The sequence below is a fragment of the Solea senegalensis genome, linkage group LG9, assembly GCF_019176455.1.
Source record: "Solea senegalensis isolate Sse05_10M linkage group LG9, IFAPA_SoseM_1, whole genome shotgun sequence".
In the NCBI taxonomy this organism is placed as follows: Eukaryota; Metazoa; Chordata; class Actinopteri; order Pleuronectiformes; family Soleidae; genus Solea; species Solea senegalensis.
The window spans coordinates 23,622,531-23,728,927 of record NC_058029.1 but is presented as its reverse complement, the minus strand read 5'-3'; the positions used below and the strand labels follow the sequence as shown (position 1 = coordinate 23,728,927).

General features: G+C 40.1%; 7 protein-coding genes and 1 non-coding gene across 11 annotated transcripts; 3 read left to right on the top strand and 5 right to left on the bottom strand.

Moving 5' to 3' along the window:
• The first annotated feature begins 1,725 nt into the window (after positions 1 to 1,725).
• LOC122774330 (glycoprotein endo-alpha-1,2-mannosidase-like protein) lies at positions 1,726 to 16,633 on the top strand. Its single transcript, XM_044033478.1, has 4 exons — positions 1,726 to 2,500; positions 5,547 to 5,656; positions 12,608 to 12,684; positions 15,708 to 16,633. Exons 1-4 carry the CDS (start codon positions 2,002 to 2,004, stop codon positions 16,342 to 16,344), a joined length of 1,323 nt encoding a protein of 440 aa, XP_043889413.1. The 5' UTR covers positions 1,726 to 2,001; the 3' UTR covers positions 16,345 to 16,633.
• On the top strand, positions 14,734 to 14,806 carry trnak-uuu. The gene has a single exon. It is a non-coding gene; the product is annotated as a tRNA-Lys (tRNA).
• A 1,780-nt stretch (positions 16,634 to 18,413) lies between the features above and the next one.
• On the bottom strand, positions 18,414 to 22,562 carry yrdc (yrdC N(6)-threonylcarbamoyltransferase domain containing). The gene is made up of 6 exons (XM_044033220.1): positions 22,377 to 22,562; positions 21,099 to 21,294; positions 20,829 to 20,943; positions 20,620 to 20,739; positions 20,400 to 20,530; positions 18,414 to 19,302 (listed from the first exon to the last, which is right to left on the bottom strand). The coding sequence occupies exons 1-6, from the start codon at positions 22,507 to 22,509 to the stop codon at positions 19,230 to 19,232; spliced, it is 768 nt and encodes a 255-aa protein (XP_043889155.1). The 5' UTR covers positions 22,510 to 22,562; the 3' UTR covers positions 18,414 to 19,229.
• A 1,825-nt stretch (positions 22,563 to 24,387) lies between these two features.
• mtf1 (metal-regulatory transcription factor 1) lies at positions 24,388 to 41,275 on the bottom strand. The gene is made up of 11 exons (XM_044033739.1): positions 40,946 to 41,275; positions 38,429 to 38,958; positions 34,874 to 35,112; positions 33,812 to 33,943; positions 33,036 to 33,109; positions 32,182 to 32,303; positions 31,749 to 31,826; positions 31,011 to 31,113; positions 30,274 to 30,929; positions 29,567 to 29,636; positions 24,388 to 29,309 (listed from the first exon to the last, which is right to left on the bottom strand). Exons 2-11 carry the CDS (start codon positions 38,891 to 38,893, stop codon positions 28,828 to 28,830), a joined length of 2,421 nt encoding a protein of 806 aa, XP_043889674.1. The 5' UTR covers positions 38,894 to 38,958; positions 40,946 to 41,275; the 3' UTR covers positions 24,388 to 28,827.
• A 200-nt stretch (positions 41,276 to 41,475) lies between these two features.
• Positions 41,476 to 69,413, bottom strand: inpp5b (inositol polyphosphate-5-phosphatase B). 3 transcript variants are annotated; one of them, XM_044033735.1, is made up of 23 exons: positions 69,125 to 69,413; positions 67,925 to 68,004; positions 66,904 to 67,001; positions 66,783 to 66,812; positions 66,562 to 66,672; positions 64,300 to 64,443; positions 57,293 to 57,383; positions 54,455 to 54,625; positions 51,186 to 51,287; positions 50,868 to 50,982; positions 49,941 to 50,057; positions 47,680 to 47,867; positions 46,822 to 46,933; positions 46,609 to 46,718; positions 45,721 to 45,856; positions 45,471 to 45,581; positions 45,093 to 45,258; positions 43,769 to 44,004; positions 43,512 to 43,619; positions 43,027 to 43,111; positions 42,397 to 42,524; positions 42,170 to 42,281; positions 41,476 to 41,929 (listed from the first exon to the last, which is right to left on the bottom strand). In XM_044033735.1, the coding sequence occupies exons 1-23, from the start codon at positions 69,179 to 69,181 to the stop codon at positions 41,820 to 41,822; spliced, it is 2,718 nt and encodes a 905-aa protein (XP_043889670.1). In that variant the 5' UTR covers positions 69,182 to 69,413; the 3' UTR covers positions 41,476 to 41,819. The 3 variants fall into 3 exon arrangements, with proteins under 3 accessions (XP_043889670.1, XP_043889671.1, XP_043889673.1); XM_044033736.1 differs by lacking the exons at positions 66,562 to 66,672; positions 66,783 to 66,812; positions 66,904 to 67,001; positions 67,925 to 68,004; positions 69,125 to 69,413 and adding an exon at positions 64,679 to 65,019; XM_044033738.1 differs by lacking the exons at positions 64,300 to 64,443; positions 66,562 to 66,672; positions 66,783 to 66,812; ... (1 more) ...; positions 67,925 to 68,004; positions 69,125 to 69,413 and adding an exon at positions 62,344 to 62,425.
• Positions 69,414 to 71,307: 1,894 nt separating this feature from the next.
• Positions 71,308 to 79,998, bottom strand: LOC122775290 (secreted protein CSS1). The gene is made up of 10 exons (XM_044035139.1): positions 79,806 to 79,998; positions 78,419 to 78,488; positions 77,222 to 77,374; positions 75,490 to 75,576; positions 75,345 to 75,376; positions 75,115 to 75,210; positions 73,664 to 73,823; positions 73,439 to 73,527; positions 73,104 to 73,196; positions 71,308 to 72,182 (listed from the first exon to the last, which is right to left on the bottom strand). The coding sequence occupies exons 2-10, from the start codon at positions 78,453 to 78,455 to the stop codon at positions 71,931 to 71,933; spliced, it is 999 nt and encodes a 332-aa protein (XP_043891074.1). The 5' UTR covers positions 78,456 to 78,488; positions 79,806 to 79,998; the 3' UTR covers positions 71,308 to 71,930.
• A 4,328-nt stretch (positions 79,999 to 84,326) lies between these two features.
• On the top strand, positions 84,327 to 89,661 carry LOC122774178 (centrosome-associated protein 350). Its single transcript, XM_044033238.1, has 8 exons — positions 84,327 to 84,445; positions 85,048 to 85,140; positions 85,244 to 85,313; positions 87,504 to 87,700; positions 87,778 to 87,862; positions 87,934 to 88,057; positions 88,498 to 88,737; positions 89,289 to 89,661. Exons 1-8 carry the CDS (start codon positions 84,392 to 84,394, stop codon positions 89,344 to 89,346), a joined length of 921 nt encoding a protein of 306 aa, XP_043889173.1. The 5' UTR covers positions 84,327 to 84,391; the 3' UTR covers positions 89,347 to 89,661.
• A 3,575-nt stretch (positions 89,662 to 93,236) lies between these two features.
• On the bottom strand, positions 93,237 to 101,147 carry LOC122775301 (endoribonuclease ZC3H12A). 2 transcript variants are annotated; one of them, XM_044035156.1, is made up of 6 exons: positions 101,046 to 101,147; positions 99,117 to 99,554; positions 97,808 to 97,947; positions 95,188 to 95,422; positions 94,924 to 95,030; positions 93,237 to 94,793 (listed from the first exon to the last, which is right to left on the bottom strand). In XM_044035156.1, exons 2-6 carry the CDS (start codon positions 99,476 to 99,478, stop codon positions 93,856 to 93,858), a joined length of 1,782 nt encoding a protein of 593 aa, XP_043891091.1. In that variant the 5' UTR covers positions 99,479 to 99,554; positions 101,046 to 101,147; the 3' UTR covers positions 93,237 to 93,855. The 2 variants fall into 2 exon arrangements, with proteins under 2 accessions (XP_043891091.1, XP_043891090.1); XM_044035155.1 differs by having other exon boundaries at positions 99,117 to 99,527.
• Between the last annotated feature and the right edge of the window lie 5,250 nt (positions 101,148 to 106,397).

Sequence of the window (106,397 nt, the reverse complement as noted above, 5' to 3'; positions counted from 1 at the left end):
AACACAGCTAATAACAATTTAATAATATGTTTTATAGTCGCATGTAACTGTAGACCACACGAGAGTTTCATCTTCAGCAAAATGTGTTTTCAAAACTATATTTTTAAATGTGATGAGCGCATGAACGGCTCCTCGATCTTCACGTGAGTTTAGTTTAATTTTATAACATTTACTACTTTATTTCAGATTTATTTGAATGTCTTTTTTCTCTGGTGCCGCAGTTCCTTCTCATCGATCTGTCGATTTCAACATCTCAACTTCCACACACGACGACCCCTTGTGGAGCCACGAGACGCGCGTGTCCATCCGTGGCCTCCAAACACGACCGGAAGTGGCAGCGTGGAGAGAGCAAGATTTCACAGAACAGCAGATGCGACCTGAACACCAGAGCTTTAAAAAGTAAACATGTTTGAAGAAATTCAAAGTTAAAAATTTATTATTGTTGTTGTTGTTATTTAACAATATTTTAACTACATTTAAATCTTTGCCTTTTTTTTTTGTTTAGTTTATAGTTCTTTTCTCTCTTTTTTACCCTGAAAGAACTTATTATTTATTATGTTATAATTTATTGTGAAAATATTTGATGATACTTACTGATTTGGTACTATAACATTTAATAATGTGAAATACTAATGTAGTTTATAGTGTGGTTTTGAAGCTGATATATCGGTGATTTCTTTCTCCAAAAATGCCATTTGCAGGAAAATACAAAGAAAGAAAGAGAGAATGTATAAAATGATTAGGATAATTAAATCAGGAATATTCAACTGCTTTTTATTTCTATTTGATATGATCAAATTAAGTGTTATCAGACTATTGTCTATAGATATTATGGATTACAGAAATATGACTGTCAGGAAGCCAAACTGACGTAGATTAGATAGATGCCGTGTGTTCTCTAAAGTGACCACTAGATGTCACTATGTCTCTGAACTCAGCACAGGAGTTTACTTTTACACATTACATTACATTACATTACATGTCATTAAGCAGACGCTTTTATCCAAAGCGACTTACAATGGAATTGAGTACAATCAGCCAGACTTGCGACCATTGCGACCATGATGTTTTTCGCACACAGGGTACCGGTCTTAACCACTGAGCCACTCCACCCCGTATATTGTGTCTATAATGTTTACAGCACAGATGTTCAGAGGAAAATGTTTCCAATGACACACACCCTCTTTCCCGCTCCCCTCAGGGTGGCGCTCGAGGTTTTCATTTGTCCCCACTGCAATAACTGTGATAAAACTAACCAGAGTCAATTTAAATATGGGAGTGTAGGCTGGACATTGTATTATGATGGGTTATATTTATCTAATATCTACATATATGATCTTATTTTCATTTTTATATGTATTGTTCTTAATTATCTGATGGTGAGACCAACGAAAATGTTCCTGCTGTGAATGGAGTTCTATTCTATTCTATTCTATTCTATTCTATTCTATTCTATTCTATTCTATTCCAATGTTTCCCAAACTTTCCACATGTTGGGAACCTTATTCTGATCTGCCAGAAACATTTAATTTAGTTTGTCTTTGAATGTAAAGTTTAGATCTGGAGTCACTCACACGTGAGGACAGCAGAGGTCAGACAGGAGCTAAGAAACTAACCAACCATCAGTCCTCAGTCCTTCATCTGGTGTCAGTGTCAGGTGGATGCAGCGGGACAGGACAGGGACAAGAAGACAATGAGCTGGATGCTTTACTTAACACTGGGAAATATATGAGTTACATGGTCCTGTTTTTGTTGTTGTTGACACCTAAATCCCACTCAGTTCCCCCAGAATCCGAGTGGAACCGCGTGGACAGAGTCCACAGTCTGCAGGACAAAGTTCCAAACCCGCACAGTGAACTGCGTCAGGTAGTCTGCTGCAGTCATGTAGGAGACTTCAGAGGGACGTGTCTGTTGAACGACTCTGTGAAGTGAAGTGAAATCATTAGCGTCCACGGTCCCGTTCACGCAGCTCGGAGCTTCATTGTGCCACTCGAGCCAAACATGGTACGCGTGCGGAGGAAAGCCTGCGTCGCCCTCTTCCTCTTCACGCTCTTCGTCTTCGGGACCATGATGGGACTGAAGACCCTGAAGCCCACTGACGGGTTCTCGGATCTGGCTTCTGGTTTTGAGCTCGGGGCGAAGGTGGATCGGCGCTCCGTGTCCCGTGACGCCACCGCGTCCCCGGGTCAGTCCCACGCAGCTGGCAGCATCACCAAAGCAGCTTTGTCCAACTCCGGTCCAGAGGGGACCATATTCTACGACGTTCATATTTTTTACTACGCCTGGTACGGCAGCCCGCACATGGACGGGAAGTTCATTCACTGGGACCACATCCTCGTGCCACACTGGGACCCCAAAATCGCATCCAGCTACCCGAGAGGAAGACACATGCCGCCCGAAGACATCGGATCCAGTTTCTACCCCGACCTCAACCCATACAGCTCCAGAGACCCAGACGTGTTGGAGTCCCACATGGAGCAGATAGGAGCATCTGCAGCAGGTAGACCTCAGGGATGCACACTGGGCACACTGAAGCTTTTCAATCAACTCTTTGAGTTTAGCACTTCCTGGACTCTCAGTAGGTTTGTTAAGCAATAAAACCCCAAAAACATCTAAATGTAAAACTGCCTTTATATAACAACACGTATGGTCATGTTCAACCCTTTAAAACACGCAGAGTTTAAAAACAGTTTAAAATAAATAATTTTCTTTTACCTTTTGTTTTTTAACCCTGAATCATTTCTTGGAAAGAAAATAGCTGAGTAATTTTTTGTGCCCAGTAGCTGCACACAAATCTGGCTTGTGTAAAAGGCAAAGCTGCCTCCCTCTGCCTGCGCTTAACAATTTCAGCACCACAAATCCTCCGGACAGCTCCCCCACACACACACTCAGCAGAACAGTGGTCAAATACACATGAATGTTGTGTGCTGTTTGTCCCTGAACCTCACACAGACTGATTACTCGATTGATCTGATTACTGAATTAGTCGTCAACTATTTTGATAGTTGATCAAATTGATCGAGTGTTGATCAAAACAAGCTTAATGATTGTTTCAGCTTCTTAAATGTGAATATTTTCTGGTTTCTTTGCTCCATAATAACAAAGTGAATCCTTTTGGTTTGTGGACAAAACAAGACATTCAAGAACATCATTGCCAGGTTTGGGAAACTCATCAATATTTTCTGACATTTACAGATCAAACAAGTGCTAGATTAATCAATTAATCGAAATGGAGCATGACCATGTCTGTGTTGCTGCCATGTCATTGGTTGATTTGCATAACAAGCTGAAGTTGAACAAGTGTATTAAGGTGGACATTTATTTTTAAGGGAGCCCGTAGAAAAAGACATTAACAGACCACTGCAAATACATACATAGATAAATAAATAAAAGCAAATCAGAAAACAAAGGAGGAAAGACAGACAGAATAAAGGGGGTAAACTCACTGTTGGTAGCACACAATAAATACATTTACATGCTTATTTACATAGAACAATGATACAGAGACATAATAAACTACTTTTACAATTCATTCACTTAAGGGTTTTCCATCAGACTCAAGAGTTGATGCCAGTTAATCTGTAATTGTCTTACTGTATCTGACTTTGATGATGATGATGATGACAATAATAAAAATAGAGGTTTAAAACCTTTAACAGGAATGAACTAATGTCAATTTTAAGTGCATGAAACCTGGATGATATTAGATTATACTTTATCACCCTTTTCTTGGATGGGTCGTTAAATGTAAATGGGAACAGTAACACACACACACACACACACACACTTGTGGCTTCTCTGAAAGAAACCTGAGTCTGTGCTCTGGTGTCAAGTAACAGCCACATGTGTGCAGCCATCAGCAGCAGCCAACACTCGATAGCTCCTGATGTCACTGTCCTGCAGCTCAGTGGGTTATTGTACACCGTCAGGAATGAGGACCGTGAAACCTCACCGTCCCGACAGATGCATCATGGGAAGAACGGCTCGCAGTGCTCGCTTAAAACAATCCATTTCATTAGAAGCAACAGCTGACCCATGTCTAAACAATTCATTTAGCGTGATGACTGATGACTCCTGTCACTTCCTCTGTGAAGTGGCAGGAGATAAGTAAAGTGAATAGCAGCGGCCATGATTATACAGCGACGTACTTCAGTATTGTAATCTAATAGCAGCAAGCACACATGTTCAACGAGTAAACAGTGAGTGCGTACATATACACATACTTATACACACGATGTGCCAGATCACTGGTGCAAGGCAGTACTGTGGCCAATATGGAGCCATTCCTCAGCCTGTGTCTGAGCATGAGCAAGCATTTCTCTACCAGAATTTATGAGCTGTCACAAAGTCAAGCTTTGTAGGAAGACTGCATTTAGAATATGAAGGATGTGGGTGATGGACATGCAGGCATTCACATACAGTACAAACACAGTGTTCTCCTCCATACTGTCAGGGTTGAATTCATCAAATACAAAAAATTATGTTTAGTTGTAGACCACGCCCTGAAGGCGTACTTCCTGTTGCCAGTAGGTGGTGCAATGACTGGCTTTGCAGGGTTTTATGAGGACCGTGGATGTATTATTAGAACGGAACAAAGCACCTCCCCTTTGGTGGTAAAAAAGCTTCTGACTTCTGGGGTTATTTCAGGGTTGTGAGGCCCAAAGATTCGCGTTACTCCTATCATGGTTTTACAAAAACTGAACCCTGTGAATAAAATATATAGAATATAAAGATCTATAAAAGCCTATGTCCATGTCTTGACGTGTCCTGTGCACAGTTTTACAGGCATCTCTTTTACTACTGTGGTCAATGGGAAAACTGCTTTTTGGGCTGCATGAGTAATTTATTTGTTGCAGTACCACAAGTGGCCACTGGAAAAAAATTAGCTGCAAGCATATGACTGGGCAGAAGCGTGTTGTGTGGCTAGAGGGAACACAAAATAGTTTTTTTGTCCTTATAATTCCTGCAAAATTCATTAAATCGCTCTACAACTTGGTCAGATTGCAGGTTTCGCAGGTCCTGAACTACGTGAAAGAAAAAGATGATGATAATGAAAAAGTAAACTTCTCTACTCTCTTTTTTTAAATAGAGATGTAGAAAACAACTTCACAACAAGTTTTATTTCATGTTTATTGGCCCTTTGTTAAAATGTAGTGTGTAACATTTGAATATAAACAAACGTCTGTTACATCAATCCAAATGAGTTCCCACAGTGCTGATTAAGTCTATCAGCTCTCTCTGTGTTTCTCAGTATAGTGATGTTTAGAGTGTGTCACCACTCCTGCGCTGTACAGAGAAAGTTTGGACAAACATAAATAGCAGCACTGTGTTCTGTTCATGGAGACTAAACAGAGGTAGAATAATAACATCGATAACGACAAAAATCTAATACATGTCCAGTTTCAAGCTGGACATAATGCAGTTAACGCTGACTGTCAGTACCTCGTGCAACAACACTATGAACTACCCCTTTAACTTCACTCTCGGAGGTTTTACGACTTGAACAAATGACCACACTCAAGTGTTTGACTGTGTATCATCTCCAGGGGTTCTGGTTCTGTCCTGGTATCCTCCCGGTCTGGCTGACGACAACGGGGAACCGGCAGAGGATCTGGTGCCAGCTCTACTGGACGCTGCATACAGACACAACCTCAAGGTAATCTAGAGACATCTAACTCATCTGGTCTGTGTGTTTATGCGTGTTCTTTTATTTATATCTTTGTGAAGTCCAAAAACACCTTGATCTTCTGGAGACATTTTGTCTTGGCCCCATGATATTAAAGGGCTTTTCAGGGTCAAGACCTGGTTTTGGAGTTAGGGTCAAAATTGGATTTAGGTTAGGGTTAGGCACCATTTGTGATGGTTAAGGTTCGGGTAAAGGGTCGCATCATGTCCATGATGTGTCCTCACTAAGATGTAAAAACAACTTTGTGTGTGTGTGTGTGTGTAGCGTCCTAAGAGCGCTAAGAGCAATGAAACAAATCCATTCTGAGGATATTCAGATCATTTTTCACTGCATAAGTAGTTGCAGGAAATGAGTGACACTTTTTCAATAGTCTGTCCATTTCATTGTCTGCAGCTGCTGATGGAAGACTTAGTTTTTCCAATAATGCTGATATATGCTTTATTTAATTAAATTGTTTTATTTGATGTTTATTTAACCAGGTAAAAAACAAGCCTCCTTCACAGGAAGGACACAACTGCAGCATGAAAGGTTGTAGATTAAAGAATACAACAATTTAATCAGATATCCCAAACAACATAAAGGTAAGAGAGGATGAAATTAAGACTAAAACAAAAGGCAAATATATGCAATGAATGCAATTACACCAGCATTTACAATCACCTTGTAGCACCGAGTCAAAGAAAGGATGAGCCATTACTCATGGTCAAAAGGTTTAATTGATCTTGAAAGACCAACAACGTAAGGGCTAGACAAAAATGAGACAGAAAAAACACAACATTATCATTTCTGTGGCAAATAACATAGTAGATTATCACTGCGCAAGCTAGCAGACACAAAAGTTCACATAGCCATTAAATAAAAGACCTTGTTGCCACTCTTGACTAATGCTAAAATTCTTTTAAATGTTATCTATTAAATGCGTTATCTCTTGCCATGTTTATCCTATGAACTTAAGTCACCGTTTATTCTGTTTTCTTCGTACATTTCCGCTAAGTTGCATCAAAAACACAGATTCAGACTTTCAAAATAAACTTCCGGTTAAGCCGGAAATAGGTGTCACGTCGACGATAGCTGAACACAGTTGCTAACTTGACATGTTAACGTGCTCATGGTCCTTTACACACCTTGACTATAATCTTGCCAAAATATGAATGAAGCTGCTGAAGTTTGTGAGTAGATGTAAATGTTTGTCCTTATTCTTTCCCTTCATTCATCTCACTCACACTTTCTTTGGATGTGTGGTTGTATGTGGTGCTGATACACATGGTTACATCTTGGCTGTCAGTGGGGACGCAAGGAAAAACAGATTTTAGTCATTTATAAAAGGGTTCATTCAATAATAATAATAATAAGAACAATAATATACACCTGAAGTTTGTAATCTGCTCACACCTGCACCAAAGTCCATAGAGAAAATCCCTGTTTTTAGTTCATGGGGATATAAGAGTTACTGGTCGACTGCTGCGTCATTTCATAAGTTTTTGTCACTTGAGTGAATGTAAACAAAGGATTTGAAACAAAAATACAAAAAATAGCACATTAAACTTACAAATGGAGGCAGCAAATGGTCAAAAAGCTCCTTTGGGCTGTGATGTAAAATTGCCGATTTTCTCTATGGAGGGTAAGCAGTTTACATATCTTTAGTTTCCAGTCAGTAAAGGTCGTTTCACAGTGAGATGAACTAGCAAACATATTCTAAAGATACTGTAGACGTCTGTAGGCTAATGTTTTATTCAGTGAGCCTTTTCATAAGCGGCTGTTTTACTTGTGTTTTAAGAGAGAGCAGGCGTCTGTGTCTTACGCTCTTTCTGTCAAACACATATCGAAAACACCCAAACTGTCCATTTAACACAGCCGAGGATATAGTTGATTCAGAGTAGCCACTGTGCCGTGGTGAATTATACATGCAAACTGCTGTTCTAGACTCAGCTTGTTCCGCTCTGTCTCTGCTACTCAGCGCTTTGACTCTGGATGTTTGCAGCTGCAGTGACATGTCCCAGCATTAAAGCAGAAAAAAGGGTCAAAGAGCTGCCACTGCTGGATCAGTCGTTCAGTGAGGACTGAATGAGCTCACATCAGCGGGGGTGAAGCGGTGGGGGAGCAGCAGAGCCACATGACCTTTTGCCAATTAGGTCGGAAAATGGTATGACAGAGAAAATAGGTCCCGCCCGTGTTTGTCCTTCTGCCTCCCGCCACTGAGCGACAGCCTGATTAAACTTTTATTGGCAATACTCGCTCGTAATGCGATGAAATTCATGTCAGCGGCTCGACTCACACAGATAGAGAGTAAAGGAAGACAATGGGGGAGAGAGAATGATAAGATTTTCTAACATGTTCTCCGCAAAATGTTCTTCAAAATGAGAGATTAGGCCAGATATTTCCTGAGCGCTGATGAAACGCTTTACCCGGAGGCCATTCTTTCTGTGTGAGTGCATTTGAAATGACAAACCATACAACAGAGACTGGCTTGTAAGAGTTTTCCCATGTCAAAGCATGCCATTAATAATGCACCAGCTGCGTTCGCACAACACACTACACATTTAAGGAAAGGAATATCAGATAAATGACACGACACGCGGACATGCAGGAACAAGATAAACCCTTTAGTGGTCTTAGCTGAGAAGGGAAAGCACTAGGGTTTGTCATAAATTATTAAAATTTGAGGGAAAATTCAGTGTTTTAACTGATGATGGAACAAAATAAAATATTGTTTGTAATATGGTGTCATTTTAGAGATTAGATTAGATTAGATGAATTAGTAATAATCCTACATTGATCATAAAAGTATATTTGTAGTAAATAAGATTGTTAATGTGGGAGTATTTACACCATCCTGTGTGGATAATTAACGATAATCCAAGCCACTGAAATTCCAGCAGCAATGAGACACACTTTGACCTTGTGCTTTCCATAAACACATCTGATCAGAGGCTGATTTGCTTGTCAGATTCGATATTACATTTATTTTATTACGTTGTTTAGCTTCAGGCAAAGAAAAAAGAGACTCATTTAGATATGCAACACTGAGCTGAGGAGGTTTTACACGCGATGGTGTCACTAATAGATTGAGTTTAATGCGATGATTTATTGTCATCAGTGACCCGACTGCAGTAAATAATCTTAAAAGGAGTAAGTGTGTGTGGACATTTCTTTATTAAAGATCATAGATCATAATCAGAGTAGACAGAGCTTTGCTTCCCACTCCAACAGCACAGTGAGGACCTTTATCCTCACTGCGCATCTCCTTGCATAATTTCAGCAAAATGCTGACAAGGTGAAGAAGTTTTGGCTCCAATCATTCGGAGCTACTTATGCAAATTTCCCCCTAAAACAACAACATTCATTTCTGGTTTCCACTGAGAGGCAACCTCAAAGGGAGGAAGGGAGGAAGGGAAGCCCCAGTGAGGGGAGCGGCGACAGATGGTCACACAGGAGCCGCACAGCAACAGAGACACCGGTAAACCAGAGCACACATGTATCTGCTTGTAGCAGCAAAGTGGCTAACGGCTAATCTGACAAAAGCGTGTGGGAATGTGAGGCGCTTTTGTTTCGAGTCCTTGGAGAGTCAAGTAAAGTCAAAGCACACAAAACAATTGCATATTTATGAAAAATATGAACGCAAATATCAGAAAGATTAAACTCTGAGACACAGTCTGCAACGTCACCCTGGTCATTTTATTCAGTGCAATCAAAAAGCAGCATGTGAACATGTCGTCACAGTGGGATTACTAACAGTCACGGAGGCATCATGCAGCGCGACTATGACCATTTAATATGAGGCACTTAAAGGCACAGTAGGGAAGTTATTTTCGCGGTCTTGATCAGTATTTCCATAATAACATTCCAGCAAAATGTAAATCATTTTGCCCCCGCTGCCCCCTACTGTCTGTTAGCGGAAAACCAGCCTTGTAAGATCAGGACTGCCGACCCGGAGTCCTCAGAATCAGGAGGTCTCACATTTCTTCAGGATCTTTAAGATCAAAACAGTGATAGCGTTATTTTAGACGATGGCAGATCGTGCAGAGAAAAGCGAAAATCGGGGGAAGTGAGGAAGAGGAAAGGACAGCGTGACCGGTCGAGGGGCAACACACGAGTAAACGGCGTGTGGCGAGAGGAAGATGCCGACCGGCACGGACATGGCTCCACGTCTTGTTCACCACATGGCCAGGAGAGTGGAAGGGAGGGGGAGTGTCAGCGGGAGACAACGGATGGACGGATGTTTACGGTGGTGTCTTAAATATATGTACTCCAAAACTGTAGGGGGAGCTCTGTAGAGAAAAGGGTGAAAAAGCGACCAGACCTGCACAGTTCTGCTTTAAATTCAAGCAAATGAACGTGGTCTTTACATCCCACGTTTGAGATGATATTGAGTTCAGAATAAAAAGCAAGAGCCCGATGCATCGCGTGCACCGTGTGTTGCGTGTGGTTGTTATGTTGCAGAGCAGATCACATGGAACAGTCTCCACATGGAACAGTGCTGCTGCTCGACCTTGATGAGCTGGAACAGTTTCTGTAGCGAGTGGAGGATGGAGGATGGAGGATGGAGGATGGGTGCACATCGATGGGGACTGCAGGTTAGGTGCAGGACGGAGGCAGCAGAGGGAAAATGTGCATCATGGGTCCCATGACTCGGTTTTTGCCTCTGCACCCTGAGGGGCTGCAAAAGTCCTATCTATTAAGTAGGCCATGTCACTGCATGTACATGAGGGAATGATGCCCATGGGTGCAAAATCACAGCTATCGCCAATACCCCCCCCTGCACCGAGCAGCTAAATTCAGTCTTTTGTGACCTTTATCCACTGACATTGTCCACACAGTGAAACTGACAAAATTCAATAAAGAAATGCTGTATTTTATTGAAATTGATCTAATTAAACGTAAAGGGCTGTTATCTTTTACCCCTTTTATGCTTTCTGCGTGACATGGCATTAAATTCCACTCCACTCAGCATAAGTCACTACTGGCTCGTTCCAGGCTGATGCTGTCAATGTTTACGAGCTATTAAAATTGCGCCAACTCCCGTCTCATTTGCTCCTCAATGACCCCTGAGTAACGTGCCAGTGTGTTTAGAAAATGAGCCGTTTTCAAGTGGTCTGTGAGCAGGAGAGCATCAGCCTCCCATCTGTCTGATTTCTGTGACTAATCTCAGCGAGGTTTATTGTGGCCAGAATCATTTCACCATCAACATGCACATTTTTCTTTTCTTCATTAGTGATTTTTGTTGCCTCTTTCTAACAGTTTACATCTGCAGTTTCCGCGGCTATAGTCCATCCAAAACAAAGCAAATCAGCATCCTGACACTTGGTACGCCATCACATCAGCTAGCCATTTATTAGCCATTTATACACAGCGGTGCGAGGACCTATTGGACCCATTTTCTTCTGAAAGGATCACATTTTTGTTGTTTGGAGTTGGCGGAAAATATAAATAAAATATGTAAAAGTGGTGCAAAATGGCTCAATACTGCCCCCAAGAGGTGAAACCCGGTAGGACAAAGCCAAAGTCCAAAAAAGCGATCATGGATGGCCTTAACAACAAGGTAACAGAAAACCTGCACTAACCCTTTAAATTAGAGGTTGAGAAAGGGGAGCTGTGCTTTTGAAGCTCAGTCAAACTGATGACAGCTTGCATCCATTTAGTTGCCTCCATATATTTATATAAAAAGCAATTTTCCTTCCCGTTGTTCCCCCCTGGGTGTCCAGAGCTGCAGAGGAATAATGTTTCACCTCAATCATACATTATTCAAAGTCACTGAATTCTCTGGCCCAGCCTTTAAAAATATGCTACTGTTATTGTTCATGTCTTTCCAGGTCCTTTCAGTTCCCTCTGCTGCTTTTGTTGAGTCAGTTAAACCCTGATTCAGAGCTTTTTCAGACCACAGACTAATGTCACGCTATGCTTTAGGGCAGTGGTCAGCAACTTGTGGTCTGTGCGCCAAAACTAGCCCGCCAGTATTAATATCTGGCCCGAGAGATGAAAAACGTGATTATTTAAAGCAATGTTTCTATTAATTAGTTGTTTATCTTCAAAAAAATGCAAAATCATGTAGAATTCAATGCCTTTTATTCTGAAAAACAGATGAACTGAGTCAAAGGGCAGTTTAAAGGTACATTTTTTAACCAACACATCTCTTAAATGTGCTATTTTTTACAAGATTGAATAGTTTAGATCACATGAAGAAAAGGTAAGTAGAAAAGAAATACAGGTTTTGCCTGATGACGATATGATGGTATTTAATTGGTAGAAAATTAGCTCTATGTCTGCTTTAGGACCACACAAGGTTAACATGGTGCATGGTTGACTTCTGTTTGTAACTTCCTGTCTTCAGTTGTTGATGGTTTCATCTAAATGTTTGGGGTTGGGTAGGTGATCATTTAATTTTTACCAATAAAGAAATTAGATTAGATAGAATTAGATTTGAAAGACATTTATGTTGTATGTAGTATGTGTACACAGGATTAGACACTCTACTATCAGACTTCATTTCATGTGGATTTAATCCAGATTACAGATTTGGCAGCCATCTAAATTTAACATGGGAAGTCCCAAATTCAGATAAGTATATTTTAGTGACACCTTCACTGATCAGGATGAATCAGGAAGATCCAAAAAGTCTTCTGGACACAGTGGATCTAAATGTTTACATTTCAAGTGTCGCTATGTAAAACAAAGTAGAAGTCTGTGCTCTTATTTCTTTTATTTTGTATGTGCAAAGAGAAATAACTTCCTGTGACTGTATTGTTGATGATATTTATGTTGTTGGGAGTTTCTCTGGCCTCTATCATAACTCTCCCTTGAGAAACAGGAAACTTGATTCATAGGCAACACTCGAAAGAACCGACTGTGGCGTCTTGTTTTTAATGACAGACAAAAAAGATGAATGGAAACCAACAAGGCGTGTTTCTCTCGGTGTTCTCCCAGGTTGCGTTTCACATTCAGCCTTACCAAGGGCGGAGCGACCAGACCGTGCACGACAACATCAAGTACATCATTGACAGGTAAGCTGACCGTCGCTGCGTCACTATGTCAAATCAATTAGGAGACCATCACGTGTTCATGCAAGACAGAAATATTTAAAGGCAGAGTTCAATGAAAAACTGTAGCTTCAATAGCCACTTGGCTCTCCTAATAAAATCTATGCCTGCTTAAGTCTATGATATCTTGAGAATAGGTCTGCTGAATGTTTGCTGCCTTATCTGAACATTGGCATAAATGTTGGGGGGGCGTATTTTAATGAAAAGAGGAAAAAAAGCACTACACGAATCAAAAGAGCTGACGCTGATCAAAGTGGGTGATCGATTAAAGAGCACACATGATGCTCTGTTCACAGCTGTGAGAGAGAGACACACACAGGGAGAGAGACACACACAGACACACACACAGGCAGAGTGAGACACACACACAGGCAGAGAGAGACACAGACACATACACAGGCAGAGAGAGAGACACACACACACAGGGAGAGAGACACACACAGACACACACACAGGGAGAGACACACACACAGACACACAGAGAGAGACACACACATACACAGGCAGAGAGACACACACAGACACACACACAGGGAGAGAGACACACACATACACAGGCAGAGAGAGACACACACAGACACACACACAGGCAGAGAGCAAGACACAGACACGAGAGAGAGACACACACATACACACAGAGAGAGGGAGGGAGACACACACGAGAGAGAGACACACAGAGAGAAAGAGAGAGAGACACATACACACAGGCAGAGAGCGAGAGACACACACACACTGGGAGAGAGGGAGACATACACAGTGAGAGAGAAACACACACACACAGGGAGAGAGGGAGACGCGCACACAGGAAGAGACAGAGACACACACACAGGCAGAGAACGAGACACACACACAGAGAAACACACAGGCGGAGCGAGACACACACAGGGAGAGAGAGTGAGACACACACAGTGAGAGAGAGAGAAACACACGCAGGGAGAGAGAGCGAGACACACACTCAAGAGTTTTCCTATCTACGTCACTTGAGCGAGTTTTAAACCACAATTGAATGCAGATTTCACACGGTAGTCACAGAATGTTTAATGTTTAGCTCGTTTATGTCCATTTTTCACATTTTTATCAATTATTTTAGATGATTCCTATCTTGAGACTGGTGGGGTGGCGCCCTAGCGCCCTCTATGGACGGGCCGCCACTGGTTAGACAGGCTTTTTTGACTTGAAACGAAAATGTGTTAACATTAAAGTCTATAGAGACAAATCAGCACTTTAACACAACCTCACACAGGTGTTTATGGATCCACTGCTGCCTCATCAGTCAGTTGAAATGAGTTATTTTGCAACACTGACGTCTGAAATCCTTTGTTTGTATTTACTTAAGTGAAACACCGTCGAGCAGCAGCTCCTGTGTCCTCCTGAGCCAAAAACACTGATTTTCTCAATGAACTTTGGTGTGGATGCAAATGATTGAAGTTTTCCAGCCAGAAAAAGGCATAGATTTTATTCAGTCACCCTTAAGTGGCTTAAATCTATTTTTCTGTGTCAACCACACTTCCTAAAACCTCATCTATCACTTGAAGGTTCATATTGAGTCAAACTCTTGCATCATTTAAGAAACTTCCACAAAGTTTGGCCCGACAAAAGTTTGTATCCCCAGAAACTAAAATGTTGCTGCAGACCACTGGTTTGTAATGAGTAGCTGCGTCAGTGTCTCGTTTAAGTGGCGTCAGTGAACGAGTGAAACGAGGACACAAAGCAGATGTGTCCTCCACAGTGGACGCGCAGCAGCACCTTTAAGGGATTAATAAACCATTTAACCATTTTTATTTGGGATGTGCTGACACTGGAGTTAACTCCATGATGAACGCAGATTTTTTTTCGGATTCATAATTGGATTATAGTCTGTCGCGGGACACTTTCATCTCATATCATGCAAACATAGTCCCTTCCACTGAGCCTCCATCGTGGTTCTCCACTGTCAGGATTATAGAGTGTAATCCCTGAAAGTCAGCTGACCTTTCACCTAGCACACATCCTGTATTCATAACTTCTACAGAAGCCTGGATAGCTCAGTCGGTAGAGCATCAGACTTTTAATCTGAGGGTCCAGGGTTCAAGTCCCTGTTCAGGCGAAAGAGATGTTTTAAATTGCACAAAAGTAAAGATTTGTAAATGACTGAACTGAAATACATTACAGTTTCCATTTAAATTAAGACAGAGTTGTGGTCGTGTGCAAGCTGAGTCTGTAATTAATGTCCTGAGGACAAGTGGAAGAGAATCGACTCACGCTCTGTTACAGACCCAGTCAGCCTAAAGCCCTTTTTCCACCCTCCACCCACATGAAGTCGGGCCCCATAAAGGCTTGGGGAAGTTTAGAGCTTCTGCCAAAATATAAGCCAGTTCCTTGAAACTTGAACGTCTACATTGTCGTCCAGTGGTTGTTTCAAAATGTCCTCTAATGAAAAAGGCGTTTAAGTTTCAGTGTTATGAGACGACACAAGTGGATCACAGCTGAACCCGTCTGTGCACAGCCTCGCTAAACTTAACAGCTTACTGAAGAGAGTTGGGCTGGTTTATTGAAAACAAGGAAATGACTGTGTATAAAGTCAACTTGTAACCAGTGCTCAGTTTTGAAAGTTCAAATTTACTATGAGAATTAGTTATTTTTTATACATTCACTAATTAGTGACAGTGAATTTGATCTCTGCATTTAAAACCATCCTTTTTACACCCCAGTAGTGAACACACACAAGCTTACAGGAGCAGTGTGCAAAAGAAAATAACTCTATAATGGTAAATGGTCTGTATGTATACTACAATCCACACATTCTATCACACACTGTCAGCACAGCTGTCAGGAGCAACGTGGAAGTGTCTTGCCCAAGGACACATCTACATGTAGACTAGTGGCGCTGGGAATCAAACCCACAACCTTCCAGTTGAACGACAACTCGCTCTACCACTGAGCTACTGTTGTGCGAAATTGGTCTTATATTTTATCTCACTATGTGATTGTTATTGTCGTCTTCACAGGTACGGCGACCACGGAGCCTTCTACAAGTTCACCTCCAGCACTGGGAAGCGTCTGCCTCTGTTTTACGTCTATGACTCCTACCTAACTCCTCCAGAGTCCTGGTCTGAATTCCTGACTCCCACCGGCTCCCACAGCGTGCGTGGCTCCGCTTACGACTCCGTCTTCATCGCCCTGATCGTGGAGGAGCGCCACAAGCACGACATCCTCGCCGGAGGCTTCGACGGCATGTACACCTATTTCGCCTCCAACGGCTTCTCCTTTGGCTCCTCCCACCAGAACTGGAAGGCCATCAAAGCGTTCTGTGACGGCAACAGCCTCCTCTTCATCCCCAGCGTGGGACCCGGCTACATCGACACCAGCATCCGGCCGTGGAACAACCACAACACGCGCAACCGGGTGAACGGCCGCTACTACGAGACGGCCCTGCAGGCGGCGCTCGACGCGAGGCCGGACGTCGTCGCCATCACGTCTTTTAACGAATGGCACGAGGGGACGCAGATAGAGAGGGCGGTGCCTAAAAAAACAGTGACCCGTGTGTATTTGGACTATCAGCCACATGGACCCGACCACTACCTGGAGCTGACCCGTCGCTGGGCGGAGCAGTACAACAAAGAGAAGGAGCAGTGGCTCATGTGAGCGTGTGAGCAAATGTATGGAAACGAACAAACGAGAGAAGAGTCGATGTAAAGACAACACGGATTCTTGAGGATGTTGCGTTTACGTTTGGATTAAACTGACCGTCAACGTTCCTGCGAGAACACGACTTTACACAAATGTTTTTTATCTGTAACTCTGGAAAGTTCACACCATCCCGACTACGTCTATCTGCTCCACACAAACCTCTGTAAAGTGGTGTTTAGATCCTGTGTCATTCCAGCGCTGCACACAGGAAGTCCTTCATTTTCTCATGTCATGATGGATGGGTGGAGGCAGCAGCAACACTGTGCAAAAAAGTTTGTCCCCGCCCGCCCCTGCGCTGCTGCTGCTGCTGCATACACGTAAACGCTCCCTCAGTCAGGTCTGATAGTATTGCTTGACGCAACATACCAGACCGAACAGAGGAAGAATAATCCAATCAAATCAACAACAGAAAAGTGACATATTGCAGCCCCGATTTAAATCCTGTAAATCTTCTTCAGCCAATCAAAACCTGTCATTGTTACAACTCTATTATTAAAAAATATATATTATTATTGGTATTATCATTATTATTATTATTTTTATTGTTTATTATTTTTTTAATTATTATTTTTATTATTATTATAAATAAAGCCACAGCCTCTTTCATGCCCGACCCACCCAGCACATAAACAGCTATGATCCTGCACCACACAGTACGTATGTGTCAGCATGAATGTGAGGGTTCAACAAATCCTGATTCACCTTTAATTCAGATCACAGAATAATAACATGTTATTTAAAGGTGCATTATGCAACATTCTGCCTCACAAGCTATCAGGAAACTATAAAGATGAATGAACTATGTAAATATATAGTAGAGTACTGACGACTTGATCTTATCAAGCCTCTGTTTTGGTGTTGATGCATTCAAGTACCGTAGGAAACATCAAACCCTGTGTTCATCATGTTCACGATGAATACATTACCTGTTAATGCTTGCATTTTCTGAAAGCTATGAGTTCAGGATGTTCTGTGTATGATAAGTGTAAGTCATGACAACAAGCTCCACTTGAACACAACAGGAAACGCAACAGGAAACAAGCCTCTCAAACTCAAATGACCTGGGGGTCAAACTTTTTTGGGAAACGGCTTCAAGTTTCAGTCTAAGTTATATCACGATATCCTGTCATGATGTCGCAAAAACAGTATTTGTGACCACATTTCCCCCAATTTCAAAATAAAAGTGTTTGATTTGATATTGAACGATGTATAGTTTGCAATAAAAAAATATTTATGATGCGAAATGATTCCATTTGTAAAAGAACCATACAGAAAATATCGGGTATCATCAAATCGATTAGTGGTAGTTAAAAGTGCTCAGCTGAGGAGAACTGTCTGGATTTACCTGGAAGACCTGCTGCCCGTTGAGAGCTCTATGTGAATATAAAAGACTCATTCAGGGGGTAATGAAAAGCAACAGTTCAATCTGGTTTTTGTACAAAAAAGTATTCCGCCAAATGAAAATCATTTCACCCAAATTTCACACACTGAACCTTTAATGCTGCTGCCCCATACTTCTTAGAATTAATTGTAAATATTTTACAGTTTTTTGGTGCTTAATTACAAAAATAAAGTAAAAACATTCACTTTTTTTAATTTATATTCATGCTTCTTAATGCTCACCTGCAGTAACACCTGGGGAATCAAAAATAAAAAAAAAACAGCCTCATAAATTCAACTTGTCAAGTCCTTATTCCAAAATAAAATTGACCAATGTTGGAATATTAATATTATATGTGCAATTTGCTTTTAATGATGGTGTAACTCCTTTAATATAAAGACGCCACGTTGACTGGAGACACATTATTTGCTTCCTCTTATTAAAATAAAATAGAATCAGATGTTGACAGTGTTGATGCTCTGAGGAAGTTTTAAACAATAACAGTATGGTTTGTTTTGTGACTTTGCTCGTTTTCCATGTGAAGGCACTTCTGAATTCTTCACTGCTTTTTTTTTATATATTAAAGTAAGATATAGAAATAAAGAAGAATGGAGTGTGCAGAAACACGTCTCAGATAGTTTCATACCGTTGGAAGAAAAAAGGATTTATTGTGGTGATACAAACAGAATTTAAAAAGGTACATACACAGACTTGGCCCATGTTAAATCCAACACGAATGCAGTGTTACAGCCGCAAACTGCTCACTTCAAATATCCACTGATCTCTGGAGATTCTACGCATTTTCTCCCTTCAGGTCCTGAGTCAAACTTATATAAAAAAAAAAAGTCAGAATGAGCTCATGTAAGAATACAGTGAATGTGTTCAAGCGAGGCTCCACCCCCTTGTCTCATCCAAATAATCCGCCATCAAATGTAAGAACCTATTTCTCTGAACTTTACCCATAATTATATCTGGAAATAACTTACGAAACTGACAAACTAAAGACTGGAGATTCTTACACGAGTTAACATTTGATGTCGGTGCATTTCTCATCGTCTTAATCCCTTAATTTTATTCCAAAGACTCGTTCAGTTGACACACTCGACCCATATACAGTATCTGAATATAAGAAAAATATCACGTCACACCATCATTTTCTCAGCATGTTGCTTTGACAGTATAAAAAGATAAAAGCTTTACATTTACATTAAGACAATCCCATACTTAAATTGACCTTTCTGCGGTTTTCAAAATAAATGATTTGCAGTCGACACATGGTGAGGCAGAAAAAACGCTCGTCCGAAAGAAGAAGTCGTCCCAGATTTTAAAGCAGCCACAAGAGATTCAAGTTTGTTTGTTTTTTGTCTTTTCCAGGGAAAAATAATTCCTCCATGTGACAATGACAACCGTTTCATCTCTGAGGTCAAAGTTCATTGTGCGTCGTGGAGTGTCGAAAAGTTCAAAGGTCATTTTCAGAGTCCTCTGACAGCCCGTATTTACGCTCCAGCACATCGACCGTGGAGGACTGAGCGCTGAAAACACAATTACAGACAACGTGAGGTCTCGTCCACACGGACACACGACGCTCCTTTGACTGTCTTTTTGTAAAATGAATACCCATTTTCATGTTCTTTCATTTTGGTTGTAATTTTACAAAAATAAAATGCACATTTTTACGTTATCACTTAAAAACAATCCTGGCTTTCAAAATAAGAGCCCCTGACTTTAACTTTTTACTACGTATAGTCATAATTCTTTTAAAATAAAATAAACATTTCATGATAACCTTCGCTCTATTAGTTAGCACCACAAGTTTTTATATTATTTTTAGTTTTAGTGCTTGTTCCATAACAGTCGTAATTAGTTTCATTTTGCACATGCGCAGCACAGAATCAGTTTTCTGGTCCAAATCGGTAAAGATGTGCATAAAGCTTGCACACGGTGTAGAAACTTTACAAGAAATAAAATGACATGGACACCTAAAGCTTCATTTGTACGTGTATATAATAAACAATAACGCAAATAAACAAAAGAAGAAGACAATGATGAAGTCATAGACGAGGGAGAGGTGGTGCTATGACATCATTGCATTGTCAAAGTCGGTTGTATGAACGTTTTGAGATAAGACACAAAATCTCTGCAGATTATCCTCATTATCTTGTGTTCCTATGAACGGGCCCTGAGTTTATGTCACATACACAATACAGCGACTCCAGATGGAGTTTTATCCGTCATTAGTCGTGAGCGGCTGACATGTTTTCCTCCACTAATCAATGCCAAACACTTGCCTTTGTTTACCGCCGTTTCAAATTCTTTCAGAGTCATGTCCTAAACAGGAAGAGCGACAGCCTTTTTACACTTTAGTCGTGAAAATAAAGTGTAAATATACGCAAACTACACGTGTGTGACCTTTCCAGTCTCTGCTTGGAACACTGGGGGGCGGGGCCTGCTGTTCCTGCTGACTGTGACTAACATCGCAACCCTCGACCGCTTCTTAAAAAACTCAACAATGATAATTATAATCAGACAACGACGTGAGTGTTGTGCATCATCATGTGCAAAAGACACGAGAGGTGACGTCACACTTGAATAATTCAAGTCCTTATTTCAATCATCAACAGGAACTTACCAGCCAGGTCTGATGATGCGATATTTGCCGAGCACCGACAAGTCGACCACTGTGGACCCGAGGCGGTTCTGGTCTCCTATTGGCCCTCCATCCACCACCACTGCCAGTTTGGGCCAAAGCTCCTGAAACTCCTGCAGAAGAAAATGATAAAGAAACAATAAACCTTCGAAAATGAATTCCGATGCAACAGAACCTTGTCCAGACTTGTTTTTCCACTCACATGGACGTCCACTGTGCTGGTGTGTGAGCTGATGTTGGCGCTGGTGAGAGCCAGCGGTTCCCCACACATCTGGCAGAGGCGTCGTATGAAAGCGTGGTCTGGGATACGTACGCCGACAAGCTGATTGTCGCGAGGATATAGAAAATGATTATTTAACATTGATAAATAAACTATGAAGCATTTTATTGTGAGGACAGGTGAGGACTTACCGAGGTGAAGGGGTTGAGATCCGTGTTCAGGACTTCAGACCTTTCAAACACCAGCGTGACGGGACCAGGCAGCAGGTCACCCAACAGCTCCTCCTTCACTTTCACTTTACAGTATCTGAACACACAAGACAAAACAACAACAAGCTGTGATTTAAAGCTGCTTAATCTTTAATTCTGCTAACAGACAAGCACTCGAATCTAGAGATTCTGCAAAGACAGTGTCAGCACGTCAGCACACCGCTGTTGAGTGTTCAGCAAACAAAGACTCACTTGTAGATATCGTGGATTTCTCCGACACAGATGGCCAGAGGTTTGTGTCCATTGCGTCCTTTGATGCCGTAGATTCTTTTCACGGCTCCAGAGTTTTGGGCCAGACAGGCCAGACCATAGATGGTGTCTGTGGGCACAGCCACCACATGACCCTCCTTCAGAGCCTTCACCGTGCACCGAAGGATCTCAGCTCCATCTGCAGGTCAACAACATGGAGGGTCATATTATAATAAAATCCGTAAGTGATGTTTCCACTACCACAGAAAGACATGCTGCTTGTTTCAAACACTTCTATTTATCGGTTTCAGCCCTAAGAGAAATGAAATACTAACTGAAAAAAGACTTTATTTACCTTTCTTACAAGACTATTTTGTAGTAATAATGTGATTGTGCCTGATTCTTGGTGCCCATGCTGTCAGTTGCATTAACTGGTAAAAAAATGTTTGTTTTTTCACATTACTATAAGGTGGGCCACACTAGGCCCTAGTGGCTAGCACTGTTGCCCTGCATCAAAAAGACCCAGGTTCATGAACCCTGTCTAAAGGGTCTTTCTGTGTCTGTATGCATGTTCTCCCTGTGTGCGTGGGTTTTCTCCAGAATCTCTGGTTTCCTCACACAATCCAAATAAATATGCAGAGGTTAATTAGTCACTGTATGTCAGCTGGGATTGGCACCAGCAGCCCCACAACCCTCATGTGTACTGTATTTGAATACGTCATTACGGTCCGTGACAGTCCCTGTTGGTGTAATGTAGTGTTTGTCACTCCTGGTCCTGGGGGACCCACTGTCCTGCATGTTTATGATGTTTCATAAACATCATAAACATCAAATCATTGTCGATCAGGTCGTCAACAAACCCTGCAGAAGCCTGATCACGACCCAGGGAAACTTCAAAAACATGCACACTGGTGTAACGGACTAAAATATTTTAGTCCATGTAGTGGAACTGGATGGAGATACACATGTATTTTTTTTTTTTTTATGTGTATTCAATTTACAGTTTGTACACATGTATTTTTATAGTAGTATTATTATCACGAACTTGTCTGGCAAAGACAGGAACACACTGATCGGCTTCAACAGTAAAAACAACAGTTATTAGTTGTATTGTTGTAGAATGGGAAGTGAAACAGGGCAAGGACCAAAACACGCAGCACGAGTCTGATGCAACACGCTGTCAATGTCACTGTGGACGCGGAGAGCTGGCAGCTACATTCAGCCGCTACATACACACACACACACACACACACACACACACACAGTGAGTGTATAGCTCACCTGCGTGTCCTCCCGGATGAGGAGCCGGCGTCAGTAAACGCAGGACTTTGCTCGGTAGCTCTTTACACGCGTGGGCAGCAGATGAACTGGATCTCATCATCATTTCTGCTGCGACTTTAAACACGGAATTCATTCAGCAACAACCCTTTAACAGCGGCATGCTTGTCAGCTGACAGACACGACTTCCGGGTTACGCCCCCTAAAACAATGACGACACGTTTCTTAAAGGGATACACTCATACTATTGCGTTTCTGTGTGCGCCAGGCATTTCAACATAAAAGCAGCTAAAACTATTAGTCTATGCACAACATTTAATGACTTTACTAACATGCTATCTCGAATTTACTGTCTTTTTTTGTGCTATTCATATTTATTATTGTTATTACTATTATTATTTGTTGTTAGTTTATCCTTTTCCTCTTTTTGAATTTCCCTTTATTTAGTCCTAATGTATGGAAGCCCATTTCTGCCAATTGAAAAATAAAAATATATTATTAAGTAATTATGAGATGCTAAGTCCTAATCTCGTAAATATGATTTAGCATCTCATTATTATGACTTAGCATCTCACAATTATGACTTAGCATCTCACAATTATGACTTAGTATCTCGTAACTATGACTTAGTTTCTCATAACATCTCATAGTTATGACATAAGATCTCACAATTATGACTTAACATCTCGTAATCATGACTTGGATATGCATCTCATAGTTATGACTTAAGATCTCTTGATTATGACTCAGTATCTCATAATTATGACTTAGTATCTCGTAACTATGACTTAGTATCTCATAACATCTCATAGTTATGACTTAAGATCTCTTGATTATGACTCAGTATCTCATAATTATGACTTAGTATCTCGTAACTATGACTTAGTATCTCATAACATCTCATAGTTATGACTTAAGATCTCTTGATTATGACTCAGTATCTCATAATTATGACTTAGTATCTCGTAACTATGACTTAGTATCTCATAACATCTCATAGTTATGACTTAAGATCTCTTGATTATGACTCAGTATCTCATAATTATGACTTATTTTCTCATAATTATGACTTATTTTCTCATAATTTTGACTTAGTTTCTCATAACTATGACTTAACATCTCGTAATCATGACTTGGATATGCATTATTTTCTCTCTCCATGTACCGGAAACGGGCTTCCATGTATTTAAAACAAGACGGATCAATTTAATAATTGAATAATCTTTAATAATCGTATTACATGCTTGAAATAGTGCTTCGTTATAAAATTATCATATGACCTTTTGTAATGTTTACAATATTACCTTTTGAACCACCAGAAAGTCTCCGAATAATCTCGCGAGGATACCGCGCGCCCTGACGCAAGTGTCCGCGTCATTGACGTCAATTAGGATCATTAAAACCACCTGTGAGCGGCTGATTCAAACCTAAAGACGGACTCTTAATTAGAGAGGTCTGAGTCAGTTGAAAGGACAAATATGTCTACTGTCATGTCGTCTGACACGGGTAATAACATCTGCTTTGTTTCTCTCAGTTGTGATGATTATTTGCATTTTTCTGAGTCTTTCTGAAACATTTTCCAGACCGAACAGACGGTTCCCTCGCCCGCTGGACTGAAGATGGCGTTTCCCCGGGGGTTCAGGTGAGTCGCACTTATCATACTTCTTTTATGTTTGTTCACACTTTACTAAATTAAGATGATGTCTCGTTCTCCACAACAGCACGAGAGGGTTACTGACAGACTGAGGACTTTATCTGAGAAGTTGTCAGTGTGTGACACTGTCTTGAATGACCTCAAGGACCTGAGTGATATTTTAGTGGTGAGTTAGTTTTTTTTAAATGACACATTTGTGACATTGCATATTTCCTTTTTAAACTAACTTGTATTTATGTCCCACAGAGAAAATCTCTGCAGGATTTGACCCTACCATCTCAAAAGTGACCAGAAGTGGAAAACAAGTTTGATGTAAATCATAATAAAGTAACATTTTAATTGAGCGTGAGAGAAAACAAATACAGTGACAAGGATAAGATTTTATTTGTATTATATTGCTCTCATTTCAGAAAGTTATTAATTTATATGAAACAAGCATAAGCAAACACTTTCACATTAAACAAAAATACAAATCCTTACCAATTGATCACTCTTTGGGTGTCATGACATTCCTTTGGAAGCATAGAGAGTCCTCTCCCTGTGTATTTAAATATTACTCACTCTGGGAAGAATGTTGCAGATGGTAGAAATTCTGGATCTGTTAACAAAATGAAACCAACCAAACACACTTTCTGGCTTTTCCTTTGAACACACAATCTGCTTCCAAACTAATGTCTCCATCCGTGACTCGCCGTCATTAAAAGGATAGTTTTCTCATGAGTGTTGTATGAGGTTCTGACAGTCAGAAATAACTGTACCAATCGCATCTAGAACCAGATTTGGACATTTAAAACATGGCTGCCAGCAAGCATGGGTATTCACTTTGCAAATAAGCTTACTTTATAAATCTGTAAGTCTATATCTTAATGTTCACTGCAGGAAAACAAAGGTTTGCATTGCTTTGAAACCCATTATCTCACCTACACCAAAGTCCATAGAGAAAATCGTCAATTTTGGATCACAGCAAATATGAAGTTTTTAATCCAGTGCTGCCTGTATTAATGTTATTTTTCCACTTTGGAGTCTGAAATCCTAGAAGTGACTTAATTTTGCCAAACGAGGCAGCAGTAGAGCAGCAGCTCCTGGGTCCCCGTGAGCTAAAAACATGAATTTGCTCTATGGACTTTGGTTTGGAAGAGTGGGCAACATGTTTTTGAGATATCGTAGACTTAAGCAGGCATGTTTTAAGTGGCACAAATCTTTTTTCCTTGACTCAGCACCTCATACAATCACACTGAACTATCACTTTAACAAGGTAATAATAAGCTGTTAAGTCTGATCGGTAACGAAGAACCAACAACTTATTCAAATGTCAAACTCTAAATATGCAAAACGCTGAAATGATCACACAAAACAGTGAGTTCAAATTAAACATGTACTCACACAGTGTAAAAATAACAAGGAAAAGCTGCTTAACATTTGACCCCAAAAAAAACCCAAACAATTCTTAAAACAGAATCATTCATCTACCATGTACTCCTTCAAATAAATCCAGTCAGTTTCTTAAACCAGATATCCTCAGAGGCAAAAACATTGTGTGGAGAGAGGAGAGAAGAAAAGAATAAAAAAAAAAAAGCAGTGGTGCAACATTCATGGACATACTACACACAAAGTCCAGACTCACCACTTCATATCGGAGATACTAACTGCAATATAGTGGAGTTTAAGAAGCATGCTTATTGTGTACGCATTGATACGGTTGTTAGACTGGAGTTCTGTGTAAAAAGTAATAGCAGAACACGTCACGAGGGAGGAACATGAACATCTTCATGGAGTCAAGAATGCCAAAAGCCACTTAAAGTTGCATAGTTGTTTCATGATAGTATGCATGTATGAGAATGCATTAATGTTATGGAGGTGGCAGTAATTTACTTTGAGTGCCTTTTACAGGGAAACAAGTCATTTATAACATTTCACAATCCAGTGCAACAGACTTCAGATTTGAACACACTGATCAAATACTGAATATTTGGAATGAGTCCGAGCACAAAATATGACTGGAAAGCAACAGTAGGCATGATTGGTATTGGTGGTCAACAATTCCAGATTATTTCTGCATAATATAAATCAAATGATTTGAAAGAGACTTGTTTAACGCCTCACTAACACATTTGTAGCATAATGTAAGGGCCACTCACAGAGCAGTTCAGACAAAGAGAGAGCAGGTGCTCTGCTTACGGGTACCTGCGGTGGCAAAACTGTGACACTCCAGTACCACAAACAACATCCTATGTTGCCAAGAAATGGAAAAAGGTAAAAAAAAAAAGAAGGAAGGAGTCTAAACCTTTGGACAATAAACAGTCATTTGTCACATATGAAACAAATGCTTCTGTCTGCAATCATCTGATGAGGAGCTCAGGACCCAGAGCTGCCGTCTCAAAATGTGAGTATTTTAAAGCAAACAAATAAATAATGACAACTCTTTGCAGTGGATCGTTTGGCTCAAGTGTCAATGTAGATTACTCTCTCGGTTCTCCGGGATTACGCAGATGAAACTGATATCAAATATTTCTCTAATGATCCTGCCTACTGTGGCTTTATTTGAATATCTAAGGTTTTCTCCATACTTTGTGTCCACAGAGCACTGTGCCTGCATTCTGCTCGTATATTCACGCCTGTGGTTCCATTCACACTAAAATGAGGGTGTGCATCCGACTCGTTTTTCCATACATGTATACCTGGATCCCACTAAGCCATTTCAATGTCCTTTTCAATGTACCACACATTGGTGGGTGAAGGCATTTACTTCTCACAGACCAGAGCTGACCTCTGCTGACTTGTGGTTGCAGAAAACATGCAGAAAATCACCTTAAATGCCTGTGAATCACAGGGAAGCAAAGTATAAACACAATTATAAAGTGGGGGGAGAGAAAAAAAAAAAAAAGCTATAAGCTATCAAACACATCACTTTTGATCCAAGCACCATGGAACTAAAACGTAGAATCACATCAACTATGTGTAGAGTTTGTTTGAACAAACGCTGCATATGAACAACATTACAGCTGGAAAACAACACACAAACTTTAAGTCTTGGTGAAGGTGAGCGCGTTGTCATGACAATGGCAAGTCTGTCAAGGCAACAAGGCTCACAGGACAGTGAAATGTAAGGCCGAGTAGCACTTCACTCTGTCATCATCATTGCATTATGTCCCGTGTGAAACAATACTGTTAAATTATACTCTGAGCTGGGGGGCTGCTGTGTTACATATATTTTGTTAGAATATGGTCTGTACAGGAAACAGCTGCTTCTAGAACTACAGTGAAAACCCTCTGCATGGATTTGACTCGGGGAAGGAAGCGAGGATACGGGGGGAGGGGTTATACATTAGCTCCGAACTCTGAGAGTTAGTAATTCAAAAGTCTATACAAAAATACAAATTCTAGAATAATCTACAAGTTACTTCAAGATGTTGACACTAAAATGTACTGTATATACACTGTCGCCAGGACACCATCTTTTAAATGCTACTTTTACAGCAGTTGTATACAAAAACAAAAAAGTGTAGTGGTGCCGCACCTCAGCTAACAAGCTGTCCGATGACTCACTTTACAAGTTAGTGTGCAATAAACAGGCAAGAGTGCAGCAAAACGTAGGGCTACTGCAAGTGTGGGGCATCCGTCGAGGAAAACACGTCTGAGTAACGAATGAAGGGAACAAGGATCAGTTATGACTTGATGCATCCCTGAGAGGGTCGCAGCCCTAAAGAACATGGGATGTTGACAGTAGTTCCTTACTGTTTCTTTGTGGACATTTTGTTTTTTGCAAACAAGCAGATCCTAGAGGATAATTTACTTTACTCTGTAGACCACTGTAGGTGTCTCTATTATTGTATTACTTGCCTTTAGAAAAACTCAGTACGTTCTTAACAGGTAACAGTAACAAAAACAACTTAAAGTAAAAAAAAAAAGTGATTGAAAATAAATTAATCATAGATGTTCCTGCTACCTCGAATAGTATGCATTACGACTAAAATTATAGAATCAAGCATTTAAATAAATTAACATGTACAATTTTAAATTAGATTAAGTTATAGGCAACTTACTGATTTGTTTTCACTTTTAAAGAACTGATCTTCCCTCAATTAGTAAAGAACTGTCAAAGAAGTAGAAAAGAATCATCACATTTTCTGGACTATGCTTAGTCATCCTAGAAACAAACAAACAAACAAACAAACAAAAACACTGAGGAAATCACTTCATCTGATTTGACAGCCATACAAGGGGCAATGTGGCCAACCCCTTCCTGCAGGGAGCATTGCTTCATGAATTTCAAAGTAATTCCAATAAACAGTGCATTCTGATCAGTTGCATACCAGCCGTTAGCATTTGTTAGGGTCTGTAGTACAGTACAAGGATATACAGAAACATTTGTTTTCCTGCTCAGGTGCGTGAACGTCAAGCCAGGAAAGTGGAACTCTCAGTTATCAGTGCGTAGAGAACAGGGTCTGATTATGTTCAACAAAAGGATCTGCCGTCTTTTCCCTGCATTAATTAGCATTAACTGCTAAATCTCATTATGCAAACCTCTTTCTAAAAATGCAGCTAATACAATGAATCTCAACAGAGACAATAATTACTTTGTATATATGTGTATATATATGTATGTATGTTGCCTTTCAGAACAGAATGCACTGCAGGTAAAGAGGGGGGAGGGGATTCAGGAGCACTAGCACATTATATCGGTAGAGAGAGGAGGAGGAGGAGGAGGACACTGAGGACTTGAAATGCGAGGGATTGTTGACTGCAAATAAATGGGCGCAACAGACAAACACATGGTGCAAGACTCAGAAGGCAGCTCTTCTAAGAATTGCCATCAGTGGCCATGTTGAATTCATCTGTGACCAGCAGCAGAGCCTCGATGTTGGCAGCCGTCTCGGGGCTCTGCAGGGAGAGGAAGTCCGAGACGTCCATACTGGCTAACCCTTCAGATGAGGGAGGGTTGGTCGAGGCAGTGCTGCTCACCATCTTAGAGAAAGTCTGAGCTGAGGATGAGGAAGAGGAGGCTGCGTTCAGGTTCACCTCACCCGCCTTGGAAGAAGACTCGGGGAGACAGCAGGAGGGAGACGATGGGGGTGGATGGAGGGGAGGCTCTGGGGGCTGAGGTAACGGCGGAGGAGGAGGTTCTGGTGCTTGCTGCTGTGCTGGGGCTGAAATGACGGAAGAGGAAATCTTTGAACTCTTGTCCTTCGCAGAGTCCCTGCAGGCACAATGGCACTGGCAGGATTCCTCCTGTTTGATGATGATGACGGGCAGACTGAGGCCGATCTGCTGGACCGAGTTACCTGCAACAGACCACCAATATATTTCATGGGAAAAAAGAGGAGGGAAAGTTGACAGAAATCTCTAAAATCTCTTTTTTTTTCTTGTTCTTTTTCATGTTTTCAGTGAGAACAAGTGCCCGAGTCTGAAGCTGGTTCCTGGTGCTGTACAGCGAGAAACCTGAACCATCACTAAAACTTGGCAGCAGCATCTCATTGTATTGTTTAACAGAATAATGCAGCGACATCCATAACATTATACTTCACCACATTACTCTCACCTGTACTTCCTCCCACTGGTATGGCTGTGGTGAAGAAAACCTTTTCCACTTTTGGGGCACCTTGATGTGACTGTAAACAAACATTGAACAGAAAATGAGTAGATTATTATATAATATTATAGTAATATGTTATTTCCAAAGTAACCTTGGTAATGAGAATTACTACAGGCTAATATTAGAGTAGTAACCTTTAATGAAAATGTTTGTCAATCAAAATTGAAAGTGAAGTGGAAATTCATCCTATTTCTTGATAACCACTATAGAAAAAAGTTGGGGCTGTCACTTGTATCTGAAATCTGGATACATCTGTTCAAACTTCAGGGTTTGAGTATAAATATTCTGCCGAGTAGTGCAAATCTGGAAAAATGCTGATCTTCTCAAATGTCTTGCTTTGTCCACAAACCAAAATGATTAACTTTTAATGATTTCTTTGTTATACGGAGCAAAGAAATGAAGAAAAAACTAAAAGCATCTGAAATGCATTTTGTGGAAGTATTTCTGGTTCTACACTGAGGATGACAATGTGAAGAACAAATCTGCAGACTCCAACAGAGTTGATGGATACATCACACACAGCATCTGTTGCCCAAGGCGGGGGATTTATCTTTATATCTTTAATGGCATAGCTATCAAAACGGAACAAACTCTCTAGTTCAAATCAAGTCACACATTTCTTTGTCCAAACACTGAGTGGGAGCGTTACTCACCGTTTGTTCTGGGTTCTGCTGGCTGCTGGCAGCACTGCTCAGGATCCACTGGAGGTTCTGGTCAGACATGACTAAGCTGGGCTGCAGGAGGTTCTGGTTGGGTGCTATGGTGATGGTGGCTGGGGTGGGAGCCAGACCAGGACCAGTGTTGGGGACAGGGTTACTGGCCAAAGGCACAGGTTGAGCCACAGCTGCTAGAGCATCTGTTGTAGCGGTACCTGGTGCTTTGGAGGTCAGTGCTGGAGCCACAGGAGCAGGAGCAGAGATGGACGGTGCTGGTGGTGGCGGTGGTGGTACAGGAGTGGTCTGTGTGACGCCCTCTGGCTGCAGGAATGTGGGTTGAAGTGCCATATAGTGTTGGGAGGGGGCTTGGTTTGATGCCTGGACAGAAGTTTGAACAGGCACATCTGGGACCTGCTGAGGCCCAGTGAGTTGGATGAAAGGCTGAGCAGAGCTGACAGTAGCAGTGACAGCTGCACAGGTGGAGGCCTGACAGGATGAGTTCACACTCGGCTGGGAAGAAGCCTCCAAGCCAGCAGTTGTGTGGGAGCAGGAGGATGAAGAGGTAGGATTGATAGAGAAAGAGATGAGAGATGAACCATCGGTCAGTCCATGTTGGACAGAGGTTTCCAGGCTGTAAGGTTCAGCAAGGCTCTCTGAGGAATGAAATCAGAACTGCATCAGAACAAGCCCCCTTAAATACTATTTTAAAAGGGCAGGTGTTGACGTGTTCTTACCATGGTGATGGGCATCATCTTGACTGACACTATTTTCCGGACTCTGGAACATGAGCTCAAAGATTTTCACAGCAGTCACATTGCTGAGGTCTAGATTCTGAGCCTGTTATAACGAGAAACACAATTTAATTCATACATTTAATGATCTTAATAACTATTATAACAGCCAGGAATGCTTTAATCTTCCTGATCAGTTCTTAGTACTTAAAGTTACAGCTAAGGTTGGATGCCCTTCTTTTTATTAAAGGGAAAGTTTATGTTTATGTTTTTCTGAAGTGGTATGGTATGAGGTACTGACATAGAGTTAGGGCTGTGCTATGTGCACCCCCTGCACCAGTAACCACCTTAACACATGGATGGTCGCCGTCAGTAAAAGTCTCTCTGCCAGTGGGGGATGCAATGTAAAACAGATGTAAGCCACAACGTAAGGCTCATCAAATACACTCTACTACCACTTAAATTCAATGATAACATTAGGGTAATGATGCTTTATGTTGCAGTTAGAAAGCCCTTGAAGATTGCTCTCTGTCATCATAGTATACTTCACCAAAGAAAATGGCAGATGGCAGGTCTAGCACTGCCTGGTTCCTGGTGCAGGGGATGAACAGTACAGTCAACGCTGAACATGTGTCAATAACACACTTCAAAACACCTAACCTCTCTGTGGACATCTCCATCTTGATATCCTCTATCCAGTGTCAGAATGACAAAGCAGAGGCAGTTGAAGGTCTGACTTACATTTTGTATGCTCTCTCGTAGCTCTGAGTCTGTAGAGATGAGGCTCAAGTCACTGAGGCACAGCGAGTGATTTGCATCCTGTAATTTAGAGATGAAATGTTCATAATTATACTTGCCTTGGCTGTGAGATCGAAAGCTGGGTCGTGCAAACAACAGAGGGGAGTTTAACAGGAGAATAGTGCAACACAATGCATGTCAATGTGAAAAAGATAGACTAGTACAGGATAATTAAAAACAAATAATAACTAATCAAAGCCGAGGAGTATCATTTGTTTTTGAATAACACTCTTCATGTTAAGCAAGTGAACTCATAATTACAAGGGGATGACAGTGCCCCATGTTGCTCTCAGAGTGTAAATGGAGAACAAGAGGACTGTGGCAAAATAGGGAAAGAAAGTGTGTTGCAGTGACAAGTAGCTGTGCTGTGACTCACTTCAGAGAGGGTGACGGTGAAGGGCTGTCCTTTGTCGTGGCCCCGTATGTGACTCTTCAGACTGTACTGGCTGCTGAAAGTCTTCTCACAGCCATCACTTGGACAGTTAAAAGGCTTCTCTCCTGCAAACGAGACAGACGGGGAGGAAGAATGCAGGAAGAGAATGAGGCTATATTGATTTGTGCTTTCAAACAAAAATAAGCTGCATCCAAAAGAGTGTTTCAGCTCTGTATCCTGAGATGAGTACATCCATAATACAGCTGACAATGTATATCACAGGATCATTCAGCTACATGTGTACATGCACATTTTTATTTTTGGTGGTCTATAAACACAGTAGTACTGTAGAATAAACAAAACATATGAATTTTTCAACTAAAACAGTGTAGTTTGGATGTAGCCTTCACCTTAAAAAACTTAACTAAAATAAGTAAAAGTTGTGACTTTATTTCAATACATAACTGGTAACTATTTCTTATTTTGATCTATAACTGGATGTAAAACATTAAAAACAAAGGTCATCTCTCACTAACAGAACTTATCAAATTCAAACAAATCAAAAAACAACCAACAAACAGTAATATTAGTAATGAGCAGCTGTGGCATTAGCAAAAACATCCAAACACCTGAGCAAAATATAGTCTGAGTAGTTTCAAGTGGAATCTTTCAGTTGGGAAAGCAATTTTGTCCAAACAATGCACATGCACACACAATCCAACACACCCATGTCTCCCTTTCGCCTACGTTTCTATATGGACTTTGGACAGAAAGAGGAAACTAATACAACACACATTTTATGTAAATCAAGCTTACATAAATAAAAAAAAACAAAAAACAAAAACGCTGATATGTACCTGTGTGAGTCCGTACATGTGTTTTTAGATGATGACTTGCGGCAAAAGCTTTGCCACAGCCGTCGTGGTCACACCTGAAGACAAAAGACAGAGAAACAAAGTAAATCGCAAAGGCCACTTGCAAATAACTGACTCACGGTTATTTATTAACAAAATCTAAAGTGGTAATAGAAACTAAAAGTAACTAATATTTAGTAAGCAGCTAAAAACCGTCACCAAAGTAGTGTTGTAGAGGATGGAAGGAGATGCAAGCTACACTCTACCCAGGAGAAAAACTATTAAATACACTCATTATCTGAAGAAGAGAGGGACTAGCAGCCCTAAAACTCATTATTTTCTGAATAGTAGATATGTTACATATTTTTTGTCGAATTATATTTGTAAAAAAACGAAAATCCCAAATAGGGTAATTGTAAATCACAAGGCCCTAGGATGACTGGGGTGATGCAGGCTCCCCCTTGTGGTACTGGTAAGACAGCATTTCACAGCTTTTCCCATTCACGAGTATCTCAGTGACTTGAGCTTCTGTCAAACCAGCTCTCATGATGTGTAATAACATCTAGAGAAAATAAATGACTAAATAAAACTGCCCGTGAGCTTCCATTATATCCGAAATATCACTCTATATCTCATAAAAACACAGTGATCCTGTTGTGATAATAGAAATGCTGCCGAGAGGTGGCCGATGAGATCCAGTCAGAAAGTGAAGGATGATAATATACATCTTTGTATTTGAACGGTCTCTTTTTTTGGGCGTACATAATAGAAATGCTCACCGGAATGGTTTCTCCCCAGTGTGTGTGCGAATGTGCTTCCTCAGGTCGCTGAGTGTGGTAAAGTACTTTGTGCATCCCTCAGATTCACAGTTGAATGTCTTGCCTGTGTGAAGTCTCTGGTGTGCTTTCAGTCTGCAAACACAGTCAAAATTGTTTCCATTGAAACGTGAGAATTGCAAAGAGAAAGCAAAACGGCTGCTGCTGCAAGTCAAGGCTGATAAAAAGACAGTTTATTGCACGCTCAGATGACGACAGAGAATATGGGGAGATTGAAAAGACAAGGAGGAAAAAGTCATATTATTACAGACAATCCACCCAATACTTTGCTGCCCTGAATAACAACCTCTGACAAGTTGATGCCAGTGGCACAGCTCCACCAAGCCCCACACGTGTTGTCATAGCAACTGGACCAACACGACCCAGAGGGTACTGATGTGTACTGGTTGAGATCACAGCGATCAATTGTGAATGTGTTTTAGTCACTACAGTTCTGATGGAGCTATCAGTTACTTTGGTACATGTACTACTGGACACTAAGCTAAACAACAATGTAAAAACAGAAAACTATACTTAACGTGACTAGTGTGGGCTTTATTGGTTGTGTCCATGTATCCAGGGGTGTTTTTGTTTTCGGAAGCAGCTGGTAGTTAAAGATTGATAGATTTATATTCTGTTGCACAACACATTTAAACGTATTGAGCTAAAGAATATAGAAAAAATACAGAAATGGGCAGAAAAAAGTGCTGCTTTTCCTCTCATATAATGCACCTGTGGACTTTTTCTTGTCCCATGGACACTAGATGCTGTATCAACCGTTTGATTTTCTACATGATGTACTACCTCTCATCACGACAAGTATATAAAAGGTATATAAAAGTTATATAATTGCAAACAGTCACTGTGGTCAGAAAAACCTGCCCCCACACAGAACGTTATAAAACAGCTGAATGTAAAAGAAAATGATAGATATGCGTTGACGCACACCTTCTATAGCTGAACTTACCGCGCACCATAACAGAACAATTCAACAACACAACACAGCAAAGCAGCATGCAGGCGCACCTGTATAGTGTGTTGAAGGCTTTCTCGCAGCCTTGCACGTCACATTCAAACGGCTTCTCCTTGGTGTGAACTCGGACATGAATCTTGAGGCTGTAAGATGTGAGGAAGGCCTTTCCACAGCCCTGTTGATTACACACAAATGTGTACTCGCCCCGGTGAGTCTTCTGGTGTGTGCGAAGGTTACCCGCTGTACTGTATGTCCTTTTGCAGCCCTCAAACGTGCACTGGTAGCGTTTCACCTGACAGAGCAAGGGCAGGTCATTAATTAAACATGAAATCAAATTGAAGGCGGTAAATGGTCCGTATTTTTATGGCACTTAAAACACTTTATGCTACAGTTTTGCCAATCACCCTTTCACACCCACAGACAGTGCATGTAGTGTATTTGTAGAGCTTTTTATTCAAACAACCATTTCACACTCATTCACACATTGCCACAGGAACACTGAGGGAGTACTTTTGCCCCAGGACACATCAGCAAGTAGAAGAGAGGAACTAGGGATCCACCTCCCAACCTTTCTGTTAGAAGACAAACTGCTATTCATACACTTCTGGTCCAATCTTCATGAGTAATTTCAGATAAAGAGTGGCTGTATGAGGTACTGGCAGATCATCAGCAATGAGTCCTGTGCCTCAATCCGCCCCTATACCTTGAACCAGTGTGAGACACGGATGCTTTATGAAAACATGGCTGCCAGTGGGGACACAAGAAAAACAATGCATTTTAACTACTTACCAAAAGGCTCACCTAGTAAAATATAGTAAAAGAATACGTTTGACACTTAATCTTGCCATTAGACATCTTTTCCGACATCAAACTTAAGTGTGTGTTGCTTTGTAAACTGCTCACTCTGCATCAGAGTCCATAGAGAAAATCAACCATTTCACATCATGGCACGCAGGAGATGTTGATCCACTGTAGTGTCTACAAGTAAGTTAAAATTATTGTTTTTTTGTTTATTGTGACTTGTGTTTAAAATCACGTTTACACAGACGATTACAGAATGAGTCTGCAGTAGTCTACCATCTCCTGTGCCCTAAAAACATTGATTTTTTTGTATAGAATTTGGGGCAGGACCATGTGCAGTTGTTTCAATTTGGAAAGGGAGAGGGGACGTCGGTGTCTCAAGCTGGTCCTTGAAACAGGCGTTATTTACTGTGTCAGTATCTCATACAGCCACACTTCAAAAAGCCTGAATTATTACTTGAAGGCTATGTTCACATTACCAGACACACGGTTTAATTCTACGTCAACATAGATCAGCTTTGACAGTTCACATTCAGAACTAATAGCATCTTCCATCTGACTTTCACGTGAGCACAACTGTCCTCTGAAATGGTATACTGCAACTATCGATGACAACAAAGTACTCAGAGCATGCACAGAAACAAAAGCCACGTGGATTTCACCATTCTTATTCATGTCATGGCAAATGAACACATATGGAAGTCACATGAGTTCGTTTTGAAAAAATAAGCGGCAATCAGATTTCCGTGTCTACACAGCCCTGAAACAAAATCACAACTGAGTCAAAAGAAAAGTATTTGATATGAGTCACTTAAGTCTGGTAATGTGAATGTTCTTGAAGTGCTTTGCCCAGGGACACAGGAGCATGCACCCTAAAAAAGGACACTGACCCACAGCCACTCAGGGCTGCCCTTTTTGCGGCCCCATAAGAACATTATTCATAAACTGGTCTTTAACTTCTCTTTGGGAAAAGCCAGGGAGAAAGTCCTCTTTTAATTCAGCTCAGCAATAACCAGCCTCGTCATACAATGAATTGACCGTGTGAGTCAGTGTGACCTTTCGGGAACGACTTCAACTCAATGACTCAGCCAGGCATCAGCACATGAGGCGGGTGAGCACAAAGGACAGCGATGATGCCTAACCCCCTGCGCAATGCATCCCATCCAACTGTGTTTCACAACACCAATCTCCATTGCAGTGTGGCAGTCTCCTGCTCTCTACTCACACAAAAGCCCTGGGGCAATGGGAATAAAAAGCAGTCCATTCTGTTCTTGGAAAAAATGCTACCCTTAACTGAGCACACAGCAGGGGGAGAAAGCTTGTGGTCGGCCACCAAGACAAGACAATGTCCTTTGTCAGCTGATGCTGAGTCCACTGATGACCTATTTCTCTAACAAATGTGATTATAATTTCCAAATGTGAGTGCATAAGAGATGACTCACAAGATAAACGACTGCAGTGTTGGCCAAACGTGTGGCACATTTTACCTACACCAAGATAACAAATCATTTTCTTGAAATATAAATGAATGATACCATGATTATGAGCTCTAATGCATCTACATATTTTATCATCCAGCATCTTTAACACTCCATTCAATATTCTCCGACACATTCAGTAACAATTACTCTAAAAGAAAAACAAAATTAATTGTGTGTACAGTTAACATGACATACAGCTGACACAACAGTGATAGGTCGTCTTTACACCATTTACTTTTAATTTTACAGGATGTGGGAGATAACATTTGTTAAACAAACACAAATGCAAAGCCTCTGTGGAAACAACTGTTTGTAGCTTGTGGCTTGGTCTGTATTCATCATCACCCACACTTACATGACTGTTCTCCACCACCACTTTGATCACTGCAAGACAGCTCTGAGTGCTTTGGTCTCCTCCACGCATGGTGAAAAGACAATACCATTCCATTACAAATTAAAAGGATATGTGGGAATATGTTGGTATTTTCACAAGAAATGGTCAAAGCTTTTCTCCCATTTTTCTGAGACAGAACTGCTTGATTGATTTTCTTTTGTAGGACACATAGAATCAAATGCACCAAATACAGCATGGTCACATTCACGTCAGCATCATATTACTGCTGCAATTTATGAACATGTGCATATACAACTATTTTTTTCAGCAAAATCCGAATGTATGATGCATATATTTATTAGATTATTTTATTAGGCGAGTAGATTACTTTTCGTCTCATTGCAAATTTTTTCACTGCCAGTGGCAATTGTCTTAACAAAGTCATAATACCTAAGAAAAACAAAGACAACAAAACAAGCAACTTGATCAGTAATCCAAATAATCTAAAGCAACAAACAGTTTATAGCAAACATGGGGCTTGGCGTTTAGTACCACCCTCATACATTGCCTGATGTCTGATGCTTTACAGACCAACAGGCACATTCACTACATTAATTCAAGGAACATCTGTCTATCTGAGTGTTCAACCGTCCGTCTCGTCACATTAATGTCCAAGGGTTTAGTTGACAGGCTTCAAACTTGGCAGGTGACTTACTAAGGGCACCAGTATATGTGCAGTGCTGACTTTAACATTGTTTGGGTAATAAATTCAACAGATCTATCACTGAACAACTAAAACACATCTGTGCCTATAGAGAGAGAGACAATACACGACGGCTGAGTCTGCTGAAAACCGAGACTTGGGTACTGCACTAGTATTCAGTAGTCCTTCAACTTCATTTCAATAAAAAGGGGAAGTGAAACATCACTTTGAAGTGCCTGACTCTCATGACTCACCAATGTTGTGGCACAGTCACATTTTATCAGCTTACCTCTCTCAGCTTGGTCTCTGGGCACTCGGAGTGCAGGGTGAGCGTGGCCCCCTCAATGTTACGTGGCATGGGGGTAGAGCCTGGATTAATTGTGAACTGGATCTGGTCTGCAGAAATAGTGTGGTGCACATAACCCTGTGACATGCCATCAGAGTCAGTAATAAAGGCCAGCGAGCCATCCTCTTCATCTCCATCTCCCTCCCCCTCAGTCAAGAAGGTGACTCCGTCGTCATCCCCTCCACAGTGATGCTCCTCTTCACCCTCCTCATCCAGCCGGATGGGGTCCCGCTCAATGAGCACTGTAGTTCGGTCGTACACTCGACCGGAAGACGACGAGGGCTCGGCTATCAGGTCATTATCTTTGACAAATTGGAGCTTGTCTTCTTCCTCATCATCCCGCTCCAGAGGATCTACCTCCACTTCAAAGTACATGGACGCCTCCTTACGAGGGCCATTCTCACTCATGGTCCCTGGTGCCTCTCCTTCCTTTGCAAGGAGAACTGCACACTCACAACTGTTTACGTTACAGCCTGGAAAATAAGCATAAAAAAAAAAAAACTTTGTTTATTGCATTCCAAAAAATACAAAGTGATATTGTTATCAATGTGGCAATGTCAGGCATGAGTCAACTATAAGTGCATTAGATCATGGTAAACTTTTCTTTGATAAAAGAGGCAAGACTGTCAATTTTACCAGTTATTAGATAGTTTATTATGAATTTATATATCTTCACACACATCCAGAGAAAATGTTTATAACATAACGTGTTTCTAGTAGGGATGCAACGATTTGCTGATTTGTATCTATGCAAGAAAGCACAGGCATGATGCATCTGTGGAGCAGCTGTGAATGGATGTCATTTTGGAAAGAAATCAAGATTCATCGATTGTAACATGTTTGCCCTGATGTTGGTTATTAGAATTATTAGAATTATCGTGTATTTAATTAGAAACGCGGTCATCTCAATGATTTGGTTGCGCACAACAAACAGAGTGGAGGCTACGAGTTATACCCACCCGTGTACTGCAAATCAAGGGTTTGACAAAACTACCATGAACACAGCTTATAAATTTCTCTCCACGGCCAAGGTATGTTTCTGTAATGACTATTTTGTGATTGTAAAAATGGTTTGTTTACAACAGCATGTGATTGCTAATACTTTTTACATGTATTGATTATTTGTAAGCAGCTATGAAAGACCTCTTTGGGAAACATTTGTTTGTTAATTTTTCGACAATCAAACCTCATCACTACACTGAGGTCAGATTGTGTGTAATCGCAGAAGAGCTGCAAGTCAGAAAATGCTGATCTGTGTTTCCCAAACCTCATAATGATGTTCTCAACTGTCTTGTTTTGTCCTCAAACCAAAATGATTCGGTTTTACTGATTGCTTCGTTGCTTGTGGCAAAGAAACCAGCTGAAACTCAGAGAGCTTGTATTATTTAAAAAAAAAAACCCTCAAATTGATCAAATCGATTATCAATATAGTTGACAATCAATTTTATAATTGATTAATGGTTGCAGCCCTTTTACCATATGATATTGTATTATGTTTAGTATATCTGCTCGTTCACAGAGCATCGAAATACGTATCGTATCAGCACAGCAGATACCCACTCTACACAGAACGTCACAAAATAAAACAGTCTTTAAGAAGACTTCAAATTGTCACTCAAAATATACGTGGAAACGTTCACTTAGAAAAACGCAATGCAGCCTCTTTTACACACATCAGCCCTGTTTAGAGGAAACGGACACATCGGGATCTCGAAGTTTCTGAATTCAGTGTCAGAACTGTCACGAGAGTTTAGTGGCTCTACTCAGTTAAGAAACAACACGTTTAATTATTTCAAACCGATTAAAACGTACAGTTACTGGACACTTGCTATAACACCTTAAATATGCTATGAAAGATGCCACAACAACGACGTACAACTTTACAATGCTCGGGCACAGCTGGCTAACACTGAAACAACTGCTAAGTGTTTTGACAGGGCAGAGCGATAAACATTCACATTCTGACAGTTTTAAGCGATTTTGAACATTATTGTTAGCTGTCTTATAACGACCTGATGGCTGACAACTGATGTAACAATATTTCACAGAATTCATGTTCAGTCATATTGTTACAAGCCCAAAGGATATGTCGCTAGCTATCCAATAGCCTAAGATAACCAAACGTGCATATCTGGAGTATTCATAATAGCACGTCTGTCAGCGTTTTCTTCTTCAAACGTCACATGGTTTAACTACAGAGTAAACGTAACAGTCACATATTTGTCTTTAGCAGGAGCAGGAGCCAGAGCTAGGTTGGCTAACCGAGCAGCTGGCTAAACCAGCTAGCACCACTTTAGCTCATGTTAGCTTGGGTAGAGAGCTAACTTGCTAGTAACGTTAGCCAGTTTACTATCGAAAGCTGATGTGAGCCACTTTTCTCTATGAGAAGAAAGGCAAGCTCCACGTTATCACGGAATAAACCGGCAAGCCACATTTAAATGACAGCGAAATAACACTCACCTGTGATGATATACAAGTCTTCTTGTTCATGTGTTTGGATGTTTAACACACTCTTCCAATCCCCTCCCTGTTACACAACGTCACGGACTCCCATCAGATCGTGATGTATTATGGGAAATTAAATATAAACTAGGCTGAATTAAACCGTGAAATCATTATAATTTTCTACTTATAACAATGCGACATTTCGTGTGAGGGACGTATTCAAGTGGTTATTGTATGGTCTTCCTGACAAAAATTGAGAAAACATACTAATTTCATGTTAATTCATTACAGGCAGGCAAGTCGAAGCATTTATAAAAAATCCTACATAAAAAGTGCAAGTGAACGCCACACGTGAACACAGGTCAGCTCGGGACAGACCCGTGGTTAAAAATAAATAAATAAAATCAATCAGAGAGACATATTTTTCATATGAACTTGACAACTGCATTTCACGTCAATATAATTTTGATAGGGTTTACGACTTCAGAGTTGGCAGGAATGCAGCATGAGAATAATACAATTTGAATTCACCAGTGACACACACCCTCTTTCTTGTTTTTATGTATATATACATAAAGGCAAAATGCATTTGAGATCTAAAACGTTATGATACAAATTATTTTTTTCTTATTTTTTTTAAATAAAATATAGATACATTAGACATTATTAGGTCTACAGCTGAAAGGAACACGATAATCTCTGTCCATTGAGAACTTTGCTTTACACAAAAACTAACATCAGATCAGAACTATCACATACAATAATTATACTTATCTATACAAAGAGCCATCCAAGAATATAACAATTCATTAGTTCATTTCAAATACTGAACAGTAGAGTTTTTAGTGTTCAGCTTCAGCCTGGAGAATCAGATGGAGAAATCTTCCATCTATGAGGAGGTCTGGGCCAGGAAGTGTTGAAAGAACTCCTGAGTCTTCCTCTTTTCAGCAAGATCCTGCTTCTTCTGCGACTTCAAGAGCAAGGAGGCGAAAATGGTGGCTACACAGAAAGAAAATAAATTCACATTATGCCCATATTGCACAGTATAACAGAGTTCACGTATGTGCAATCAAAAATAGCAATTTCAAGTTAGTTCCTGTATTCAAAAGGTTGGACGAACATACATTCTCTTATACAGAAACAAACAGTTTTCAATCACACACTTTCTTAATTTATTTAGCATCCTGACTAAAGCACAAAAAAACATTCACAAATTAACAACATGCTCCATTCACTTACTCAAGATATTGACATCTAATCGATTGCTAGCAGAGTTCTTCAATAGTTCTCGCAGAAAGGCAGCTAAGTAATTGAACACATTTTGATGGCACCGAGGTAGCATGGAAATAATCTGAAAGACATAATAAATTGACATTACTTCAAAACTGGCCAGAGATTGACATTTATAACTTAAAAAATCTTGGAAGATGTTAATTGTTATTAAATGCGAGCCATCTCTCACTCACTTTCTCACACTGACTGGCGTTGTAGCAGCTTTCTAGGCACTGCTGGTAAAAGGAGTAAGGAACCACAGGCTCTGGGAGGGCATCAAGGAAGAGAAGCAACGCCTCTGCCACAGAGTGGTTACTGCCCGCTGAAGGTTAGTACAGAGTTAAGGACATGATACTAGAGAGGCCTTGGTGTGTGTGTGCTAAAATTTCGTGTGCGTAAAACAAAAACAGTTTCAGATGGACAAATTAATCAGACAGGGGGACCCATTTTTGGCACTGACAATATTCTTTAGTGTACTGTATCTGAAGGTAAATACAACTTACATTTTACACTAATTTGGTCTGTATACAAATTAGGGGGAGGGAATACAAAGTATTTCTGTAACAGAACTCATGGAATCATACATTTTAAGTTACTTGTGGGCTTAGCCGTGGATGAGCAACTCGTGTGCCATGATATCATGATTGCACAGATTGCTCAGTTTACAAAATGAAACAAACTTCAGCAAATTTACTGCTACACTGTTCAAAAATTGAGAGAGGTGATTATTCACTGTCTACTGCCGACTTCTACGAGTCCACGAGTGTGTGATGTAAGAACAACAAATGACTTTGAGGTAGATAAAACATCATTTTGTAGGATACGAAGAAAATCTGGTATGCCAGTGTCAAGACAATCTCTTATTTCTGCAAATTCACTCCTGAGTCCAGGTTGCTGGAAAATGTCTTCCTGCAAATAAAAGACAGCACACAGTTAGATAACAAACAGTCTTTCAAAAAGCACATTGATAAATTACAGACACACAATTATTTTTTCCAAATTGAAATTTATAGCACAATCCCATGTTTGAACAGCTTAAAACAGATTTATAAATCAAAATTAAGTCCCTTCATTAGATCAATGTGCAATAGTTACTTTGCTGGAAGTCACATCAGTGTCTTTTTAGTCCAGAGAACAATCTTTAAAGCCTTGAAACATTTAACTTCGCCAAATTCCTGTGGCTAACAGCAATTGTAATGTATTTGAAAAACACAAGCCCAGAGTTTGAGATCACTTTAATCAAACCTACCCAGCAAAACATTAACTAAGTAGGAGTGCAGTTCTTTGACAGCACAAAAGATCATCTGACCTGTCTGATTGCGCTACGGAACAAGTGATCCACCATCATCCACAGCTCTTTAGGAATGTCCAGAGGCTTTTCGATGTTTGCTGCATTCTCATCCAGAGACATGTCCGCCTGAACAAAGGATTAAAAAAGGAAAAAAGGATTTGTCAAAATGATCAAGAAGATGGTGGAGGAAGTATTTGACTGCAACATTTCAAAGCTTCAAAATGCCCGAAAAACAACTTTGCACGGAGAAGCGTTATTTCAAGACATTTACTAACCAGCTGACGAAGTGTCTCTTGTGGCATATCCTGGATGGGTTCCCTCATATGGCACAACGAGTTGATGGAGGTGCCGTAGCAGCTGGGCAGGTAGTTCCCTGCCACAGGGATGAAGTAATCCTTGCCGCGCTCCAAGTGGAGCACCAGGATGTCTTCTATCTCTTGTTTGCCAGAGTTAAGATCAGGCGCCGTCGAGCGGTTTACAAAGACCTCAAGCTCAATGTCCACAGAACCACCTAGATGTTGCGAGAGATGCACAAATGGAGTGGTTTGTATTTATAGAGAACATTTCCTGTCTTGATCACTTAAAGGGATCTAACCCCTGACCTTCTGGTTGGAAGATGACCCACTCTACCTACTGATCCACAGCTGGATGGCTGTTTTGTTTTTTTTGTCAAATAGTTTCATTCAAGTGTGGTTTTATGAGGTTAATGCACTGACTGCTCTGTGCAGCCACAGATGCTTATGTTCACTGTACTGCTGCTTTATTTGGAAAGATTGTCACTTTGGTAAAACATAACTAAGGATCCTGCTGCTGGAGGCAACAGTGCATCAACAACTCCTGTATGCTGTGATCTAAAGTAGCTGATTTTCTTTATGGACATTGGTGAGGGGAGTGGTTTAAAAGGGTAAACAAAAAGTAAATTTTCCAGTCTGCAAGTGGCAAACATACAGTATGATTAATGTATTGTAGAGTAAAGTGTGGCTGTTGATAAATAGTAGGTCAAATCTCTGGCAACTAGAGCTGCAACTAACGATTATTTTCATCGAGTAATCTGTCGATTATTTCCTCAATCAATCGTTTGGTCCATAAAATATCAGAAAACCTTAAAAAAGGTTGATCGGTGTTTGTCAAACCTGGAAAAAAATGATATTCTGCAATGTCTTGTTTTGTCCACAAATCAAAATGATTCACTTTTAGTGATTTATTTGTTCTCCAGAGCAAAGAAATTAAGAAAATATTCACATTTAAGAAGCTTAAACAATCAGAAATCTTGTTTTAATCATGAAAAAAAACTTCAAACCAATTATCGATTATCAAAATAGTTGCCGATTAATTTTGTAATCGATTAAAAATCGATTAATTGTTTCAGCTCTACTGGCAACCATGGTTTTCGTGAGAGTGGTTGCCCAGATGATAATGTGTCATACCTCATACAACCACAGGTTGCTACACTTGCTGAGGTAGAACTGCTCTTACATTTGTGATCTGCAATAAAAGCTTGTCTTATAGGATAAAAATAATGAATACTACACAGATTTTATTGTGACGATGCTTTGTTGAAACAAAATCTAGCTATGGGATGAAATAGGTGCTACTCACCCTCAGCGATAAAGCCTTTCGGGGGGTTGGCCGTGAGCCAGGGCTTGCTGTATGTGGACTCATTCGGCTTCTGAATAAATTCAAACTGACACGGGACCTGCCCATCATTCAGGAGGCTAAATGTCTCTGCCTGGTGCTGCATGAACTTCACATCCTTGAAGTGAAACTGAAAGAAATGAGAAGGATTAAGGAGTGGCATATAATTGTAACCTTTAATTATGTGCATTAGGCCCAGAGCCCAAGATCAATAAACAGCTTCATTAGGTTTTCCTTACTGAATTCATCAAAAGGGACATAACGAGAAGGCAAAGTGCATCAGAAAAGGTATTGCAGCTCTAATTATAGTGTAATAGCACTGAAAGTAATAGGAAATTTTACCTCTCGCTTAGACAGGGTTACAGATGGAATGCACTCATTTTCCATTTTGTCAATATTGCGCACAATCTCTTCAAATGTCTTCTTATAGGCCTCACTATTTACTCTCTTGATCTGTAGGAACATACAGAAGGAATTTACTGACCAATATAAACCCCCCAAAATACATATATATATATATATATATATATATATATATATATATATATATATACATATATATATATATCAGTTAAAATACTGACTCATTTACCCCAATGACAAGCAGAGAGCTGACTGGTTTATGGTCACTGGTCTTGAGAGCCATGTGACTCTGGTAATGTTGTTGCTTGATGTTCTTCCCTCGCCACAGGATGCGGTCACACCAAGCAGGCACACGGCATTTTTCACTAAATGCAGAAGTAAAAAGAGATATGTTTGTGACAGTATGTTTGTGACATATTTTATGACATCAAGTGATAGTTTCAGCTTTTTCAAGTGTTGTGACACACAGCGATGACTGTGCTGTGACCCCTCCGTGCACCTGTAACAGCTATGTATGTAAGTGTGCCAGCGGAAACACAAGGAACTGATTTTAGAAACAACATGGCCAAGAGAAAAGGAATTTATTTTTGTTAGAAATTCTAACAAAAGGCTCAGCTGATAAAATCTTCAACCACTTGATATCCTTCAAATCAGATTTACCGCAGTGAAACAAAATGACCAAAAATAGCAGCAGTAGACCAGCAGCTCCTTTGTCCACAAAAGATAAAAAAGCTGATATTCTCAATGAACCATGGTGTGGGACAGTGAGTGATTTACAAACTTCACTTTAAAGTCAGAAAAATCCGTCTAAAGGCGGAATAAAGCAGCAAATGTGTGCTTAAATTCTCCTTGCATTTTAAATTCTCCTTGCATTAAGGGGCTAAAAGTCCCCCATTCAACTACACGTATCATTTTATGCATTGAAAGCAAACATTACATCTGTTCCACAGTGCACCGTACATGTACATGACCATAAGGTACAGGGGAACACAACACTAGCTGTGAGTCATATTTAATGATGATATTTTTAGTCTTAACAGTCTTAATGTGATTAGCTACTTTTTCTTTCAGATTAGTACACAGCTTCTATAAACTAAGTGGTCTTGTATGAGATTACCTTGTATCCCACTTGTCAGTGCCGGTGTCGTATTTGTAGGTGGGCTGGAAATCAATGTCGCCCTCCACAAAACCAACAAACACAGCCTCCTCATCGATCTGCCTCTTGAGCTGAAGACAAAATGGAGCCCCAAGCGTCAGCACTCATAAACACCAACGGTGAATCGAGGCTATTTCAATAGTGAAAAGAGGCCAAGAACATTCCCGACACTACCTGATCATAATTGTGCAACGTTTCAAAGTCCTTCTTGCCTATTAGCTCCTTCACATTGGAAACTTCAAGGTCAGTGATTCTGTAGTTGAGGTCTCCAATCCATAAAACCACACTGATGAAACAGAGCAGAAAACAAGAAAAGTGAGAATTTGAAATATACAGAATATATGAACATTACCTACTTTTGAATTTCTTTTACTGTACATGCAATGATTATTTATTTATAAATGACTAACTCTGACAGCCTTTTCTGCCTGGTGAAAGTGAAGCTTATGTTGCTCTGTAAACCAGTCCATAGAGAAAACTGGTGATTTTACATCAAGGCACAGAGTTGTTGATCCACTGCTGCCTCCGTCAGTATGTTCAAGTGCGTTTTTTTGCTTTCAGTGTTTGAAATCCTTCATTTGGATTTAGTGAAGTGAAACAAACTTACCAAATGAGGCAGCAGTGGACCAGCAGCTCCCCTGTCACTGTGCTAAAAATACTGATTTTGTCTGTGGACTTCAGTGTGAGAGAGTGAGCAGTTTACACATTTCAGTTTTCTGGCTGTACAAGATTGTCTAACGGGAAGATTAAGTAAGGAACATATTCTTAAGATATCGTAAACTTTAGCGGGCATAGATTTTCTATGATGGGCCTTTTTTAGACATCCCTCAATTTTAAACTATACAACCACAAAAACAGTGAACATTTTTGGTTTGTGGACAAAACAAGACCTTTGAGGAAGTCCTCACTTTGAGGCTTGCGAAACACTAATAGATGTTTTTCACCATTTTCTGACATTATCTGAACCAAACAACAAGCAAAGTAATCAAGTATCAATTAAATGTAATTCTTTACTACATTAAAGGTTCCTACTTGTGCTTCATGATTGTAAGAGGGGGCAGGGTAGGATCGAGCTGCCGAAACTGCAGACGACTGCAAATATCCTTGTAGTCTTGATTGCGTCTCTCGTATTCCTCGATGTGGGCAGCGAGGTGAGAATTGACCACACAGATGCTGGAGTTGTGGAAGAGGAAACGGATTGCCACAGCTCCTTTGTTTCCCTTTGAATCGGTGAGAGATTAAAAGAAAGTAAAGAAATCAACTCAGATGAATTCAAGTCAAATAACGACTGAGTACTGACGAAAAGAAAAAAGCTCATTTAGGTCACAAGCAGTTGTAAATGCTCTCTTGGCTGACAGTAATACAGTTTTATGTTAAGACTTTCAGACTTGGCATGTTTCAGTTGTTTCTTGGTGCAGAACATACTGTAAAGCCAGTGTCCCATTACTGCAGGAAAGGATGGAGTCCCTACTGATCACCAGCCAGCCATCTGCTGTACACTGCAGAGGCTGCTAAGTAAGCATATCTGCACACAAGACGAAAATAACCTATTCTGCAACAGTGCATTAGGAATTCAGTTGCAGGAGCTTAATAGATGAGCGCTTAAAGTAAACTGTGCAAATAAAAAAGAGTTGGAACAGCAGCACCAGTTCACACTTTCTGTTACACTGATTTCCTGTTGTTCGTACACCTGAAATGTTCATTGTTACGTTTGACTGAATGTAGGTTAGTATTTTGCACGTGGAGTGAATGACTTTAGGCTGCAGACATTTATTCTGTTTAAACTTCCATGTAACAGGGACATAGGGTGTGGCTTTCAAATGTGAAAGTTCCAACCCTAGCATCCTTCTACCAATATACTCACTATCCCTCCTCTGTACATGACCAAACCGTCTCATTCTGGCCTCTCTGACCTTATCTCCAAAACATCTAACCTGTGCTGTTCCTCTGATTGACTCATTCCTGATCCTATCCATCTTTGTCACTCCCAAAGAGAACATCTTCATCTCTGCTACCTCCAGCTCTGCTTCCTGTCTTTTCCTCAGTGCCACTGTCTCTAGACCATACAGCATCGCTGGTCTCACCACTGTCTTGTATATCTTTCCCTTCATTCTGGCTGATACTCTTTTATCACACATTACCCCCGACACTTTTCTCCACCCATTCCAACCAGCTTGAACACGTTTCTTCACCTCTTTTCCACAATCTCCACTGCTCTGGACTGTTGACCCTAAATACTTCAAATCCTCCACCTTCTTTATCTCCACTCCCTGTAGCCTCATGGTTCCACTTGGGTTCCTCTCATTCACACACACATACATTCTGTCTTGCTGCGACTAACCTTCATTCCTCTACTTTCTAGAGCATATCTCCACCTCTGGAGCTTTTCCTCCACCTGGTCTCTGCTCTCATCCACAGATCACAATGTCATCTGCAAACATCATAGTCCATGGAGATTCCCGTCTAACCTCATCTGTCAGCCTGTCCATCACCACCGCAAACAAGAAGGGACTCAGAGCCGAACCCTGATGTAGTTCCGCCTCCACCTTGAACTTCTCTGTCACACCTACAGCACACTTCACCGCTGTCTCACAGTTGTCATACATGTCCTGCACCAGTCTAACATACTTCTCTGCCACTCCAGACTTCCTCATACAGTACCATAGTTCCTCTCTCGGCACCCTGTCATAGGCTTTTTCCAGATCTACAAAGGCACAATGCAGCTCCCTATGACCTTCTCTGTATTTCTCTACCAGAATTCTTAAAGCAAATACTGCATCTGTAGTACTCTTTCTAGGCATGAAACCATACTGTTGCTCACAAATGCTGACTTCTGCTCTCAGTCTAGTTTCCACTACTCTTTCTCTATAGTTACTGCAATTCTGAACATCTCCCTTATTCTTAAAAATGGGCACCATCACACTTCTTCCCCATTCCTCAGGCATCCCCTCACTCTCTAAGATCCTGTTGAATAGTCTAACCAGAAACTCTACTGCCTCCTCTCCTAGACACTTCCATACCTCGAGCTATAATCTCTCGAGCTAATACATGACAGAATATGGCTGCCAGTGAGGACCCAAGAAAAAATGATTTTAGCTTTGTCACAGAAAGGTCACAGGTAATGAAATCTGCACCTGTTGTATAGTGGATGATTTCTTAGACTGATTGCAGCTTTACGTCTGTGCTAAACAAACTTTTCAGAGTGGAAACTGAAGTTTGTGTCATTTTGTGGACTGTGCCGACTCAATTTTACACAATGACAAAAAAAAACATAATTTTAAAACAAGCCTTACCATCCTTCCCATGATGCCAGTGCCCACATTCTCAGCCTCCACGTCAGATATGAACTGTGCGTGCTCCTTCTTCACGTAAAATAACAGCATGATGCCCACTAGACGCACCAGCTTCACCTGCATCAGAGGACAAATAAACAAAGTTATCAGGTTGAACAGTCAGGGGGAAGATACACACAAAGTGGAGTAACATGTCAGTTTTTATTAATTAGTCAGTAGTCTGAGTGAGAATGGCACGATATTATACAGGCTTAGTGATGCTTTAATGCAGTTGTTGATATATCTATCAAGACTTTCCACCTGCAACGTGTTAAAACAACAAAAAAGGACAGAGTTAGAATCATTTATTCTCACCCACTGTCTAATGTCACAGAAAACAGAGGCAGAAGAGTACACCACAGAATATTTAGCAGTTTTTGCAAAAGAGGAAGCAAAATGAGAAGCCTCTGTGTCACTCCTATAAGAACAAATATCCAGATATTAATGTGAAAACATTAGTTTATCACATTGCTGAGCTATATAGAATCAGCTGTAGAGCAGCCAAGTGTGATTTAGTGAGAGCACTGACACTTGATGAAGAAATGACGTGCTATTATCGGAGCTTTGTGACTTCCTGTAAGATCTATGCTGACACACAAAAAGCAGCCAAGCAGCAAAAAAGGGAATCTAATAAGATAGTGTCAGCACTGGCAGGAAAAAAGGAAATAGATGAAAGTGAATAGGGGGAAGAGAAAGAACCGAAAGTAGCTTAAATGTTATGTGTAACATACAATGTTTTTGATAAGTTTTCATGTTATAATCAATTATTTTAATGCAACAGTGGAGCATTTGTTCATTAATTTGTTAAAAATGTTTTAACAAAATTGAGACAGAATACAGAAGACTGACATTTAACACTTATATAAAAGATTTAAGAAGTTTTCTTACTAAGGCATACTTGGCATCCGGATGCAAGGCCTGGGACACTGCCTTGGTCCACTCCACCTCTTTTGGGGTGTCATTAAAGAAGAAAGCCTCTTTGCTGAGATCAAGCTCCTGGAAACTATGAGCAAAGCAAGACGGTTAAAAAAACAACAACTTGAGTTTGATTCCCAGTTTAACTGAAGCTTTTGTGTGTTTTTTTCTTTAGCAACAAAGTAGAAATGTAAGCAGGATTAGTGGACCAGTTTAAAGACTATACAGTACCACTGTCTAACTGTCTGTGTAGTGGGATTAAGAGGAGAGCTGGGGCAGAATATGACTTACCCCACGCAGTACATGTCGGGAGGGTCGGGAGTACAGCTCAGCCAAGGTCTGAGGCTTTCCTTTGGCACCTGACCATTCACATTGTACGTGCCGAGGAAAAAGCTGAGGCAGAATGAGAAGAGGAATACAGAGTTAACTCAGCTGAAAAGCAAAAGTCTTTTCTGTGAAATCCAGTTCACATCAGGGGAGATTAAAATAGTCAGACAATAGCCCCGATGTATATATTCAACTGATGCCTTCGAGAATGAATCCCTCTCTTCAAATGTAGTTATTTGTACAGAACATTAGGACAACTGCTCCTACTATTCACTTAAATTACAACTCAAAGTAGCAAACAGTATAAAGGGATAACAGATAACAAAACAGTCATCTGCTGACCACTGAACAGCCCCAATCTCTAGGTACCTCATGATTAGATTAAATTACGATTAAGAGGCCTATGGATCTAAATAGAACAGATTTTATCTTTGAAAACAAAGTATATAATGATCCATAATTAAATTACAGGTCAAGGCCACTTAGCTTGGAGGATAGAGGATTTTATCTAAACCCATCATTTATTTTATGAGTTATGCTGTTCACAGTCAGACAGACAAATGTGGCTGAAAACAACCTCCTTGACGGAGGAAATTATGAGGATATAAATAGAACAGCATATGTTTGTGGACACCAGGAAAAGAAACAACAGTGTCAATGAAACAGAGCCGACATACTGTAGCTATCAATTGCTTCCATGTGCCTCGATTAGGCTGATTTAGAAGGAAAATACTTCATTAACACTTTGCTTTGTGTATCTACCGGAAAACACTAAGAATAAAGTTACTGGCTGACATACAGTACATGTAACTATAAGGCAATGCTGTCCTGCTGAAACAAAACAGAGTGAGAGACTCTATGCTGCAGCCATCAGCCACTTCTCCACGTCTATTTATTAACAATATTTACCACTGATTACATGTTCTTTTGTAAAACTTCCAATTAAGGTATTTTTAACTCTAGATACAGATTCCAGGAATGTTTTTTTTGTACGTATTCATGATCATTCATCAGAGAATTACAATGCAACTTAAAATAGAAGTACTACTGTAAAGGTACTTCAGTTAAGAGGAATGCTGAAAACGCCCAACATACAATCCCCACTGAAATCTATTCTGCAGGTCCAGACTGAAAAACAAACTTCCTTCCTTTCAATAGGCCTCCTCCTCGCTTGACCTTCAGCAACGGCAGCTCATGCTCTGCTCATGCACTCGCAACAGAAGAGCACAGAGCTCTATATTTTGTGCTGACCACCATCACACTGCACTCATGGCCACAGAAAGTTGCTGAAGCCACCTTTATAAACAATTCTTGGACTGCTGCTTTCCTAAGCTTGTTTTCTAAATATGCACATCAGCATGGATATTCAGTATATTCTCACTCGGTCCTGGAATATGAGATGAAAGCAGAGAGGTGCTGATACTACGCTGCAAATCTACCAACAGGAGGCAGCGTAGGCAACAACTAAACAGGTGCTCGACTTGACAAGAAAACCTTAAATGTGTCTCAGCAACACAAATACCCACAATTAATTAGATATACGATGATGAGTAGGTTGGTGCTTTTCTACACAACCGCAGAGACAATGGTGTTCAGTTTGATAAACCACTAAGTCCTCAGAAATACCAATGCACAGACGCTGACTCAGTATCCTTTCATAACACTTCTAGGATTCAAACATTACTCATCGCTACACTGTGTGATCACACTGTTGTTGGAGTACACACTTTCCTCACAATAAAGTTTAAACTATTAACGAGTCAGCAGAGCACAGCTCAACACAACTGCATTACATTATATAAATGAATGTGAGAAAAAACATCTTAACATGTTAAGATTTGGAATATTAATGAGGGATGCAGAAATGGGTTATTATGTACAGTGTAGGCTATTATTGTCCACAATGCATTGATATGGGGCTTAAAATGAGTCTGATTTTCCTACCAATATGTGGTTTGTTAATGGGCTGTGGAGTAAAATGTAGGTCAAATTAATTTAATATGGCAGAAATGTATTTTTTCACAAGTTTACATCAACTGACGGTGCATACTGTTCCATGAGCCTTTATGGAGCTTTTAAACAGGCTGCCATTTTGTGCTATATTCCAAGGTATACTTTAGTGCAGCATGCAACTTCACCAATAAATGTCACAAAATTTTATAGCCAACGATTATTTTCATAATCGATTAATCTGTCGATTATTTTCTCGATTCATCAAGAACTCCGTATCCATAAAATGTCAGACGTGATGACGTTTTCAGAGTCTTGCTTTGTCCACAAACCAAATTATGTTTTATTGATTTCTTTGTGAAGAAAAAAAAACATCAAACCAATTATCAAAATAGTTGACAATTTATTTAGTAATCGATTAATAATCAATGAATTAAGTTATTGTTTTAGCCCTATATAAAATGATAATTCTTTTGGTTCAGTGGTAAAGTTCAGCCTGTTTTAACAGTTCTAAACCCATTTGTCCTTAATTCAATTTCCCCTTATTTATGGTAGGGCTGGCAACATGGCTGTATATTTAGCATGTTATACTTAACATCAAACTCAATTTACAACTTTAATATCGTCTTTTTTTTTTCTCTTTAAAAACACAATAAGAAGGAAAAAAGGCCTGCTGCCTTTAGCTGCAACCACAGTGAAACAAAGTTTGCAGTGGGCGGTGGTTTGTTCCATGTCTGACACTGTGAAACTGAACTAGTCCCATGCTACTGAGGAGCCTGAGCTTTATACTTTTATTTTTTTAGAACAATTCTTCACTGGCATCTTGTTCATTTCTCTGAGAAAACGTTGCAGTGCTGCACCAATACGAACTACGGAAGCCCAGGGGGAGCAGCAGTAGAAGGGGAAGATAAATAGATTTTCATTAAAAACAAATCATCCTGAACCATTAATTCCAACTAATTCATAAAATGGATTACATACACTGCCCTTATTTATAGCAGCAGGAAATTAAAGGGACACCAACGACTGAGACTGAGCGCAGCAAAGTATAAACATCTGTTTCTGTTCACCTGGACTCACCCTGTTTTTGAGTCATTATTTCTCTGATTATTGAACATAAATGAAAGAACAGACTGGCTGATCCATTCCATTTTCAACAATCCTTTAATCCCTGCACCCTATCAATGCCAGAAGTCAAAATGCAGAACCCTCTCCATGTTCCGGTACCATTTGAATTTCAAATATTTGAATTTCAAATGAGTCGATGGTTAAGATTTACACACCTGAAGTCCTCCAGGTAAGTGTAAATGTCTTCATTCTTCAGCAGCTCACACTTGATGAGGTTGTCACGCAGGTTGAACTGAGGCATGGTCAGTATCTGAGCTTTGTTGGACGGGGTGTGGCTGGACGAGTGCACCAGGTCATCCCGGATCTCTCGACTGGAGATGGCCTGACTGTACTCAGGGAGAGAAGAAAGACACAGATGTCAGCGAGCCTGAAGAGAAAGACAGAAACAAAATCATTCACTCACATATAGTTGATGTAGGGTTGAGATTTGGGTAAAAGATAATAATTGTGTGTTTTTTCCATGTTAGGATTAGAATAGCAATATCATTTCTTTGAAAGTCAAGCTTCAGTTAACTACTTACTGTTATCGAGTTAAAACAAAGATGGAGCATTACTGAAGGAGACGGCATCAAAATATGAACCTCTGTACTCAAATGCGAGAATGAAGATTCTTTCTAACATGTAAATGTATTTTTAAATTGCCATAGAAGAAAGCAGAATAAAAAATAAATTACAACCATTGCAATTTGCTAATGGTGATTATTTTAGTTATTTAGATCTCATGTAAAAGGTATTGATAGACATTGAAGACATTTAAACAAAGTTTTGTGTTGGGGTGTATAATTCTAAATTTGGAAATACAGTTTAAGTTTTACTGCTAATGCATATTGAATCTAAATATCAGTTATCAATATCAGCGCTAAAAAACAACAACCCAAAAAACAAAGTCAGAATGACCCACAAAGGCAGCAGGAGGGATAAGATAGAACACATAATAGCTGTGACTTCTTTTGACCTAGGACGTATAATGTTTCACTGTTTAATGCTTCTATCACACATATATGTTAGTTATGGAGGTCTACTTACATATATTAACTTGTTTTCATGGTTAAAAACCTCCTAATCACTGCAAACGAGCTGATCAATATATTTCCTCACTGACGCTCTCGTCAGCCGCGCTGTTTCAGACCAAAATCACACCCCCAGAATGTGGACTGTGTTGTGATTGGCCAGCCAACGAGAGCTTTCCCACTGTCCTGTGATTGGCCATGTACCTGGAAGTGACGTAATTGGTAGGCCAGCTCTCAGATACACAGCTCCCCCTCTGGCACGGTGGATGCTCTGCATCTCAGCAGCTACAACGAGAGTAGTTCTTCTGTGGTTGAATGTACGCAACCGGATGTGCCCGGACTAGTGCCCGCACCAGGAGGCGCTACGGTGGTGAGAGGAGTGGTGAGGATTTTTGATGACGACATCAAATTAAGGAAGTGCCGATCTGCTTCGCAGAGCCCAAGAAAACAATACAACACTATTTTCTCAGCAGTGGCTGAACTGTTTGTTCTGAAACTTTAGGGTTTCATAAATGAGGTCATGACGCAGATACACACACAAACGCAGCGTTAATTGGAGCTTCCGGTCTATGTGGCCTTTAACAAGTGTGTGGTTTTCTGCCAATTAAGACATTTGAAACAATAGTTTCAAACAATACTCTTTTTTATATATATATATATATATATACATATATATATAAATAAATATACTTTATAGACTCACTGTCACTATCATGACAACATTGTGGCTGTTTTATCCAGTTTTACTGTTGATTTCAGTGGAGTGAGGCTCTGTTTCTTAGTTATCATAAGGCGGGAGACTAATGGGGGGAAGGGGGGGAGTAATGCAATATGCCTATGACCTGTAATCTTCCAGGAATATACTGCAACAAAACACCAACTTAGAATATAGAGCATAAGCAGTACTCACTTTTAAGAACTGCAGCAGTTTTTGGATTAAACAAATGAGATGAACAGATTAGCATTTTAGGTTTCAGCAACTTTAAATAAAGTAAACACTGTTCACTGGGCGCTGCCAGGCACGTAGACGGTAGCGGTTATAAAATTGATACTCAAAGAAGCACCTGTCTGTTTTAATACTTAAAAGAAAATGTGTCATACTTTTGAATACACTCTGCTGAAAGTAAGCCTTCAGGATATTTACTTCAGCTCTCAACTTAACTGCATTTTCAACATTTGCAACCTTTAAGCGTTGTAGTTAAGGGTGCAATTGTAGAGGCTGCTGCATTAAATACACATCATATTTGTATTTGATGAGGATGCAAAATACAGGAGCAGGTTTGCAGAAGACACGCTCACTATGTAACACACTGCACACACATCCGGTGAGACAGAAAACACTTTCCTCTCATGTCAGCAGTGAATTTTTGTGATCGACTGTCACCACTTTATCTTTAACTGCCAGACCAAAACATGTTCTCCCTATCGCTCTCTTAATTGTTTCAAACAACACACTGACCACCTCAGTTTCCTGCACCCCACAATTATATCAACAACTTCATCAAATCCATCTGTTATTAAAGCAAAGGAGTGGACAGAAGGCTAAACTCATCAAGATGATACAAGAGCCAGCTGGAGTTTATTTGTATAGCACTACTCATACACAGGGCAACTCAAAGTGCTTTGAGTAATAATAATGGTGCAATAAACCTTAGTATTGAGTGGGGTCACTGCATGGTGAGAAATGCAGCACTGCTCTGTCAATAGGACAGAAAGAGGAAGATCGCTAGTGGGCAAGCATGAATGCAAACAGTGGTTTGAAGAAAAACAATAAAATGTTAAACCGGTTCAGCACATTTTATGACATTTTAAGTGGAAGCAAATGCAATCCACGTTTGTTTGTGAGGCCCAAAGAACACACAGCATGTGTTTACACTTTGGGAGTAAATGCTGAATATAAGCAGAAACTTTGCAAGTGTACAAGGAAACACCACACAGCACATATTAAGAAGCTATGACTCTTTGTATTAAGTACGACCGTACCTGTCTGCGTTGGAATACACTCTGGACTTGTTTACTCCACTGTTGGAACCTTTCTCCCCTTCTAAGCTTCCCTTTTTGTCTGATGATTTCTCTGTTTGAAAAAAAAAGGTAGATAATTAGATGTAATTGTTAACAACAGCACAACACAGAGCATTAAAGATAAATGGCAGCTTTGTGGCACAGTTCCTTTTACCACAACCCCTGCAAACTGCCTGTCTGCATTTAAAAGACAAATTAGTTTCTCAGTGTTTGTCAGCAGCTACTGAAATGAAGTCTGCTTACTCTCATGAGAGCCCTGAGTAAACTCATGTTTCAACCTTTTAAAAACCACCGGGGAGATAAAATGAATTATGACCAAAGACAAAATCAAGCAAACACAGCAGGTCTGGGAAACAAAAGTAATTGACACAACACAATTTCAATGCTATGGCAGTACATCAAAAACTCAATATTTATGTCAAGGGCTGCAACTATTAATCAAATGTTTATTGATTATTAAATTAAATTAATCGCCACAAATCATGGCATTCATTTAATAAAACAGGTTATTTTCAGCTTCTAGACAGTGAATATATTATGTATTTCTTTCTTTGCTCCATATAACAAGAAAACAAGATGTGTGTGTGTGTGTGAGAAATACAGTACTCTGCAAAGTGTTGTAAAGTAAGAATGCTTTCACAAATACATGCATAAAACAATCTACATATTGATTTGATTTGGACCTTTTCAATTCAAAACAATTGGAATGTATACTTGTGCAATCATTCTTATTTTACAGCAAAGTTTGTCATTGTCAGCCACAAGTTTAAAACTCAGTTTACTTGTTTCAACTTTCACTCAGCACCGAAAATACATACTTTTTTCTTCTGACATTTGTAAAACTATAGATAAACTGCTGCAATTTTATTTTATTTTTTTTTAAATCATGATAAACTTTTTGTCCACATCACATCACCACATCATAAGCGGCAAGTCAGGGCTTAGTCAACTAACAGATTTTGTCTTTTTCAGTTGTAACCGTTGGTGCATCCTAAGTAGCTGGCCTTAATAGGCGAGTGAAGTATGAGACAGCATGACCCCTGTCTCCTGCAGCTTGGCAGAGAACACAGCTGCTCTTCTGAAAGGAAAAAGGCAGGTTTTCTGAGCAGGAAATTTGACTCTACAAAATTTTAGGAGGCTACATTAAGAGTGCACCCGACCAACACTACCATTTAAGTACACGGTGAACTACGACAGAGTCTAAAGAGAGGCTATCTGTATTACATCATATGTTTGCTCAAACAAATTGGATGCAGCATTCCACAACAACAAAAAAACACATGGCTTAGATACACTGACATTAATTCACTGGACACAGAGATGACCGAGGTAAGGAAGAGGAAATCAAGTCGTTGCATTCAAGCCCAGATTGATCAGTTTACAATAAAGTTATAATCTACTCTTCTTCTTTTAATCCCTTCTGGCAGGCTTTACACTGACAGGTGCAATGGTGCCCTCCACAGGAAAAAATGTTTCTGTCCGCAGTTCATCTTCTTCTCCCTTTCCTTCTTCATCACATCTACTCTTAATATTTGGTGAATAGGCCTGACTGAATGTATTTTACGCCCCATTCATTCCTATGGGATCTATTTCGCAGTTCTTTGCTATTTTCTTTACCATGGCTACTTGAAACAGTAAAAGCTAATCTATGAAGGATTTTTTACCCTAAATGATCGGCTTCTGAGTCATTGTGATGGTTAAAATGGCTTGTTGCCGGGAGATTGGGGTCTATCTCTACTACTACTGTCTGTCAGCGGAAAACCACCCTCGCAAGACCAGGGCCGCTGACCAGGAGTCCTCAGAATCAGGAGGTCTCGTAACATCTCGGGTCTTGTGAGAAACACAAACTGTGTCCATCACTTGGTGATGGATGAACGGATGTTTATGGTGGTGTCATGAAAAATATGTACAACCAAACTGTAGGGGGAGCTCCATAGAATAAAAGATTGAAAACTGACCAGACTTGCAAGTCGCTTTAAAGGGCAGCACATGACCACAAGGAAAGTGCTTGGGCTTGTAACCAGAGGGCTGCCAGTTCAGATCTCAGGTCGGCCAAGGGCTTAGGGTACCCCTGAGCAAGGCACCCAATCCCCTGGGGACAGAAAAGTGCTGCCCACTGCCTATTGAACTCCATATATTTGATGTATTACTTGTGGAGAGGATTCCAAATGTTTCCCAGTAAAAGTTTGGTGGTTGGTTGGTAAAACTACATATTTTGTTCCTGTATGATGTGAGTCAGAAATAATTACACTGTAAGGTCATTATAGCATTGGGAAAACAACTGATCTAATGTTGGCTTGAGGCTTTTGCACAATACTGTATGTCTGAAGTGAGAAAAAACAAAAAACAATGACGATTATTTAAGTGAATTATCACAAAAATACAACTGTTTAAATCACTATTACCACAGTTGGTATGCACCTTCATTCAAGCTGCAGCTTTTGCCAACAAAGGAAATTATTTCTTCACTCCGAGTTTACCAAGAAAACAGAGGTCCCCTGTGTACACAACTCCGAGAAAAGGTCGACATGACAGAAATGCTTGCTCAGTTTGTTTCATTTTCTGTATTACTAAAAACAAGAGATTCACAAGGTAAGGCAGCACGAGTTTAACAACATTTTAAAAAGTTCCTGTAAGAAGTCATACACATTTTAATCTAGAACCAGTGGTGATGGCAGGAAACAAGAAAAGTTTGCAGCCCTTTATCTCTGTGTGACTCAAATCTTCCACTATGCTGTGAAATGATTTTAGAGAGTGTACTTCAAATATGTTAAAGTTAAAGTGAAAACTCCCTTGAGCACACAGATAAAAACCACATGTATCTGTTGTATTGACTCATGTTTTCTAAAGTAGATTACAGACCAAGAGATTACTTTTTCAGGTTTAGGCCATACCATAAACCAGGGGTGTCAAACATACGGCCCGGGGGCAAGAACCGGCCCGCCAGAGGGTCCAATCAGCCCACAGGATGAATTTGTTAAAATTTCACACTAATCTAAATGTAATGTCAAATGCTCCAGATACCCGTGACTAAATGTTTGTGCCTTTATAGATCCATAGTGCTGTGTAAATAGTACATTTAGGCATGGTATTGTTGAAATTGCACTAATATTTTTCAAGAAATTTCATGTTTTGTAAAATTATCCTTCAGTAAATGTAAAACAAAGGAGAAAAAACACAGGGGTTCTTGTTGTTCATAGGTTATTATGTTATTATTTTACTATTTTTACTGGTCCGGCCCCCTTGAGATTAAATTGTGCTGTATGTGGCCCCTGAACAAAAATGAGTTTGCCATAAACCATAAAAATAACCCAATAGTGATGGGTCTGTTCTCATGTATTTTTAATCTTACACTAGTACACAATAGCTATCAAGTGATACACATCATGAGACAGTCCAAACCTTCTAATGCAGTTCTCACAGAAATACACAGCACCAGTAATCAGACAACAAACAATACCAAGACAGAATCAAATTAACTTGTGCGACAAGCATTAGAACAAATATTGAAGCTTGATTAGAATACATATATTCTTAATATTGTCACACAATCTTAGTGTAAGAGTCAGCAGCTTTTGACGACTAAATATCACTTAGGCATAATTTCATGGATAAATAGCATTAGTCACTCAGGTTGAAGTTACTGAAGAACTACTGCACCTCTATGACACAATTAATCCTGATTGTGATGCGTTTATGTTTAGGTGATTAATTAAAAGCCCTTTTGGAACCTAAAGGCCGGTTAAGTCCACAGTGATATTACTGTTGAACTTGTTAATTAAATAGACCATTTAGCTGTTACATAACAAAATGTTATGGCATTGTGTTATCCACTTCACATTGCCAATTACACTTCATACTCTTGTATTCTTTACATTACATTACATTACATTACATGTCATTTAGCAGACACTTTTATCCAAAGCGACTTACAATAACTGCATTTTAACATTTTAGAAGTAAGTGCTTCAAGTAACTCACTTAATTAAAAAAACAAAAAACAATACGGCCACTATGTTGTTGTTTTTTAAGTGAAGCCCTGACCCCTTTAAGGTTCTATATGTGTGACAAGGATTTGATGCACATGCTTAGCATTCCTTCACACTGCTTTAGTACACACAGCCAGCTAACAAGCTCAAACCTTCAACCACCAGGAAGGAAGTTGCATGAATATAGACTGACTGATCATTTCACACACTTATGCCTCGTTATCTGCAATTGATCATATATAGTCAGCATAAATGTCAAGATGTGCAGGGCTAACACTCCTCCAGAGTAAAGCAGACTCATATTCTGCACAAAGTCCAATGTCATAACTTCCCTTCATGGAATCCATGTAAGTTTATGATTGCCCTTAAATCACCTCGGTGGGATTATGTTAAAAATACAAGTGGATGAATTCGTCCCATGTTTTAACTGAACGTGTGGGTTACAGTGGCAGTGAATGGAGGACAAGCTACAGAACAGGCAATGTGCACATTCACCTCTCTAAACCAACTTCTCCAAGGAAATGATTTGAAGATAACAGGCTAGGCTAGCTAAAAGAGGATGAGCTACAAGCGAGAGTGTCTCTTTGGAAACAGGTAGTAGTTTCTCAATTTATAATACAAGTGTGTGTCATTACAGCACATTACTCAAATACCTACCACAACGGGTGTGACATTTTACTGTCACACAGCGACCACTTGCTAACTTCATTTAACCACACAACAACGTTAGCAAAAACATGAGCTCAAATTAAAGATAATATGACAACAGCGTGAAATATTAACACAACAACCACAGAGATAATAACAACCATTAAACCATGAAACAAAACCTGGCCCTGTAGCAAATCTGTATTTAGTAGTAGTAGTTAGCCTCTGTGATAACAAACAACTACTAGTACTACTACTACTAGCTCAAATAAGCCGAACAGCTAGCTCGTTAAACGGGTCAAAGTGAACGCCACATTTAACACATTTAAATTCAAGCACCTTCAATGAAAATAAACGTAAGAATGTTTTTCATACCAGAGTCTCTAGTCACTTTAGACATCTCCCTGCACCGCTGCCAAGCATTCTGTGCACAACACTAACGTCCAGTGTGTGTGAGACGTCCTACTGACGCCGTCTAAGGAGGCGGGGTTTGCAGTCTGCTGCTGCGGAGACATACGTCAACGTCGCCGCCATATTGGTCCGGTCAGAGTTGCGGGGCTTTTTTAATTTATTTTATTATTTTAGTCAATCGACGGAATATTAGGGCCACACTGGTAAAAAAAATATTTTAGCAAAGTCGTATTGTTATGATTTTATGATATGGTAATGAAAATAATAACTGTCATAAGGAATTCACTTACTTGTTTTCTCATTGAGAAAAATAGAGCAAAGTTGACCAAACATCAAATAGTTTACATGTACTGTAAATGTTTTAATAGCAGTAAACTTATTATTATTATTACTCTCTATTCAAATTATAAATAACAGGAGACTTATTTGTAGATCACAAACAACTCGAGGAATTGTTGGAGGGAAATGTAATGTATCCAGGGAAAAAGGGAAAAGAACTTATCCTATGTGGTAGCCTCTTATTTAAATACTTAAAAATGAAGTTCATAGCTTTTAAATATAAACAATTGTCTTTTATACTAAAACCATTATTAATTAAGTTCACATTGTGGCAGTGTTTGGATCTTGTGTCACCCGGGGACATTCTTGCACTGCACACAGGAAGACAGACAGAGGCTACAGCAACACTGAGCTAACAGCTGCTGCAATAACCCATAAATGAGTGCACATGAAAAGTGTAAGAAGCAAATGATGCTGTTGGTCAGCAGTTTGATAAATGGGATAATATGCTTCTTGTCCACGCCCACCCCTGCAATGCTGCTGTATACCCACAAGCGTTCCCTCAAACAGGTCTGGTAATATGTCTTGAGGGAGCCTGTTTTCAGATGAAGGACTTAGTGTACACATACTACTACTATTGTATTGTTTCTATTCGAGAAGACCAAACAGAGGCAGAATAAGATCAACAACAAAACAAAAATCACCAAAAGCTTTAATGTTAAGTAGGTTGCTTCAATTTGAAAACTCTCTGTTGTCATAATTCTGAACCAAAAGTTCAAAATCTTTCAAAAACTTAAAACTAAATGTAATTGTTTGGCAAATTCACCTTTTTATACCCACACTTGAGCCGGCGCTCAGAGAGTCAGAAATTAATCAAGCATAACATTCAACCACTAAAACCATTTTTTTTCTGTTCAGGAAAGTAAAAACTATAAACTATATAAATTAAACTATAATTTGACATCTTAGTTAAGAAATAATAATGTGCTTTACTTGTAAAACAGTAACATTGAACATTTATGATTAACGATAATTACATTTTAGCATTCAAATATAATTTTGGTTAAAGAGCTTCTACATACTGGTATATTAACCATTACAGAAACATAAAATATTATTTTAATATATAAATATTAATATAATTACCCATGCTGTTAATTTAGGGCAGCTGTGGTCTAATACATTTGTTAATTTTCCCTGAGATTGTTATATTCTACACTATTTTATGTTGCCCCAGGTAAGCACCTTAAGTGCTATGGATAATAATGCCTGACACTTTCCCTTAACAGCAGTAAAAGACACATGTATTTTACATACAATATGTAAAATGACTATGTTTCCTTTAGTTCTGGCAGGACTGTGACCCTGCTGTTATACCTGCTGGTTCAATATAATCAGTACAATCTCTGTCATGACTTAATGCTACAGCACGTCAGTTAACAAAACTGCCCAGTTTTATTGATATAGCCTTTTATTTATGAGATGAGATGCTCTCTTCCAAAAAAGGAGAAAATGTTATAGAGCTCAAGACAAAAACCCCCCTGTTCTTCCTGTGAACTGCACCGACTGCATAAATGGACAACGATAATGGCATGCAAATACGGTCTTTTTCTTCAAACAAAAAAAAATTAGATAACAAACCTGTTTTAAGGTGCTGGTTGAGTTTAGTGAGTGTTGTGCTGAGGGGTGCAAGCGCCTGTTTGCCAACTCCCTGTCCTTTAGAGGCTTTTTGGTACTTGTTGATCCACTCAAAGTGGGGTGTCTTTGTGGGTAACTTGCAAACATCTGGAGAGAGAGAAAGAGAGAGAGAGAGAGAGAGAGGACAAGAAAATAAGACTAAGTAAAGATGACACCAATGTTGTGTTAGCGAAGAATAAAGCAGGATAATTTCAAAGCATTTGTAAGCAAAAACTTCCTTTTTCACGCTCTAACACTTGGGTGTTTTCTTCCTTGTCTAACTACCTCAACATGTAGACAGAAAAGAAGAGTCAAAAGCGGACTCTCACTTCATTCTGCTCACCTTTGCCATTTTTCATATTCTTCTTTTTAACAGCACCCGGTGCCAGGTCATGTACTCTTTCCATCCCTGGCTATATCTCAACTGGTTAAAGGCTCCCGTGGCTCATTCATTTAAAAAAGAAAAAGAAAAAAAAGAAGTGTTGTCTTCCTCCATGCTGACACGGAGATTCCACTGTGAAAAATAGTAAGCCAGTGGCAAAAGTGACACAGCCCTTAAAAATCCAAGTGTCTGTCAGCCCATTACCTCGCCTTAACAATGGTTCAAGTGGAGAAAATGGAGAATAATTGAATGGAAAGTGAAGTGTCCCTTCAAGCAAGTTGTCAACTTGTCCTTTAGGGAAAAGGCTGGCTGAAGGAAGAAAAAAAAAAAAAAGAATACACAAACAAAACTCCACCCCTTCTCTCTGAATGTCTAAATGTGACACTCCCTTTTTCTCCGTCAGCCATTGGTGTAAGTCGTGAGCCAAATCATGATCAGAGTCTCACAGAAACTTTTGAGTTTCACTTTTTTTTAACATGGATCTAATATTAAAATATAAAATGTAATTTGATATTTTTGAACTCAAGACTCTTGCGTAGACAGATGAAGACAAGCTAGGCAGGTTTTTGTCCGAACAGATGGTGAAGACAAATGTGCACGTCACACTTACCTGTTATCAGTGACTAATACCTTCTTGAGAAAAGGAAATCTTAAGATATCAACGACCAAAACTCAGTTCGTTTTTTGTACTTTTCACACTTACCAGTCAATATTTTTACATGATGTTATAATAAAAACTGATGCAAGTTTAACTAAAACTGGACTTTTAAATTTGACTAAGAATTAACTAACACACCTAGATAATGTGGTTGGGAGTTGAGTTTCTATTACATTTAAAAGTTTAACTGGACCCAAACTATGCACATGTTCCGCAGTTCCTTCCTGTGACCTTTGACCCTGAAGTAATAGAAAAAGCCAGGACATGGAAGAAGAAAACAGTGAGAAAAACATGCTGGACTCACAACTTTGTCAGCTTGTGAATTAAATAATATAAAGTTAATGGAGGTAGAAAGACATGTACATGTACTACACATGCTGACGCCCCACAGCCTTAGTCTTTCTGATCGACCGTAAATGTGCAGTGAAAATGCACAGGGTGAGGCAGAAAGTACCGTGCCGCACTGATAGTGGGCAGTGCTGAGCACCATAGGTCAATGGGTAAAAGCATAGAAGAAGAGCACACAACGTGCACCTATACTGTACATTATACATATATATATATGTATATATATACATATATATATATATATATATATATATATATATATATATATATATATATATATATACACATATATGTATATGTATATATATATACATATACATATACATACATACATATATATGTATATGTATGTATATATATATATATACATGATAAGGGTAAGACCGTACATGATTTTCAATTTTAATTTAAAAAAAGTGAGATCAGCCAAAATAATAATAATTACATTTTCACAACTCAAATTTGACCTTATACTAATAAATATTCCTTTGTTTTTCTTGCTATCTTATTGTTGAACAATATGGAACAGATTAAAGCATAATCAAAAGCTTTTTAAACAACCAAATATTCCAATTAAGGTCACAATTGAAATATAAGCTATTTTAGGTTCATTTGTACATGCGACGAGTGTCTCCTCAGTCATGAACCTCACCACACGTCACTGTTCCCCACTAGCGCTTGTATTGCTGAACAAAGACAATAGTCTAGTTAAACTGCACAGTTACTGTAAGCTACAACAACATGTACTAGGTGCTAATGTCATGCACATTATTTATTTTTTTCCCCTCACAGACATAGTGGGATACCAGTGTACCAGTGTCGGTGAGTGCTGACCTACCACTCCATGCTCTGTTGACCTCGCTGAGAAAGAGCCGAGAGTGAGACCCAAAGGGAAGTCTGAGCTCTAACTCTTCTTCCAGGTAGCTCACTCTGACTCTGGTATCAGCACCTATGATCAAACAGACGGTGCAGAAAATAAAAACACGTCATGTTCAGGTTCATGTGGTAGATTGCTAACATCATGCATTTGAGCTAGTAGAGGAAATAAGGGTAACACACCCACAACCGCCAGTTCATCTGGGGAGGAAACTAAAAGAAGAGTAGAGCATGAGAAACATGTTAGAGAGACTTCAGAGTCACGTCTACTTGCTATTATGATAAATACATGAAGGCTGCTCACCCTCCACAACAGCAAAGTCAAGGGAGATGGGTATAATGTCCTCCAGTGACACATCTTCAGCAGTTATGGCCATCCGTCGATGAGTATAAATAAAGATTCTACAAAACATCACATTATTTTTTTTCTCAGTCACTTAATTCTTTGGAAAACAGACTTTTATCAGAGGGAAAAAAAGTGAAGCTGCTGCACTACACAATCATTTCTCTGTGGTTATTTTGTATGTAGGTCAAACAATATGATACCAATATCTTTGTCCGTTTTGGACCAAAATGTGCAATATAGATTGCATTTACATTTATTTTTCACATCTAAATGTAACTCAGCTCAGTTTAATTTGCCTATCTTTTCTATTACTCTTTCCATAATGTATTTTTATTGTTTATACTGTATATTGTTACTTAATTTATTCAGTTCTTGCACATTATGTCACAAATGTCAGTATTTTTATTGTATGTAATTGTTATTCTTCTCTATACTCTTAGTATACTCATGGCCCTTTTTCACCCATGGTCCCAGCTCGCCTCGCCACGGCACGGCACAGTTTAAGTTAGTTTTCCACTCAATGTGGGCGAAGTCATCGCTGCGCGGCTGCATGAAACTGCAGTGACTTTGTTTTACTAGTAAAGCAGTGACTAGTGACTTGTAAAGCAGTTGTTTTCAGTGTCACTGAATCATTAGAATCAAAATATTTGTTCAGTACTATGACCGGAGCACAGACTCTGTCTGACTCTGCGTTTCTACGTTTGCGATGCCACTCGCGATCAGCGGTGCTGTCCCTAAATACACCAGACTCCTCGTCCTCTCTCATATAATATGAGATTTTAGACATTTCCCTGGTAATTGTTGGAGATTAAGCCACGTTTTTAGGATCGTTATGTATTTTTAACTGATCTGCAGTTCGGCATTATACCAGGTCCGTACGATGCTAGTGGAAATGCAAATTAACCATGCCGAGGCGAGGCAAGTAGAGCCGACACAGAAGCCACGTCACTGCCTGTTTGAATCTGCAGTTCAAACTCACGCGTGTTGATGTGTAGACTCCACCAGGCCCAGCAGTCTGCTCTCTGTGATATCATCAAACAGGACGTCACATTGGACGGCATGTTTCACAGTTAAGGGCAAAGGTCACAGGCTAAAAGAGATTGGGTTTTGTGAAACTGTATCAGGTACTTGCAGAGTCAGTGTGTTGAATACAGTCGATTGTGTTTACTACAAAACAACAACAAAACACAACTATTCATCTTAAATAGCCTGTACTTCACAGCTGTAAATACTGGTTACAAACTTATGGACTATATTTTACGCACAAACTACGTCATTATTTTACAAAATATAATATTACTGTTGATGTAAACACATCCAGAGAAATTGCTTTATATTCCACTTTAATAACAGATGCACCTACTGTATATCTTCTTGCCTCACTTATAACAATCCACTAATATACAACACAAAACTACAGTAACACCTGTATCCACATAAAAGTACTTGTATTAGGTCAGTTTTTCCTATATTAGAGTGCATATTAATTTTCATGGTATTAAAAGCAGCAGGTGAATAAACGTCCATGACAGATCTGTATCTGTCTTGAAGGTGTTGTTCTATGTTATGATTCACTGTATGTTTATCATTGTCTTTCTGCTTTATTTTTTCTTATACATTTAAATGTATAATGTTTAATGTGTTGTGTATTTCTGCATAACTTTGCACAAACTGTACTTGTTTATCATTGTTCAGTGGCTGATTTGGTTGCATTCTATTATATTATTTTCCTTATTCTCTGTGTAATGTAGCTGTGGTGTATGTCTACATTTTTACACATTATTTTATTATTTCATTTCTTAGTAAAGTATCTATCTACCTATCTATATATCTAATCACATTTCCTAAATGTCAATAAAATGATAATGGCGCCACCTTGTGGAACAAAGGCCTCACTACAGCAGATGGACCAAGTCTGTGGGAAGTTCCACCCTGTTTAACTTGTTCCAGTGCTGACAACAGACAACAAGGTCTTTTTAAACACGTTGCCTTCAATCGATTCGCGCAGTTTAAGAACTTTTAAACACAAACAAACACAAAAGTCACGGCTTCAGTGTGTCAGGCCTGCTGTTCCTACACTGTGATAATCTGCTTCAAAGTCGTCGTCGTGTTGGTTAAACTTAGTTTTGGGTCACGTAATTACATTCAAACCACGGCTAACAGGTCGGATAAAGGATACTATGACGCAGTTGTCGTCCTTTTCCAGAGTTTCTTGAATTGCGACGGACTGATCCATACTGAAGGCAGAGTCGTGCGTGACTGTCCCACGCGAACAAGCTCGAAAACACCCGGACGAATCCCGAAAACAGCCGCTGTCTCTCGTTCACACACACAACTAGAGGCTCACTCAGGCGTAATAATCCGACATTATTCCCCCCTTTAGATCCAGATGTTTTTCCACCTTTTCCCTTTCGCAGATGGCCCAGCCCGACCCAGTCTGCTGCCACGCACTGATTCACGCGTTCCTGTGACGTCACAGCCGAGCTGTCATCGGCACAGGGTTTGGTTTGGATTAGACCTCAGCAGGTCATTGATCAAGAGGGGATTGCGCCCTACCCCGAACCTGAGACGCTTCTATCGTAAAGTTCTGATGAGCTCAATGGGCTTCAAGTGTTCAAATAGACAGAGGCGTTTCAGGGGATTTCGGGGCCCAGGGGTAAAAAGGAGACGAGTTCCCTTGGTTTTTGTAGCCTGGGTGAACCCAGGGCCGGCCCAAACCTTTATGGGGCCCTAATACTAATTTCATTTGGGGGCGCCCCCTACCACCGCCTCAGAGTAGCTGGTGCTTCACTATTATTGATACAAAAGTGTTCACACCAACGCGACATGCAAAGTCACAGAAGTTATTATAGTTGGTTGATATGCACAATTAATCAAGACACTGTTTTGTTTTACACATTTTGCTGCAATATTCCTATATTGAGGTGTTTTTTCTTAAAATATAAATAACATTGTACATTTAGCACTTCCAGTAGAGGTTGCATGAAAGGGGCTAAAGAGGCGTTAAAGGGAGATAATTCCTATGTTTATGTGACAAAAATGTTGTATTTATTCTTTATTTTTTGTCTTTTTGTCTTTTCACCAGCTCTTACGGTGTGTTCAGGATGACTTAGCAGCTTGTTTGGAGTGAATTAAGTTTTCAATAGAGCATTCTGAACCATCGGTAATGAGCCAGACCATTATTCAGCCAGGGATGCTACAAACAACACTGATTTCCTCTATGGACTTTGGTGCAGGAAAGTGAGACATTCACAAACTTCGGGCTGCTGAACATTGAAATGAAGCTTTACTAATAATAGTCATATACAGGACATATTGTATATGGAATAACCTTGCACCACACCACACTAGAACCTTCAAATTAAGACTCAAGCGTTTAAACTTCTTATGTTTACTTTATTAAATGTATTTTCTTATCTTATCTTACAGAACACAAAACTAGAATAGACAAACACCATTTCGATTTCATTTTAAATTTACATGACACCAATATACCAAAAAAAAATATAATTTGTACATCCAACTCAGGATTCACAGAAAAGATATGCCCAAAAGTACTGAAATGCACACTTCATTGTGATTACATGTACAGAAATTCCTCAGCAAACTGTCACAACACCATGTTACACCTGCACATGTGAGTTTCGTAAAGTGCAAGTTGGCTCTTGGAAAATAAGAAATGTTGGCTCCTTCCATCTCCTTCATAGAGCTTGTTAACTGTAGTGTGAATGAACTTTACATGTTGAGTGTTAACAAATTAAACTCATTTCATTTCCTCTTTTCCAGTATGGCTTAAAGCAGAGAAGGTTTTCATACCATCACTTATAATTCTGTTCATTGAAACTGGCTTTGGCTCGCTTACCCGTTCAAAATAAAGAATCGTCTATCACGTGTTGAAAGTTGGAAAGGCTCAAACAAGGACTGCTTTGCTTTAAGGAGACACGACTAATGCTGCGTTGCATTTATAGTCAGAACCCGGAATTTACGAGGTCACGAGTCTTTGCTGAAGAGGGAATGAACGCCGCCTTTTACCAAAACCCCGATTTCAGGATTCCAATATGACAAACAGTGCTACTTTTGCTGTTAACGGCACTCCGGTTGTATTTGTTTCTCAGTAAATCAGTTGTACTCGTTGTGCTGTTTCATTTCTAGACAGGTTGCTACACTGTTTATGTACACACAAAATACCACAAAGTGCAGGTGTGTCCAAACTACGGACCGCGGGCCAATCACGGCCCTCGGTGAGATGTTGGCAATTTTTCTTTTGATTTTTTTCATTTGTGTGCGGCTTAGATTTGGTTACATTTCCATTTGACTTTTTTTTTTTTTATAAAACAGTGCATTTGTATGTAAACGTTACTGTTAAAAAAAAGGGAAAAAAAGAACCATTGGCCCCCGGGAATCAAATATGGCCCTCGTTAAAAAAGTTTGGACACCCCTGACATAGTGTGTTGTTATCAGTGTTGCTAACCATGGCGTTTCCAAGATGCATTTTCCGACTTCTTAACCGGAATGCGGACTGCTGTTAAGTTCTGACTTCAACAATAGATACATTTACACTTGTGAGCAAGGTCATAGCTAAAGCCCCCACACACACACACACAAAGGATAAATGGATAGCTGGTTTGATTTTCCTCTCAGAAGAAAGTTTGCTTCTTTATAAAAAAATAAGAAATTTACATTTGGGATTTTCTTGATTCCTGATGTTGATGTATTGAAAAACACTGTTCAAAGCCATTTCATTGGACTCAAAACAGAGATTTAAAAAGAAAAAGAATGATTAGGAAGCTTTAATAAAAGAGGAAATAAAAATCAACATTATATCTGAAGCTTTACATGATTCCATACATATATAAACAGAACAATCACATTTGAATATAACTGAGATATATAAAGTGGTGTTTACCTCTGTTTTATTTCTGGAGGATGTGAGTTGCACAAAGCCGTGGTTACCTACTGAGCCACACTTCAACTGGGCCACTAACTCACAGCATTATAGCAACGACCAGCAGACAGAGCAAGGAAGCTGTAAGTTCTGTGTGAAGATAAGGACCTCTAGTGGCGAAAGAGAAGACATTCAGTTTGCCATCCAAATTTAGGCAGGAGCCTTTAGTGGAATTGCAGCACTCCAGATGACATGGGGGTGGTACTTGGTCCTGACATGTTGTTTCTTGAGAACAGTCGGAAGTGCAGCCTGCTGTCCACTTCCACTTGGGAGTTCCAGACCCCTTTTTAAGCTGCAAAGACAATAATGAGTGTGAATGAATAGCATGGGTGCAGCCAAGGGTCTGAACGGTATTTTTTTATTCTCGTTCACAACTCAAAGGCCTTACGTTACCATTGTTTCCCATTCACACCCACTCTCACACAGCAGATCATTATGCGGGACTTTTTTCATCCAACCAACACAGCCATCAGGAGCGATGTGTGTGAGTTAAGTGACTCTGGCACATGCACTGGCAGAGCTGGCCCAAGCTGAACTCATTACTCATGTGGTGCACCAAAGTCATTAAACCGGTTTAATGGTTGAATTCACCTTCAGTTTCACCACATGATTTTACTGTCCTCTAAGGTTAAAGGGACACTGGTTTGGTGTAAATAACACAACTATAAATAATGCAATTTATACGTTACACTTGTATCAATAATGTGTATTAACAGAGGTGGTGGGAGGGGGACCTCCAATCAAATTCAGCTTAGGGTCCCATAAAGGCTAGGGCCGGCACTACACATGGGCACACGGCAGAGCTGGGAATCAGACGCTGATATTCCTGTTGATAAGCGAATGCTCTACCACTGAACCACAGCTGCTGTAAGCATTAAAAGGTTAAACGTATACGGGACAATGTTAAATGTTTCTCAGAATCTCAGACTGTCTCTTCATCTCTAAATAAACTTCATGTATTTATTTGGAGATAAGCTGGGCGATCTAGTTTATGTTAGGTTTTTTAAAACCTGAGTATAATTAATGTTTTTTAAAGTGACTAATTCACTTTTATGCTGCATCTTTGTATATTAATAGTAAAACTATTATATCAAAGAAAAACCATGAAAATGTTGCACATATAAATGGGAGTCGACAATACAAGCAAGTGAAACAAATCTTACCCTTTAATAGTTGTACATTAAATGTAGCTAGAAGTGAGGGTGGCACTCACCTGACAGTGTGGCTCTGAGTCAGAGCAGGTTGTAAGCTTAAATTGGGTGTAGCACGTCTCTCCATCGCAGACGCCTGCATGGCATTCATTTCCCTGGGAAAACAAACACACACAGGATTGTACTAATCGCTCACCAGACCTGGCTTCCATTGTTTCACAAAAACAAAAAACAACAAAGAAAAATGTAATAATTAGTACATATTTAAGATAAATCATTGAACACATTCTTTAAAAAACAACAAGTAACTGACAGGAATGAACACAACTTCCCAACTTCTGCCAACACATACTACATACAGCATGCCGCACACACTCTCACACACAGGCAGTCTTACATTGTTTGGTGCAATGGTAGTTGTTGTAGGGGCTGCTGTGGTTGTTGTCGTAGCTGTTGTTGTTGATGTCATGACGGTGGTTGAAACAGCTAGAATAATATGTAGAAAAGAGTAAACAGGAAGAGAGCTATGACATGAACTCAAAACAATGCATAATCAATGGTGTAATAACACGTGAACACCGTGATGATAAAATAGATGAGGCAAAGATGAAAGTCTATTTACTTGTGGTCGTTGTCATCATCATGGAAGCAAACGTGCCATTCAGGCAGCCAATGGTTTTGCAGCACGCCACAAAGCAGTTTATCTGAGAGTCATTGACGCATTTATCGCCACACGAGAGACTGCAGTTTGCAATGTAGGACATGTCCGTCTGCTTTGTCAGCTGAACACAATGTAGAATGACACATTAATAGACATAGTAGCAGATGTGCATGTCATGTCCTGTCTTTTTCCTATCAGTGTCACGTGGCATATGATCTAACGTTAAAGCTGCAGTGTGTAACATGCATTTTTTGTTGTTGATGTTATTATTCTGCCTCAGTTTGGTCTTTGTGATGAGAAACTCTATAACACTATTTGTTTACTGTGTCCTTCATCTGGAAACAGGCTCTGTCAAGCAAGACTTGACTGAGTTTGTGTGTATAAGGTAGGGCTGCCAAGATTAGTCGATTAGTCACGATTACGACTCGTCGAATATCAAAATAATCGTTTGTGGCAGCCCTAGTATAAGGGACGGGACGGGCAGAATTCCCTTATGAAACTTTCCCTTGGTGCTTTGGTTTGTCTTCAGTCATGCTGTTGCCTCCATCTGTCTCGACATATAACCAATCACTTCCTGTGTGCAGCGCGGGAACATTGCCAGGTGAGAAATACAGAGAGTTGCGTGGAGCTAATAGGCATGATTAGCCTTTTTGTGACAACGTTTGCAATGTAACGGGCATTGTTGTATTTTGCACTACCTCCTCAATGTGGGCGGGATCATCATAGCACGGCAGGGAAGTTGCTGTAAAGTCGTTTTATACGTGACACAAACACAAACTAGTAACGGGCAAAGCGGTTGCTTTCTGTGTACTGAATCATTAGAATCAGTTCAGAATTGCTCAGCTTCCTGCATGACTGTCTGACACAGTCACTGAACTGAAATACAACTGAACGGGTTGTGATTTGAGTCACGAGCATTGCTGTCACCAAATACACCAGTTTCCTCTGCTAATTATTGACATTTTAGAAATGTCCTTGCTAATTGTTGGAGACTAACGCACCTATTCAGGATTTTTAAGTCTTTTTAACTGATCTACAGTTCGGTTTGATTCTTGTGTCAGACGTTGCACTCATGACTCTCTCTGCAGTGACAACACTCTCTGACCAGTCAGTGACCGACAGTCTGTTGACATCACATTTTAGTATCGGTTCAGCTTGTTTGGAACCTTGCCAGAGCAGGTACCAAAAAAAGCACCAGGTACCAGGTACTATCCCTCATGGAAAAGCAAAGAGTTGAGAGTAGATTTGAGTTGAGCTGAGCCAAGTTGTGCTAGAACTGTATAATGGAAAAGCGCAATTAGTCGCCACTTAGAGATAGCTCATTCAGTGGGTTACTACTGCAGTACAAGTGCATTCTATTATGTTCATTCAACTGCATTCAGTTGTTTTGTCGCCGTTGTTTGTCTGCCTACCTGACAATAGGATCCAGCAACACACCATGTTTCATTCTGACTGTTGTACATGTCATAGCAGTTTGAGTAGTTACAGGTGAATGAGGGACAGCATATCTGTGTTTGAGAGAAATGAAGAGTACATGATAATAAAAAAATGAGAGACTGAAAAAATAAGACACAAATATTAAGATGATTAAAAACAGAGATATATTAAAATGATTTGTTTTAAAGAGGCATGCTCTACTCACAGCAGCGGGCGTATAGGTTGTTGACATGCCATCTGTGGCAAAATACAGGCAAAATAGAAACTTGGTGATGGTATTCTTTTATTTAAAACAAAGATAGAAAAATCCACTAAACCATCTTATTGATTGAAAAAAAAAAAAACCCTACCTGTTGATTTGGTGGTCATCATTGAGGTTGAGGTACTTTGAGTGGTCCAACCTGTAGTCTTCGAGCTGCTAGTGGACTGGGTCATGGCTATTGAGACAAATGTAGAGGAGGTAGAAGTGGTTTTAGAATTAGTGCCACTGATTAAATTAGCTGTCATAGAAGGTGAAAGTTCAAAATTGGCAGTGTTTATTGTGATGGAGGTTGTGGGGGCTGTGAGGTAGTGGTGATTGCTATGCGTAGTGGTGGGGGATTGGGTGGTGATGACCACAGTGGCTCCTGAGGAAGCAGATGTGGAGGACTGGGTGATGGTGGATGCTGAGCCTCCAGAAGTGTTGGTGGTGGATGACTGAGAGTTAGGGAAAGTGGCTGAGGTAGTAGAGCCTCCATATGTGGTGTTAGAGGATGACTGAGTGTTGGTGGTGGATAATTGAGTGTTGGTAGCAACTACGGTGCCTCCTGAGGTAGTAGGTGTTGTGGAAGACTGGGTGATGATGGATGCTAAGCCTCCTGAAGTGTTGGTGTTGGATAACTGAGAGTTAGCGAAAGTGGCTGAGGTAGTAGAGCCTCCATATGTGGTGTTAGGGGATGACTGAGTGTTGGTGGTGGATAATTGAGTGTTGGTAGCAACTATGGTGCCAGCTGAGGTAGTAGGCGTTGTGGAGGACTGGATGATGGTGGATGATGAGTCTCCAGAAGTGTTGGTGTTGGATGACTGAGAGTTAGCGAAAGTGGCTGAGGTAGTAGTGCCTCCATATGTGGTGTTAGTGGATGACTGAGTGTTGGTGGTGGATAAAGTGTTGAGTGTTGGTAGCAACTATGGTGCCAGCTGTGGAGGACTGGATGATGGTGGATGATGAGTCTCCAGAAGTGTTGGTGTTGATGACTGAGAGTTAGCGAGTGGCTGAGGTAGTAGAGCCTCCATATGTGGTGTTAGTGGATGACTGAGTGTTGGTGGTGGATAATTGAGTGTTGGTAGCAACTACGGTGCCTCCTGAGGTAGTAGGCGTTGTGGAAGACTGGGTGATGATGGATGCTAAGCCTCCAGAAGTGTTGGTGTTGGATAACTGAGAGTTAGCGAAAGTGGCTGAGGTAGTAGAGCCTCCATATGTGGTGTTAGGGGATGACTGAGTGTTGGTGGTGGATAATTGAGTGTTGGTAGCAACTATGGTGCCAGCTGAGGTAGTAGGCGTTGTGGAGGACTGGATGATGGTGGATGATGAGTCTCCAGAAGTGTTGGTGTTGGATGACTGAGAGTTAGCGAAAGTGGCTGAGGTAGTAGAGCCTCCATATGTGGTGTTAGAGGATGACTGAGTGTTGGTGGTGGATAATTGAGTGTTGGTAGCAATTATGGTGCCTCCTGAGGTAGTAGGCGTTGTGGAGGACTGGATGATGGTGGATGCTAAACCTCCAGAAATGGAGGTGGAGGATGATTGAAAGTCGGTGGTGGTGACTGCGGAGCCCCGTGAGGTAGTAGAGGATGTGGAGTGAATGGTGGTGGATGGTGAGCCACTAGAGGAAGTGGAGGGGGGCGAATAAGAGCTGATGGGTGACTGAGTGGTGGTGATGGTGATTGTACTGCCTTCTGAGGTGGTAGAGGTTGTGGGAGACTGAGAGGTTGTGATAGGTGCTGAGCTTCCAGAGATGGTGTTGGTGGATGACTGGCTGGTGGTGATAGTTGCTGAACCTCCAGAGGTGGTTGTGATTGTGAGAACCTGGGTGTTGGATGCTGTACCTCCAGATGTGGTGGACTGGGTGTTCGTCATGTTCCACTGTGAGGTAGCGTTTGCCATGGTAGCATTTGACGTGGTCATGGATGAACTAACGGTGGTGACTCCTGACACAAATACTGCTGGCACAAGTAGTCCTACGAGGAAGAGCAGGAAGCCTGCATATTGGGAAAGATTGTTGGAAAATTAAAGTCACAGTCATTCAGTTTAGATACTTGCTACTTCTCATAACACCAAGGGAAATGCATTAAGCTGATGGCCGCCACTTTGTATTGCATAGGAAGGCTCATATTACAAACCTTTGCAAGCAGTCAATCTAGGATTATAGCAATTACTCAAGTTTACCATTGATTCAAGTCTTTAGTAGATGATTTACTATGGCATTAAAGGAGGAGAAGAGTCTAAAGAAGTCAAAATTCCTAGCAGGACAGATGAGGGCTTTTCCAGTCTGTGCACAGGAACCCACTGGCTCATCATCCATCCCAGCTCACAGGGCTGTTAGCGTGGCTGCACGCTCTTAAATACTTTAAACTCAAGCTTTCAAATCCTGGCATTGGATGTGTGTTTACTGCATGTGTGAGGTAACGTGCAGTGTGGTGCATGAAGTAACCATGCCGACATGCATGTGTCATCTTTTTGTTCACTAGGGAGCTACAGTATTTCATCTTTGCTTTTGGGACAGTCCCAGAGTTTCCGAACGATCTCCCCTTATAACTTAGCGACGGCACACCATGTACATGTATAAAGTTGTACACGGCTGACGTTGTGCGTACTTAATTACTGTGAACTAGTTTGGATGGGAAACATTGACCAAAATTGAGAACATTTTACAGTGTTTACAGTCCATTTAACTCACCACAAAACACCACGACCACCACCTGTTTCAATAAGGATCTAATACACTCCGGAATAGTGTTAAATTGAACACTTTTAAAGTAACTTAAACACAGGTAAATGTATTGTGCAGCTATGTCACAATAGGGAGAATAAGGTATCACGTAGTCTGCGCTACATTATTTTTTTTTTTAAATATTGCGTTTTCTGTTAAAATTTCTGTCCGACCTAAATTTGTAGGTATGATGAGCCAAATTTGTGATTTATAACTAAAAGTGACTTAAGCTGGTTCTACAACGCACCTGTGAGAGTGAATGTGAACACTGACAATGATTCTGAATAGCCCACAAGCAAACACACACTCATACCTCTGTCTTTTATAAGTGTAGTGGAGGCCATCATCATGTTTGCAGAACGGATGAGGGCTCTTTGTCCAGCCTGTAATAAAGTCATGCCAGTTAAAATCTCAGCAAAGGGAGGAGGAAAACACACAATTAAGATGAAAAGACAGCTGCGGGACGTATTCTTATGCATGTCCATGTAGTTTTGTTCAGACATAGAGACACATCTCTGTTAGCAGAATGCATTAAGCAATACGGTGCTTAATATGTGTGGTAACAAAAGATTTTATTCATTCCCTTTCAAGCCACCTGAGCAGTTCTTTTGATCAGTGGGAGCTAAGTCATCTGTGTCTTCTCTTTACAATCCTCTAATTGTTCTGCTGAAACTGATCTTGTAATTGTTTGGCTGAGTCACAGTAGCAGAACCTGACTAATGTCCCACAGATATTTTCATTTTTTTTGCCCCTGCACGTAGGTTTTAATACGTAATACAGAATACCTGCTAAGGTTAGTTTTGCTCAGTGACACTCCACGTTTAAGCTGGTGTCATAAGTGTCTCTGTTTGCAGAGGTAAATCAGCGAACACAATTAAAATGTGTTTGTTCCTCCATCAGTCCCCCTGGGAGAACGGCTAAGCGGCTTGTTATTTTCCCCCCTCTCCCTTGGATCTCAGCACGGCCTCCTAAGGGCTCTACACCGTGGAAACTGAGTGACAACACAAGCCACTTTGACCTCCTGGTCAAAGCGCTCCGATTTAATGAGATAAAGTTTGAATTTATCAAAGTTATTACATTTTCATTCATCAGGAATCAAGAGGCGTGCTCAGGTGCTGATCAGCACATTCTTCCGGCTTCCTGACATGAACTCGCAGATTTATTTTCATTTCATTTTAAGTGAAACACAGTTACACTGACAAAATCAACAGTATCAACATTCCTTGAATATACCTATTTCTGGGAAGTATGATTTTATAACAGACCATTTCCCTCTGACTGGGGGAGAAAGTGAAAACCTGCCTTTGTTTTGCAAATGATTTTCTAATCAGACATAATCAGTGTTTTTAAGACTACAACACCTGAAACAACCAAACTGAAACACTATTATGTTAAAAAAAAAAAAATAAATCAGGGGAATGATGTTCAGAGAAATTGAACATGACTGAATATATATTTGAATTCAAGAGATTATTCAAAATAGGCATTGACTGACTGACTCATTATGTTAAATAAAATTACATTTTCAACAGTAATACACAAACATAACAGATCCCACAACATTCCCCGCTGTATCCTTCAATGGAATGCTACAATGGAAACACTGTTTTTGTCCTGCGCCGCACACAAATATCAAATCTGCTGCATTTCATTTCGCACACTTTGTAATCCAAAATTATAATTTAGGAAAGTCCACTCACCTGGTGTTGTGTACTCAGTGCGACCGTTTTTTTTGTCAGCTGTGGTTGAAGTGAATGAGCTCCGTCTGTGTGTCTCACTAGTGTCCCCTTTCTCTGCTGCAGTCTGTCACCTCCCCCCCTTCACTGCCTGCTGACAACACTAGTAGTGGCAACGTAATCAGTGGAAACTCTCACCTGAACCGCAATAGCAGTTTGAGAGGAGGAGACTAAAAGCCTCTTGTTGCTAGGTGGATCTAAGGATGAAAATGATCACGTAAAAAAGAAAAACCCAGCAACATTTGCAAAGTCCTGATTTCAAAATGATTTCCTCCAATGTCTCCACTCAACTATCAAAATATCTTGATACACTATTAAGAAGAGACTTCAATCTTGGAGTGTTAGGTTGCTTTGATGAAGGTTAATTAAAACTCTGCACCCAACAATTACAAAGATTTACTAAAATAGCTCAGTGGATTAAGCTCTTTGCTGACACGTACGAGTTCAGGTGAGATCTCAATGTCCTGTGATTGTATAGGAAACTCACTGGTTTCTGTTCACCACAATGTGAAATCAGATCCCCACTCTCTGCCAGCCATAAAGCCCCCCTTCACACTACAATTAGCTCTTTGTGGCCCCGAAGAACATAGAATTCTTGAGGCACAGGACAAAAGACACAATTCAGGTGACGGAAATCCTTTTCCTTCTTTGTGAAGTTGCCTAAAAACGCATTGTACTGCGCGAGTATTGCGGTTACATGGCTGCAGATGTATACAGTACTTACATCATACATGTATACGTGACTATTTAGAGTGTCTTTTGCAGCGTATTGTGTAATTTTATGTAATAATATCATTCTGGATTATATTCAGTGTCGTTCAGTGGTTCTCACACTTTTTGATCACCAACGTTAAAATACGAGGCAGATTTATTTCCAATAATGTCGTTTACTCTCTCATCATCCTCCTCTTCATCATATATACTCGTACACTGGTATAGTGAAATTAGCCAGCGAGGTGACACTAATTATTATTATTTTTTACACATACCCTGATATATATAGTACAACAGTAATTCTGATTTCCCTGCAAGTTCCACCAGAGGAAGCTCGCGTACCACTGGTGCACCACAGGTTGAGAACCACAGACATTGATATTGTAATATAATTATGATATCAATAAATATGATACAGGATACATGAAAACAGGATACAATGGTATGAGATAAATAAATGAACAAATGAATGAATAACAAGAAACATTATATTAACATAATTCAAATGTTGACCCCCATATCAAAAAAGAGCTTAAGTCTTATATCCCAGACTGAGGCCCACCTGCAGTACCTCCAAGGACCATCCACACTTTGGGAAGCACTGGTGTAGCTATTCAAGTTTCCATGGCATCAGAAATCAACATTTTAGTGTTTTACTTACACACATGTTGCTTGAAATGTCAGATATACAACCTTATAAAATCAGAAGAGAAGTTTTTCCATTATTTCTACTGGCTTTTAGAGCTTATGATGCCCTCATAACTGTGAGTCATCCTGTTCTCCAGGGAGTAGAAACATTGTATCCAATGAAGCGCTAAATGATTGTTTTTGATGCCACACCCTGCCACAATGTTTCTCTGATCTCTCCCCCCTCAGCTGCTCCCCGTCACTGCATGTAGGTTCAAACATGGCCTCACGCTCAGCTTCCCTGCAGATAAAGGCGATGGTGGCGACAAAAAGGCCACACTTTTCTAGCGAGTCTTATACCTGTATCAAGTCAATGCATGCTTTTAGACAGAGGCCTAAAAGGTTTACCTAAAGTCCATGTCCAAGCAGTAAAGTGATGAAGTTTGAGCCCCCGAATCAAGCAAGCTGCTATTGTCTCATAATAGTATGAGCCTTGGTTCACAAAATCTCGAGGCTTCAAAATGGGAATTCCAGATTCCAGTGGGTGACATCATGTCCCCTTGCCACTTGGATTCGTGTCGACCCATGTGTTTGGTTTGATTTTGTGCATTCAATGCAATCAATTGTTCTTTTACTTTTACTAAATATGAGGTAAAGAGCGCAAGATGCTGAGGTTTGCACTGCGAGTGACCAGGATGGACAAGATTAGAACTGGTCACTGGTTTGTGTGTTTGTGTCGCGTTTAAAGCGGCATCATGGCAGATGACCCCGCCCACATGAGGAGGGACTATGAAGTTATGGAAAACAACGTGACTGATACCAAACCGAGTAGAGTCGAGCTAGAACTGTATCATGGGAAAGTGGAAAAACACTCATTGAGTTGAATGCGTGTTCCATTCACATCAGAACTGGATACTATTTAATCAGTACTATGTGTACGACTGAGTTACTGTGAAACAAATACGACAGAAGTGCTATAAACGGCAAAAGAAGCAGTGTTCAGGGGGCAATCCATTAGAAATATCAAATATCCGATTACAAATGGAACGCGATCACTTCCTGTTTAGCCTCAACCAAGCAAACCAGAAGATTACCTCCACTCTTTATAAATGATCTGCTGTGTGTTCCTCCTCACACATGGTCATTTACCAAGATTGTATTGTAATCAATACAATATCCTGTTGTCAATAAGAATTTCTTTATGTGTTAAAGTTAAAAGTGTTAAATACATTTACACACAAAAAACAAGTTAATATTCATACATAATCATCCCAATAAACATGGTTATTAGCTGTACACTATATTTATATAAACACGAGTATGACTTTACTTACATACAGTATGTCCATCTAAATGATTCACATTTCAAAAATGTACAGTACACCACTATTGCGGTAAGAAAACGACATGACGGAAAGGTCATTTTATATCTCCATATCAGGAAAGCAGCGTTATTGTTTTGCTTGTGTGTTTGTGCATTATGTGTGCCGACACGACCTGTGTCCCTGAAAGCAGACTGCAGAAACACACGACAATGCACACCAAACAAGAGGCTGACCGCGTAAACCAAACGTGTGTACTCCCTCTCACAGATTGCATTTAACCATGTTGACAGAAAGCTCACATTTCAACTGAATGTCCCGATTACTCTGAAACCAAAAACGCTGGCACTGTGTATAACAAAAGGGGGAAAATGCGATACCTTTTCATACTTGATTTCCCAACAGTGAGACAATGCAATGATTTATTTGTTAAACAAACAGAATCTGCTGCGCTGTTTGTGACGCAGCACTCTTCACAGAACAGTGATATTTACACACTCTGTTTTGTGCATGTACACATACTCATCTCACATGAGACTCCTATTACGATTGTAGACCTCCTCATATAGTGTGTAATTTGTAAGTATACATTTTGAATTTATCGTTATATAGGAAGTTTGAACGGAAAGAAAGTGGATTGGATGGCACATAAATATTAATTTTTAATGACCTTGGTTCTTCAGCAGCCTCGGTGTTCATAGATGTCCCAACTTTTCTGGAAATAAAGTCTTTACAAACCCCCATCCTTTTACTTTTCTGTAAATCTTGGAACTTGCTACCTGAAATTTTGAAATCAGCTGCAAACGTCACCATTTTTAAAATCCTGGCTGATTCAGCAATAAACCATGTTTAGTTTAATATGAAATGTCATGTATTTTTAATTGTATTTTTTAATTGCATCGGTTTTATACTTTTGTACTCATTTTATATACTCACCATCTGTCATATAAGTCCTTCTAAAGGACAAGTGTTGCAAGTTAGCATCTGGTACAAACACTATTATAGCTCTTTTCCACTATGGTCCCGCCTCTCCACGGCGCGGCACGGCACAGTTTAGGTTGGTTTTCCACTTCCCAAAACGTGGGTAGAGTAACGAGTGACTAGTAACTTGTAAAGCAGTTGTTTTCAGTGTAACTGAATCATTAGAATCACTTAATTACTGATATTTGTTCAGCACTTCCTCTATGACCGTCTGACAGGCAGGGTTTGTGATGCCGGTTGCTGCTCGTGATCAGCAGTGCTGTCACTAAACACACCAGACTCCTCTGTTAAATATTGAGATTTTAGACATTTCCCTGGTAATTGTGGGAGATGAACCCACCCAAGTCTTTTTAACTGGTCTAAAGTTTGGCACTGATCGGCTTGATTCTCGTGTCGGACGTCTCTTCCTGGGACGGCACTCTGACCAATCAGTGGCCGGCAGTCTGGCGACGTCACGCATCATAGTGTCACCTCAGTTCGCTTGGAACCTCGCCAGAGAAATCATCAGCACTGAGCTCGAGACTGGCTTCCTCCTCGTCGTCATGTAAATCACCAAATTTTATGTGTCCATTCTATATAAAAAAAAAAGATCAGTAAATATTTGTTGAATGTTGAACTGAAAATGTCAGAAGTCACACACACAAACACACAGACAGGTGGAATCCTCCGACGGCAGTGTCAACATGAGGAGTCTCATTGTTTATAGTTCAGGCTCAGCACTGTGTTCCTGCAGGACTAAGAAGATTAGAGCAGATTTACAGACCCAGCAGTCGTCAGCAGTGCTCTTCACTCAGACCTGCTACTGTATGAAGCGACAGGTCAGTGAGCTCTGTGCTCTACACCGCAGCGTTCACCCTGGACCAGGACAGAGGCCCAGTGAGCAAACATGGGAGCCACTGTTTTGTCATGAACTCACATGGGATTATTTCCTCCCAATCTGCAGTTCAGCTTCAGGCCAAGGTCAGTGTCCAGCTCTGTTTTGTATGTACGCTTTCATCACTTGTTCTTTCATCACAGAGACATGCCTAAAATGAAGTGGTGATTAATATATCAAACTTACTTGGAAATGGCTGGATTACCTATTTAAAATGAGTCGAAACTGTAGTAAAAATAGCCACAATTTATATTGCTTTGTGATGGTTTATCACCTTTAAAAGGTTTGGGAATCACTGACACGCTGTAGTAAAACCCTGACAACAATATAACAAAATATAGAGATGAACTATCATTTAAAGGTCCTGTGTGTAATATTTAGGAGGTTTTATTGGCAGAAATTAAATATAATACCACCCAAGTAAGCTTTTATGAGTGTATATGCACTTTAAAATAAATAAGGTTTGGTATTTGTAGCCTTTGAACATAAGGGCTTTGTTATATGGAGACTTCAATCTCGTTGCTGCCATGTTTCTACAACAGCCCGAATGGACAAACCAGCCGGGGCGTGAGTTTCACATTTTTAACGCAAACAAAAAAGAACAACGTGGTTCCCTGACATGTTTAGAGAACGCAGACCCTTCATTCATTGAAAACATTAATTAATAAACATTTCTGTCCGTCTTTAGTCAGGAAAATGCTTCAACATGACAGCTTATATCCTGTGGAATGTGTGTACGTGGACATTCAAGGGGATTCTGTGCACCTGCAGGTTCCTGTGGGTGAGTGCAAGATATTTGTCATTTGCATTTCGGTGTGGATATCTCAAACATTGGTATTTATAGTTAATAAAAAAAAAAAGTTGTGTCTATATTTCCCCTGCAGATTTGCCCGTACAATGCAATCAAATTCTTACCGAGGGAACATCGCGTTACAGAGGAGAGACAGGTTGTAGGTAAGGAGCTGAAATTGAAATTTAGATTTAATTTAGACTGGCTGGTAATAATAATAATGATTTAATGGATTAGGTGTGGGGGATTTCATTGCATCTCATAGGGAAGCATACAACACACTATTGTTTTCTTCAAAGACACAAAGGCCCTCCCACCCCATATTCCTGACACTCCCTTGTTTATTGAGTACTGATGAAGCAGGGACATACCGTGTTATTATGCATTCAATACTAAGCTATTCAAATAACACACAGGTCATATATTCACATTCGTATATATCCACAATGTCTGTCAATTGCATGATAATCATGCACACGAGCTATTCAGATTGACCTTTTTATTGTAAACATAAATGTGGAGACGAAAATGAGTGTTAGCCTCTTAGTGCCACTGCCATGCATAAACAGACCTGTTATTTTTCAGACAGTACTGATCTATTAAAATCATTTCCATGTTAATATGTTATATTGTATTATATTATATTACAAAATATTAATGTTTTTGCTGACTGAAAGATAACGTCTTCTGCCTCTATCTGTCGTTCGCTGTAACATGTTGGATTCATGTTAATGTGTATTTAAAGACATTTAAATTTGTCTTTAAAATATTAAAAATGGTCTCATCAACCCAAAAAGCCATGACCCTTGGCAGAGTTTCATAGATAGTTGTGAATCAGATGACAATAAGTTGAAGAAATACTGATGTTCGATTGTAGTCTGAACTCTACTTTTACCATTAAAAGCACTTCTGCCACTTCAGTTGTTTCACAGTGAATCGGTCGTGCTGTTTATTATTTAACCGGAGCTCCAGGAGTTCTCAAAGATGTCAGTGGAATGCAGCATAACACTGCAAAGTCAATCCGGCACTGTTCGGTTCGATTCTTGTGTCGGACTTGCGTCGCGCTCATGACTCTTCCAGTGACGAAACTCTCTGACCAATCGGCAGCCAGCAGTCTGTCCACGTCACATTTGAGTACCAAAAAAAAGCACCAGGTACCAGGTAGTATCACTAATGAAAAAAGCAAAAAAAAAAACAGAGTAGAGTCGAGCCGAGCTGAACGAGTCGTGCTGAAACTGTGCAATAAAATACACTGCCTGGCCAAAAACGATGTCGCTACCTGGATTTAACTAAGCAAATAGGTAAGGGGTTGCTGCAGTTGGTCAGGTCTAGGTTCAGCAACATCATGTGCCCAAAGAATGAGGTCAGCTGACTACCTGAATATAATGAATGACCAGATTATTCCATCAATTTCTTCCCTGATGACATGGGCATGTTACAAGATGACAATGCCAGGATTCATCAGGCTCAAATCGTGAAAGAGTGGTTCAGGGAGCATGAGACATCATTTTCACCACAGAGTCCAGACCTGAACCCCATTGAGAGTCTTTGGGATGTGCTGGAGAAGGCTTTGCTCAGTGGCCCGACTCTCCCATCATCAATACAAGATCTTGGTGAATAATCAATGCAACACTGGACAGAAATAAATCTTGTGACATCGCAGTAGCTTATGGAAACAATGCCACAGTGATCGAAGCTAAAGGCACTCCGACGATGTGGATGATTTGTTTTAGGTGGCGACTTTTTTTTTTGGCCAGGCAGTGTAGTTTTTTTTCTTTTTTTCTGTTTTTACACCGGTCTTGCAGCTATATTTTGTTATCTTATGTTAATTTATACATAGTCATAGTTTCTGAAAAAAATGTAAACAACATTTCTTATTCTTATTTTATTGTTATTGTTAATATTTCTATTTTCTCTTTTAAAATTGTTATTTATATATTTGTATTTTGCACCAAGGGAGTGGCACCCAAATTTCGTTGTCCACAAAATAACGACAATAAAGGCTATTCTATTCTATTCTATTCTAGTTAGCCTCCAGCACCAAGAATCACATCTTACAGGCATAAGATAAGATATGATACAATAAGATAAGCCTTTGTTAGTCTCATAAAAGGGACATTTGTAATATTATAGCAGAACAGTGAGTAAAAAGGAGTAAACATTAAACATTTTAAACAGACAAAAATGCTAGAAAATAATAAAAAATAGACTTATATATATACAATGTATATGGTGTTTACAGCATGTTATTGAATTAGAGTCCGTCTCTCAGTGATACATGTAAAATAAAAACACAACAACAACTTAAATCTGTATTGTTCTGTGTGTACTGAGTGTAAATATCTGGTGTGAAGTGACTTTGTCAGGTTTTGAGAGGAAAGGGACTGCAGCCATACCTGGAAGCCCTGACCGCACGACTGCCCTCACTAAAAGACTGACCAAAGCCGAAAAAGACATCCTGTCTCTCAAGACCAGGATCGCCTGTGAGCGAGCGTCATGGGAACGGAGGTTCGCCTCACTGCAAAGAAAACAGGAAGAACTACGTAATCAGGTGTGTTTGTGAACGTGTGAGTGGGCAGAGATGATGTTTATGACTTCATTAACGAAAACTGGCCTCCGTCTCCTCAGCTGGCCCCTGAGGCTGGAGGGACCAGTTGTGATGACCTGGGCGAGTCAGGAGTGGACAACGGAGACATGTTTGAGGAGTGCTCAAGTAAGTACAGCGACAATATGAGGCGTAAATCTTTGTATGAAGTGATAAAAATGCTGTTTTCACACGAACAGGTGGTCTCTCGAGATTTAAGTGTCAGCACTGTGGCTCCTGTGGGAGAAGTTCATCAGACTGCCAGTTATCTTCATCCTCAGCACTGAGCTCGAGACTGGCTTCCTCCTCATCTTCAGTGTCCAGGTGTGTTGGAGCAGGGAAACATCTAAAACAAGCAGGGTTAGGACTCGGATTGAGAAACCCTGGATTAGACAGTGTGTTGCCTTGTAATAATATACTATATTTATACTATTTCATATCACAGCACACAAACACTTTTCCTCCCTTTAAAGACGTCACAACCGGAAATTTTAATTAGTGAGCCACTTACTTGTTGCACCAAACTCCATAGAGAAAATCAATGATATAGAGAATGATATAAAGATTGAATATTTTTCTCACATTTATATACATTGCATTTTTTAAAATTGGTATAGAACATAAGGAAATTAAAAATAGAAAGATTAAATTGCGATTTGCTAATGGTATTGTTTCAAATTGGGATTTCAAGTCAAAATAAAAAGCTTAGAAAATCCTAATATGTAGTTAATGTCTTTACAATCTTTATTGTCTGTTCTTTACAGTATGAGATCATGGATGACATCCCCAGGGCCTCACCGGGTTTTTATCCCTCACTCCCCCATGGACCTGCAGCTGGGTCACCGGGTCAGGTTCATGCTTCCGTCTGGACGGATCAGCACAGGAACAATCCGTTTCCTGGGTCACCTGCAGGGGGAGGCAGATCTCCACCTTGGCGTGGAGCTGCAGACTCCTGATCACGGGTTGCATGACGGCAGCCACAAGGGACACAGCTACTTTGAATGGTAACTGATCTCATTTGTTATTTTTGTGTGATCGGGAGCAACTTGCAGCTCCTTAAGCATTCAGGGCTGGACTCTGAATCCACTCATCACAGCCACAGTTTTCAATCTAAAGGCAATTCATGTGGATTGTATAAATCTTTATGTTTAAATTTTAAACTTTATGTTGCTCTATTTCCAGTCGCGCCTCTGTTATTAAACTGTGATACCTCGAGACTTGAATGAATACACAGAAGCTAAACATTGCCCTGAGACATACTTGAGTGAATTCTGTCCACTTAGGTGGAGAGCTAAAATGCAAATCTCAGGCTGAAGTCATGATGAGAGGCTCAAATTACAGCATTAAAAAAAAGAGGTGTTTACTCCACACGTGGAACATGAACTCATTTGCCTACAGTGCTGACAATGGCACTAAACCGACCACATTTTGTGGTTGGAAACTTGGTATGAATCCATAAATCCTGTCTTCTCGGCACAATGATATAAACCATTATGTTAAATAGGTGACATGTCAACATGCATCAATATGAATTTATTCCTTTTCTTTTTTGCAGTAAACCTGGTTATGGAGCCTTTGTACCGTTCCACAAACTACTGATGGCCTGGGAATGAGCGAAAACAGAGAGCCAACAGCCATGGACATGATTCCTTATTATAATGAGACTTATGTACATACATTAAAACAAAACAGATAATAATACAAATATGATGTCATCAGACATGGTGGCGGGAGAGGAATATTACAGTGTCACGACTTCACAGAGAAACATGGAATTCGAAACATGAAGTCAGACTTCAGAAAGCTATAGATGTTGAAAACCTGCTCAGGACTGAGACTAACACATTTTTCTCATGTGTGTTTGTCTCCTGGAGAAACGTGTGGAGGGACTGAATGAATTTACAATAAATGTTACATAAAATACTAAATATTACATGTGTACTGCGATGTGTAAAGGAACAGCAGCAGGTTAGTGACATCTAATGGTGAGACTGCAGATTGCGACTCACATCAGGCACTGAAGTGGCCTTCACATTCCTGAAAATATAGAATTATATTATAGAATAGACACATGCTTTGGCTGGTTTGATCTGGTCAAGACGGGTGGCGTAAAGGCGTATTCTTAGGCTATAAAAGCAAAATTATTTTTTATTTTAAAGTGATTATACACTTAATGGGGTAACAAACCTCCTCTTCTGAGGGTCACTCTGCCCAATGCCTGATTTTGAAGAACGCCATGAAGTGGCTGAGTGAGGGAGCGGAGAAGGGAGGAAGAGTGGGGGGGGTCAGTGCAGGGGGCGTGGTCTGGTAGTGACATCAGACACCAAGATGCAGCTTTGTGACGTGTTCATAGAGGCCATATTCACACAGAAATGATCTCTTGCTGCAACACTACACCAAAAAGAGAAGAAGAAGGTATACACGTTATACTATATATACGAATGAAGCGAGCCAGGAGAAAAGAAGGGAAATAAAGAAGGAACATTAAAGTTATCATACAGCAAACAGACCAAACAACAGTGTTGACAACCTGGTGACTTTGTCGTTATATTTAGCAACTATCTGGCATAATCCAAGAAGGAAATCGCTAGTTCTGCTGCATCTAGCTATACGTACTGTGAGCGGAGAACCAGGAGGAACCAGCTGTGGATGTGCAGTGCAGCTGACTGTGTGTGGAACAGTCACTAATCTGTTTATTCATGTAAAAATAGTGTCTGTGAAAATAGGTTTTGTTTTCTTCTCCTCTCATTTTACGATTCATTTTCACTGTTAATCACTGAGAACAGGACGTGTTCTAATAATATCTAGTTTGTAGAGTAGTTGGCAACACTATCAAACAATCTCAAACAATGTTTTCAATTGTTGCCTTGCACGTATTTACTCGTCTTTATTTCCTTGCTGGAACACTGCAAATTTCCCCACGGGGGCAAATAAAGGATTATTTTATCTTAACACAAGAGTATGATGACGACAATCATGATGAAGATAGGGACAGTGAAAACCAGCTCGTACTAATGATATCATCTTTTTGTGGTGACAAAAGTGTGTAGCATGCAAGCGTGGACTCAAAAAAGCCAATGGCAAAATTTAAAAGCAGTATCTGGTGTTGGACCAGAGAGGCAGTAGAGGTATAATTTCCATACTTGACACTAAACTGTGAAGATTTACACTTGGATCAGCAAAGAACATTATTAGATACACATATGCACTGGTTTACATCTAAAATAGTGCTTTAGTTATACTATAAACAAACACACTTTAGCTTAGTATATTCAGTTTCTAAGTTAAAGAGGCCATATGGAGCTTTGCTCAACTGTTCTCCAGTCAAAATAAAAGCAGCACACAGTAGCTGAGGAACGAATACTTCCTTCTGTTACCGACACACAAACAGCAAATGGCACACCTCCACTGCTAAAGTCATGACAGAAATTCATAGATCAGTCAAAGCTCCCTCACTGATGAGTCGAAACTAATCAGTAACAGGATGTTCGTTTACTTGAGCCGGCGTACAGACCCACATACACAAACACTGACTGACCTTTCCCCTCAGACACTAGGACAACGTGGGTTTATGATTTGCTCAAGCTTGGAACAGGAACGACAGAGTGGAAAACAATCTTTTTTGAGACCTATCTATGTTGCATTAGCTGCGTCTGTTTTTAAATCTACTAAACTTCTCCCAGTACGAGTACAGTGAAGAATCTTTAAAGGAATACTTCGTCGATTTGCATTTAGCTTTGTATTACTAGTATAGGGGTAGTATTTTTGAAATATTGTGCTTAGCAACCTCAGTTTCCCCTGAGTCGAGAAAAAAATTAATTCTTTTTTGTTACGTGCCCACCAGTGACTCTTTTGGACCCACTCGTAGGGGGCGTGACCTCATTCCCAGAATGTAAACAGTGTCCTCCATCTTTGCTAACAGTTACGCTAACAGGACCAAGTGTCACTGGCGGGCGAGTAGCAAAAAACACAGAATGAAGATATTTCTCAACTCAGGGGAAACTGAGGTTGAGAAGCATCATTTTTCAAAAAAAAAAACACTCCCCCTATTCTAGTAATACAAAGCTAAATGCTAAATTGGGGAACTATTCCTTTAACTGGTACAAATGCAAGCTGTGACCTGGACACATGAACATACAGTAGTTCATAGTTTCAAGTGCAAACAATTTCCTATATGACAATGTTTATTGAGTACTTACACACCACCCTCTGTACAAAGAGAGTGTTGGAACTGTCATTTTTACGACACCCTGACACCATTAACGAGACAAGACTACACAGACTACACTGACTGCACTGTAAAAGCATGAGACAATAGCTCTGAAAGCTAATAATGGGAACACAAAAAATTCTTTTAGGTTTAGACACTGGATTGCATAAATTCAAGTGGATTCAAATAAATTCAAACAGCTGGAATAAACGAAGTGTTTGGAAACTTGCATTGCGAAATTCAGTAGGAATTTTAAGCAATATTTTATGATGTAAGCACGAGTAAGTGCCAACCCACGCTTTCACCGAGTCTGACCTATTTACAGAAAAAAAATAGCTGCACTAATGAAAAACCAGTGCAGCACTAATCTCTATCGAAGAACAGGAAACATGATATCTGACATTTGTCTTTATTTCCAGTGACTTGCTTTTCTTTCCTCTTACGGTCAGTGTTTTCCTAACAGTTATTTACAACAAGGAATTTAATTAAGTGTGAGAGAACATACATTCCATACTTTTATTTTTTATTTTTATAACAGTTTGAATCTCACAGTAGTTCATCATCATGAAACTGATACTGACTTACAGGAACCAGGTGATGACACACTGACAGATTCAGGTCCCAACTTTTGTTTTCCTTCCTCCATTTCCTTGTAAGTTTGAATTTACTGTAAAAGCTTTGTCATGACAGGACAAGATTGGCACCCAATGAACAGCAGGCAGCTGTTCTTGAGAACTACAGTGAAGATTACAAGAATACGTAATACTTACAAGCAATTCATATTGCATGAGAACTTATGATATAGATCATATAGACACAATATGCATCAACAGTCACAACTCTAGAATCTCAGTCAAAACTCTTTTTAGTCTAGAGGCACCTTTTTAAAAAATAAAGACAAATCCAGAAAATGGACGACAAGGTCACATTTGACTACAACGTCAGAACAGATTTTCCAAACTTTCCCTTTGATTACAACAAAACAGTTTTGCAATTAGCCTTAGGTCATTTTATTGCATGCACGTGTATGTAAAATGTGAAGGTTCCACACAATATGTGTACTCGATCTCACCAGTAGTGTGTGCCATACTGCAACATTTGATATTGATCCAGAATCAACAGTACCAAATACTGATACTAAATACTGATACCAATTCCCCAGGTATCTAATGGTGCTTTTCCATTTTACAGTTCTAGCACGGCATGGCACGGCTCAACTTTTTTAGTACCTGGTGCTTTTTTAGCTGTACCTGCTCTGGCGAGGTTCCAAGTGAGCTGAGCCAATACTAAAATGTGACGTCAACAGACTGACGGCCCCTGGGAGAGTCATGAGTGCGACGTCCAACACATCAATCAAAGCCGCCACTTTTAAAAAGTCATTAAGTGCCAGTTTTTTGTTTTTTTTTCTTTTTCAGAAAAATATGTATTACTGTAATTTTCAAAATTATCAGAAAAATTTTAAGTGGAGAAGAATGACTTTTAGTTTTTTCCGAAATGAGCTTTCATTGCACTTTTACACCAGCTTTACTCATTCTTTTATAGTAAAATTCCAATACCAACGTTGGGATCAGTACTATCAATATTTGGACTGATCCACTCGCCAGAGGAACTTCTCGCATAACCTCAAGGAAGCATCCATGGTTATTGTCTTCTTTGTTGTCTCTTTTGAACAACAACCACAACAACAACAAAAGAGAGTGTCACCCACTAAACAGGAGAGGGTTGTGTTACAGGAAGAATGTGCAGTCAGTCACGACACTTATGTCACATGGACCATAATGAGCCTCTGCTGGCATGCACACATATAAGGTCTGACCCAGGCCTTAATCATTCGGCTAAAGACAGTAGAAGTTTCTCAGGTTAGCCTAGGTGCTAATAATGTCTCAAGAGGGCAGAAGAGGAATGAAAATCATCAGAATATTCCTCCCTGCGCCTTCAGGTTCAGAATGTTTGCGGCCAGTTTCTCCGCATCCATCAGATGTGGGAACATCTCCATCACCGTGTCCACCTGATGCGGGTTGAAAATGGCTTGCAGTTTCTTGCGGAGCTCCATCCTTTCTGGGTCGAAAACAGCAGAAGATGGCTGCTGTTGGCCCCAGGAGTGGTACTCATGGCCTCTGTAGGAGCAAGAGCAGGAGTTGTGGGAGTGTGAAGATGGGAGATGACATGATGTCTTGGATTGGGGAATCCCCTGGAAGGGATCTGACCAGTAATTTTGCTGAGGATGGAGGGCTCCACTATAGTGGAGATGGCTGGGGAGACTGTGTTGTTGTGGCACGCTTGGTGGGAACATGGGAGGATAGTCCAGGTTTCTGTGTCGTTGTGGGTGAGCTGTTGAGGGAGCTGCATGGGAACAGCCTCTACACGAGTGGCTGCTGTCATTTTTCCCTAAATGCACAGGTTGCTGCTGGGACGTGGGCCTGAGGGAGTTGCCGAGACAGTGTGAGTGATCAGAGTACTGGCTCTCAAAAGAGCCAAAGCCAGAATCCAGGTACTCATGAGAGATGTTGCCATAGCGATGATTGGGCACTGATGACAGACCTAATGGCATGAGATTTGAACCGTTTCTTGGGTCCTCCCAGTACATTTGATTTTCACTAATGCGACTAATGCAAGAACTTTGCCCATCACCACTGAGATCTGCTTTCGAGTCTCGGGGATGGGAACTTGCATTAGGACCAGGCCCAGTATCAATCTGAACCTGTCTGGGTGATGATCTGGCATTCTTCTCTTCTTTTGACGAAGACATCTGGGCTTTCTCTCTCAGTTCATCAGCCAAAGAGAGGTAGGACTGGTTTACTCGCTCCGGATGGTAAAACTTGCATTTGATGCCATATGTGCACTTTTTGTCTGAATAAAAACACCAAAAATATCAATTCATTAAGGAACCACAATCTGCTGTCATACAACTCTCAAAGAGTGGAACTCTCTGGAAGCTAGAGAAAATCACTTCCTGATTTATATGCAAACAGCATCTCACCATATGGACAGAGCTGTCGCTTCTGCTCTGTAAGCAGAGGCTTTTTCCTGAGGAAGTTGTCAAGACTGGGGCCGTGGCGACCCAGAGGGTCATCTGGGGGCATGAACCTGGACAAAAAAAGAAAACCCGGATTGTTAATAAGATAGGTGAGGCCCTAATTATGTTTCCGTCATGCTGTAAAATGCCCTCTGGAGCCACATTAACACCTGAAAGGAAAATGTGAAACCTCACAGGCTCAGGCGGAGAAACAGACTAATTACTTACTTGTCATTCACAAAGGAGTACATGAGGAGTCTCTCCTCTATGCATTTCTTCCACTCGGGTCTTTCTCCTTGGAGGTCCCGATAGGTGTCGTTAGATACAATCACTCCGTCCGACTCGTATGCCAGCTTGACAATGAAGCGGTCATCGTAGCAAACCACCCTCTTACCCCCGACTCGGCGCGAGGGAGTGAAGACCACGATTTTACGCTTTTCCAGCTCCATGAGAATGTGTTGATCTGAAAGTCCAAGCAATCAATGTCACAGTCAGAATGACCTTTTGGACCTTTTCAGTGTGGTTGTATGAGGTATTGATGTGTTATCAACAGTGACCTCGCAGGAGTGCCATCGTTACCACAGACCCATGTGGAAAATTTGCTGTCACCAAGGACAGAAGGGAAAAAATACATGAGCCAATAAACATTCTAATCTTATCTAGTGAAATCTAAAACTGCTTAAGTGTTTGCCAGTTTGTGTCACTCCCACCTTTTCAAAAAAAAAATAAAAAATGTTATTAGTTTATGTGGCTAAAACCACCTTTTCCTTTCATCACTGCCATTTGGCCTCGCTATCAGTGAGAGCAATGGTCTACGGAAATGGCAGTTGGCTGATAACGCATCAAACGTGCACACTTCAAAAAACCTGTAAACTCAGCTATTAACTGCATACATCTGTTGCGTAACATGACGCACATTTATCATTATCCTCAGCCACACGGTCAAGCAACAAAGACCACAAAGCTAGAAATAAAAAGGCCAACCATACAAACGACAGAACACAACGACATCAGAGAAGGCATTACATCTCCTGTCTGAACCTCATGTGTACATAATATCATATTACTCTACCTGTGTACTGAGGGAAACAATAAATCTGTCATTTGTGAAATGAAATCAATCAAAATTACAATGAACCACTCAAAAACACTTGTTTGTGTTTTCAGGGTGCCCTCAGTCCCTGACTGTAGATGATTGCCAACACTTAACTCCACCCTTTACTTCACACTAAAGAAGGTGTGGAAGTAAAAACACTGCTGTACTTCCTGGTGGGGCTTTCCCAGGAATGACTTTTTTTTTTTTAAACTTCCTTGTTCACTAACTTGAAAATAGATCCCTTGGCTTACTCCACCCAAGCTGCAGTTACTAAACCCTGAGAGCCACAAGGTGATGATGCATCAGTTTCAAAAGCACACCCCAACTCTTCCTGTTGAAGTTGTTGTTGGGAGTTAAGCGTGACCGCTTTGAAAAACACGACCTGCCAAAGGCGGCTCCTCTGCGGTTTGACATGTTCAGATTTTAATGTAGATGTTTCAGATACACGCGATAACTCCAGTGACTCAGCTGTGAGAAATGTAGCACCCAGTATGTATGCCACAAACACAGCACGTGAATTATCACACCATCTCACTGCATCCACGCGGATACTGTTACAGAAAACCAGTTTAATGTGTTCCCACACTTCCTGCTCTCTAAGGTTCACGTTGAAATGTAATTTATAGCCAGTTGGGTTAAAGCAGCTGTGTCATAATCTTATTTTACTGTGTCGCACCGTGTCTTTGGCACTGGTTGAATGTCTGACATTACTGTACTTTTCTTTTTCTTTTAAAGCTTTCAGCTTCTCCCTCTCTAGCGAATGATACGCATATTTGATTTAGCAGACATCCAACCACTGCATGTGCCCCCAGTGGTTGGGGTCAATTTAGAGTGCCTAATTAACAATGAACAATGAGGATTGGGTAACTTTCTCAGGGGTAACACAGCCCCTGGCCTGGCAGGGACTCAAACCAGCAACCCTCCAGTTACAAGCCAAGATATTCTGACATTATTTTATTACCTCCAGCTACTGTTAGATGAGATTTAAGGGGTAGATGTATTCAAAGAAGCTATATCAGTGAACGATTCCAAACTCAAATAAGATAGTTATGGTATTTGAAGTAAGGATGCATCAGGTACAGATGCAGGGTCAGTGTGCTGCAATACATTCACCCAAACAGTTATTTGCAACACAGCTTCCAATGCTGCTGCGCATATGCTCATCACTACACCTATTATTATTTTTGAATCAACCTTTTAATGAGAGTTTCCTTAGTTTTTCCTTTTATTTGCTGTTTTCAGAGCCTGACTGTTAAAGACAGGAACAGACTGAACCGTCAACCGACAACCAACAAATGCTCCAAAAGACATGAAGCATCCTGGCCTCCACTGGACATGTCCTTGCAGGAGAATTGACTCTGTTGCCAACAGGGCGTACCTATGCATTTCATGCTTGCAAAACATAACAACTGCAAATCTTTTTGTCCTCATGGCTGTCAGAGTTTTTAAATTCACTATAGATGCTTTTAAATATTGTTTTTTTTTTTTTTTTTATCAGCTAGTAGCACACTTATTCTGTATTCTGTTTACTTGGCTCTCGATTAGAATTGAAATGAAGTGAATAAGGAACAGGTTGAGAAAATACAGTGCCACACCAGGTCATGGTTCCTAGACTTAAGTCAAAAATGAATAAAAGAAGAGGTTGTGAGCTCATTTGTTTGTGGTTGGGACCACTGAGATGTTTTTGTGTGTGGTTTAACCATCTGCTCATGAGAACCATCTCTGTTTTGCTGCATATTCTTTAATCATCACCTGTGATGGGGGCGTCAGGTCTGGGCTGCTCTTTGCGCCAAGACGGAACAAACACAGTAATGGTACTATGACCTCGGTCCAGGAAGTAATTCACTGCCAGCTGGATTCCTCGGCAGGAGAACACTTCCTTGTTGCCATGACTGTAAAAAAGATAAGAGGCAAGGGAACATGAGTAGGAATAATTTCACTGTAAACACAATGACAGGGAGCCGTTAAGAAATCAGACAGTGTACCTTTAACTGTTCTTCCCTCTAGCTATGACTCTCTGTCAACATCCTATATTACACTGAGTGGTGGAGATTTTTAGGTGTGTCTAGAATTTGCATATTGTAGCAGTGGCCTTTGCAAAAACATGCACAGGCAAGGTGGGGGAAAAAAAACAACCCAAACACTTACCTCCAGAGCAGTGGAGGATTTGAATTTGAAGAGTTCACAATGGCAAAAATGGCAATAAGTGAGTTTGAAATATGTTTCTTCATAATTGTCTAATGCACAGTTAAGTTGAGCTATGGTTGAAGCTCAACTAGGCTGTTATAAAAGACAATTAGTGAATTAAATGTGTCCAGTAGCAATAAGCCTTCTTACAACTTGATAGCTTATAGCAAGTCAAGCGCCATTCTGAGTCTTCCCACATCCATGCACTGACAAGTAGTATGTAGTACTTTGACTGGGTGGAGACAAACACTAGCTTTGGAGGTTGCTGAAACAGCAAAGTTCAAACATGACCAATATGACCTATAATAATATTGATATATTACTGATAATGAAATGGCAGCGCGTGACTTTTAAATACAAACAAATGTGCGTTCCATTCAAACACTGTTGAACGAGTTCACATGATGCTGGTTAAGCTTCACTGTCTGACTGTCTGTCTGTCTGTCTGTCTGTCTCTGTGTTTCTCAGTATGGCAGTGTTTGGATCTTGTGTCAATTGGGGACATTGCAACACTGCACACAGGAATGTATGAGTTTCATGTCAAAACAACCCTGCCCCCGTAAATTGAATGTGAATGAAAACAAAAAAGCACAAAGGGACATTTTCAGAAGTGAATTCTATTGCTAAAAAACACCCAGCAGTTTGAAGGGATAAATGCCTCTTGTGCCCACCCACCCCTGCACTGCTGCTGTATACGCCCAAACACTCCCTCAGTCAGGTCTGATTGTATTGCTTGACAGAGCCTGCACCAAAATAATGTCTATTCATGAAGACCAGACCGAGACAGAATCAACAATCATAAAAAAAAACACACCAAAAGTTACGTACTGCAGATTTACGATCTCACAAAAAAAAGACTTTTCATCATCTTTACCTCATGGCAACATTGCTGCCGTCAATAACCACAGGCCTCAATTCTGCTTCCATGTTCTTTTGGTGACCCGGTTGCGGTGTGATTCTGGATCCATGGACCCAGCTGGGAGGCAAGAGAGCATCCTTTGGTCCTGTTCTCCTCTCGTCACCATCAGAGCTGGGCACAGTGCTGGTCCTGCTCCTCACCAGCTCTCCGAGCACTGAGTTGGTGTCCGTGCTGAGCCCCACCTTCCTCAGAGCAGACCTGACCTCCTCTGAAGAATAACCCAGTTTCCTGAAGGAGTCCACTCTGAGCTGGAGCTCCTCACTGTCTGGTTCCAGCAGGCCTGAAGGTGAGGTCCGGCTGGGAAGTACCTGGTCCATGATGGAGCATCGGGGCTTCTTCTCAGGTGCATAGAAGACGTGTGAAATCCTGTTCAGGTTGATATTCACAGATTAACTGTAGCAGGATGACATGTAATTAGAAAACCATATTAAATTGAGACAATTAAATATTAAACACCTGTCTTTCTACTTCTCAAATATGTGTCAAAGATATTGGGGGATTTACTGGCAGAGTTTGAACATAATACCCATAAAAATTGTTTGGTTTTTCGTTACAATTAGCCTTCATCTGTACATATGGCAAGGGCCTTGCTTTAAATAATTTTTACAAAGTAAAATTTAAAACATCGGTGTCTATGGGAACTTTGACAGCAGATGACAAAATGCTTGTCGATGTCATCCTTTCTGGTATACCAAGGCCACCGTAGTGCCCTGGCGCGCTTGGGAAAGAGACGAGTGAGAAGAGGAGTTCTCCATTTGTTATAAACTGCCGTCTTAACATCCCATTTCCCCTTTCGGTTCCTCTTAATGTAGCAGAAAAAAACATCCTATTCAACAGTGTCTAACAAATGTTAGTTTGAAACAGTCTTTAACACACATTATCCCCGAAGCCTGACAGGTTTAATATCTTTGAATACTCTGATATCTCTATTATACTTTAAAATGTCCTGAAGAACTCACATTTGTCATAACTTTCCCACTAAATGTTTTGTTAAAAAAGAGCTCAAGGAGTGGATTGTTCGTTTTCAATGAGCTTAAAAAAGTGCCAAAAAATTCCAGATTTACACTGGCCACTTTCTTAGTTACACAAAACACATAATAAAGTGTCAGGAGTGGTACTTGCAGATCCATCTGCTTCAAGGTTCAAGATCATCTTCTTAATAGTGTGGTTGTAACAAGTGGTTACTTGAGTTACTGTTGCCTTTCTACTGTTTTAAACAAGTCTGGCCATTCTCATCTGACCTCACAACAAGGTATTTTCACCCAGAGAACGGCTACTCACTGGAGATTTTCTCAATTTGTTGGACCATTCTCTGCATGCAACACGAGAGATCGTTCTGAATACTTCAACAAGTCTATGACAACCAAGGATAAATCACCATTTTCTTCCTCATCCTGCTCTTCTTAACCACGTCTACATTACAAAATACTCCAGGTGATTAGATTATTGATGAACAGGCGTACCTAATAAAGTGGCTGGGTAGTTATTGCTTTGACATTTTCTATAACACTCCTTGTTATGTGTATAGAGGAACTACAATTAAAGTCACATGACAAGATTAATGACATGTAAACATTAAGTTTTGTAATTTACAGTGACATAAGTGATGTGAACAGTCATATTTAACCAAAATTAAACCAACATAAGTCACCTTTATAAGACAGTATGAGGTAGAAGATGTACAATTTACTTACTGCTTTAATGTTAGCTTAAAACAGAGTTTAACACAAAACTGTACGGAACTGTGTGTGTGTGTGTTAAAAATAGATGTTTCCAACGGGACATTTCCTCCTCAGTTCGCCGGTAGGTTTACGTGTAAAGGTTCTAAACGACATTTCCCTCTCACTTTATCTCCTCCTCGTCAACAAATGACAGTAAACTTACCTGCTGTGTTTGTTCTTCTCTCCGTGCGTCAGCGGCGTAAGTCACAAGTTCTATGTTTCTCTTATGAACGAGTCCAAGTACAGTAGCGTTCACAGTGTTTCCTCTTCTCAGCGCCGCCCTCTTTCAAAAAAAGAAAAAGAAAAAGAAAGAGAGAAGAAAAAAAGTTTTTCCCAAACGGAGACACAGGAGCCATAAACACATTTGCATATGTCAGATAAGTGTTACGTTTTCCTTTGGCTGTCACTCAGTGTTTTCTTAACATCTACTTCCGTGTGTTTGGTATTCGGTTATTGTTGTTCCTGAAACAACACACAAACTTTTGGCAAGGACAATTAATGACACAAAGGTAGGTATGTTAGGTTAAAATCAACTCTCAATGCCCTTAAGAAACCTTTCAACAAATTGGAATACAAGGAATATGCAAGAAACTATATATTTATTATACGTCTTTAAACACATTTTAAATAATATATTTATTAAATACTTACTGTACAATGTTGAAAGAGTACAAGTTGGCTAATTAGAATACAAATACTATGTAAAAACAATAATACTTTATTTTGTGGGTTTACTAAAACAAATGATAATAAACAATTTGTAGAGCAAGTTTGAAACAAAACCAAGCAATTAGAACACGACCATGCAAGAACTATTCATGTAGCATATTACTGTAGCATCTAAATGATATACAGTGATGACACATGATATTATAGAAAATATAAACCAGCAGTAAACATTAACAAATGTGTAAAAGAAAAGTGCTAGTGTCAAAAGTCATACAATAATAAAATATGTGAAAAGGTAATTATTTGACACCTATAATACAAGTATAAAATAATAAAAGTAAAAAAAAACAAAACAAAATGTGTCAAAAGTGCCCCCTGGTGGTCTCAGCGCAAAACAACAAATTATCATTGTATGACACACATCATGCTCACAACCACTCAATATACTATTTTTGTTAGTGTGCCTGCTGATTTATTAAGTTCATATTTAAAGTATGTTATTTCTCATAGTAAATGAGACAGAAATACATGATTGTTTAAACCGTTTTCCTTAAGTTAATAAGTAAACCTTTCGTCTTTGACAGTTTTAAATTTATATTTAACATTAGCGTATGACCTTAGTGCTTCATGTAAAAGGAATATTTTAAATATTATTTTCAAATAACTTTTTTCACTTTAGTTCCTGATATTACTTGTTAAGTCTTGTATTTTCTGCTTTATCCTCTTTACCTGCACCTGCTCTCTGTGTGTCAGTTTGTTTTGATCCTTCATCAGTGTCCTAACATTCTCTCTTTGAGTTTTGTCCACTGCTCACATGACTTTTTATATCTGCCAAGGAGGTTATGTTTTCACCAGCATGGATTTATCTGTAAGTGTGTCCTTCTGTTAGCAACTTCCTGTCTCTCATGTCATTGTTTTTGTCTCAACACTACAAGGGCTGCCAAATAATCTGCATGAGATGGTAGATTCTAACCAAAATCTAATGGGAACATACTTGGGTGATCACCTACCAATCACACACACAAAAAAAAAATCAGATCATTGATCTATCAAACACTGGAGACAGGAAGTTGCAAACAAAACTCACAGAGAGAATGTTAGGACACAGATGAAAGATAAAAATAACCTGGCCCACAGAGAGACTTTATACTGGGAGAGGAGACAATTACATGCAGGTGTGACATATTAGAGCAGGTGCAGGTAATCAAAGAGGTGGCATACACAGGAGGACAGGAAGTGAGGACACCTGAAATGAGACACAATGTGAGTTTAAAAATAAAACAGGAAATAAAAGATCTAACAAGTAATATAAGGAACAAACTGGCATGTGACTAAACAAGGACGTGATGCTATAAAACGTCATGACCATCGAAGGCAGAACAAACAAGAGCAAAAATGTGGAAAGTCTCCATTTTCTAAAAACAGGATATTCATATCACCTCCTCCTCCTCGGTAAGCATGCTCTGTCTCCTTTTGCACTTTGTTCTCTGTCGGCCTTTCACCTTCAGAAGAAAGAGGTAAAGATTTTAAGAACTACTCACTCTTAACACTTCATTTTATATATGTATAAAATTGTTATATATAATATTTCAAGTATACAAGGTGCTTATTAGCACCTTGTAAACAATATGTATGTTTGTATGTAAAAGAACCTTTTAAGTATCTTAAAAGCAGTAACAAATGTGTTAATTATGCTTCCGTTAATTCCAGTTTATAAACTTACATGTAATAAACATGTATGACGTACTGCGATGCAGCCACTAGATGTCGTCCTCGTTTCATGTCATACAGGCTCAGCTTTCATGAGGGAAGCTTCTGAGGGTGGTTGTTGTGTGCAGAGTGTGCGTTTGTAAACAACCCTTTGTGTACAGGGTTAAAGGCTCGGTCGAGTTGGGATCACACTGCGTGGAGCTGGTTAATGGCATATACGGAGTTGAGTTCCAGAGAGTGGAGAAAGTAATCAGGGCCAGTTGCCAGGCGGTTGCCTCCTCTGAGGGCCCACACCACTGGTCCCAGGTGTCTGCAAGGCCTGATATTACTGCAGGGCAATGAGCTGCAGACAGCAGGAGACACACACACACACACAGGTTTGCACAGCTGTCCTTTTAAGGACTCTCATTGACTTCCATTAATTTGGACAGCCAAAAAACACCAAACCTGTTAATGCTTCTTCAAATTTTAGACCTAAACTTAACCAGTTGCTCATAAATTAGGTTCTGCCTCATGAGAACCAGGTTTTGGTCTCTATGTGGACTACTGGCCCTGCATTTATGCCCAAAAGAAGGCATTAAACTGACTTTTTAATTAGTTTCCTGGAGACTAACTCTATCCTGAAGCATAACTAATACTGGCCTAATCCTAAAATGAATCTAATCCTAACCATACAACATGTCTTTACCCTTAAAATGCAATCATTTACATTATGGGGACTTTCCTTTTGTCCCCATAGAGAAGACAAGTGCCCATAATGTGACGGTGTAAACAGATTTAGGTCCCCACAACATGGGCAATACCTGGAGAAAACACACAGACACACACACAGAGAATGAGTGTGACGTCACTCCCTGCTCAAGACATTTGTACTCTACTATATATTTACGTAATGTTTCTTTCCTGATATCTTGTAAGACAGATTGTTACGTATTGCACCTTTAACATGTGACTGTAAAACCTCTTTGTTTTACATTTATTTATTTTTTTCTATTATATTTTTCTTTCAAAAATCTTTATTTCCACCCAGATGATATTGTATTTTTAGTCAACAGTTGGCTGAATAAGCTCCCTCACCAACTGTTATTTTTTCCTGTTATATTTATTTTTTCACAGTGTAGAATCTGCTGTGACATGAGCATGATAATGTATATATGTTTATTTCACTACAGAAGAGAAATGACCTCTGCATTCGGGAGCAGGGTGCAGAGGTCATGTAATCCTTTCTGTAGTGAAATTAACATAATATATTGTATACTGTATATACTGCATATATACTGTATATAAACTGTACATACATATATCGGTATTGGTATAGGTTATTGGCCCAAACACTCCCGATTTATCCCCATATTGGATATCGTCAAAAAGTCCAAAAATCATATGCATTCCTACTTTTGAGCTGAACACTTATCCAGCTGAGGAAGCCACAAGAAAAACTCAGTGTTCACTCGTGAATAAACCCAAGTAAAATCATTGCATCATTTGTGTGCACTGTTTTGTAATATTATTAAGAAAGTCATAGTTCAGTAACGCAAATCTCGAACCTCCCTGAGAATCCAAGTGCTGCAGATTGGGATGGGATTAGTGCAGTCTGGATATTGTGAACATCAAACACTTATTTCCTTAACATCTTTAGGGAGGCATTGCCCTGTGTGCTCAAAGGCGTATCTTTCTCCCCCAGGCAGGTGTAGTTTGGCAAGCCTTGTTAAACCCCAGACAGTTGATCAAATATTCAGCCAGGCTCATTGTGTTGCTGAGGTGCTTGGGATAGCGCTGTTCTGAGAAAACCCAAAGCTTTGTAGTGTTTCAGTCAGCCGGCCTCTCTTTTGCTGTTCCCTTCACTGACTGCCCAGGTCGGCCGTCTGTCAAAAGACATTTTTTTTCGTATGATTTCTTTAAAAAGAACTAAAGTAAAGAAAAGGCAGCTTTTAACTGGAGTCATCCGTCTTGCGCCAACGGTGTCAGAGTGATTCACTATTTCCAATTTATCCGTGGAAAGCAAATCAGGCAGGACGGCTCCACCCTTTGTGCAGCCAGACGACAAACCCTCAGTGACAAGAGCTTTCAAATGAACAAACCCCCCCTCATTCATCTTGTTCATTTATTACTTTAGACACCCCACTGCGTGTCCTACATAGATCAGCAAGCAAAGACCTCCTGGTATTGTATCTGTTAGAGTGTAGCGGTAGTAAGGTGTTAAAACTGGTTAAGTGGCTATGGATGGAATCCATAGAGGAAGATGAAAAGACAGAGCATGAAATATAGTCCAGTTCTCTTGTCAGCTGCTAAATACTGATGCTACCTTTTAAAAAGTCCTCATACAATCTGTATGAAACAAACAATTACCTCTCAATCGAATCAACAAAACACGTTGCACACATCTCAAAGGCTGCTTTCACGTCACACACTTTACGTTTACATTATCTTTCAAAAGTGACCCATGTCTGAAAATGTACACTGGTTAACATACGAGGAGACAAATCGAAGTGGAAATCCTGAAGCACGAAACCTCAGCCTGAATCGACTGGTTTTACTGGTCAAAAGAGAAGTCATATGATCATGGATCATGTTCACGGATTACGAATATCTGATCTGTCCAATGAGAAGGCAGATGCAAATGAACATATCTGATTCATATCTGATTTATTTCCTCATATGAATGAGGAAATTCCCTGAACAGATCTACCCAGGCTGTGAGGCACCGTGTGCAGGGCCTCAAGTTTTGAGCAATATTGATGATATGAGACACACATGATGATATGAGGCACCAAATCAGTTGAGGCAAGAGAGCAATGTAATCTGTGCTTTTTTCTTGGGTCAGACTTGGTTCACTTACTGTTTGCCCTGCAGTGTAAATGCAGCCAAAAAATAAGCTCCATCAGTCATAACCATGGCTGCAATTCTCACTGTCACTCAAAAACTCATTAACTATGCTCATGTGGCATTAGAAAAAAACTAAATATTGTGTTTGTCTGACAAAAACTGGACTTTCTAGTGTATGTAAACATGTAAGGGTGACTGAAATTGCACTAGATTGAATTTCTCAAAGTCAGACTAACACAGCCACTGACGGTTTGACCAGAATCAGACTAAAGCTGATGGTGGGGCTTCTATTATACCTGAATATAATAGA

Coding starts and splice junctions, on each gene's coding strand:
- LOC122774330 (XM_044033478.1), top strand. CDS start 2,002: ATGGTACGCGTGCGGAGGAAAGCCTGCGTCGCCCTCTTCCTCTTCACG. Junction 2,501..5,546: donor GATAGGAGCATCTGCAGCAG/GTAGACCTCAGG, acceptor TATCATCTCCAG/GGGTTCTGGTTCTGTCCTGG. Junction 5,657..12,607: donor CATACAGACACAACCTCAAG/GTAATCTAGAGA, acceptor GTGTTCTCCCAG/GTTGCGTTTCACATTCAGCC.
- LOC122774178 (XM_044033238.1), top strand. CDS start 84,392: ATGAACTCACATGGGATTATTTCCTCCCAATCTGCAGTTCAGCTTCAG. Junction 85,141..85,243: donor GCACCTGCAGGTTCCTGTGG/GTGAGTGCAAGA, acceptor TTTCCCCTGCAG/ATTTGCCCGTACAATGCAAT. Junction 85,314..87,503: donor AGAGGAGAGACAGGTTGTAG/GTAAGGAGCTGA, acceptor TCTGGTGTGAAG/TGACTTTGTCAGGTTTTGAG.
- mtf1 (XM_044033739.1), bottom strand. CDS start 38,893: ATGAGTGAGAATGGCCCTCGTAAGGAGGCGTCCATGTACTTTGAAGTG. Junction 31,827..32,181: donor TCACCGTCACCCTCTCTGAA/GTGAGTCACAGC, acceptor TCTAAATTACAG/GATGCAAATCACTCGCTGTG. Junction 30,930..31,010: donor AGATGATGCCCATCACCATG/GTAAGAACACGT, acceptor TTCATTCCTCAG/AGAGCCTTGCTGAACCTTAC.
- LOC122775301 (XM_044035156.1), bottom strand. CDS start 99,478: ATGGACCAGGTACTTCCCAGCCGGACCTCACCTTCAGGCCTGCTGGAA. Junction 97,948..99,116: donor GGCAGCAATGTTGCCATGAG/GTAAAGATGATG, acceptor TCTTTTTTACAG/TCATGGCAACAAGGAAGTGT. Junction 94,794..94,923: donor GCGACAGCTCTGTCCATATG/GTGAGATGCTGT, acceptor GTTTTTATTCAG/ACAAAAAGTGCACATATGGC.
- LOC122775290 (XM_044035139.1), bottom strand. CDS start 78,455: ATGATGATGGCCTCCACTACACTTATAAAAGACAGAG. Junction 73,824..75,114: donor TTGCTGGATCCTATTGTCAG/GTAGGCAGACAA, acceptor CATTGTGTTCAG/CTGACAAAGCAGACGGACAT. Junction 73,528..73,663: donor GATGATGACAACGACCACAA/GTAAATAGACTT, acceptor ATATTATTCTAG/CTGTTTCAACCACCGTCATG.
- yrdc (XM_044033220.1), bottom strand. CDS start 22,509: ATGAATTCCGTGTTTAAAGTCGCAGCAGAAATGATGATGAGATCCAGT. Junction 20,740..20,828: donor ATCTCAACCCCTTCACCTCG/GTAAGTCCTCAC, acceptor CGCGACAATCAG/CTTGTCGGCGTACGTATCCC. Junction 19,303..20,399: donor CGCATCATCAGACCTGGCTG/GTAAGTTCCTGT, acceptor TTGTGTTTTCAG/CGCTCAGTCCTCCACGGTCG.
- inpp5b (XM_044033735.1), bottom strand. CDS start 69,181: ATGGATCAGTCCGTCGCAATTCAAGAAACTCTGGAAAAGGACGACAAC. Junction 64,444..66,561: donor GGTCAACAGAGCATGGAGTG/GTAGGTCAGCAC, acceptor CTCTCTCTCCAG/ATGTTTGCAAGTTACCCACA. Junction 50,058..50,867: donor CGGATGCCAAGTATGCCTTA/GTAAGAAAACTT, acceptor CCTCTGATGCAG/GTGAAGCTGGTGCGTCTAGT.